General features: G+C 42.9%; 1 protein-coding gene across 2 annotated transcripts; it reads right to left on the reverse strand.

Annotated features, from left to right (window-relative positions):
• Positions 1–12,441: 12,441 nt before the first annotated feature.
• On the reverse strand, positions 12,442–79,659 carry LOC311141460 (far upstream element-binding protein 3-like). 2 transcript variants are annotated; one of them, XM_084176796.1, is made up of 19 exons: positions 79,553–79,659; positions 73,711–73,822; positions 66,407–66,440; positions 64,928–64,977; positions 64,683–64,754; positions 57,264–57,321; positions 56,681–56,843; positions 37,907–38,005; positions 37,543–37,647; positions 37,338–37,440; positions 34,318–34,418; positions 31,796–31,931; positions 23,684–23,844; positions 22,556–22,626; positions 22,374–22,459; positions 18,157–18,225; positions 17,631–17,752; positions 13,423–13,491; positions 12,442–12,887 (listed from the first exon to the last, which is right to left on the reverse strand). In XM_084176796.1, the coding sequence occupies exons 1-19, from the start codon at positions 79,646–79,648 to the stop codon at positions 12,873–12,875; spliced, it is 1,722 nt and encodes a 573-aa protein (XP_084032922.1). In that variant the 5' UTR covers positions 79,649–79,659; the 3' UTR covers positions 12,442–12,872. The 2 variants fall into 2 exon arrangements, with proteins under 2 accessions (XP_084032922.1, XP_084032923.1); XM_084176797.1 differs by lacking the exons at positions 12,442–12,887; positions 13,423–13,491 and adding an exon at positions 15,110–16,675.
• Positions 79,660–144,179: the final 64,520 nt, after the last annotated feature.

The raw sequence follows: 144,179 nt of genomic DNA on the forward strand, positions 1-144,179 counted from the left end.
CTGTATTCTATACTATTCTACTGTATCTTAGTCTATGCCGCTCTGACGTTGCTCGTCCAAATATTTATACACTGCTCAAAAAAATAAAGGGAACACTTAAACAACACAATGTAACTCCAAGTCAATCACACTTCTGTGAAATCAAACTGTCCACTTAGGAAGCAACACTAATTGACAATAGATTTAACATGCTGTTGTGCAAATGGAATAGACAACAGGTGGAAATTATAGGCAATTAGCAAGACACCCCCAATAAAGGACTGGTTTCGCAGGTGGTGACCACAGACCACTTCTCAGTTCCTATGCTTCCTGGCTGATGTTTTGGTCACTTTTGAATGCTGGCGGTGCTTTCACTCTAGTGGTAGCATGAGACGGAGTCTACAACCCACACAAGTGGCACAGGTAGTGCAGCTCATCCAGGATGGCACATCAACGCGAGCTGTGGCAAGAAGGTTTGCCGTGTCTGTCAGCGTAGTGTCCAGAGCATGGAGCCGCTACCAGGAGACATGCCAGTACATCAGGAGACGTGGAGGAGGCCGTAGGAGGGCAACAACCCAGCAGCAGGACTGCTACCTCCGACTTTGTGCAAGGAGCATGTGCATGTGTCTGCTCAAACGGTCAGAAACAGACTCCATGAGGGTGGTATGAGGGCAGGACGTCTGGCATTTGCCAGAGAACACCAAGATCGGCAAATTCGCCACTGGCGCCCTGTGCTCCTTACAGATGAAAGCAGGTTCACACTGAGCACGTGACAGACGTGACAGAGTCTGGAGACGCCATGGAGAACGTTCTGCTGCCTGCAACATCCTCCAGCATGACCGGTTTGGCGGTGGGTCAGTCATGGTGTGGGGTGGCATTTCTTTGGGGGGCCGCACAGCCCTCCATGTGCTCGCCAGAGGTAGCCTGACTGCCATTAGGTACCGAGATGAGATCCTCAGACCCCTTGTGAGACCATATGCTGGTGCGGTTGGCCCTGGGTTCCTCCTAATGCAAGACAATGCTAGACCTCATGTGGCTGGAGTGTGTCAGCAGTTCCTGCAAGAGGAAGGCATTGATGCTATGGACTGGCCCGCCCGTTCCCCAGACCTGAATCCAATTGAGCACATCTGGGACATCATGTCTCGCTCCATCCACCAACGCCACATTGCACCACAGACTGTCCAGGAGTTGGCGGATGCTTTAGTCCAGGTCTGGGAGGAGATCCCTCAGGAAACCATCCGCCACCTCATCAGGAGCATGCCCAGGCATTGTAGGGAGGTCATACAGGCACGTGGAGGCCACACACACTACTGAGCCTAATTTTGACTTGTTTTAAGGACATTACATCAAAGTTGGATCAGCCTGTAGTGTGGTTTTCCAATTTAATTTTGAGGGTGACTCCAAATCCAGACCTCCATGGGTTGATAAATTTGATTTCCATTGATAATCTTTGTGTGATTTTGTTGTCAGCACATTCAACTATGTAAAGAAAAAAGTATTTAATAAGATTATTTAATTCATTCAGATCTAGGATGTGTTATTTTAGTGTTCCCTTTATTTTTTTGAGCAGTGTATATTCTTAATTCCATTCCTTTACTTCAGATTTGTGAATATTGTGTGTATTGTTGTGAAATTGTTAGATATTACTTGTTAGATATTACTGCCCTCTTGGAGCTAGAAACACAAGCATTTTGCTACATCTGCTAATGATGTGTATTCTATAGCCTATAGAACCCCCTTTTTTAAATTTATTTTTATCTAAGAGTGTATGCTTTTATTAAACACATTATTTCCTCTTGCTACTAGCTAGCATTTAGTTTTCAACAGCACAGGTTTATATGAACCTTGCTGTTTGCCACTGAGACCTCGGCAACAATGTTGCAAAATATGAATTTGATCTTCCCCCTGCCATAGAGAGCTAGCAACAGCTAGCCATTTTTCTGACAAGGTGAAATCATGCAGCAGCATCATTAATATGGTTATACATTTCAATACAAAACAGCTGAAACAAATTAAAAGTGAATGTTACCTGTCATTTCAGAGTTTGATGTGACTGGGTTAGCTTTTGTTAGCTGTTGTTTTCTAAAATCCCCATTACAGTCTGGGGTAGGGATAGAACCCTGAAGGTTCTTTGCCTTCACTGGGTATATACAGTGCCTTCAGAAAGTATTCACACTCCTCAACTTTTTCCACATTTTGTTGTGTTACAGCCTGAATTTAAAATTGATAAAATAAAATAAAAATTGGTCACTGGTTTACACACAATACCCATAATGTTAAAGTGGAATTGTGTTTTTCATTTTTTTTTTTAAACAAATTAATTAAAATGAAAAGCTGAAATGTCTTCAGTCAATAAGTATTCAACCCCTTTGTTATGGCAGGCCTAAATAAGTTCAGGAGTAAAAATGTGCTTAACAAGTCACATAATAAGTTGCATGGACTCTATCTGTGTACAATAATAGTGTTTAACATGATTTTTGAATGACTACCTCATCTCTGTACCCCACACATACAATTATCTGTAAGGTCCCTCAGTCAAGCAGTGAATTTCAAACAAAGATTCCACCACAAAGACCAGGGAGGTTTTTCAATGCCTCGCAAAGAAGGGCACCTATTGGTAGATAATATATATATATATATATATATATATATATATATATATATATATATATATTAAAGCAGACATTGAATATCCCTTTGAGCATGGTGAAGTTATTAATTACATTTTTACAGTTACAGAGTTTAATGGCTGTGATAGGAGAAAACTGAGGATGGATCAACAACATTGTAGTTACTCCACAATACTAACCTAACTGACAGAGTGAAGAAAAGGAAGCCTGTACAGAATACAAATATTCCAAAACATGCATCCTGTTTGCAACAAGGCACTAAAGTATTACTGCAAAAAATGTGGCAAAGAAATTAACTTTTTGTCCTGAATACAAAGTGTTATGTTGTTTGGGGCAAATCCAATACAACACATCACTGAGTACGACTCTCATATTTTCAAGCATAGTGGTGGCTGCATCATGTTATGGGTATGCTTGAAATTGTTAAGGACTGGGGGGAAATGGAATGGAGCTAATCACAGGCAAAATCCTAGAGGAATACCTGGTTCAATCTGCTTTCCACCCTACACTTGGGAGATTAATTCACCTTTCAGCAGGACAATAACCTAACACATAAGGCCAAATCTACACTGGAGTTGCTTACCAAGAAAACAGTGAATGTTCCGAGTTACAGTTTTGACTTAAATCTATTTGAAATGGTTGTCTAGTAATGATCAACAACCAATTTGACAGAGTTAAGAATTTTGAAAAGAATAATGTGCAAATGTTGCACAATCCAGGTGAGGAAAGCTCTTAGAGACTTAAGTAGAAAGACTCACAGCTGTAATCGCAGCCAAAGGTGCTTCTACAAAGTTTTGACTCAGGGTTGTGAATACTTATGTAAATTAATATGTCTATTTTATTTTCAATAAATGTGTTAACATTTCTAAAAACATTTTCACTTTGTCATTGTATTGTGTGTAGGCTGAGATAAAAAAAATATATATATTTAATCCATTTTGAATTCAGGCCGTAACACAACTAAATATGGAATATGTCAAGGGGTATGAATACTTTCTGAAGGCACTGTATAACCTTTTTTAGTAAAAGGTTAATCTAATCTAATAATTTAATCTCGTTCCAAAAAACAAAAGGCAATATATAAATCCACAAATAACCGTTTTTTCTAATAGTGTACATTATGGGATGTAGACCTAATTTAAAGTAACCTACTTACGTGGGTATAGGTTTTAACTTGAAGGATCCATCCCATTGTGTATTGAGATTATGCCCATTGAGGGCCGGTATCCCAGACACAAATTAAACCTAGTCCTAATCTAAAAAGCTTTCACAATGGACATGCTTTTTAGTCCAGGACTAGCCTCATCTGTGTTTGGGGTCAACCAGCCATCAGTATATGTTGATGGTCCTGACCATCTAGCCCATATGAAACACATAATGCTATCTGCTTGATTGGTGCAGTTTAAATGCTTAGTAAACAATTCAACAAGGCATAGGCAAGCCTACATGAGATTTGACAGAAAAGCCACTGCAACGATACAATAATGGTTCTACATGTGTTCATAAATTCTGCCCCGAAAAAACATGTTTTAAAATAGGCTACATACCTGTTTGGGGAAAGTGAAGGGAGTCTTCCACCCTATGGCCATTTCGGGGGACTAAAACAGCTTAATTGAGACTTCTCATGAAGTTTAATGGCCTTGCACTAATTTATATGTTTAGTAAATTGGGCTACAATTATCAGTCACATGTAGTGGCTCAGTCTATGTAATTTCTCAATCACATGGCTGCCAGAAAGCCACCAGTCAGGTATTTGGATAATAGGGTGAATTGGAGGAGGGAGGTGGGCTTCTGAATACAGGAGAAGCCCAGCTTTGGGAATAGCCATCCACACTGGACAGACAGCTCATTCCTGCCAATGCTGCTGTGCATCACTATTCAGAAAGTAAGGGCAATGTGAACAGTAAACACTATGAGCGGTATGACTTCTGATTATGTGGTGTACAAAACCACCTTAAAGGGCTTTCCAGACCGGAAGCTATAGTGTGGAGCGGAGTTGGCCAAAATATAGAAAATTCCAATTTTTTTCAGCCTCAGCTAAGCGGCTTTCACGTGCACGAGCACCACCGATCGCTCCGCCTGGATAGAATTCCGCCCCCCGCCTAGCTCCATCGAAAATGAATGGGCAACTCTGCTGCCGCTTCTTGTCTGGAAAGCCCCTAAACAGACAAGTGTTCAGTAGTGACCTGTAAAGGAAGGACTAACAAACCGATAACGTTGATCATCCCTGAAGATTATTCCAAATGTAACATTTGTTACAAGATCAAATCAAATCCTAGCTCCAACAGTGCAGTTATATCTAACAATACACACAAATCTAAAAAGTAAAAATATTAGGACGAGCAATGTCGGAGTCCGGAGTGTGTGTATATACAGTGAGCCTGTAGGCGGCAGGTAGCTTAGTGGTTAAGAGCGTTGTACCAGTAACCGAAAGGTTGCTGGTTCTAATCCCCGAGCCGACTAGGTGAAAAATCTGTCGATGTGCCCTTGAGCAAGGCACTTAACCCTAATTGCTCCTGTAAGTCGCTCTGGATAAGAGCGTCTGCTAAATGACCAATTTATTTATTTATTATTATTTATTAGTGAGGGAAAAAAGTATTTGATCCCCTGCTTATTTTTATTTTGTGCCCACTCACAAAGAAATGATCAGTCTATAATTTTAATGGTAGGTTTATTTGAACAGTGAGAGACAGAATAATAACAACAAAATCCAGAAAAACGCATGTCAAAAATGTTAGAAATTGATTTGCATTTTAATGAGGGAAATAAGTATTTGACCCCTCTGCAAATGGGGGGGGGGGGGGGTATACAGAAGATAGCCCTATTTGGTAAAAGACCAAGCCCATATTATGGCAAGAACAGCTCAAATAAGCAAAGAGAACAGACAGTCCATCATTACATTAAGATATGAAGGTCAGCCAATACAGATCATTTCAATAACTTTTAAAGTTTCTTCAAGTGCAGTCGCAAAAACCATCAAACGCTATGATGAAACTGTCTCTCATGAGGACCGCCACAGAAATGGAAGACCCGGAGTTACCTCTGCTGCAGAGGATAAGTTCATTAGAGTTACAAGCCTCAGAAATTGCAGCCCAAATAAATGCTTCACAGAGTTCAAGTAACAGACACATCTCAACATCAACTGTTCAGAGGGGATTGTGTGAATCAGGCCATCATGGTTGAATTGCTGCAAAGAAACCACTACTAAAGGACACCAATAATAAGAAGAGACCTGCTTGGGCCAAGTCCGGTGGAAATCTGTCCTTTGGTCTGGAGTCTGTGGTCTGGAGATTTTTGGTTCAAACCGCCGTGTCTTTGTGAGACGCGGTGTGGGTGAACAGATGATCTCCGCATGTGTAGTTCCCACCGTAAAGCATGGAGGAGGTGGTGTTATGGTGTGGGGGTGCTTTGCTGGTGACACTGTCTGTGATTTATTTAGAATTCAAGGCACACTAAAACAGCATGGCTACCACAGCATTCTGCAGCGATACGCCATCCCATCGGGTTTGGGTTTAGTGGGACTATCATTCGTTTTTCAACAGGACAATGACCCAACACACCTCCAGGCTGTGTAAGGGCTATTTTACCAAGAAGGATAGTGATGGAGTGCTGCATCAGATGACCTGGCCTCCATAATACCCCGACCTAAACCCAATTGAGATTGTTTGGGATGAGTCGGATGGCAGAGTGAAGGAAAAGCAGCCAACAAGTGCGAAGAGTGTGCAAAGCTGTCATCAAGGCAAAGGGTGGCTATTTGAAGAATCTCAAATATAAAATATATTTTGATTTGTTAAACACTTTTTTGGTTACTACATGATTCCATATGTGTTATTTCATAGTTTTGATGTCTTCACTATTATTCTACAATGTAAAAATAGTAAAAATAAAGAAAAACCCTTGAATGAGTAGGTGTGTCCAAACTTTTGACTGGTACTGTATATATATGTGTGTGTGTGTGATGGGATGTATAGACAATATGGACAGTATATGGAAAGAATATGTAGTATTTCTGAAGAAATAGTATATGTACAACAATAGTTAAAGAAGATAGGCCTTGACTAGAATTCAGTTAATGCATATGAAGTTGGTAAAAGTGTGGAAACATTAAAGTGACCAGTGTTCCAGTGACCAGTGTTCCAGTGACCAGTGTTCCAGTGACTATGTACCATAAGATTGTGACATCTAAGTGACTAAATCTTTGACCACACAGTGTTGTTACATTGGTGAGTAAAAACTCATGCTTCCTACCCTTTAAACACTACCCAAGTCAAACCCCAGATATTTCAGGGAAACAGGCGAGTGCCACTATTGTTGTGTTATTATTATTATTATTATTTTATTTTATTTTATTTAACCTTTATTTAACTAGGCAAGTCAGTTAAGAACAAATTCTTATTTACAATGGCGTCCTGCCAAAAGGCCGCCTGTGGGGACGGAGCTGGGATAAAAAAAAAAAAGTAGGACAAAACACACATCACGACAAGAGACACCACAACATTACATAAAGAGAGACCTAAGACAACAACACAGCATGGCAGCAACACATGACAACACAACATGGTATCAACCAACATGACAACCACACAGTAGAAGCACAACATGGTAGCAGCACAAAACATGGTACAAACATTATTGGCCACAGACAACAGCACAAAGGGCAAGAAGGAAGAGACAACAATACATCACGCGAAGCAGCCACAAGTGTCAGTATTAAAAGGGGTAAGCTAGCTAACGTCGCATTCGGACTCTTTTAGAGTCAAATGGTAACAGTGCTCTCAAGGACCTCAGCCACCCGAGCCACGGCCTGTTCACCCTGCTACCATCCAGAAGGCGAGGTCAGTACAGATGCATCAAAGCTGGGACCGAGAGACTGAAAAACAGCTTCTATCTCACAGGCCGTGGTTTGGGTGGCTGAGGTCCTTCTGAGATTAGAGTCAAATGGCAAATGTGTCTGTTCCCTCAAAGTGATCTTAAACCTATATCTCCAGCAGCCAGACAAGCAGGGCACACATGAAAAGAAGGGGGCCAGAGAGGAGAACTACAGGGACCAGGCCAACGTCTACACCTCACCCAGGGAGGGGAAATAACCCAGCTCAATAACCAGGGATTTAGCAAATCCGCCTGACACATTTCACAAGGTGAGGGGCCCACACCATCAGGAGTGGCGAATTTCAAACCAACACAGACAAAGAGTCTGATTGCGACATTAGCTAGCTAACCAACAATAGTGTTATCATACGGCACTCGCCTGTTTCTCTGAAATATCTGGGGTTTGACTTGGGTAGTGTTTAAAGGGTAGGAAGCATGAGTTTTTACTCACCAATGTAACAACAAAGTGTGGTCAAAGACTTAGTAACTCAGTAGAAGTCACGGTCTGGTTACCAATAAGTACGAACATAGTTATGTTTTTGGGTTATTATATATAATACCTTATTTCTGGATATCTTCTAAACTACCACAATGTACTATTTCTCAACGTCATATGGAGAATCTACTCTGTGCTACCGAGTTCGTATGCTAGATTGGTAGCTAGCTCAAGCTGGCTAATATTAGCCAATAAATTGCAATGTCCATACTGTGAGACGCCTAAGACAGCACTACAGGGACACAGGACGGACAGCTGATCGTCCTCGCAGTGGCAGACCACGTGTAACAACACCTGCACAGGATCGGTACATCCGAACATCACACCTGCGGGACAGGTATAGGATGGCAACAACAACTGTCCGAGTTACACCAGGAACGCACAATCCCTCCATCAGTGCTCAGACTGTCCGCAATAGGCTGAGAGAGGCTGGACTGAGGGCTTGTAGGCCAGTTGAAAGGCAGGTCCTCACCAGACATCACCGGCAACATGTCGCCTATGGGCACAAACCCACCGTCGCTGGACCAGACAAGACTGGCAAAAAGTGCTCTTCACTGACGAGTCGCGGTTTTGTCTCACCAGGGGTGATGGTCGGATTCGCGTTTATCGTCGAAGGAATGAGCGTTACACCGAGGCCTGTTCTCTGGAGCGGGATCAATTTGGAGGTGGAGGGTCCGTCATGGTCTGGGGCGGTGTGTCACAGCATCATCGGACTGAGATTGTCATTGCAGGCAATCTCAACGCTGTACATTACAGGGAAGACATCCTCCTCCCTAATGTGGTACCCTTCCTTCAGGCTCATCCTGACATGACCCTCCAGCATGACAGTGCCACCAGCCATACAGCTCATTCTGTGCGTGATTTCCTGCAAGACGGGAATGTCAGTGTTCTGCCATGGAAGCGAAGAGGCCGGATCTCAATCCCATTGAGCACGTCTGGGACCTGTTGGATCGGAGGGTGAGGGCTAGGGCCATTCCCCCCAGAAATGTCCAGGAACTTGCAGGTGCCTTGGTGGAAGAGTGGGGTAACATCTCACAGCAAGAAATGGCAAATCTGGTACAGTCCATGAGGAGGAGATGCACTGCAGCACTTAATGCAGCTGGTGGCCACGTTGTCCAAGGTAGGGGGGGGTTTGGCCGGCAGGGATGTGGGTTCGTTTCCCACGGGGGGCCAGTATAATAAAAAAAATATAAAAAATAAAAAATGTATGCATTCACTAACTGTAAGTCGCTCTGGATAAGAGCGTCTGCTAAAATGACTAAAATGTCAAATGTAAAAATGTAAACTAAACTGAATGGACATGATTTGGAAAAGCCCACACTTGTCTATATAAGGTCCCACAGTTGACAGTGCATGTCAGAGCAGAAACCAAGCCATGAGGTCAAAGGAATTGTCCGTAGAGCTCCGAGACAGGATTGTGTCGAGGCACAGATCTGGGGTAGGGTACCAAAAAATGTCTGCAGCATTGAAGGTTCCTAAGAACACAGTGGCTTCCATCATTCTTAATGGAAGAAGTTTGGAACCACCAAGACTCTTCCTAGACCTGGCTGCCCGGCCAATCTGAGCAATCGGGGAAGAAAGGACCTTGGTCAGGGAGGTGACCAAGAACCTGATTGTCACTCTGACAGAGCTCTAGAGTTCCTCTGTGGAGATGGGAGAACCTTCCAGAAGGACAACCATCTCTGCAGCATTCCACCAATCAGGCCTTTACGGTAGAGTGGCCAGACGGATGCCACTCCTCAGTAAAAGACACATGACAGCCCGCTTGGAGTTTGCCAAAAGGCACCTAAGGGACTCTCAGATCATGAGAAACAAGATTCTCTGGTCTGAAGAAACCAAGATTGAAGTCTTCTGCCTGAATGCCAAGCGTCACGTCTGGAGGAAACCTGGCACCATCCCTACGGTGAAGCACGGCTTTGGCAGCATCATGCTGTGGGGATGTTTTCAGCGGCAGGGACTGGGAGACTAGTCAGGATCGAGGGAAAGATGAACGGAGCAAAGTACAGAGAGATCCAGAGCGCTCAGGAGCTCAGAGTGTGGCGAAGGTTCACCTTCCTACAGGACAACGACCCTATGGACACAGCCAAGACAACGCAGGAGTGGCTTCGGGACAAGTCTCTGAAAGTCATTGAGTTGCCCAGCCAGAGCCCGGACTTGAACCCGATTGAACATCTCTGGAGAGACCTGAAAATAGCTGTGCAGTGACGCTCCCCATCCAACCTGACAGATCTGCAGAGAAGAATGGGAGAAACTCCCCAAATACAGGTGTGCCAAGCTTGTAGTGTCATACTCAAGAAGACTCGAGGCTGTAATCGCTGCCAAAGGCGCTTCAACAAAGTACTGAGTAAAGGGTCTGAATACTTACTGTCATAACTGTCCTGTTCTGGTTGCAAATGGGCAGATCAGGTTTACAATGGATAAACTTCTAAAAGACCCCTCTCACCCGCAGAGGGGTAGAGGGATTGGTGTGTTTTCTTTTTTTACACCTCACACCCTGTCGTAAATTTTATGCAGGAGAAGAGTCTCTCCCGACCCTCCAGTATTGGCCAAAGGAATGCTTTGTCTCCAGATATTTTTTCCCGCCCAAAACACTAACGTCCAAAAAGTGAATACCGGAAAAATATTCCTAACAGAAGAACGTGGGGAATGGTCAGTGGGGATCTAAAGAGTGATCATGTAATATGGGTTGTTATTTTGTGATGTCATTAAAACTACTATCAAGAAAATACTGTAACTTGAAAAGTATACACACTATATGTCAAGTTTTCATATTTTATGTTGTATATGAAATATGAAGAATGATGCAAGTATTTTTGTTAAGATAGGAATGTGATTTTAGTTTTCTAACAAGATGCTTTGGACAAGTAATTAGCCACGCCCCGAGGGAGCTCAGAGAGCGTGTCCGCATGACGGAACGGCCCTTTTAACCAGAGTGTATAAAAGGATGAGTTAAGAATGAACATATTAGACCAGAAGGCCTCAAGCTGCAGCTTAGGTCTCCATTGGTTACGACACTGAAAATCAAAATGAGGTGAAGACGACAAAGTCGCCTCTCTAACAATCAATGTTACGGCTGAGTAGCTGTTCTAAGTACTGTATCTAAGAAAGTGAATTTAAGTAGGACCATTCTGTTACTCTTCAAACCATCGTCTACTACACTGCTCTCATCACCCCACTGAGGATCATCGACACGGCTGATTAGCTGTCTTCAGAGGACCACTCTTCCAGAACAAGTGAAAGGGAACACCACCCTGTTGGTTTTTGCCCAGACTACATGACCAGTCATTGAAGCCATGGACAACTAAGAAGAAGGACATTGTGACCTCTTGTGGACAATCAGAGCCCTACACTCAAAGTTTGGAGGAGAAAGCCAACTTAACCCCTTTCCGAGAAGGCTTAGGTCCAACAGAGATAAACGACGAAGGAATATATTCAAACACGTAAATACATTCATGATTTCTTACTCCAAACGGACGGCAGTTCGGGTGCAAAGTATTATAATTACTATGAGTGTAGTTTCCAAATGTATAAGTGTTGTGTCTCTCTTTCTTTCTTTCTCTCTACTCCTCACTCTTTTGGTAAACAAGCAGTCATGTTGTTGTTAGTCCGCTAAGGACCTGTTTCCATCGTATTAAGTTTATACTCAATAACCTATACCATGTGTGTGTGTATCCTGTGTTGTCATTTAGTTAGTTAGTAAACAAATAATTAAATCAATTTGTGTGGTACGAAATGATCAGTAAAGCTGGGGTTGCAAGGAGTATGCAACGTTCAGAATGACATGATTAATAAGTGGCTGTTATTGACGTAATAGATATCTATATATCTTCTAGAGTTTAATTCGGGAGCTGGTAAGTCTTTAAACAACTTATTTCGTGGTGCCCCAAATCCTAATGAGTTAATTGTTATATGATTCATTTAATCGGGTAACAATTAAACATAGTTAGTTAATTAGATAAATAACAGTCATCAGATTAATGTTAAGTCACGTCACAACATTCATTTTCCCCCTCATCAATCTACACACAATACCCCATAATGACAAAGCGAAAACAGGTTTTTAAAACGTTTTTCAAATGTATAAAAAATTTAATAACAAAATCTGGAAAAAGTCAAGGGGTCTGAATATTTTCAGAATGCACCGTAGCTAGCATTCTTTGATAACTGGTTAGCTGGTGTTATGTACTTCCAAAGCTTTGGTTTACTTTAATATAGCTATAAGCTAGGTGATGATAGCAACTGGGTGACTCATTCAGTGCTAACGTAACGTTACCAGGCTGGTAGGGATAACGTTAGCAGGTTAGTAGGGATAACATTAGCAGGTTAGTAGGGATTACGTTAGCAGGTTAGTAGGGCTAACACTAACAGGCTAGTTGGCTAGCAACCTTGCAAGTTGATTTGTAACAATAAATTCAGCATTTTCTTGTAAGTTGGCTGAAAATTAAATTGAAACCAGTAGTCATGAGTGCAAATGATTTGGTTTAATTTAAAGTTATACATTTGAAGTTATTTATATTGGAGTTTACATTATAGGGAATGGGCTGGCTTGCCAGGTCCTCCATATTACATCACACCCCGGAAAAACATTTTCCAACATGACTTTGGCATTCTGATCAGTTTTATGCAATAACTTGAAAAATAGAAAAGTGAGGTATAACTTTTCATTGGGACTTTTGATGCGTATACTAACGGAAATCTATATGTTACATTTACGCTACTTACCCTTTAAAAGTCATTCAATACTAAGACTACCTGGGGCTTCATTATGTGAAGATTCTGGATGGCGGCAATTAACAGGATTTTAAGTAATGTGGTTCTGCAGGAGAATGGTGATGTTCCAGCTTCTCTGATCTCACAGATTGGCCTCAGACCAGGATAAGACTAACACAGCTATGTAGTCATGGAGCGGAGAGCTGAGGATAGCCAAAGTGTCATGAATAAAATATTACACCTAAACAGGAGTGGTGGGGGTCTCTAATAGATTCAAATTTATAAGGCATAAAAATAGAATACAAGTTAAAAACCTATAATCCTTTAAATTCTGCTTGGCATGTATCGTTCTAAGAAACAAGAGAGGTGATGGCTAATGTGAAAACCTGGCAGTATTATTATTGGTACTTATAGATTCATAATTCAGAAGGCTAGATTATGCATTGAACTCCAGGCTCCTAATTAAGGGCCAGAAAATGACCTAGATTAAGCTATGTTCCATGGTTTTAAAGAGACCGATGAAAATCAGTAGAAGAAACCACAATCCTTAAGGACTAGAGTTGAACACCTCTGGTCTAAATGACTGGCCTGCAGCCAGCCTCAGCAGCCAAACAGTTTGAACAGCTCAACTGATTCCAAGAGGAACAATTGCACTGTGGTCAATGCAGAAATGCTACAGGTTCAAACTAGTGCTGCCATCAAATTCCTCAGACACAGTTTTATATTGGGCCCACTCACCTGTAAAGCAGGTTGCGTTGAAGGAATGTAGAGACAACTGGGAGAGGATGACTGGCAGTTATGAGGAGGCTGTGAAATAGAGCACATTGATGTCAAGTCAGGTGCTGGAATTCATCAGATTCTATTTCTGATGGCACTAACCTCGTCCCCAGGTTCGAATTGCTGGCGCCTAGAGCCTGGTAACACTGTGCTACAAAGAAGGACTTGAAAGGGGTGTGGTTAAAATTGAGTCTGGAGAGGGAGTGAGCCTGCTACAGATGGCGAAAATGGGCAATCAAAATAAATGTTCTATCACATATTATTTTTGGGAAGCCCAATTGATTCTGAGTTCGGGCATATAGTTTATATGTGAGAACTATTTCTAAGATGCATACTTTCCCATAACTAACTTCCTTGTTTAAATCAGTTGCCCTGCTCGTGCTTTGAAGTCCACAATGTATGGGGGGGGGGGGGGGGGGGGGTTCTACGGGTTGCACTGGATGGTGATGGACTGAGATCAGCCAATTAAAACCGGTAGGTTGGGCGAGACTATGATGGCACTAATATCACCTCCATTTATCACCTCCACACTGGAACCCTGTTAGCTGTTGCACTGTTCCAAATGGATTCCAGCCCCAACTGATTCTATGGCAATAATAACTGAACACAATTTGTCTTACATCAAATAGTGCAACTTTAATCTGCACTGAGGGACTCAAGTTCTGTAGCCACCTGTCGGAAGACGACACTGATCATCAATTGCATGAATTCAATAAAAAAAAGGTTTAGCCTCAACAATGCATTTTATCTTCTTTAGGTCAAGTTCCACTCTGAACCCTATGATAAAAACACTAAAGACTAAATGGCTCTCCTCCAGCAACAGTTACAGCTACCTCAGGGGCACACAAAATAAATGCCGGCTCATCTTTATTTACAATTCCACTTAAGATGATGTTTCCTCTGCTAATACAGCAGCTTTTATTACTTCTGGCACCCCTTGCCTACACGCACTACTCAATTAGGGGACACCTTGAGGTCATTATGGAATAATTACTCATTTGTTATTGATGCCAAATGTGCTTTTGGCATGGGAACCGCTGTCTATTAGTGCAGTGCAAGTGCAGTAGAGCCGTGCCAGCAATTCCCATGCCGACATCCCATGTAGTGGATCCTCTTTGCTTCCTGTCTCCAACTTTTAAAATGCCCATTTAGCACTCCCATTCTGATCATCAATTTAAAGCAGAGGTCATCTGATGTGTAATTACTGGAAGACTTTAAGGGGTTGATGTCATCTCCTGCATCCCAAATGGCACCCTATTCCCTATATAGTGCACTACTTTTGACCAGGGTCCATAGGACTCTGGTCAAAAGTTGTGCACTATGTAGGGAATAAGATGCCATTTGGGACACCACCTTTCTCTTTTCGAAACACATGACCATCTGGGGCTTGATGGCAACAGTCATAAAGGACTAGACCACAAGTCGACAGACTTCTACAACTTTGTTTGCTAATGTGTTTTAATGCATAAGTGAGGGGATGGGGGCATGTATTTCACTAATGGACTAAATTAAGAATGACAGACCAGCAAAGACATTACATTTATGGTATTTTTTTCTGGCAGAAACCTAGTTATTACATTTGCTGTCCACATGCAATCTTCATCTGTCCTTTAATATCTGTAAAAAATAAAATATGATTAAATTCATACTCGATCTTGGGAGTTTAGATTTAATTGTAGCAGGGTACACAGCAACAAAGAAAACTGGTAGGGAGATTGACAAATCATTATACTTCAGACAGATAAACTTTTTAACAGTACAAAAATAAAGATTCTATATTTTTACCACAAAAGCAATTGTGACAAATTACTGAGTCAAACAGTAAAGAAAGCATTGAAATAAACTAGAGAGAATATATATTGCCTCTATTCATGTTTATGGCATATTCAACTTTATACTTAAGGTATCTAAATTACACTGTATACTACAGAAATATTAACTTGTTAGTCCAGTGATATGGCTCTATGGGTAACTGCAGTTAAACTAATTTGCCATTGAAAAGGCAGTAAACATCTAAAAACAGGAACGTGCTTTACAATAGCCCAAATGGTATCAACTGCCCCAAAAATAAAAATTATTATTGACTTTTAAATACAAGGTTATCTGTGCATATGAGAAAATTTTCAAAACAATCGTAGGTTATAGTATGCCTTGTCATTAGAAAAAGTTGTAGGGAGTAATCATGTAACGAATCATAGCATACATTCTTGCTCACACAAAAACAATAATGTTAGCGAGAAACAAAGTGTACTGGTTGGGATATTGTGTAAGCTAGGGGGAACAAAAAAATAAATAAAATCACACTTACATTTGCCATACAAAAACAAATATTTTTAACAGGTAGAATGAAAGTGGCTTAGCAGTCTTGAGCACCGAAGACATACTGGGTTTATATTTGCACTTGGGTGAGAGATAGCCACATCAAATTTCAAAACAACATATTTACCATATTAGCAGTGAATATATAAAATTGGGAGAGCATCCATGTGAACATTACACAAACAATCCTTATTTCAACATAAATAACAAGATTAAATCAAACTCATAATATCCCTTCTCTCTAACAGATCATTTTGATAAGCATTTATTACACTTAGGTTTAAAACTAGGGTGTCTAATGTAGGAATAATAACTCATTTATCAGCATATTTGTTCAAAACCTAAATGAGATATTACACATTCCTGAACAGAAAACAAAACAATGACACAGAAGAATAACAGGATGAAATAAGAAATTACAGATACCATACCAGGAATTTAGTACAAAAGAAAAACTTTTTTCCAACAATAACACATTACATATCATCTCAACATAAAAAATGTTCTATGTAAAAACACAAATCAATAAGCAAACACATGCTTGTTCACAAAAACAAAACTGTCATTATACTCAATCCTCAAGACTGCTAAACCAATACCATTTTATTGCAAAAAAACGAGACAAAATAGATTATACTACATCTTGTTCAAAGACACAGCGATACTTTTAAATAAAATAAAAAATAAACGTATATACGAGAGTGTATCCCAAAATTGCCCGGTTAAATATCAGTTTTTAGGTTAAGTTATTCTACAGCGAGTGCATTACAAAAAGGAAAGGTACGCCGCAAAGTGTTGAAAATATACTTTAGAAACCTCAATAGTACTGTTAATAGTTCTCTTTTCGTCTCAATGATTCCAAAATCATAATTAGATGGTGTCCACTCTAATGCTCCTGGAAGATATTACAAAAAGGAAAATGTTATGTAGTTTACCATGTATGCAACAGCACATCCCAATACACACATGCATGTAAACCTTTCAAGACTTAGCAGTAATAGTTTTAACATACGCTGAGTGTACAAAACATTAAGAACATCTATGATCCCTTATTGATGTCACTTGTTAAATCCACTTCAATCAGTGTGGATGAAGGAGAGGAGTCAGGTTAAAGAAGGATTTTTAAGCCTTGAGACAATGAGACATGGATTGTGTATGTGTATCATTCAGAGGGTGAATGGGCAAGACAAAAGATTTAAGTGCCTTTGAAAGGGGTATGGTAGTAGGTGCCAGGCACACCAGTTTGTATCAAGAACTGCAACGTTGCTGGGTTTTTCATGCTTAACAGTTTCCCGTTTGTATCAATAACGGTCCACCACCCAAAAGACATCCAGCCAAATTGATACATCTGTGGGAAGCATTGGAGTCAACATGGGCCAGCTTCTCTGTGGAACGCTTTCGACACCTTGTTGGTCGTAAATCTACGGTTTCTAATTTTATCTTTACTGCCCAACGAATTGAGGCTGTTCTGAGGGCAAAAGGGAGGAGGGGGTGCAACTCAATATTAGGAAGGTGTTCTTAATGTTTTGTACACTCAGTGTATATAAAAAGAGGGCTGTTTAGCGGCAGAGCTATTCATAGGCCAGCACTTCTAAGAGGCAGAGAGAGCTGTCTTGAGGCAGAAACAGAGCTGTTTGAAGGCAGAGACAGAGCTGTTTTGAGGCAGCTGTTTAGAGGCAGAAACAGAGCTGATTAGAGACATAAGTTTAGAGGCAGAGTTGTTTAGAGCCAGAGACAGAGCTGTTTAGAGACAGAGCTTGTTTAAAGACATAGAGAGCTGTATAGAGGCAGAAATAGAGAGAGCTGTTTAGAGCCATTGTGAGTATAAGTTTAGCAGTGTTGTACATTACCTGAAGACCTGGGCCCTGGGTTGCCTGTGCACCCGGCCAGAGGTACGCTCCCTGCTGCCTGTAATATTCTGCCATAGCTGCACTGTATTCTGGGAGTGAGCTCTGCTGCTGAGATGTCTGACCTTTTGGGACACAAGCGTATACACATTGTGAGAAAACAGAATCCAATATCGCTATCACAATCGAAATTGCACTCTTGACTATGTCTAAAGACAACTGACAAAATGAATGAGACTACTCTGTTTCTTATAACAATCCTCCCATGCGTTGCTGTAGTCATGGACAATACTCTGAGCTTGGGTCTTTTGGTCTGCAAACACAGAATGGGCCATTACACAACGGTGGACATGGAGAATTATAATCATTGCGTTATCTGCAATGTCTACTACTGGGAATATACTGCGCCAAATGCTGAACCTCAAGCTTTGCTGCAGTGGCACTAAACGTATGGCAAAACTCAGAATATTGCAATTGTTCAAAAAGTCATGTGGGTATGACAGGGTTTGTACTGCCTCAGAACACTTGCCTAGCTTTTTATAATACTGCTCCCATGCTTTAGAGTAGTCCATCTGGCCTGCCTGGGATCCATTGTGACCTGTACCCAAATAAAAGAACATTGCATTAAATATACAACAAAAACTTTTAAATTTTCCTAACTAAAAGCCTTTCTGGCAATTTCCTGACAAATTGTATGTGTTATTTGTAGCACATTTCTGTTTCCCCAACATCATTGGTTCGATTCCAGGCTGTATCACAACCGGACGTGATTGGGAGTCCCATAGGGCGGCGCACAATTGACCCATCGTCGTCCGGGTTTGGCCGGTGAGGCCGTCATTGTAAATAAGAATTTGTTCTTAACTGACTTGCCTAGTTAAATATAGGTAAAATATATATATATAAAAAAAGCCATGGTAGACTCCCCTTTCAATTGGCTTAGAAGCAAAATAGATGAGTGGATGAAAGCTAATGTGTACCTTCTACACCTGGTTCATTGTAGGGCTGCATGAATAATCCAATTTAGATTGAAATTGTGATATTGACATGTGCAATATCCATATCGCAAGATATTATTAAATGCACTCAGCCGCGTGCAACATCTGTTTTTATAGTTTACTCGTTGTTAATAATAATAATAATAATAATAATAATATGCCATTTAGCAGACGCTTTTATCCAAAGCGACTTACAGTCATGCGTGCATACATTTATGTGTATGGGTGGTCCCGGGGATCGAACCCACTACCTTGGCGTTACAAGCACCATGCTCTACCAGCTGAGCTACAGAGGACCACTTGTTACTTAGGATGTTTTTAGATGATCGAGCAGTCTCTCTCTTGGTCCTCCTGCACCCACTTCCAACACACACCAAGCCCCTCCGCCCCCCGGTCACTCAAGCAGGTAGTGCAGAACCTGACTGTTCAAAATTTGATTCACAATGTCTGCATGATGTCCTTATATTAATGTATGCGGTACAGCAAACAGATTTTTCCAATGTTGGTGAAAACAATGCATCTACATGTTTTCTACTATTAGTTTGTGTATCTTATATCCCTTTCCTACCCAGAAAAAATCCTGCCAAACTTTACCATACCGTCTTCTTTATACTGCCTTATCTTTATATCTGAAAGGTGAAGTCTGGAACAATCCGCAAACAGACCTAGACATGATTATGGTGCTAATATGTTTAAATGTTCCGTCATATGGCTCTGTGTAAATCGAGCTGTAAAAACATTTCCAGGCTTTGGGACGATGCTCACTTGTCAACCAATCACAAAGCTTCACAGTAATGCTTTGGCATTTATTCTCTCCATTTGTTTATCGCTTGATAATTTCACCAGTCATTTCCCCCAGTAACATAATTAAACAATAATGGATTTCTTTGTGATTGTGTACATTCAATGGATTTATTAAAATGGACGCCCACCCACATCTGCACACGGTGATGTATAAAAGGCATATGCCTGCAAGAAAGTGGTAAAAATGGGACTGTTCGAAAGGGGGTCATATAAACATTGGCCAAATTATTTTACAGGTAAGATATCGTCAATTCTGTCTGAAATAGGTATTACTCTCTGCAAAGAGCTTGTTAGTTTAGTTAGTATTTTCTTAGCAAGCTGTATCTAGTCGCTAATGCTAATTACACTGAGCTAAAGCAATACGGCTAGCTCACAAACGTTAGCTAGCAAATACAGACTGGTACCAGTGGTGGTGTAGATCAGAATGTTTGAGCAACGGCATGTTCTGAATGAAATAACTAAAATGTGAATAAAACAACCTAAAGGAAATGTGTGTGCTTTCTTGTCTTGAAGTACTGTTGTGAAATAAGTTGTCATGGGGTTTAAAAAGCTCTGTAGTAGTAGTAATGTTGGTAGGCTAATGACTGCAGTAAAGTACCGGTAAGTAAAAATCGGAAGTCTTAATAGAAATAGCAATATTTGGTGAAAATATTGAAATTAGATTGTTTTGTCGAAATCGTGCAGTCCTAGTTCATTCCCACCTAAATAAGTTTAAGTCCAATGACTGGATGGTGTTTATCACTAGCCACACCAACTGGGTCAGAAACGGCTAAACATGAACCCATCTCTCCTGTCCTAATCACGCCTTACTATGCTCCGGAGTCAGGTTTCCCCTAGGTACAGATCTAGGATCAGCTTCCCCTCCCCCAAATATAACCATTAGTAGGGGCAATGCAAATCTGATCCAAGATCAGCATCTAGGGTTAATTTCAACCCTACTACTTCACCGATTACTGAGCACCCCGAGATTATGAAAGGACACCGTTATCCTGGACACATCACTCTGACGAGCTGCTTGTATGCATTTATGAGCCTTAACTTACATTTGAGAGATATTTGTAAGACACTGAAATGAGCAAAATGTTGCAAAGTCCATCTTCATATGTCTATTTCATATACAGTGCATTCGAAAAGTATTCAGACCCCTTGACTTTTTACACATTTTGTTATGTTTCAGCCTTATTCTAAAATGGATGAAATAAATTTTTCCCCTCATCAATCTAAACACAATACCCCATAATGGCAAAGCAAAAACAGGTTTTTAGACATAATTAAAAATATAAAAACGGAAATTTCACATTTACATAAGTATTCAGACCCTTTACTCAGTACTTTGTTGAAGCACCTTTGGCAGCGAATACAGCCTCGATTATTCTTGGGTATGACGCTACAAGCTTGGCACACCTGTATTTGGGGAGTTTCTCCCATTCTTCTCCGCAGATCCTCTCAAGCTCTGTCAGGTTGGATGGGGAGCGTCGCTGCATAGCTATTTTCAGGATTCTCCAGAGATGTTCAATCAGGTTCAAGTCCGGGCTCTGGCTGGGCCACTCAAGGACATTCAGAGACTTGTCCCGAAGCTACTCCTGCGTTGTCTTGGCTGTGTGCTTAGGGTTGTTGCCCTATTGAAAGGTGAACCTTCGCCCCAGTCTGAGGTTCTGAGCGCTCTGGAGAAGGTTTTCATCAAGGGTCTCTCAATACTTTGCTCTGTTCATCTTTCCCTTGACTAGTCTCCCAGTCCCTGCCGCTGAAAAACATCCCCACAACATGATGCTGCCACCACCATGCTTCACCGTAGGGATGGTGCCAGGTTTCCTCCAGACGTGACGCTTGGCATTCAGGCGAAAGAGTTCCATCTTGGTTTCATCAGACCAGAGAATCTTGTTTCTCATGGTCTGAGTCCTTTAGGTGCCTTTTGGCAAACTCCAAGCGGGCTGTCATGTGCCTTTTACTGAGGAGTGGCTTCCGTCTGGCCACTCTACCATAAAGTCTTGATTGGTGGAGTGCTACAGAGATGACTGTCCTTCTGGAAGGTTCTTCCATCTCCACAGAGGAACTCTGGAGCTCTGTCAGAGTGACAATCAGGTTCTTGGTCACCTCCCTGACCAAGGCCCTTCTTCCATGATTGCTTAGTTTGGCCGAGTGGCCAGCTCTAGGAAGAGTCTTGGTGGTTCCAAACTTCTTCCATTTAAGAATGGAGGCCACTGTGTTCTTGGGGACCTTCGATGCTGCAGACATTCTTTGGTACCCTTCCCCAGATCTGTGCCTCGACATAATCCTGTCTCGGAGCTCTACGGACAATTCCTTCGACCTCATGGCTCGGTTTTTGCTCTGACATGCACTGTCAACTGTGGGACTTTATATAGACAAGTGTGTGCCTTTCCAAATCATGTCCAATCAATTGAATTTACCACAGGTGGACTCCAATCAAGTTGTAGAAACATCTCAAGGATGATCAATGGAAACAGGATGCACCTGAGCTCAATTTCGAGTCTCATAGCAAAGGGTCTGAATACTTATGTAAATAAGTTTATTTTAATTTTATTATTATTAATTTACAAAAATGTCTAAAAACCAGTATTGTGTGTAGATTGATGAGAAAATGTTTTATTTAATCAATTTTAGAATAAGGCTGTAACAAAATGTGGAAAAAGGGAAGGGGTCTGAATACTTTCCGAATGCACTGTAAACACAGTGTAAAATTGTTTCAAAACAATGTTTAAGCTGAGGAAATATCAATATTAAGATATTGCTGCAGAGTTTTAGCCAAGTACAACCAGCTTGATCGTTGTGTTGACCATTCTGTTTCAGTTGTGAACACAGAGATCAGGCTGGTTCCACCAGGCTAGCAGAGTTTATGTTAATTGCAAAATACAAGACTGCAAATGACAAGGTTGCCAAATGTTTACGAGCTGTGCTTAAGACAAGCTGTAGCGCTAAGGTGACTTACTGTGGTCTTGCTGGCCTTGAGGCTGCCATGTTTGATAGGCAGTCCCCCATCCCCCTGTCATTAAAGTCTGGGCTCCACTGCCACAACTGATCAAGACAGAGAGCAGACAGAACTACAGCAACACAAAGAAAATGCATATAGTAGACAAAAAACAACAGGGTCGAACAGAAAGTGTGACTTACTTTTGATGAGTTGCAGGGCTTTGAGTGTAAGGGCTAAACCCAAAACTACCATTGCTCACTATTCCTGCGCCCTGAAAAAAACAGACATTCAACAGTGTTAACTAGAGCAAATAACGACAGGTTGAATTAATTTCAATCATGGTGGTATTTATTTAGTCGACTAACTGTTAATAATGAAAAATTGTAAAAATTGCAAGCAATTTGCCTAGGTAGCCTTGCCTAGCTACCCAAACGCGTTGCTCCGGCCAAACGCTACGCCACGCCCACAGACGTTAGTTTCTTCTCCGCAATGAGTCTGGATCTAAGTACTTCCAGAATGATTGGTCCCAGAAACCGATGGGTTGGGCCAGAGCAAGAACACAAAGCGGAATGGAATTGAAGGATGGGACTAATAACAACTAAAAACAAACAATAACAAGATAACTAATAATATAGGCACGCTGTGTCCATAATAAGTGTATGGGTTGTAGGTTGGGAGCTTTTGTGAAGGAGCACAGTTAGAAAGATATGGCATATAGAAGCAAACCGGATGGACATAGAAGAAGTTCAGGAGAAAGAACAAACAAAATGTAATTATTGTAAAATTGACTGTGTCCATAAAATGTAGATAGTGGGTATGGGCTGGAAGTAGAGGCCTAGGCATTGTTGTTCACTAGTTTACTCCAAGTGGGGAAAGGGTGGCGGGGTTGGAAAGTAATATATATATATATAAATAAATAAAAACATATGGGGGATTGGAAGTGATGCAGACAATTACATTGATGGAAGTTACAATCTATCTGCAATATTAAGCTGATCCACCCCCCAAAAAAGATAAAATAATAATAACAATAAAAAAAGAACACAAAGCGGCGTTGTGAAAATTCGCCATTGGCTTTGATAATCTGAATGGTTAGAAATGATCCAATCGCTGATGACTTTGTTTTGTATAACACCCCTCATTTTGACGTCTCCACAAACGACTTCAAAGATGGCCGTCTCAGACTGAAGTATGTAGCGAATATAGAGCAGTGGAAGAATTCAGTTTAAGTCGTCATGCAATAGGTAGTCCTGTTGACTCATCAAGAATTAGTCTTCGGACTTAAAGGCACTTGACTTGGGGGAACTTTTTCAAACACAACTACTTACTCCGATCTTGTCGTCGATGAGCTGGCATGCTACCTCCATCTGTTGCGGGGTGCCTCTGATGGAGAAGACGCGAACATTGGGGTCGGTGTTGGGAGGGGGGTTCCTCTGCAGCTCCACGTGGGCTCCAGACTGCTGGTTGATGCTCTTGATGGTATCTCCGCCTGGACAAACACCACACAACATCACACCACATGAGACCACTGACGGCGGGGAATAACACATCCTTTGTCATCATTTGACAGCGCCCTTGCTGTTTTGGATGCAATAGTGTTGGGCCGATATATGATAATGTCGGGAATTGGCAATATTTGACCTCAACAATATATGGCTAAGATATCGTGATGTGCAAGATTATTCTCCATTTGAAATCCAAATCGTGCAGTTTAACTAAATTAATTAACAAGTCATTATTTTTTCACCATAACATTATTTTTAATGAGCAACTATAATATCACAAATAAGTACAAAAATAGCACAGTCTGGAATGATTTAGTCATTAGCGGCGCAAAACGATATCGGATAACCCTTTACATCTTTTGATGCTAAATTGATCAACACCTGCATTTATACACACTACATATAAAAAGGTGCATTTGTAATATTATAACTCAATGGCCGAGAGCTCTGGAGTTTGTAAGAAGGTGTATTTGAAGTATAAGGGAATGTTGTACGCTTATTAACTAAAAAAGAAAGCAAAAAAAGTATGCACCTCTCCACGTCTCAATTTTCCTTTACATCCGTGACAATGTGCGACAAAAATAGATGGCAGTTCCCACCGACCCGACATAAAGGGGGTCTGATGAGTGCCACCAGTCTATGTGCTGTCTGCAGCTCGACTTCTGTTTGTGGGGAGCAATTACATTTCAGGCCAAACAGAACCATTAAATATTAAACCGTATCCCCTTTTTTTTGGGGTTTCGCAGTCTGTGGCTCTTTTGAAGCGAGCAGGGCAGGCATTCAGAAATCAGTTCCCCCCTGTGCCAAGTCCTCTCAAAGACCCCGGACGGCCACCCGTTCCTTCCACCTCGACTCAAAAGAGCAGGCTGGCTTCTCGAGTAGGGACCGCTGATGTCCGAACATCAATTACATGTTTGTTCACTTTTGGGTGACACGTTGTCGACCCTGCTTGAACCCGGGCTGAAAAAGCCGGAGAAAAGAGTCCTCCTCCTGCTGCCAATAGACTACCCCGGGGCCATTAACCCATTGTCAACCAAATGAAACTTCTGCATTAATGAAGCCATTATGAGGTCTCCAGTCAGAAAGAGAGAGGAATAAAGACACTGACTATTCAGTGCCAAGGAGTGGGCCATGGTTAGTGGAGATAATAAGGCCCTCTCAATGATGCTGCCGGTTCAGGTTGCCAGAGACAGAGAGGGGGGATTTGGACTTAACATTCATTTATATGGGGGAGACGCAGGACCACTAAGTACCATCTCGTATATGTGAATAAGAGTTTGGAGGAGTCTACCCCACAGAATTTTGTCGTCCGACCTGTACGTTTGCGTGTGCCACGGGTGTTGTTAACTGCACCTGTTGTTCCGACGCGTAGCTTTAATGTACCTTTAATCTGTGCAGTGAAATTTCACATGTCCATATAGGTTGGAAATGAATTTATGAATGGTTTAGAGCCAGAGTTGTACGAATGCATTTTGAAAGTCAATCAAGTTGTTGGATAAACTAGCATTTCTGAAGAATTGAGTAAACAGTGTAGGTAGGTCCTTATCATGTACAGTTGAAGTCGGAAGTTTACATACACCTTAGCCAAATACATTTAAACTCAGTTTTTCACAATTCCTGACATTTAATCCTAGTAAAAATTCCCTGTCTTAGGTCAGTTAGGATCACCACTTTATTTTAAGAATGTGAAATGTCAGAATAATAGTAGAGAGAATGATATATTTTAGCTTTTATTTCTTTCATCACATTCCCAGTGGGTCAGAAGTTTACATACACTTAATTAGTACTTGGTAGCATTGCTTTTAAATTGTTTAACTTGGGTCAAACGTTTCGGGTGGCCTTCCACAAGGCTCCCACAATAAGTTGGGTGAATTTTGGCCCATTCCTCCTGACAGAGCTGGTGTAACTGAGTCAGGTTTGAAGGCCTCCTTGCTCGCACACGCTTTTTCAGTTCTGCCCACACATTTTTTATAGGATTGAGGTCAGGGGTTAGTGATGGCCACTCCAATATCTTGACTTTGTTGCCCTTAAGCCATTTTGCCACAACTTTGGAAGTATGCTTGGGGTCATTGTCCATTTGGAAGAGCCATTTGCGACCAAGATTTAACTTCCTGACTGATGTCTTGAGATGTTGCTTCAATATATCCACATAATTTTCCTTCCTCATGATGCCATCTATTTTGTGAAGTGCACCAGTCCCTCCTGCAGCAAAGCACCCCCACAGCATGATGCTGCCATCCCCGTGCTTCACGGTTGGGATGGTGTTCTTCTGCTTGCAAGCATCCCCCCTTTTCCTCCAAACATAACGATGGTCATTATGGCCAAACAGTTCTATTTTTGTTTCATCAGACCAGAGGACATTTCTCCAAAAAGTACGATCTTTGTCCCCATGTGCAGTTGCAAACCGTAGTCTGGCTTTTCTATGGCGGTTTTGGAGCAGTGGCTTCTTCCTTGCTGAACGGCCTTTCAGGTTATGTTGATATAGGACTCGTTTTATTGTGGATATAGATGTTTTTGTACCTGTTTCTTCCAGCATCGTCACAAGGTCCGTTGCTGTTGTTCTGGGATTGATTTGCACCTTTCGCACCAAAGTACGTTATTCTTTTGGAGACAGAACGCGTCTCCTTCCTGAGCGGTATGACGGCTGCGTGGTCCCATGGTGTTCATACTTGCGTACTATTGTTTGTTCAGATGAACGTGGTACCTTCAGGCGTTTGGAAATTGCTCCCAAGGATGAACCAGACTTGTGGAAGTAGATGTCCTAACAGACTTGCCAAAATTATAATTTGTTAACAAAAAAACTTGTGGAGTGGTTGAACAACGAGTTTTAATGACTCCAACCTAAGTGTATGTAAACTTACGACTTCAACTGTATGTCTCCTATCAATATTGTTGTGCAAAACACTTGCATCCATTTCCTAACATTTGAGATACCTGCTGCTAGCATTCAGTGGTACATGTAGCGGAGGGCAGAACACTGTTATGAATTAACAATTGCCACCTTGTAGGTACTTCCTAAGTCAATGATAAGAAAATATTAGTTATATATATACAGTACCAGTCGAAAAATTGGACACACCTACTCATTCAAGGGTTTTTCTTTATATTTACATTGTAGAATTATAGTAAAGACATCAAAACTATGAAATAACACATATGGAATCATGTAGTAAGCAAAAAAGTGTTAAACAAATCAAAATATACTTTATATTTAAGATTCTTCAAATAGCCACCCTTTGCCTTGATGACAGCTTTGCACACTTGGCATTCTCTCAACCAGCTTCATGAGGTAGTCACCTGGAATGCATTTCAATTAACAGATGTGCTTACTCAAAAGTTAATTTGTGGAATTTCTTTCCTTCTTAATGCGTTTGAGCCAATCAGTTGTGTTGTGACAAGGTAGGGGGGTATACAGAAGATAAGTCCATATTACGGCAAGAACAGCTCAAATAAGCAAAGAGAAACGACATCATTACTTTAAGACATGAAGGTCAGTCAATATGGAACATTTCAAGAACTTTTAAAGTTTCTTCAAGTGCAGTTGCAAAAACCATCAAGCGCTATGATGAAACTGGCTCTCATGAGGACCGCACACAGGAATGGAAGACCCAGAGTTACCTCTGCTGCAGAGGATAAGTTCAAGCCTCAGAAATTGCAGCCCAAATAAATGCTTCACAGAGTTCAAGTAACAGACACGTCAACATCAACTGTTCAGAGGAGACCGTGTGAATCAGGCCTTCATGGTCGAATGTCTGCAAAGAAACCACTACTAAAGGACACCATTAAGAAGAAGAGACCTGCTTGGGCCAAGAAACACGAGCAATGGACAGTAGACCGGTGGAAATTTGTCCTTTGGTCTGGAGTCCAAATTGGAGATTTTTGGTTCTAACCACAGTGTCTTTGTGAGACGCGGTGTGGGTGAACGGATGATCTCCGCATGTGTAGTTCCCACTGTAAAGCATCGAGGAGGTGGTGTTATGGTGTGGGGGTGCTTTGCTGGTGACACTGTCTGTGATTTATTTAGAATTTAAGGCACACTTAACGAGCATGGCTACCACAGCATTCTGCAGCGATACGCCATCGCATCTGGTTTGGGCTTAGTGAGACTATCATTTGTTTTTCAACAGGACAATGACCCAACACACCTCCAGGCTGTGTAAGGGCTATTTTACCAAGAAGGAGAGTGATGGAGTGCTGCATCAGATGACCTGTCCTCCACAATCCCGACCTCAACCCAATTGAGATGGTTTGGGATGAGTTGGACCGCAGAGTGAAGGAAAAGCAGCCAACAAGTGCTCAGCATATGTGGGAAGTCCTTCAAGACTGTTGGAAAAGCATTCCAGGTGAAGCTGGTTGAGAGAATGCCAAGAGTCTGCAAAGCCGTCATCAAGGCAAAGGGTGGCTATTTGAAGAATGTCAACTATAAAATATTTTTCGATTTGTTTAACACTTTTTTGCTTACTACATGATTCCATATGTGTTATTTCATAGTTTTGTGGGCTTCACTATTATTCTACAATGTAGAAAATAGTAAAAATAAAGAAAAACCCTTGAATGAGTAGATGTGTCCAAACTTTTTGGCTAAGGTGTATGTAAACTTCTGACTTCAACTGTGTGTGTATATATATATATATATATATATATATATATATATATATATTTCTCTGACTAACAATCTATGCACCATTTTGAGGAATTACGTACAGTATTGTTCCATCGCCATGGCCATATATTACACCATGGGGCTAGGAAGGAACATGGCTAGTTGCTTTGGTTGTCCCCTTCTTCTCACTAGGGTTGGGGTGGAATTCAGGGGTTTGTGGGGGATGTAGGTCTGACAGAGGGGTGAGTAGAGGCACTGGCTGCATGTGGCATCGTAAAGACATTAATCACTGTGGCGAAAAGGGTGTCGTGACAGGGCCCAGACCGGCTGCCTTCCATCCATATTGGCCGTTTCTTATGGTAATGCCAGGATGGGGCCCTCTGCAACCAGGTTTATTTGTCCCATTCACCTCTGCACAGAAGGCACTTGACATTTCTATTGCTCAGTTCTTTATTATAGGTGAAGCCCCCCCCCTTCAACCGACCCACCCTAAACACAAATACCCCCGCCGCGGCTTGCACACTCGCGGCTCGACAAATCGCTAAATGGTCAATGACTTTTAAATAGCAGGCAATAGAGTGAGCATGAATAGCAAATAAGCTAATTCGACACCGTCATTCCCTCATTCGAGTCCATTGCCTGGAAAACGGCTCTCATTAGAAGGACAGAGGCAATCTTCCAGATGATTGAGGGCTGTTATTATGAGACTCAAACAATTAATGTCACATTACTTTACATGCATTATTCCCCTCATTAAGCACTTTACGTAGGCACAGAATGGCACTTTTAAAAGCCATATATATACACAAGTGCAGGGGGAGAGGGTGAGAGACAAAGGGAGAGAGAGACTCCAAGGCCACCCAGGTGCTTCTGGCACATTCGAGAAACTTAGTGACTTTCATTATAAGAAATCCGATGAAAAACAAATATGCACATTGCGAAAGGGATTATTAACATAACTAGAAAAGTATATTTCCTGAAGAGAATGTGGTGTGCATGCTAGCTTGTGAAGGATTGATTGATTGTTAGGATAGCCTGAACATATGAAAGTTGGTTTGGTGTCTCTAGCTTGAACGGGTCAAGAGTTACTGTTGGTGGGTTATTTAATGAAAATGTATTATACTGAACAAAAATATAAACGCAACATGTAAAGTGTTGGTCCCATGTTTCATGAGCTGAAATAAAAAATCCCAGAAATGTTCCATAAGAACAAAACGCTTATCTAAAATGTTGTGCACACATTTGTTCACATCCCTGTTAGTGAGTATTTCTCCTTTGCCAAGATAATCCATCCACCTGACAGGTGTGTCATATCAAGAAGCTGATTAAACAGCATGATCATTACACAGGTGCACCTTGTGCTGGGGACAATAAAATGCCCCTCTAAAATGTGCAGTTTTGTCACACAACACAATGCCACAGATGTCTCAAGTTTTGAGGGGGCGTGCAATTGGTGAGGGAGCCTGGCTCCCCAGTGGGCCAATAACTTCCCAGGCCCACCCATGGCTGCACCCCTGCCCAGTCATGTGAAATCCATAGATTAGGGCCTAATGAATTTATTTAAATTTACTGACTTCCTTATATGAACTGTAACTCAGTAAAATCGTTGATATTCTTGCATGTTGCGTTTATATTAAGTATAGTTATAGTTGATAAAAGTTTTTAAGAACTTTAAGTTAGGAGTTGGTGTCTCTAGCTTGAACGGTTCAAGAGTTACTGTTGGTGGGTTAATTTATGCAAATGTATTTCAGACTCCTTGACTTTTTCCACATTTTGTTATGTTACACCCTTATTCTAAAATGGACAACATAATTTTTTCGCCTTATCTATCTACACACAATACCCCATAATGACAAAGCAAAAACAGTTTTTTATTAATTTTTGCAAATTTATTAAAAATAAAAAACAGAAATACCTTATTTACATAAGTATTCAGACCCTTTGCTATGACACTCGAAATTGAGCTCAGGTGCATCCTGTTTCCATTGATCATCCTTGAGATGTTTCTACAACTTGATTGGAGTCCACCTGTGGTAAATTCAATTAATTGGACATGATTGGAAAGGCACACACCTGTCTATGTAAGGTCCCACAGTTGACAGTGCATGTTAGACCAAAAACCAAGCCATAAGGTCGAAGGAATTGTCCGTAGCGCTCCGAGGCACAGATCTGGGGAAGGGTACCAAAAAATGCAGCATTGAATGTCCCCAAGAACACAGTGGCTTCCATCATTCTTAAATGGAAGAAGTTTGGAACCACCAAGATTCTTCCTAGAGCTGGCCGCCCAGCCAAACTGAGCAATCGGGGGAGAAGGGCCTTGGTCAGGGAGGTGAACAAGAACCCGATTGCCACTCTGACAGAGCTCCAGAGTTCCTCTGTGGAGATGAAGAACCTTCCAGAAAGACAGCCATCTCTGCAGCACTACACGAATTAGGCGTTTATGGTAGAGTGGCCAGATGGGAGCCACTCCTCAGTAAAAGGCACATGACAACCCGCTTGGAGTTTGCCAAAAGGCACCTAAAAGACTCTCAGACCATGAGAAACAAGATTCTCTGGTCTGATGAAACCAAGATTGAACTCTTTGGCCTGAAGGCTAAGCGTCACATTGAGAGGAAACCTGGCACCATGCCTACGGTGAAGCATGGTGGTGGCAGCATCATGCTGTGGGGATGTTTTTCAGCGGCAGGGACTGGGAGACTAGTCAGGATCGAGGGAAAGATTAATGGAGCAAAGTAAAGTGAGATCCTTGATGAAAACCTGTTCCAGAGCGCTCAGAAGGTTCACTTCTCAACAGGACAATGACCCTAAGCACACAGCCAAGACAACGCAGGAGTGGCTTCGGGACAAGTCTCTGAATGTCCTTGAGTGGCCCAGCCAGAGCCCGGACTTGAACCCAATTGAACATCTCTGAAGAGACCTGACAATCGCTGTGCAGCGACACTCCCCATCCAACCTGACAGAGCTTGAGAGGATCTGCAGAGAAGAATGGGAGAATCTCCCCAAATACAGGTGTGCCAAGCTTGTAGCGTCATACCCAAGAACACTTGAGGCTGTAATCTCTGCTAAAGGTGCTTCAACAAAGTACTGAGTAAAGGGTCTGACTACTTATTTAAATTTCCGTTATAAAAATCAGTTTTTGCTTTGTCATTATGGGGTATTGTGTGTAGATTGATGAGGGGAAAAAACAATTTCATCCATTTTAGAATAAGGCTGTAACGTAACAAAATGTGGAAAAAGTCAAGGGGTCTGAATACTTTCAGAATGCACTGTACACTTGTGTTTGTAGCTCTGAGGTTCTACGCTGCTTTGCGCGTAGAACTGAGTCGCCTTACCTTTGCCGATCACCAGACCACACTTGTCTGCAGGTATCGTGTAGGTGACCTCCTGCAGCCCCCCTGGTGAGCCCATGCCCCAGTGGCCTCGTCCCCTTCCTCTTGGTCCTCCAGAGCTCCCAAAGTCATCACGCTCCTGCTCCAATTAAACATAAGATAATGACGTTATTATCCCCATGGGGAAATTTTGTTTGTGGCATACATTAAAACAAATCATCAAGCATAGACAAATGGACAAATCAAGATAATTACAGACAATAAATACAATGAGAATAGAGTGCAGTGATACATAATGATACAACATTAAATTAAAACATTTAAATACAGCAAAGAGTAGACACTCACCAGCTAGTACAGATAGTATACTCTGTGTGCTTAACCCAAGCATGGAGCGGCATTTATTGACAATGTCCTACTGATATGACATTACAAAGCAAATATTCAAATAAATGTGATACAATATCTTATAAACCCTGATATCGTCTGCGCCTACAAAGTCAACCAAAGGAATGACATACACTACCAGTCGAAAGTTTGGACACACCTACTCATTCAAGGGTTTTTCTTTATTTTTACATTGTAGAATAATAGACATCAAAACTATGAAATAACACATATGGAATCATGTAGTAACCAAAAAAGTGTTAAACAAATCAAAATATATTATATATTTGAGATTCTTCAAAGTAGCCACCCTTTGCCTTGATGACAGCTTTGCACACTCTTGGCATTCTCCCAACCAGCTTCATGAGGGATGCTTTTCCAAGTCTTGAAGGAGTTCCCACATATGCTGACCACTTGCTGGCTGCTTTTCCTTCACTGTGCTGTCCAACTCATCCCAAACCATCTCAATTGGGTTGATTTCGTGTGATTGTGGAGTCCAGGTCATCTGATACATCACTCCATCACTCTCCTTGGTCAAATAGCCCTTATACAGCCTGGAGGTGTGTTTTGGGTCATTGTCCTGCTGAAAAAAAAATGATAGTCCCACTAAGCGCAAACCAGATGGGATGGCGTATCGCTGCAGAATGCTGTGGTAGCCATGCTGGTTAAGTGTGCCTTGAATTCTAAATAAATCCCAGACAGTGTCACCAGCAAAGGACCCCCACACCATCACACCTCCTCCTCCATTACCACTATTAAAGGATACTGAAGAGACTTGCTTGGGCCAAGAAACACGAGCAATGGACATTAGACCAGTGGAAATTTGTCCTTTGGTCTGGAGTCCAAATTTGAGATTTTTGGTTCCAACCGCCGTGTCTTTGTGAGACGCGGTGTGGGTGAACGGATGATCGCCGCATGAGTATTTCCCACCGTAAAGCATGGAGCAGGTGTTATGGTGTGTGGGCAATCAATCAATCAGATTCCAAAATCTACACCATGGCCAAGACCAAAGAGCTCTCCAAGGATGTCAGGGACAAGATTGTAGACCTACAAAAGGCTGGAATAGGCTACAAGACCATCGCCAAGCAGCTTGGTGAGAAGGTGACAACAGTTGGTGCAATTATTCGTAAATGGAAGAAACACAAAAGAACTGTCAATCTCCCTCGGCCTGGGGCTCCATGCAAGATCTCACCTCGTAGAGTTGCAATGATCGTGAGAACGGTGAGGTTCTCAGTGAGTCTTTGTCAGTGGGCAAACGTACAAAATCAGCAGGGGATCAAATACTTTTTCCCCCTCAATGTACATATTACCTCAATTACCTCGACTAGACGGTGCCCCCACACATTGACTCTGTACCGGTACCCCCCTGTATATATCCTCCCTACTGTTATTTTATTTTACTGCTGCTCTTTAGTTATTTGCTTTTATTTTTTACTTATCTATTTTTTACTTAACACTTAAACAAATGTTTTTTGATGAAACTGCATTGTTGGTTAAGGGCTTGTAAGTAAGCATTTCACTGTAATGTCTACACCTGTTGTATTCGGCACATGTGACAAATAACATTTGATTTGATTTGGTTTAACACTTTTTTGGTTACTACATGATTCCATATCTGTTATTTCACAGTTTTGATGTCTTCACTATTATTCTACAATGTAGAAAATAGTAAAAATAAAGAAAAACCATAGAATGAGTAGGTGTGTCCAAACTTTTGACTGGTACTGTATCTGTAAACTGTCTTTTACTAGGAGTTGCAGTTTTTATTTGCAGATCTAAGCAATACACGCCGGGAGACTCCAGCGCCATAGGCCGAGTCCCAAATGGCATCCTATTCCCTACATAGTGCACTATGTGGGAAATAGGGTGCCATTGGGACGCAACCATTGGTCAAGAGGCAGCTTGGTGGGAAATAAATTGACTGGGAAATAAGTATCACAAGTGGTACGTGTGCTTGCTTGGCACATGAGGTTTGTGTTCTGTACCGAGTGTGTGTGTTTGCTAGCTGTGATGCGTTTGTGTGTGCACGCTACTTGTGTGGAATGTGTGTGTTCTGTGCAGTGTGTGTGTGTTCCTTGCTCTGAGTGTTTACTTGGGAGGTATTCGTTATTTCTGTCTCTGTGTGTGTGTTTGTGTACCTGGGCTGTTTGGATGAGCTCGTTGATGAGATGGACAGCGTGCTGACATCTGTCTGGTTGTCCCATCACTTGGGCGATGCGCTCTGGGCTGATGCCATCATCTGGTGGTGGGAGGAGGGAGCAGGGTCAGGGAAGGCAAGTCAACACTAAGCTAACAGTGGTGACTGACAGCAGATACAGCCATACACCAACACACAGAAGCACATATGTGACCCATTCCAGGAAACTAGGCTTATGTCGCGGGTCACTACTTCACAGGAGAGCCGTTTTAAATGCGCTTTTTGACAGAAATGCCTTCTCGAACATGTGAACTTTCATGTTCCTTAATAACAAACTTGTATTCCATCTGGAAATACAAATAAAATTGTTAAATTACGAGCTTAGTTGGTTTAGCCAAAGAAAAAGACAGCAACCTTCCCGCTAGCCATGACTGGCTTAGATAATGAGTAGGCTGGACATGCTGAGAGATGAGTTTGGATTGGTCTGCCATATAGCAGGCTTCTGTCTATTTGAGCTGGTCAGTATGTTTAGGTAATCCTGTCTAACATGTTTTTTTTTTTTTATGTATCGTGTATTAAAACTGCATAAGTGTTGCTCTCCACTTTCTGGAGGACCAAGTTTTGAAATCAGTAGAATTCGAGTATGATAGCTAAAGAGATGGAGAAAACACGTCTCCGGATTACATCTTCAAACTAAGGGCAACCATGGCATCCGACAGGAGACGCGTCCATCCATGAATGATGTATACGGGTAAGATAGTCTAGCTAGCTACATTTTCAGATATTACACGTTTCTAATTTTGACAGAAAGAGCCATTTGCTTGGCAAGCTACAGCCTAATGTTAGCTAGCTAACATTGAACCTGGTTGGTTAGCTACCTGCAGATTCATGCAAGGTAGTAACGTCATGAGTTGTGATTATGATTCATTGTTTACCTAGCTAGCTAGCTAACGTTAGCTGGCTGGCTCGCTAGCTAACGTTACGTGTATGACCTTATTATTCGTATCTCAGAGCCATTTGCAGTCACCAACGCTCTGGATAACATAACAGCCTTACCAGCTCTGCTTGGGCGAGTAATGTTCAGTGAGCAAGTTAGCTTGAGTGCTTGACTACTGTTGTTAGTACAGAACGCTAGGATCAACCCATAAAGACATGGGTGGGGCTAAAGCTTAAGAGGGTGTGAACAATGCTGAATGGGTGTACACAAAGAAGGGCTCTCCAGTAGTAGTACCAAAAGATTCAAAGGCCATTTTCTCAAAGGTGAGTTTACAAGTTTATCAACTTTCAAAGAAAATGTACTTTCCCATTGTTACTCAAACGTAGTGTATGATATACCATTTTGTAGCTCTGAGTCTCTACTTTTATCCAATGTAAAAAACTGAATTTCAAATTCTGCTACATCAGACCGATTTGAGCCAGTCGGTCACATACAGTTGAAGTCAGAAGTTTGCATACACTTAGGTTGGAGTCATTAAAACTTGTTTTTCAACCACTACACAAATGTATTGTTAACAAACTATAGTTTTAGCAAGTCGGTTAGGACATCTACTTTGTGCATGACACAAGTAATTTTTCCAACCATTTTTTACAGACAGATTATTTCACTTATAATTCACTGTATCACAATTCCAGAGGGTCAGAAGTTTACATACACTAAGTTGACTGTGGCTTTAAACAGCTTGGAAAATTCCAGAAAATTATGTCATTGCTTTAGAAGCTTCTGATAGGCTAATGGACATCATTTGAGTCAATTGGAGGTGTACCTGTGGATGTATTTCAAGGCATACCTTCAAACTCTGTGCCTCTTTGCTTGACATCATGGGAAAATCAAAAGAAATCAGCCAAGACCTAAGAAAAAGAATTGTAGACATCCACAAGTCTGGTTCATCATTGGGAGCAGATCAATCTCAGAACAACAGCAAAGGACCTTGTGAAGAGGCTGGAGGAAACAGGTACAAAACTACCTATATCCACAGTAAAACAAGTCCTACATCGACATAACCTGAAAGGCCGCTCAGCAAGGAAGAAGCCACTGCTACAAAACCGCCATAAAAAAGCCAGACCACGGTGTGCAACTGCACATGGGGACAAAGATAGTACTTTTTGGAGAAATGTCCTCTGGTCTGATGAAACAAAAATAGAACTGTTTGGCCATTATGACCATCGTTATGTTTGGAGGAAAAAGGGTAAGTCTTGCAAGCTGAAGAACACCATCCCAACTGTGAAGCACGGGGGTGGCTGCATCATGCTGTGGGGGTGCTTTGCTGCAGGAGGGACTGGTGCACTTCACAAAATAGATGGCATCACGAGGAAGGAAAATTATGTGGATATATTGAAGCAACATCTCAAGACATCAGTCAGGAAGTTAAAGCTTGGTCGCAAATGAGTCTTCGAAATGGACAATGACCCCATGCATACTTCCAAAGTTGTGGCAAAATGGCTTAAGGACAACAAAGTCAAGGTATTGGAGTGGCCATCACCTCAATCCTATAGAAAACTTGTGGGCAGAACTGAAAAAGGAGGCCTACAAACCTGACTCAGTTACACCAGCTCTGTCAGGAGGAATGGGCCAAAATTCACCCAACTTATTGTGGGAAGCTTGTGGAAGGCTACCCGAAACGTTTGACCCAAGTTAAACAATTTGAAGGCAATGCTACCAAATACTAATTGAGTGTATGTAAACTTCTGACCCACTGGGAATGTAATGAAAGAAATAAAAGCTGAAAGAAATAATTCTCTATACTATTATTCTGACATTTCACATTCTTCAAATAAAGTGGTGATCATAACTGACCTAAGACAGGGAATTCTTACTAGTATTAAATGTCAGGAATTGTGAAAAACTGAGTTTAAATGTATTTGGCTAAGGCGTATGTAAACTTCCGACTTCAACTGTATATACTTATGGTACGATAAGAGACAGGGCATATTGCATTCCCCCAATATAATTCCCACTCTACAGAGAAAAGAAACCCTCGTCCATATGACACATCTGACATTCGTTAAAAGAAACACACACACCTGGTTTGAATTGGATCCTCACTCCGGAATCACCCTGGATCTTCTTGATCATCTCGCCACTCCTGCCGATGACGATCCCCACTGCAAACCTGGGCACAGCCACCTGAAGGGAGGGATTGGCCTGAAGCATGTGAGCTCAAACATTAAGGGTGTGTTCAAAATGGGTTGTGACATTCACTGGACGTCCTGTACATTGTATTCTTACATCCAAAGTACTTCCACCCAATCTTGACGCAAAGTCGTTGCGGCCACTGTGGAAGTCTCCCTGGTCTTTGTCGCGGATGATCTCGATCACCAACTCCCGCGCTTGCTGTGAAGGGGAGAAGAAAAAGGGATTCACATGACGGTACATCCCAGAGTGACTGAGATGCCATAACGGGACCTATGAAGAGTAACCACCTAATGCGTTTTTCAATGTGCAAAATGATCTGTATCACTAATCAGAAAGTCTAAATAATCGTCAACAGAAAGACCCACTGGAATGTAGGATTTCTGCAAATAATTATTGTTGAAGGTGTGTGTGTCTGTGTGCACTGTGGCTGTCGACCGAAGCCACACTCTTCACTCACCTGGACCTTGTAGGGATCCCCAGTGATTCTCAGGGGTTTGTCCACCCCAGTAGGCATGGGGCCGTCCTGGATCATCATCATCTTCACTCCTATTCTCTCCTAAGAAACATCACACACGCACACACACAGTGAATTAATGTGAATGTGTTGTGCAAGTCGTTTTTCTCTCAGTTAGCTGAACGCATCGCTTAGTTCATAGAATTGTGGTTACACGCGTAACCATCCTGGGACAAACAGAGCCGTTTCAGTGTGGAATCTTGAAATTGTCTCTAGCTTTTGAACATTTGGAGCGATTATCTATTATGACCCCATTCCTGAAAGCTTAAGACTTTCACGTCCATGTCTTCCATTTCCCTCTATGACACTCACAAGCCGCGCAGGGCTCGTTAGAAGGGAGTGTCACAAATCCGCACAGAATGACTGGGGAAAATCTATTGATTCTCCAAAGAACATCACATCATACACAAACATTGTTTGATCCCTGATGTTTTCCTAAACTTTCCAATAACGTTCTGATGCATTTTAATCATTTCAAAGCATACTTCCTTCAGACAGAAATGTAGCATTACCTGATTTGATATAGCTTTGTGTTATTTATCACTTTTAATGAGATAATGCCACAAAGCCCAGCTTCAAAACAAACATCAAATCATTTTTACACATTTATTTCTGATACCCAAAGTATCCTAACATAGAAAATTGAATAGCTTGATGGTCCATGTTAATACTACAGTGGGGAAAAAAAGTATTTAGTCAGCCACCAATTGTGCAAGTTCTCCCACTTAAAAAGAGGAGGCCTTCATCATAGGTACACATCAACTATGACAGACAAAATGAGAAGAAAAAAATCCAGAAAATCACATTGTAGGATTTTTAATGAATTTATTTGCAAATTATGGTGGAAAATAAGTATTTGGTCAATAACAAAAGTTTCTCAATACTTTGTTATATACCCTTTGTTGGCAATGACACAGGTCAAACGTTTTCTGTAAGTCTTCACAAGGTTTTCACACACTGTTGCTGGTATTTTGGCCCATTCCTCCATGCAGATCTCCTCTAGAGCAGTGATGTTTTGGGGCTGTCGCTGGGCAACACGGACTTTCAACTCCCTCCAAAGATTTTCTATGGGGTTGAGATCTGGAGACTGGCTAGGCCACTGCAGGACCTTGAAATGCTTCTTACGAAGCCACTCCTTCGTTGCCCGGGCGGTGTGTTTGGGATCATTGTCATGCTGAAAGACCCAGCCACGTTTCATCTTCAATGCCCTTGCTGATGAAAGGAGGTTTTCACTCAAAATCTCACGATACATGGCCCCATTCATTCTTTCCTTTACACGGATCAGTCGTCCTGGTCCCTTTGCAGAAAAACAGCCCCAAAGCATGATGTTTCCACCCCCATGCTTCACAGTAGGTATGGTGTTCTTTGGATGCAACTCAGCATTTTTTTGTCCTCCAAACATGACGAGTTGAATTTTTACCAAAAAGTTCTATTTTGGTTTCATCTGACCATATGACATTCTCCCAATCCTCTTCTGGATCATCCAAATGCACTCTAGCAAACTTCAGACGGGCCTGGACATGTACTGGCTTAAGCAGGGGGACACGTCTGGCACTGCAGGATTTGAGTCCCTGGCGGCGTAGTGTGTTACTGATGGTAGGCTTTGTTACTTTGGTCCCAGCTCTCTGCAGGTCATTCACTAGGTCTCCTGTGTGGTTCTGGGATTTTTGCTCACCGTTCTTGTGATCATTTTGACCCCACGGGGTGAGATCTTGCGTGGAGCCCCAGATCAAGGGAGATTATCAGTGGTCTTGTATGTCTTCCATTTCCTAATAATTGCTCCCACAGTTCATTTCTTCAAACCAAGCTGCTTACCTATTGCAGATTCAGTCTTCCCAGTCTGGTGCAGGTCTACAATTTTGTTTCTGGTGTCCTTTGACAGCTCTTTGGTCTTGGCCATAGTGGAGTTTGGAGTGTGACTGTTTGAGGTTGTGGACAGGTGTCTTTTATACTGATAACAAGTTCAAACAGGTGCCATTAATACAGGTAACGAGTGGAGGACAGAGGAGCCTCTTAAAGAAGAAGTTACAGGTCTGTGAGAGCCAGACATCTTGCTTGTTTGTAGGTGACCAAATACTTATTTTCCACCATAATTTGCAAATAAATTCATAAAAAATCCTACAATGTGATTTTCTGGATTTGTTTTCTGTCAATTTGTCTGTCATAGTTGACGTGTACCTATGATGAAAATTACAGGCCTCTCTCATCTTTTTAAGTGGGAGAACTTGCACAATTGGTGGCTGACTAAATACTTTTTTCCCCCACTGTATCTTAAAACAAATCTACGTGTTACTGCACCTGTACACAGCCATTCTGAAATTAGCCCACCCAATTACCTCATCTCCATATTGTTATTTATTTTGCTAATTTGCACCCCAGTATCTCTATTTGCACATCATTCCAGTGTTAATATACGAAATTGTAACTATTTTGCACTATGGCCTATTTATTGCCTTACCTCCATAACTTACTACATTTACACACACTGTATATATACTTGTGTTTCGTTTACCCCATATGTAACTCTGTGTTGTTGTTTTTATCGCACTGCTTTGCTTTATCTTGGCCAGGTCGCAGTTGTAAATGAGAAGTTGTTCTCAACTGGCTTACCTGGTTAAATAAAGGTGAAATAAAATAATAAAAAAATAATAAAAAGGGCAGTAAATATCATACAGAAAACACTTTTTTAAATATAGTTCATATGGCTAAACATCTCTTGCAGGTACAACATTTTCTATTGTAACAATAAGCTTTGCAAGTTGAAAAAGGTTAGCCTGGAGCCCTGACTGCTGCTGGTTTTAGATCTGCCTGACTGAATGAATCAAACCTCTTCTTCTTAGGGAAGCCTATATGAACCTGAGAATTATTGCTTTGAAAGCCTAAACATCATCTCAAAAAACATGTTTCCATGAAATGTCCACTTTGCATGAATTAGGCCTGCTATCCACAATGGGTAACACTGTTCCTTTTTAAAGGAGAATGTGATATCATGTATGAATCAATTTGCATTTGTAACCTCCCCAACCCACCTTCTCCGATGGGTATGGCGGCTCGCACCCAGTTAGGTAGTTTCACAAAAGTGCTTGCCTTAGAAATATTAGTAACTACGACTGACGCAGTGACGCTGTAAGTAGGGTGAGAATGGAGAAACAAATCCTGTGCTAACAAGCCTCGTGGGTTTTGTGTTAATCCATACGAGCCAGATAAGGAAAATGGTGAACATGGTACAGGGAACTGCCAAAATAATGGCTGGAGTCTTTGACCATTTTTAGGGCTTCCTCTGACACCACCTGGTATAGAGGTCCTGGATGGCAGGAAGCTTGGCCCCAGTGATGTACTGGCCATATGCACTACCCTCTGTAGTGCCTTGCGGTCGGAGGCCGAGCAGTTGCCATACCAGGCAGTGATGCAACCAGTCAGGATGCTCTCGATGGTGCAGCTGTAGAACCTTTTGAGGATCTTAGGACCCATGGCAAATATTTTCTGTCTCCTTATGGGGAATAGGTTTTGTCGTGCCCTCTTCACAACTGTCTTGGTGTGCTTGGACCATGTTAGTTTGTTTGTGGACACCAAGGAATGTGAAGCTTTCAAGCTGCTCCACTACAGCACCGTTGATGAGAATGGGGATGTGCTCGGTCCTCTTCTTTTTCCTGTAGTCCACAATCATCTCCTTTGTCTTGATCACGTTGAGGAGGAGGTTGTTGTCCTGGCACCACATGGCCAGGTCTCTGACCTCCTCCCTATAGGCTGTCTCGTCGTTGTCGGTGATCAGGCCTACCATTGTTGTGTCATCTGCAAACGTAATGATGGTGTTGGAGTCGTGCCTGGCCATGCAGTCATGAGTGAACACGGACTACAGGAGGGGACTGAGCACGCACCCCTGAGGGGCCCCCGTGTTGAGGATCAGCGTGGCGGATATGTTGTTACCTACCTTTACCCCCTGGGGGCGGCCCGTCAGGAAGTCCAGGATCCAGTTGCAGAGGGAGGTGTTTAGTCCCAGGGTCCTTAGCTTACTGATCAACTTTGAGGGCACTATGGTGTTGAACGCTGAGTTGAAGTCAATGAATAGCATTCTCATATAGGTGTTCCTTTTGTCCAGGTGTGAAAGGGCAGTGTGAGCGCAATAAAGATTGCATAATCTGTGGATCTGTTGGGGCGGTATACAAATTGGAGTGGGTCTAGGGTTTCTGGGATAATGGTGTTGATGTGAGCCATGACCAGCCTTTCAAAGCACTTCATGGCTACAGACGTGAGTGCTACGGTTCTGTAGTCATTTAGGCAGGTTACCTTAGTGTTCTTGGACACAGGGATCATGGTGGTCTGCTTGAAACATGTTGGTTTTACAGACTCAGACAGGGAGAGGTTGAATATGTCAGTGAAGACACTTGCCAGTTGGTCAGCGCATGCTCGGAGTACACGTCCTAGCAATCCGCCTGGCCCTGCGGCCTTGTGAATGTTGACCTATTTAAAGGTCTTACTCACGTCGGCTACGGAGAGCGTGATCACACAGTCGTCTTGAACAGCTGATGCTCTCATGCATGTTTCAGTGTTACTTGCCTCGAAGCAAGCATAGAAGTAATTTAGCTTGTCTGGTAGGCTCATGTCACTGGGCAGCTCGCGGCTGTGCTTCCCTTTGTAGTCTGTAATAGTTTGCAAGCCCTGCCACATCCGACGAGCGTCGGAGCTGGTGTAGTACGATTCGATCTTAGTCCTGTATTGACGCTTTGCCTGTTTGATGGTTCGTCGGAGGGCGTAGCGGGATTCCCGCTCTTTGAAAGCGGCAGCTCTACCCTTTAGCTCAGTGCGGATGTTGCCTGTAATCCATGGCTTCTGGTTGGGGTATGTACGTACAGTCACTGTGGGGACGACGTCATCGATGCACTTATTGATGAAGCCAGTGACTGATGTGGTGTACTCCTCAATGCCATCGGAAGAATCCCGTAACATATTCCAGTCTGTGCTAGCAAAACAGTCCTGTAGCTTAGCATCTGCTTCATCTGACCACTTTTTTATTGACCGAGTCACTGGTGCTTACTGCTTTAGTTTTTGCTTGTAAGCAGGATTCAGGAGGATATAATTATGGTCAGATTTGCCAAATGGATGGCGAGGGAGAGCTATGTATGCGTCTCTGCGTGTGGAGTAATGGTGGTCTAGAGTTTTTTCCCTCAGGTTGCACATTTAACATGCTAATAGAAATGAGGTAAAAAGGATTTAAGTTGCCACTAGGAGCGCCGCCTCTGGATGAGCGTTTTTCTGTTTGCTAATGGCCGTATACAGTTCATTGAGAGCACTCTTAGTGCCAGCATCGGTTTGTGGTGGTAAATAGACAGCTACGAAAAATATAGATGAAAACTCTCTTGGTAGATAGTGTGGTCTACAGCTTATCATGGGATACTCTACCTCAGGCGGGCAAAACCTTGAGACTTCCTTAGATATCATGCACCAGCTGTTGTTTACAAATATACACAGACCATCACCCCTTGTCTCTGTGAAACATAAGATATTACAGTTTTTAAAATCCTGTTGGTAGGATATACGTGCTTCTAGTTCGTCCACTTTATTATCAAGCGATTGTACATTGGCCAATAGTTTTGATGGAAAAGGCAGAATAGCCACTCGCCGTCGGCTCCTTACCAGGCACCCCGATCTCCTTCAGCAATATCTTATTTTCTTTTTACTGCGAATGACGGGGACGAGGGCCCTGTCTGGTGTCTGGAGCAAATCCCTCTCGTCAGACTCATTAAAGAAAAATTATTAGTCCAGTTCAACGTGAGTAATCGCTGTTCTGATGTCCAGAAGCTCTTTTTCGGTCATAAGAGACGGTAGCAGCAACATTATGTACAAAATAAGTTACAAACAATGCGAAAAAAATAAAAAATAGCACGGTTGGTTAAGAGTCCATAAAACAGCAGCCATCCCCTCCGGTGCCATTTCTCTCTCTCTAATAGGGTGTTGGGCCACCACGAGCCGCCAGAACAGCTTCAATGCGCCTTGGGCCACCACGAGCCGCCAGAACAGCTTCAATGCGCCTTGGGCCACCACGAGCCGCCAGAACAGCTTCAATGCGCCTTGGGCCACCACGAGCCGCCAGAACAATGCGCCTTGGGCCACCACGAGCCGCCAGAACAGCTTCAATGCGCCTTGGCATAGATTCTACAAGTGTCTGGAACTCTATTGGAGTGATGCTACACCATTCTTCCATGAGAAATTCCATAGTTTTGTTGGTAATGGAAAACGCTCTAAGGCGCTTCTCCAGAATCTCCCATAAGTGTTCAATTGGGTTGAGATCTGGTGACAAAGACGGCCATAGAATATGGTTTACATTGTTTTCATGCTCATCAAAACCATTCAGTGACCACTCGTGCCCTGTGGATGGGGGCATTATGTTGGAAGAGAACACTCCCATCAGGTCAGAAATGATTCACCATAGGTTGAAGGTGATCACTCAGAATGGCTGTGTATTTATTGGCGTTTATTTTGCCCTCTAAGAGTTGAGTGGACCTAAACCATGCCAGGAAAATGCACCCCACACAGGGGTTAAAGCAACAACAACAAAAATCCCATGACTGAAACTTAAGTCGATATCAGATCGATTGTCTGGGCCAAGTTAACCTCCTTTTCATGTAAGAAAGTCATGACCATCATGCTATTAGAGAAAGAGGATCATTTTGTACATTGATTAAACCTGCGAGTTTGACCAATTCCAGTCCCCTTGCTTGGGGGGTTCGGGGTCCTCCCAGGATAGTTTTTATGTAGAAGGACTGAGAAGCTCAGTTCTGGTTACTTATTTTATTTATTTTATTTTTCAAACAATAACAACCATACATAAACACAATAAATAGACAAACACAAATTTCTAACAACATCAATGACATCACCCCTGCTCAGACCCACATGTTCCCACCGCAACCCTACAAATAAAATCTAAATCAAATTGTATTTGTCACATGCGCCGAATACAACAGGTGTAGACCTTACTGTGAAATGCTTACTTACAAGCCCTTAACCAACAATGCAGTTTTAAGAAAATAGAGTTAAGAAAATATTTACTAAATAAACTAAAGTAAAAAATACAAATAAATATAAAGTAACACAATAAAATAACTATAATGAGGCTATATACAGGGGGTACCGGTATTGAGTCAATGTGCGGGGGTACAGGTTAGTCGAGGTATGTCTCACAACCACACTCATACTTCATCCCCTAGAACATTCCATTGCTTGTAGCACTCTATGCCATATGGCCTTAAACTGAACTGTTCTATTTATCTCCGTAGCACACACATACATTCATCCACTGGAGGATAATTTGATTTCCTGTTTTAATTTTCTTTTAATTACAGAAAAGTTGACAAGAAAAGTATGGTCTACCCCATTGGGTATCTCACCGCACCCCCATATGCCATATCTTGAAATATGCTGATAGACGGATTAAAAGTAAACTTACATTGTAAAACTTCTGACAGCCAACTTTCTAACTCTGCCCATAACTTCTGGACTTTATAGCACTCCCAGAAGGCATGAATTATTGAGACCTTATTAGTTTTACACTTAAGACATGACACTGCCATTGTGCTGTAGAATTTGTGAATTTTGTCTCTTGTATAATAAATTCTATACTATATTAGTTTATACTGGGTTAAGCATACATTTTCATTAACTAATTTCGTTAGTTATGTTCCAACACTCCCTCAATCTTGTGCCTATATCAGTTCATTTTAAGTCGATTCCAATAGTTTATATTTTTTTCTAAGAGATTGTCAGTTGGATAGGCTTTCTGCAAGGTTTTGAATATCTTACCTATCATATGGGTATCCTTTTCTGAGTCAAATAGGATTCCCTCAACATTGCTCTGATGTCCAAAGGATTTCAGGTGGAAATGTTGTGATATAAAAAGTTTAAGTTGCATGTATTGGAAAATGTCTACATTGGTCAGTCCAAAATTGCTTTTGAATTCTGTGATGGAAATAACTTTCTAGTTCCGCCCACAACTTCTGGACTTTATAGCATTCCCAGAAAGCATGGAATATTGAGTCATTATTAGTTTTACACTTAAGACACTCTGCCGTTGTGCTGTATAATGTGAATTTTGTCTCTATACATTAGTATATACTGGATTAAGCGTAATTGTAATTTAAACTGTAATTTTGTTAGTTATGCTCCAACACTCCCTCCATCTTGTGCTAACATCAGTTCTTTTTAAGTCTTGGTTTAAGTTGGATATGCTTTCTGCAAGGTTTTGTACATCTTCCCTATCATATGAACATCCTTTTCTGACTTGAATAAGATTCCCTCAAGGTTGCTCTGATGTCCAAAAGATTTCAAATATACATTTTGTGATATGTAACTTTTAAGTTGCATGTAATATTAGAAATTGTGGTCAGTCCAAAATTACTTTTTAATTCTGTCATGGTAATACATTTATTTCCTGTTACCAAATCTATGCTTTTAGTTTTCCATTTGAATTATTATTTTTGAAAATTATCGGTGATCTCTGAAAAATGGCTGTGTTTTTAGGAAGTGACATTGGTTCTTGTAGAATACGTTTCATTTTCTTCCATATTGTTATAGCATTTTACATTTTAGTCATTTAGCAGACGCTCTTATCCAGAGCGACTTACAGTTAGTGAGTGCATACATTTTCATACTGGCCCCCCGTGGGAAACGAACCCACAACCCTGGTGTTGCAAGAGCCATGCTCTACCAACTGAGCTACAGCTACAGGGGACCACTATGAAGTTGTTAATGTTCTTAGCTTTATCCTTTGAAAATAGACACGTAAAAATATTCTGGGGATGAGCACACGCATCTTCAATATGTACCCATTGTTCCTCTTTATTGCATTTAACTATGTCACAAGTAAAAAAAGGTATAAGAAAATAATAAGAAAAATGTTTAAAAAAAATAAAAATAATGTATCCCAAACATTTTAGTCATTTTGCAGATGCTCTTATCCAGAGAGACTTACAGTTAGTACACTCATCTTAAGATAGCTAGGTGGGACAACCACATATCACAGGCATAGAAAGTACATTTTTTCTCAATAACGAGGTGAGGAGGAGCATTAGTTAAGATACTGTTTGCAGAGATAAGGTTTCAGATGTTTTCGGAAGATGGACAGGGACTCTGCTGTCCTAGCTTCAGGGGGAAGCTGGTTCCACCATTGGGGTGCCAGGACAGAGAAGAGCTTGGACTGGGCTGAGCGGGAGCTGCCCTCCCGTACGGTTGGGAGGGCCAAGAGACCTGAAGTGGCAGAACGGAGTGCTCGGGTTGGGGTACAGGGTTTGAGCATAGCATGAAGGTAGGGAGGGGCAGTTCCTCCTGCTCTTCCGTAGTTAAGCACCATGGTCTTGTAGTGGATGCGAGCTTCGACTGGAAGCCAGTGGAGTGTGCGGAGGAGTGGGGTGACATGAGAGAACTTGGCAAAGTTGAAAACCAGGCGGGCTGCAGCGTTCTGGATAAGTTGCAGGGGTTGGATGACACAAGCGGGGAGACCAGCAAACAGCGAGTTGCAGTAGTCCAGACGGGAGAGGACAAGTGCCTGGATAGAACAGCAGCCTCTGCTAAGACAAGGGGAGTCGGTCTATGTATTTTTGTAAACAACAGCTGGTGCATGATATCTAAGGAAGTCTCGAGGTTTTGCAAGCCTGAGGTAGAGTATCTCATGATAAGCTGTAGACCACACTATCTACCAAGAGAGTTTTCATCTATATTTTTCGTAGCTGTCCATTTACCACCACAAACCGATGCTGGCACTAAGACCGCACTCAATGAGCTGTATACGGCCATAAGCCAACAGGAAAACGCTCATCCAGAGGCGGCGCTCCTAGTAGCCGGGGACTTTAATGCAGGGAAACTTAAATCAGTTTTATTTAATTTCTACCAGCATGTTAAATGTGCAACCAGAGGGAAAAAAACTCTAGACCACCTTTACTCCACACACAGAAACGCTTACAAAGCTCTCCCTTGCCCTCCATTTGGCAAATCTCACCATAATTCTATCCTCCTGATTCCTGCTTTCAAGCAAAAACTAAAGCAGGAAGCACCAGTGACTCGGTCAATAAAAAAATGGTCAGATGAAGCAGATGCTAAGCTACAGGACTGTTTTGCTAGCACAGACTGGAATATGTTACGGGATTCTTCCGATGGCATTGAGGAGTACACCACATCAGTCACTGGCTTCATCAATAAGTGCATCGATGACGTCGTCCCCACAGTGACTGTACGTACATACCCCAACCAAAAGCCATGGATTACAGGCAACATCCGCACTGAGCTAAAGGGTAGAGCAGCTGCTTTCAAAGAGCGGGACTCTAACCCGGAAGCTTATAAGAAATCCCGCTAAGCCCTCCGACAAACCATCAAACAGGCAAAGCGTTAATACAGGACTAAGATCGAATCGTTCTACACCGGCTCCGACGCTCGTCGGATGTGGCAGGGCTTGCAAACTATTACAGACTACAAAGCACAGCCGTGAGCTGCCCAGTAACATGAGCCTACCAGACAAGCTAAATGACTTCTATGCTCGCTTCGAGGCAAGTAACACTGAAACATGCATGAGAGCATCAGCTGTTCAAGACGACTGTGTGATCACGCTCTTCGTAGCCGACGTGAGTAAGACCTTTAAACAGGTCAACAATCACAAGGCCGCAGGGCCAGACGGATTACTAGGACGTGTACTCCGAGCATGCGCTGACCAACTGGCAAGTGTCTTCAATTACATTTTCAACCTCTCCCTGTCTGAGTTTGTAATACCAACATGTTTCAAGCAGACCACCATAGTCCCTGTGCCCAAGAACACTAAGGTAAACTGCCTAAATTACTACTGACCCGTAGCACTCACGACTGTAGCCATGAAGTGCTTTGAAAGGCTGGTCATGGCTCACATCAACACCATTATCCCAGAAACCCTAGACCAACTCCAATTTGCATACCACCCCAACAGATCCACAGATGATGCAATCTCTATTGCGCTCCACACTGCCCTTTCACACCTGGACAAAAGGAACACCTATGTGAGAATGCTATTCATTGACTTAAACTCAGTGTTCAACACCATAGTGCCCTCAAAACTGATCACTAAGCTAAGGACCCTGGGACTAAACACCTCCCTCTGCAACTGGATCCTGGACTTCCTGACGGGCCGCCACCAGGTGGTAAGGGTAGGTAACAATACATCCGCCACGCTGATCCTCAACACGGGGGCCCATCAGTGGTGCGTGCTCAGTCCCCTCCTGTACTCCCTGTTCACTCATGACTGCATGGCCAGGCACGACTCCAACACCATCATTAAGTTTGCCGATGACACAACAGTGGTAGGCCTGATCACCAACAACGACGAGACAGCCTATTGGGAGGAGGTCAGAGACCTGGCCGTGTGGTGCCAGGACAGCAACCTCTCCCTCAACGTGATCAAGACAAAGGACCGAGCACGCCCCCATTCTCATCGACGGGGCTGTAGTGGAGCAGGTTTAGAGCTTCAAGTTCCTTGGTGTCCACATCACCAACAAACTAACATGGTCCAAACACACCAAGACAGCCGTGAAGAGGGCACGACAAAACCTATTCCCCCTAAGGAGACTGAAAAGATTATTATCTATGTATAGTCACTTTAATAACTCTATCTACATGTATATATTACCTCAATTACCTTGACTAACCTGTGCCCCCGCACATTGACTCGGTACCGGTACCCTCTGTATATAGCCTCGCTATTGTTATTTTACTGCTGCTCTTTAATTATTTGTTACTTTTATTTCTTTTTTTTTTTAGGTATTCTTTCTTAATACTGCATTATTGGTTAAGGGCTTGTAAGCATTTCACTGTAAGCATTTCACCTGTTGTATTCGGAGCATGCGACAAATAAAATATTATTTTATGATATTTTATTTGGACCTGCGCCGCTTCCTGTGTGAGGTAGGGTCGTACTCTACTAATGTTGTAGAGCATGAACCTGCAGGAGCGGGTCACTGTTTTGATGTTAGCAGAGAACGACAGGGTGTTGTCCAGGGTCATGCCAAGGTTCTTTGTACTCTGGGAGGGTGACACTGTGGAGTTGTCAACCGTGATGGAGAGGTCTTTGAGCGGGCAGGCCTTCCCCGGGAGGAAGAGCAGTTCAGTCTTGTCGAGGTTGCGCTTGAGGTGGCCGACATCCAAGTGGAGATATCTGCCAGGCACGCAGAGATGCGTGTTGCCACCTGGGCGTCAGAAAGGGGGGAAGGAGAAAACTAGTTGAGTGTCATCCGCATAGCAATGATAGGAGAGACCATGTGAGGATATGACGGAGCCGAGTGACTTGGTGTAAAGACAGAAGAGGCTGAGTGAATGAGTCAAGCTTTTTTTCAAAGTGGTTGAAAAAGTCGTCCCCAAAGAGGGAGGGGGTGGAGGAGTAAGGAGGGAGGAGAAGGTGGAAAATAGTTTCCTAGGGTAAGCTTGACATTTAGAGTGGTAGAAGGTGGCTTTCACAGCGGATACAGAGGAAGAGAAAGTAGAGAGGATGAAGTGAAAGGATGAAAGGTCCTTCGGAAGTTTAGATTTCCTCCATTTTCGCTCAGCTGCCCGCAGCCCTGTTCTGTAAGCTCGCATTGAGTCACTCAGCCACGGAGCAGGAGGGGAGGGGAGGGGAGGGGAGGGCCGAGCCGGCCGGCCGGGAGGGAAGGGGACAGTGCGAGTCATAGGATGCGGAAAGGGAGGGGAGTAGGGTCGAAGAGGCAGAATCAGGAGACAGGAGGGAGAAGGGAGAAGGATTTAGCAGAAGGGAGAAATGATATGATAGAAGAGGAGAGAGTAGTGGGAGAGAGAGAGCAAAGACTGTGACGGCGCATGACCATCTGGGTAGGGGCTGAGTGGTTAGGGTTGGAGGAAAGGGAGACCGAAAAGGAAACAAAGTAGTGATCAGAGACCTGGAGGGGGGTTGCAGTGAGATTACTAGGCGAGCAGCCTCTAGCAAAGATGACTTCAAGCCCTGTGATATGGAGGGGATTGGGAAAGGGTGAGGTCAAAAGAGGCAAGGAGGGGAAAGAGAGTTGGAAAGAAATGAATCGAAGCAGACTTCGAGAGGTTGAAGTCGCCAAGTACGAAGAGTGGTGAGCTATCGTCAGGAAATGAGCTTATCAAGGTGTCAAGCTCATTGAGGAACTCTCCTAGGGCACCTGGTGGGCGATAGATGACAATAATGTTAAGCTTGAGTGGACAAGTGACAGTGACAGCATGGAATTCAAATGAGGAGATGGACAGGTGAGAGAGGGAGAAGAGAGAAAATCTCCACTTAGGAGAAATTAGTAGACCTGTGCCACCACCGCGATGACTAGATGCTCTCGGACTATGAGAGAAAACAGTCAGATGAAGAAAGACCAGCTGGAGTAGCAGTGTTCTCTGGGGTGATCCATGTCTCCGTCAGGGCAAAAAAGTCAAGGGCCTGAAGGGCAGCATAGGCTGAGATGAACTCTGCGTTCTTGACTGCAGATTGTCAGTTCCAAACGCTGCCAGAGACCCGGAATTCCAAATGGGTTGTGCGGGCAGGGTACACTAAATTAGAACGGCTGCAGCCAAGGGGTGGAGAGCGTCTGTAAAGCCTACAGGGAGAGGTGCGAACAGGTATAGAAAACACACAGTTTTGCAACAAATTTGTTTACATCCCTGTTAGTGAGCATTTCTCCTTTGCCAAGATAACCCATCCAACTGACAGGTGAGGCATATCAAGAAGCTGATTAAACAGCAAGATCATTACACAGCTGCACCTTGTTCTGGGGACAATAAAAGGCCACTCTAAAATGTGCAGTTTTGTCACACAACACAATGCCACAGATGTCTCAAGTTGAGAGCGCATGCAATTGGCATGCTGACTGCAGGAATGTCCACCAGAACTGTTGCCAAAGAATTGTATGTTCATTTCTCTACCATAAGCCACCTCCAACATTGTTTTAGAGAATTTGGCAGAACGTACAACCGCAAACCACATGTAACCACGCCAGCAGTTGCAGTTCGGCATCGTAACAGACTTCAGTGGGCAAATGCTCACCTTCGATGGCACGCTGGAAAAGTGTGCTCTTCACAGATTAATCCCGGTTTTGGGTAGATGGCAGACAGCGTGTATAGCGTGGCATGATGTCAACTTTGTGAACAGAGTGCCCCATGGTGGCGGTGGGGTTATGGTATGACCAGGCATAAGCTACAGACAACGAACACAATTGCAATTTATTGAATGCACAGAGATGCCGTGACGAGATCCTGAGGCCCATTGTAGTGTCATACATCCGCCGCCATCCCCTCATGTTTCAGCATGATAATGCATGGCCCCATGTCGCAAGGATCTGTAAACAAGTCCCAGTTTTTCCATGGCCTGCATACTCACAAGACATGTCACCCATTAACCTTGTTTGGGATGCTCTGGATTGACGTGTACGACAGCGTGTTCCAGTTCCCGCCACTATCCAGCCACTTCGCAGTCATTGAAGAGGAGTGGGACAACACTCCAAAGGCCACAATCAACTCTACGCGTAGGAGATGTGTCGCGCTGCATGAGGCAAATGGTGGTCACACCAGATAATGACTTGTTTTCTGATCCACGCCCCTACCTTTTTTTTGTAAGTTATCTGTGACCAACAGATGCATATCTGTATTCCCAGTCATGTGAAATCCATCGATTAGGAATAATTAAATGTATTTCAATTGACTGATTTCCATATATGAACTGTAACATTTTTGAAAATGTTGCATGTTGCTTTTATATTTTTGTTCAGCGTAGTTTGTAGCTAGGGCTGTTGCGGTGACCATATTACCGCCACACCAGCGGTCACAAGTCAAGAAGGCAGTCTCTGTCGCAGCCGGCCGTGACCGGGAGACTCATGGGCGGCGCACAATTGGGCCAGCGTCGTCCAGGGTAGGGGAGGGAATGGCTGGCAGGGATGTAGCTCAGTTGATAGAGCATGGCATTTGCAACGCCAGGGTTGTGGGTTCGATTCCCATGGGGGACAGTATGAAAAAAAAAAATATATATATATATATATATATATATATATATATATATATAACTAAGTCGCTCTGGATAAGAGCGTCTGCTAAATGACTAAAATGTAAATGTAAATGTAAATTCCATGTGACCGCTTAGTCACGGTAATTAGCCTTCTCCAAGCTCTGATGCTGCTGATGGTCATTAGAAGCCTACCAAACTTGCTAACTGCCTGGAACTTAGCACTCTATTGTCCCTCTAATCACTCTGACATCAATGCAAATGTAATCGAAAATCTAATCAAACACTTCATGAGAGCCCATGAGGTCATGTTGCGCAATATTTCTATAGGCTATCCAATTGCGAGAGAAAACAGAGTGATGGCCTCTTAATAAGAGGAGGATCCCATCAGCTTTCTATAGGCTAGGCCTACTATATTTATTTCTCAACTTTCCTAATATTAAGCACATTGCTTATCTTTACAACAGGAGTATAGCCTACCTGGCTGGCATGAAAATGAACCACAGGTAAAGTGTCCTCCATTCGCTATTTAAGTGCATCGATGACATGTATTTTTTCCCCTGCCCCTGTTCCGAGACAGGTGCATGATTATGGTCCATTCTAAATCAAAAGGGTTTTTCTTTATTTTTACTATTTTCTACATTGTAGAATAATACTGAACACATCAAAACTACGAAATAACACATATGGAATCATGTAGTAACCAAAAAAGTGTTAAACAAATAAAAACACATTATACCTGGAATGCACTTCAATTAACAGCCTTGTTAAATTTCTTTCCTTCTTAATGCATTTGAGCCAATCAGTTGTGTTGTGACAAGGTAGGGGTGGTATACAGAAGACAACCCTATTTGGTAAAAGACCAAGTCCATATTATGGCAAGAACAGCTCAGATAAGCAAAAAGAAACGACAGTCCATCATTACTTTAAGACATGAAGTTCAGTCAATACGGAAAATGTCAAGAACTTTGAATGTTTCTTCATGTGCAGTCGCAAAAACCATCAAGCGCTATGTTGAAACTGGCTCTCATGAGGACCGCCACAGGAATGGAAGACCCAGAGTTACCTCTGCTGCAGAGGATAAGTTCATTAGAAATTGCAGCCCAAATAACAGACACATCTCAACATCAACTGTTCAGAGGAGACTGCGTGAATCAGGCCTTCATGGTCAAATTGCTGCAAAGAAACCACTACTAAAGGACACCAATAAGAAGAAGAGACTTGCTTGGGCCAAGAAACATGAGCAATGGACATTAGACCGGTGGAAATCTATCCTTTGGTCTGATGAGTCCAAATGTGAGATTTTTGGTTCCAACCGCCGTGTCTTTGTGAGACGCAGAGTAGGTGAACGGATGATCTCCGCATGTGTGGTTCACATCGTGAAGCATGGTGGAGGAGGTGTGATGGTGCTTTGCTGGTGACACAGTCTGGGATTCATTTAGAATTCAAGGCACACTTAACCAGCATGGCTACCACAGTATTCTGTAGCGATACGCCATCCCATCTGGTTTGGGTTTAGTGGGGCTATCATTTGTTTTTCAACAGGATAATGACCCAACACACCTCCAGGCTGTGTAAGGGCTATTTTACCAAGAAGGAGAGTGATGGAGTGCTGCATCAGATGACCTGGCCTCCACAATCCCCCGACCTCAACCCAATTCAGATGGTTTGGGATGAGTCGGACCGCAGAGTGAAGGAAAAGCAGCCAACAAGTGGTCAGCATATGTGGGAACTCCAAGACTTGTTTAAAAGCATTCCAGGTGAAGCTGGTTGAGAGAATGCCAAGAGTGTGCAAAGCTGTCATCAAGGCAAAGGGTGGCTATTTGAAGAATCTCAAATATAACATGTATTTTGATTTGTTTAACACTTTTTTGGTTACTACATGATTCCATATGTGTTATTTCATAGTCTGATGTCTTCACTATTATTCTGTAATGTAGAAAATAGTAAAAATAAAGAAAAACCCTTTAATGAGTAGGTGTGTCCAAACTTTTGACTGGTACTGTATATATATATAACGTGTGAACATGTAGACAGAGCAGACATTTAACAGAGAACACACAAAAAACATAAAGCAAAGTACTTCTTTGTACTTTGAGGCGCTGTGTCTTTTTAGGGCTTTTAAAGCTCCAACTCCTCTCCTAATGTACCAAAAGTCTGTGGATAATGTCATTATAAATACATTGGAGAGAGACTGCAACTTAAGTACTGTGGTCAGTTTGTAATACCTTGTGAATTAAATTAAAGTGTAGTGGCTGGTGGGACTCTACTTGGAGAGAGTGGGTCCACAGAGAGACCGAAGTGAGATGAGTGGAAGCATCACACCTACTTCAGTGAAGTGTCTGATGCCCTCCCAGCCCCCCCGTCCCAATCCCATCTCCACTCTCACCAATAACCACCATTGGATCTTAGCTATAATAACTCGACAGCCTCTCCTAATCTGCCCAGAACGCTTACTCATTTTACTGCAGGTTTGCAAATCACAAAAATAAAGAAAATTACATTGTAGTATATCTAAATCCGTCCTTCCCTCTCTCCCAAGCCAAAAGTATCCCTCTCCACCTCCCCCTCCCAGTTCTCCTGCCCCCTTTACCCCACCCAAGCAAAGCTTGTCCCAACCTTGCCCACCCAAGCTAAGCCTGTCCCTACCTCCCACCCTTGCCCAACCTTACCCACCCAAGCTTTCTGTGGGTATGGAAGGGAACGAAAAGGATGGAATTCACAAGCGCAGATGAAGCCCTAATCAAGCTACAATAAACCTTTCCAGTTGAAGGAGGAGAGCCCCCTGCTCTGTGAAGAGGACGAAGTAGGAAAAAGCGATGAGCGCACTAGGCTACATACAGTGATGCCTAAGACCAGCTCATCGTAAATGGAGACAATATCCTTTCCCCCTCCCCCCAATACAATCTATACGCTACTTTCCCCAAGTAAAATATTCTCCTCTATGAAGTAACGATAGCAGTAGCGGTGGGGCGGTGGTCGCCTCAAGGTTAAAAAAACAAGCCAGCAACCCGAGGGTTGCAGGTTCGAATCCCACTGCTGAAGAGAGGGAAAAATCTTGCGGGAGTGAGTCGGCAACCGGAGGGTTGCAGGCATCAATGTCCCAGGTGCCATCTACCGCCAATGTTCCCTTGAGCAAGGAACATAACCCCCTAATCTGCTCATCTGCCGCTGCACTTCGGCTGCCCTCTGCTCCAGCCTCTCCAACCTAATGTGTGTTTGTGTGGATGTGTGTGTATATCTGGGGGATTGGATAAAAAGCAGAAGGCAAATTGCCCTCCTGTATGCACTAATAAAGTATATCTTATCTTATAACTGTTCTATGGATGTGCATGGGTGTGTTTGTGTATATGAATGGGAGTATGAGGGAAGAGTAAGGGAGGGTGAATATGAATATGTGTAGGAGGGTGGGAGAGAATGGGTGTTTGGATGCATAGGGTATATGTTGTGTGGGAATGAATGAGAATGATGAGTAAGTCGATGGATGGATGGGTCTAAGTGCCTCTTAGAGATAGGGAGGGTGGGAAAAGACGGGAGGTTAGAGACTTTTTTAAAGGACATGCTATTTATGGTTGTGAAATAAGTTGTAGTGGGGTAAAAAAAAAAAAGAAGCTTTGTAGACCTAGTACCAGTAATGGTAGTAATAGGGCTAGTTGTGGATCCTAGTTTAGTATAGTATAGCTAGAGGGGGTACTATAGCCACAGAGATCTGATTAAATATGATTTTTTTCTCTAAGGCGGCATACCTGCAGTTGCTTGATGGTGTCCCCTCCCCTCCCGATGACCAGGCCCACTTTGCTGGCTGGGATGAGCATCTCCTGGACTGAGCTGTTGTCCTCAGCCTCGCTGTGGAACCCAGGGCCGTTTCGATAGCGGTCCACTATCTGCCCAAGCATTCTCTTGGCCTGCCTGGTGGAAAGCAAACAGTTGCATATCAATGATGTATAGATGATGTGATGTATTATAGCCAATACCAATTACATACTGTACTATGATTGCCTACTATGACTGCCTACAGTGTCTCAAAACTTTATGATTGGTCCACAATGTGGTTTTTAAAATGTATTATGCATTGTCAATTACTGTAATATTGTGGAGTAACAGTTAAATAAATGTGTTGCAGTTAATACTGTGTGTGAGCATCTATTGACCATCAATAAGGGGACTATCCTTATTGAGGACTATGTTGGGCCATCAAATGCAATAGGGTCCACTCAAGACGGAAACATATTATTATTTTCAAAATGACAAAGGATTGTCGACGATACTTTACTGCTACTGAGTATATAGAATTTCTGTCACATTCAACGTCTCAATATAGGAACTCACTCAATGCTCTCTGGGGTTCCAGTAAGGGAGCAGGCTCTGTCCATCACACTGCCACTCTCTACAATGAGAAAGAACCGCTGGCATGCAGTTAAAGGAGTCAAGTTGTCAAGATAGAACCCTTTCAGTACAGAACAAAAACTGTAATGATAATGCATTTTGCAGCATCACCTCATTGCTGACAGCCCTAGCTAGCAGACAACTCTCCTACTGTATGTTGCTGAGATATAAAATTAAAAGCAATCTGATATTGGTTATTATTTAACATGATAAGGACAGGAAGGGTTGGGAAGTGTGTGTAGTCACAGACATTAAGGGACGTGCTGTGTGATTGCGCCGACAAACATGGCAGCTCTGCATCTAGCTCCTAAGCAACTTTGCAGTATTTTGTTTTTTGTGTGTTATTTCTTACATTATTAGCCCAGAACGTTTTTCGTGTTACTACATACAGCCGGAAATAACTTTTGGATATCAGAGCGGCGTTAACTCACCAGCATTACGACCAGGAATACGACTTTCCCTAATTGGATCCTTATCCCAGAGGCTGCTCCAACACTCTGCCAGCGGAGAAGAGGTATTCGGAGTGGACTTCTAGTCTGACTCAGGAGGCGTGCACACCATCCACCACTTCCGAGTATATTACTCGCTAATGTTCAGTCTCTGGACAATAAAGTAGACGAGCTCAGGGCGAGGATCTCCTTCCAGAGTGACATCAGGGACTGTAACATACTCTGTTTCACGGAATCATGGCTCTCTCAGGATATACTGTCCCCGTCCATACAGCCAGCTGGATTCTCAGTACATCGCGCAGACAGGAATACTCTCCGGGAAGAAGAAAGGCGGTGGTGTATGTTTCATGATTAACTATTCATGATGTGATTGTGATAACATACAGAAACTCAAGTCCTTTTGTTAACCCGACTAGAATACCTCACAATCAAATGGCGACCGTATTACCTCCCAAGAGAATTCTCTTCGGTTATAGTCACAGCTGTGTATATTCCCTCTCAAGCCGATACCACGACGGCCCTCAAGGAGCTACACAGGATTTTTGGCAAACTGGAAACCACATATCCTGAGGCCGCATTTATTGTAGCTGGGGATTTTAACAAAGCAAATTAGAGGAAAACGCTACCAAAGTTCTATCAACACATTGACTGTAGTACTCGCGCTGCTAAAACGTTCAATCACTGCTACTCCCCCTTCCGGGATGCCAACAAGGCCCTCCCCCTCTCCCTTCAATAAATCAGATCACGACTACATTTTGCTCCTCCCTTCCTATAGGCAGAAGCTCAAACAAGAGGTACCTGTGCTAAGGTCTATTCAACGCTGGTCTGACAAATCGGAATTCATGCTTGAAGAATGTTTTGATCACGCGGACTGGGATATGTTCCGGTTAGCCTCTGAGACTAACATTGACGTAAACACGGACACAGTGATTGAGTTCATCAGGAAGTGTATAGGCGATGTTGTTCCCACTGTGACTATTAAAACCTACCCAAACTAGAAACCGTGGAAAGACGGCAGCATTCGTGCAAAACTGAAAGCACGAACCACCGCATTTAACCATGGCAGGTGACTGGGAATATTGTCGAACACAAACAGTGTAGTTATTCCCTCCATAAGGCAATCAAACAGGTAAAACGTCAGTACAGAGACAAAGTGGAGTCGCAATTCAACGGCTCAGACACAAGACGTATGTGGCAGAGTCTACAGACAATCACGGATTACAAAGGGAAAACCAGCCACGTTGCAGACACCGACGTCTTTCTCCCGGACAAGCTAAACACCTTCTTCGCCAGCATTGCGGAAAACAGTGCCATGGACGCGGCCCGCTCCCAAGGACTGTGGCCTCTCGTTCTCCGTAGCCGACGTGAGTAAGATATTTAAGCGTGTTAACCCTCGCAAGGCTGCCAGCCCAGACGGCATCGAAAGCCAAGTCCTCAGAACATACGCAGACCAGCTGGCTGGAGTGTTTACTGATATATTCAATCTCTCCCTATCCCAGTCTGCTGTCCCCACTTGCTTCAAGATGTGTGCCATTTTTCCTGTACCCCAGAAAGCAAAGGTAAATGAACTCAATGACTATCGCCCCGTAGCACTCACTTCTGTCATCATGAAGTGCTTTGAGAGGCTAGTTAAGGACCATATCCCCTCTACCTTACCTGACACCCAAGACCCACTTCAATTTGCATACCGCCCCAATAGAGCCACAGACAATGCCATCGCACACTGCCCTATCCCCATTGACTATAGCTCAGCATTCAACACCATAGTACCCTCCAAGCTCATCATTAAGCTTGGGGCCCTGGGTCTGAACCCCGCCCTGTGCAACTGGGTCCTGGACTTCCTGACGGGCCACCCCCCAGGTGATGAAGGTAGGAAACAACACCTCCACTTCGCTGATCCTCAACACAGGGGCCCCTCAAGGGTGCGTGCTCAGCCCCCTCCTGTACTCCCTGTTCACCCATGATCGCGTGGCAACGCACGCCTCCAACTCAATCATCAAGTTTGCAGACGACACAACCGCAGTGGAGAAGGTAAAAAGCTTCAAGTTCCTCAGCGTACACATCACTGACAATCTGAAATGGTCCACCCACACAGACAGTGTGGTGAAGAAAGTCGGCTTGGCCCCTAAGACGCTCAAAAACCTTTGAGCGCATCCTGTCGCTCAATTGAGCGCATCCTGTTGGGCTATATCACCGCCATCCACAACCGCAGGGCTCTCCAGAGGGTGGTGCGGTCTGCCTGCCCTCCAGGACACCTACAGCACCAGATGTTACAGGAAGGCCAAAAAGATCATCAAGGACATCAACCACCCGACCCACAGCCATCCAGAAGGCGAGGTCAGTACAGGTGAATCAAAGCTGGGACTGAGAGACTGAAAAACAGCTTCTATCTCAAGGCCATCAGACTGTTAAATAGCCATCACTAGCTGGCTACCACTCGGTTACTCAACTCTATACCTTAGAGCAGGGGTGTCAAACGTACGGCCCGCGGGCCGGATCAGGCCCGCAAACGGGTTTAATCCGGCCCGCAAGATGATTTTTTTTTTTTTTTTTTTTTTGTAAAGTATAAAAATGCGCTGCAATTTTTCAATAAAATAAACTGCTGTTCCAATTGCGTCCACTGGATGGCGCTATAGCAATTGTGTTAAGAAAGCAAACTGTTTATACCAGGGCAGAGCAAGTAGGTCAAGCACGTGCAGCCAATGAGCTACTTTGTTTTGCCCGCGATATTTATTACGGCTTCTACTTTTAACATTATGTGCTTTGGCACCCTCATTGCCCCAATATGTCTCTGTCAAAAAAGAGAAAAGTGGACGCAGAGTGCAGAGTGTTCCAAGAAAAATGGTCATCCTATTTAATCACGGAATTGAATGGGAAAGCTGTATGTTTGGTGTGTTCAGAGCATGTTGCAGTGCTGAAAGAATATAACCTTCGTCGCCACTATGTGAGTCTTCATGCCGACAAATATGACAACTTTCAAGGACAGCGGAGATGAGAGAAGGTGAATGAACTGTTGGCGGGTCTGAAGAAACAGCAGTCTGTGTTTACTCACAGCCGAGACATCAGTGACGCTGCAGTGAAAGCTAGCTACCTCATTGCTAATGAAATCGCAGTGGCTTCAAAACCATTTAGTGAGGGTGAATTTGTAAAAACATGCATGATGAAGGCAGCGGAGATTGTGTGCCCTGAAAAGCGGCAGGCTTTTGCAAATATCAGCCTGACAAGAAACACAGTTGCAGACAGGATTTCCGATCTTTCAGTGGATTTGGACAGCCAGTTGAAGCAAAAAGTAAAGTCATTTATTGCGTTTTCGGTTGCAATTGATGAAAGCACGGACATTACAGATGTTGCACAACTGGCCATTTTTTCATCCGCGGAGTTGATGACACATTGACCGTCACCGAGGAGTTCGTGGAGTTGGTGCCGATGACAGATACAACGACAGCAGCTGATATTTTTACCGCACTCGTCGGCGCGCTGGACAGGGTCGGAGTGGACTGGTCCCGCGCTGTCAGCCTGGCTACAGATGGTGCGCCCTCAATTATCGGGAAAAAAGCAGGCGTTGTGACAAAGTTTAGAGAGAAAGTGCAATCTGCAAATGGAGGACGTGATTTTTTGACTTTTCACTGTATTTTGCACCAGGAGGCTTTGTGTTGCAAGTCATTAAAGATGGATAACGTCATGAAGGTGGTCATCCAAACTGTTAATTTCATCCGATCCAGAAGCCTGAATCACCGTCAGTTTGACAGCCTTCTCAGAGAGAAAGACCACATCTATGGCCTGCCATACCACACTGAGGTAAGATGGTTAAGCCGAGGTGCTGTGCTGAGGCGTTTCTTTGATTTACGAGAAGAAATTTAACAGTTCATGGAAGAAAAGGGCAAACCAGTGTTAGAATTTCATTCCGCAGAATGGATGCCGGACCTTGCATTTATGGTGGATGTTACAGAGCACCTGAATAACTTGAACAAACAGCTGCAAGGGCGCAACAAAGTTGTCACGCAGTATTATGACAGCATACGTTCTTTCAAGTTGAAGCTGTCATTGTGGGAGATGCAACTTGCCGGTGGTGATGCAGCTCACTTCCCCTGTCTGAAAAATGTGTGCGCGACCCAACATGTGGCAGACATGAAGCGGTTCAAAGATAAAATAACGGGACTGTTACGGGAGTTTGAGCAACGCTTTCAGATTTATGTTCATATGTTTTTATGTTGATGTGCTATTGTTTTTAATTGATTTTATTTTATTTGTATATTTAACCTATTCTTGACTCTGTGGTTCTTGCACTTGTTTGGGGAACAGGATTTCATTATTTTTATCTACATTTCTGCCTGAGAAATGACACCCTGATATAGTTCTGTGATCTGTGAAACAGTTCTGTTAATTACTGAGGCATTGTGTGTTTGTGTGTTCTTTGTCCTCAGAACTTTCAAATAACTTGAGGTGTTTTATGATTATTAGTGATGTTGTGCTTTTGGACACTGTCCTCAGGCTCCAGCTTTATGTTTATATGTTTTTATGTTGATGTGCTATTGTTTTTAATTGATTTTATTTTATTTGTATATTTAACCTATTCTTGACTCTGTGGTTCTTGCACTTGTTTGGGGAACAGGATTTCATTATTTTTATCTACATTTCCGCCTGAGAAATGACACCCTGATATAGTTCTGTGATCTGTGAAACAGTTCTGTTAATCACTGAGGCATTGTGTGTTTGTGTGTTCTTTTTCTTTAGAATTTTCAAATAAACTTGACATGTTTTATGATTAATAGTGATGTTGTGCTTGTACTATTTTGGACACACTGTCCTCAGGCTCCAGCTTTATGTTGTATGTTGATCGTATTAAAACAAAGAAAACAATCTGAAGTTGTTGTTTTTAAGTTATATATACCATGATTTTTCCGGTCCGGCCCACTTGGGAATCGATTTTCCTCCATGTGGCCCCTGAGCTAAAATGAGTTTGACACCCCTGCCTTAGAGGCTGCTGCCTTCGGAAAGTATTCAGACCCTTTGACTTTTTCCACATTTTGTTACGTTAGAGCCTTATTCTAAAACGGATTAAATAAATAAATCCTCAGCAATCTACACACAACACCCCATAATGACAAAACAAAAACAGGTTTTTAGATTATTTTGCAAATTTATGAGAAACTTAATACAGAAATACCTTATTTACATAAGTATTCAGACCCTTTGCTATGAGACTAGAAATTGAGCTCAGGTGCATCCTGTTTCCATTAATCATCCTTGAGATGTTTCAACAACTTGATTGGAGTCCACGTGGTAAATTCAATTGATTGGACATGATTTGGAAAGGCACACATCTGTCTATATAAGGCCCCACAGTTGACAGTGGATGTCAGAGCAAAAACCAAGCCATGAGGTTGAAGGAATTGTCCGTAGAGCTCCGAGACAGGATTGTGTCGAGGCACAGATCTCGGGAAGGGTACCAAAACATTTCTGCAGCATTGAAGGTCCCCAAGAACACAGTGGCCTCCATCATTCTTAAATGGAAGATGTTTGGAACCGCCAAGACTCTTCCTAGAGCTGGCCACCCGGCCAAACTGAGCAATCGGGGGAAAAGGGCCTTGGTCAGGGAGGTGACCAAGAACCTGATGGTCACTCTGACAGAGCTCTAGAGTTCCTCTGTGGAGATGGGAGAACCTTCCAGAAGGACAACCATCTCTGCAGCACTCCACCAATCAGGCCTTTATGGTAGAGTTGCCAGACGGAGGCCACTCCTCAGTAAAAGGCACATGACAGCCTGCTTGGAGTTTGCCAAAAGGCACCTAAAGACTCTCAGACCATGAGAAACAAGATTCTCTGGTCTGATGAAACCAATTTTGAATTAATTGGCCTGAATGCCAAGCGTCACTTTGGAGGAATCCTGGCACCATCCCTACGATGAAGCATGGTGGTGGCAGCATCATGCTGTGGGGATGTATTTCAGCGGCAGGGACTGGGAGACTAGTCAGGATCGAGGCAAAGACGAACGGAGCAAAGTACAGAGAGATCCTTGATGAAAACCTAGTACAGAGAGATCCTTGATGAAAACCTGCTCCAGAGTGCTCAGGACCTCAGACTGGGGCGAAGGTTCACCTTCCAACAGGACAACGACTCTAAGCACACAGCCAAGACAACGCAGGAGTGGCTTCGGGTCAAGACTCTGAATGTACTTGAGTGGCACAGCCAGAGCCCGGACTTGGACCCGATCAAACATCTCTGGAGAGACCTGAAAATAGCTGTGCAGCAACGCTCCCCATCCAACCTGACAGAGCTTGAGAGGGTCTGCAGAGAAGAATGGGAGAAACTCCCCAAATACAGGTGTGCCAAGCTTGTAGCGTCATACCCAAGAACACCCGAGGCTGTAATCGCTGCCAAAGGTGCATCAACAAAGGACTGAGTAAAGGGTCTGAATACTTACGTAAATGTCATATTTCCGGGTTTAAAAAATAATAATAATTAGCAAACATTTCTAAAAACCTGTTTTTGCTTTGTCATTATGGGGTATTGTGTGTAGATTGAAGAGGGGAAAAAACGATTTAATCAATTTTAGAATAAGGCTGTAACGTAACAAAATGTGGAAAAAGTCAAGGCGTCTGAATACTTTCCGAAGTATCACTGGCCACTTTAATAATGGAACACACTGCTTTACTCATTTCATATGTATATACTGTATTCTATTTTACAGTATTTTAGTCAATGCTACTCCGACATTGCTCGTCCTAATATTTATATAAATGATTTCTTAATTCCATTATTTTACTTTAGATGTGTGTATTGTTGTGAATTGTTAGATACTACTGCACTGTTGGAGCTAGGAACACAAGCATTTCACTACACCCGCAATAACATCTGCTAAATATGTGTATGTGACCAATAGAATTTGATTTGCATATTTAGAACTGCTTACCAGAGTCAATTTGAATCTTGCACCCGGACTCCATCTGGATTCTCGTAACTTGTTCACCTCCTCTGCCTATGACTAAAATAAGCGGGAGAAGGAAGAGTGGAGAGTGTGATGGGAGTGGAGAAAATAGTTCAGGTAATGTGTCATTTTGACAAAATAAATACATCCTTTAACATAACTCAAAATCAAGCACCCAAGGATGAAAACATCCCAAACCACATAGTGTACCTCCCATAACATGTACTTACTGAATCCAACCATTCTATCAGGCACTTTAAAGTCTTCTGTCATAACAGCCCTAAATTACAAGACGGTGGGGTGAAAAGAGACAAGTTATACACTGAGTGTACAAAACATTAAGAACACCTGCTCTTTCCATGACATATACTGACCAGGTCAGTGACCACTGTCACTTGTTAAACCCACTTCAATCAGTGTAGATGAAGGGGAGGAGACAGGTTAAAGAAATATTTTTAAGCCTAGAGACAATTGAGACATGGATTGTGTATGTCTGCCATTTAGAGGGTGAATGGGCAAGACAATATTTAAGTGCCTTTGAACGGGGTATGGTAGTAGGTGGCAGGCGCACCGGTTTGTGTCAAGAACTGCAACGCTGCTGGGTTTTTCACGCTCAACAGTTTCCCAAGCGTATCAAGAATGGTCCACCACCCAAAGGACATCCAGCCAACTTGACACAATTGTGGGAAGCATTGTAGTCAACATCGGTCAGCATCCCTGTGGAATACTTTCGACACCTTGTAGAGTCCATGCCCTGACGAATTGAGGCTGTTCTGAGGGCAAAAGGGGGGGGGGGGGTGCAACTCAATATTACTAAGGTGTTCTTAATGTTTTGTACACATTAAAAAAGGAAAATGTAATATATGTTTGTGGATAGTAGCACAGGGGCTGGTGGGTAGACGGATACAGCAGGTGAGTCAACAAATTATTACGTTGTGCACCTACACTACAGGGCTATGTCTAACACTTATCTGCTGTTCCATCACTGTGATAGAACATATGAACTACAGGTAACGTACAAAATAATTTAAACGCTTGAGTAAATGAGGGATGCAAAGTATATTGAAAGCAGATGCTTCTACCCAGGTGTGGTTACTGAGTTAATTAAGCAATTAACATCCCATCCCAGTATTTTTGAAATTATTTTGGCAACAATAGCTATTCTCCCATAAGATGACAATGCCCCCATCCACAGGGCACGAATGGTCACTGAATGGTTTGATGAGCATGAAAACGATGTAAGCCGTCTCAGTCACCAGAACTCAACCCAATTGACCACTTATGGGAGATTCTGGAGCGGCGCCTGGGACAGCGTCTTCCACCAGCATCAACAAAACACCAAATGATGGAATTTCTTGTGGAGGATTTGTGTCGCATCCCTCCAATAGAGTTGCAGAATCTATGTCAAGGGGCATTGAAACTGTTCTGGCTCATGGTGGCCCAACGGCCTATTATTTTGTCAGTTACCTATACACATAATACTTTACACTTCGCTATATTTGCAAAGAAAACGGTGATGCTGTCCACAAATCATTATCTGGTCTAAGTACTTCAGCGCTATCCCGCTGGGGATCCAGTGTTGTGTCTTTGGATTGGATAGTGAGCTAAAATGAAGTGGAGGAGAGGGAGTAATCCCACAGATTGCTCAATCAATACGTATTTACTGTCTGTCAATACAGCGGGTAAATTGGTGCTGGCTACAGGCTTACCTTTGATGTACCATGGCGCCCAGCGGGTTACCTACTATGAGGGGAGGCGGCAAGAGCCAGCCGGGAAGAGGACCAGAGCCAGAGGGAGATGCAGAGGAGAAGAGAGAAAAATATATTAGTAGAGGTAACTTATTTCCTTAAGAATCTTTTAATACAAAATGTAATAAAGAAGAAAAATTACTGTCTGGACCCATGCCAAAGAGCCTGAATGGCGCTGCAATGGATAGCTACCATTTTACAGGCTGCAGACCAATTCTACTATTTTGTGTGTTTTTTGGCGCTGATCTTAAAGGTGCAATATGAAGAAATCGCTGTTTGAATCTGGTGTACAAAACCAAAAGTAAAAGACACAAAAACTAAACGAGAACACATAGAACAGATCTATTGCTTCTTTGACTTTCTTTCAATGAAGAATGACATTAACGATATATACATTTACATTTTTAGTCATTTACAAAAGTATGTGGACACCCCTTCAAATTTGTGGATTCCGCTATTTCAGCCACACCCGTTGCTGAGGTGTATAAAATAGAGCACCCAGCCATGCAATCTCCATAAAAAAAAACATTGGCAGTAGAATGGCCTTACTGAAGAGCTCAGTGACTTTCAACGTGGCACCGTCATAGGATGCCACCTTTCCAACAAGTCAGTTCGTCAAATTTCTGCCCTGCTAGAGCTGCCCCGGTCAACTATAAGAGCTGTTATTGTGAAATGGAAACGTCTAGGAGCAACAACATCTCAGCCGCAAAGTGGTAGGCCACACAAGCTTACAGAACGGGCCCACAGAGTGCTGAAGCACGTAGCGCGTAAAAATCATCTATCCTCGGTTACAACACTCACTACCGAGTTCCAAACTGCCTCTGGAAGCAACGTCAGCACAATAACTGTTCATAGGGAGCGTCATTAAATGGGTTTCCATTGCCGAGCAGCCGCACACAAGCCTAAGGTCACCAAGCGCAATGCCAAGCTTCGGCTGGAGTGGTGTAAAGCTCGCCGTCATTGGACTCAAGCTTCACCATCTGGCAGTCCAACGGACAAATCTGAGTTTGGCGGATGCCAGGAGAATGCTACCTGCCCCAATGCATAGTGCCAACTGTAAAGTTTGGTTGAGGAGGAATAATGATCTGGGGCTGTTTTTCATGGTTCGGGCTAGGCCCGTAGTTCCAGTGAAGGGAAATCTTAACGCTACAGCATACAATCTACATACATCTAGATGATTCTGTGCTTCCAACTTTGTGGCAACAGTTTGGGGACGGCCCTTTCCAGTTTCAGCATGACAATGGCCCCATCCACAATGCCATGTCCATACAGAAATGGTTTGTCGAGATCGGTGGCCTGCACAGAGCCCGGACCTCAACCCCATTGAACACCTTTGGGATGCATTGGAACGCCGACTGCGAGCCAGGCCTAATCGCTCAACATTAGTGCCCGACCTCACTAATGCTCTTGTGGCTGAATGAAAGCAAGTCCCCGCAGCAATGTTCCAACATCTAGTGGAAAGCCTACCCATATGTGTGGAGGCTGTTATAGCAGCAAAGGTGGGACCAACTCCATATTAATGTCCATGATTTTGGAATGAGATGTTTGACGAGCAGGTGTCCACATACTTTTGGTAATGTATCTATAATTCACATTTCTATGTGAATTTGGTCGGCTCGCTCAAAAAATTGCATATTGTAGCTTTTTTTGTACATAATGTTTCCGCCCTTGTGTCCTGACCGAAAAGAGCTTCTGGACATCAGAACAGCGATCAATCACTAACCTTGATTAGGATGGTTTCTACTTCAACGAGTCGGCGGTGCAAGACATACTGCTCACCCCGGACCAGGCCCTAATCCCTGCGGGCACCCTGACGAAACTACATCTGCAAATAAATAATCTGCCTCTACCCTCCGTTCTATTGGCAAACGTACAATTACTTTTTATGCATCGTCAAGACCGTACGGCAGCATCCGGTAATGTTAGGGGGGAGAGGTGTGTCTCTTTGTTAAGAACAGCTGGTGTCTCTAATATTAAGGAAGTCTCAAGGTTCTGCTCGCCTGAGTTAGAGTACCCCATGATAAGGTTCTATTTACTAAGAGAGTTTTCATCTATATTTTTCTTAGCAGTCTATTTACCACCACAAACTGATGTTGGCAACCAGACCGCACTCAATGACCTCTATCTGGCCATAAGCAAACAAGAAAATGCTCATCCAGTGGCTAGTGATTTTAATGCAGGGAAACTGAAATTCCGTTTTACCTCATTTCTACCAGCAACTAGAGAAGACAAAACTCTAGATCACCTTTACTCCACACACAGAAACGCATACAAAGCTCTCCCTCGCCCTCCATTTAGCAAATCTGACCATAACTCTATCCTATGCTAAGCTACAGGTCCGTTTCGCTAGCACAGACTGGAATATGTTCCGGGATTCATCCGATGGCATTGAGGAGTTTACCACATCAGTCACCGGCTTCATTAACTCTTGAGTCTATTTCCGTCTGTTTAAGCTAGAGATATCAGTTTTGCATGGGCTGCGTCACAATCCACAGCATACGCCAATATCTTCCTTTTGCATCTGCGATGAAAGGTGGCTGAGCTACAGCGGTGTTTGTCAGACCATGATGTCCTGAAAATTGGTATCTCACGAAAACGTCTGTAGTGTCCGAACGGTTTGGCCTACAACCTATTATGACCCCTCTATCGAAACGTGAGTCTCTCACGAACAGGTCCATGTCAACTCCATATTAATGCCCATGATTTTGGAATGACATGTTCGACGAGCAGGTGTCCACATACTTTTGGTCATGTAGTGTATATATGGAAGTAGTTTAGTGCCTAAAAAAGGGGGTTAAATATGTCCCCCAAAATGTCCTGGTCTTTTTTACATATATCTCTCATTTTCAAAACAAACTTCCTTTAGACATTTTTTTTACCATCTGTTTTTCCATCGGTTATTCAATGCGTTTCTATGGGCATCGACGATGTCGTCCCCACAGTGACCGTACGTACATAACCCAACCAGAAGACATGGATTACAGGCAACATCCGCACTGAGCTTTCTAGGAGTGGGACACTAATCAGGACGCTTATAAGAAATCCAGCTAGGACCTCCGACGAGGCATCAAACAGGCAAAGTGTCAATACAGGACCCCGTGCACGACTCCAACACCATCATTAAGTTTGCTGACGACACGACGGTGTCCCCCCAAAACAAATCTACAAAAATGACTATTATGACTATCGTTAGCCAAACTTCCATAATCGTTCCATCCCTAAATCAGAGACCTGGCAGTGTGGTGCCAGGACAACAACCTCTCCCTCAACATCAGCAAGACAAAGGAGCTGATCGTGGACTACAGGAAAAGGAGGGCCGAGCACGCCCCCATTCACATCGACGGGGCTGTAGTGAAGCGGGTCAAGAGCTTCAAGTTCCTTGGTGTCCACATCACTAACAAACTATCATGGTCCAAACACACCAAGACAGCCGTGAAGAGGGCACAACAACGCCTATTCCCCCTCAGGAGACTGAAAATATTTGGTATGGGCCCTCAGATCCTTAAAAAGTTGCACCATTGAGAGCATCTTGACTATGGCAACTGTTTGGCATCCGACCACAAGGCGCTACAGAGGATAGTGCGTACGGCCCAGTACATCACTGGCGCCAAGCTACCTGTCATCCAGGACCTCTAAACCAGGCGGTGTCAGAGGAAGGCCCTAAAAATTGTCACTGACTCCAGCCACCCAAGACCATTCTCTCTGCTACCACACGGCACCGATGTACCATGTCTGGAACCGAAAGGACCCTGAACAGCTTCTACCCCCAAGCCATAAGACCGCTAAATAGTTAGTTAAATATTTAAGCAAATAGCTGCCCGGACTATCTGCACTGACCCTTTTTGCACCATTTTTTTTGACTCATCACATAGGCTGCTGCTACTGTTTATTATCCATCCTGTTGCCTAGTCACATTATTCATAGTTATATGTACATATCTACCTAAATTATCTCGCACCCCTGCACATCGACTTGGTACTGGTACATCGTGTATATAGCCAAGTTATTGTTACTCATTTTGTATTTATTATTAATGTTATTATTACGCGTTATTACTTTTCTATTATTTCTCAATCTTCTCTCTCTCTGCATTGTTGGGAAGGGCCCGTAAGTTTGCATTTCATTGTTAGTCTACATCTTTTGTTTACGAAACATGTGACAAATACAATTTGATTTGATTGCAGGTTTTAAGTGCCTGGGCAGATAGGGTGAAAATGGAATGAGATGGATCTGTCAATATTTTCTATATCAAGACACACAGCTGGATGGGCATAGCTTAGTTCATGTGTGCGGTACACCACCCCACTAAGGGATGAGCATATGGCAGGTATAAAGTTGAGTGTGCTAGCTAAGCTAACCCCCTCCCAGTGTCTTCACTGACAAAAGTAAGGAGCAGGCTGAGTTAATAGCATATTAGGCCTCCCCCTGGCCAGAACCAAATGGGCCAGGGGACGAAGGGTGGGACAGCACAGAGTCTGGCTATTCTTTCATAATTTACAGACCAGAGATAATAATACAACAGGCAGAAAACAACTGGAAAAGCAGAGGGGGCTTGTCTGAAATGCAGTAAGGCTGAGTAAAGGTTACACAACCCCGCTACTCTTTATGATGACTATTCTGAATGCCAGTGTGAACCAATGGAGTCAGAGTTATAGCCATCTTGTAAGAACATCTTTCTGCCAACTACAACCAAATCCATCATATTATGAAGCATACCTCCATAGTTCTATACCAGATTCAAGATGAATTCAGAGTTTGAGCCTGAAAACCATTAGCCTAAGTCTAAAATAACAGAGCTTCGATAGTCTAACTTAAATTAGCTTTTGTTGAATAAAATTAATAATAAATAACAAATCTGCAATCACAAGCAACTAATATCTTGTATATCTTTTAATTGGCAAAAATACATTCTAATTGGACAGACATTTTGTTTTTACATAGAGTGTGAAACTATTAGTAGGCTATCCCTAGCTGATGGGGACTTTTACAGTAGGTGGCTCACAAGCAAGGTGGCTTAGGCCTAAGAGCTTTATGGAGGGTTTCCATTGAAGCAGTTGTGGATTTCAAAGATTTAATTTTTTTCTCTCTCTGACAGACAATACACGGACAGTAATCCAGTCGGGTGTCATTGGCTACAGTCAGCTCCAGTAGGACCACATTTAAACAGTATTTAATCTTCCCACTCAGTATGGATCTTCCCACGATCAGCCTGGCAGGCCCCCAAAATGGACAAATAAAAAGAAGTGACTTAGGGGAGCAGCGGGATATGGCCATCATAGCAAACAATGGCATTTGTCACTCAAATCCACCTTTTCCTTAGCTTGGCTTTTTAAGACTGTTCGCTTCTCCCTCGCCGCAGGATAGGGCATCCAGTGCAGGAGAACTGGCCAACTCTTATACCCTTTTCACACTGTCATGCAGTCCTGAACCATACTGTGCTGGCTCTGATATTTTCTTTTCACATTGTCCTTTTTGGCATTGTCCAGGTATTGTCCTGGTTACAGCAACGATGGTGCATGCGGAACGAGGCCAGCGCAGTACAGCTTGGCTCGGCTCAGTAGTGTCAAAACGCTGAGTGTTTGGGATCTAAATTGATGAAAGTGTCTCTAAACTGTTGCCTCTGTGTTATCATCTTAGTCCCAAGCTTAGTTAAGATTGTGGATGAATGGATTTGTGATGAAGAGAATAAAAAGCTGTAACATACCTTTAGCGGCAATTGCTTTCCATTCATTTGCGTTGGTACTCTAAGCATTACCCAAAAACCTATTTCACGACATTATCACTGACCCCATTTAAAACTATTTTTTACCTTCCAAGACTTAGGTACAGGCTTCAGCAAGCCGTACAAGGTAGGCCTCCACCGCTTTGTGCAAAACGAGTAGGCCTATGAATACTTGGCAGGGCTCGACATTAACGCTTATCCTCTTGTCTGGGACAAGTAAAAAAAAAAAAAAGTTGGACAAGAAGAATATAGATTTAAGTTGTCTGAATGGACAAGTATTATTATTTATTTTTTATCACACAAGAATCGCAATATCAAACAATTACTCCCATCAGAATTGGATCAGAGAGGCCAACAATGGAATAATATTCAAATCTATTTTTCATGTACATAAATAAAAAATCCTACATGTCAAAGTGGCTACAGCTTCATGTCCAAATCGATGCTGACATGTGGGAGGCACCAGACAATGTAGCCAACATTTAATGAGACTTGTAATTACATAATTATAGGCGAAACGCCAGTCATGTTTGACAAATATAATGAAGGATAGGCTAATTAACATTAACGCCTAAAGGCTTGATTCTATCGACATACTCGAGGCACGGTTCATTCAGATCTAATGGTCACAAGACCGGAGAGTGAAGGACAGTGCCTGTTGCGCACCGCACGTCAAAATGTCACCCACCTTGAATTTGAGCGGAGGTGGTCAGCATTTTGAAAGTATTTAACCATAAACTTAATTGTTCAAAACCTGGACATTTTATGAAGTATGTCTTACCTTGTTTCAAAGTAGCCTAGCCAACATACGGCCATAGACATTTTGAGGGAATTATCTTATAAACACTTAATATGCCATTGAAACCAGCATTTTTCTCATGTTCTATTGGTTTTCAGATCAAAGCTATTTTATTGTCCAGCAGCCAAATGCATACTCCTAGCCTTATTAGTAACCCATCCAAGTTGTTGCTATTAGATTCCCCTTCTTTCTAAGTTTCTAATGGTGATTTTCATCTCTGTCACATGAAAGCCCTTGCCTGTGCAGTGTACTGTTGAGAATGGTGTTTTCCCGCTAATTGCATTTTGGAACATTCGCGCGTAGGCCTATAATAGCCTACAGCCATGTGTGCATTTTTTAGTTTATAATATGAAGAAATAAAACTGTATCAACATTTTAAGCTAAACTGTCTGATCTGTTGCATCAGCCTCATTGCTTTTTTAAATGTTTTAATTGGTTGTCTGAATTTTGGATCTGTCGTCCCAGAACTGTCCCAGTCTATTTTGAACGGTAGACATATTTTTTATCGTCCAAGAGACGACAGGACGCCCTTAAGCGGCCTAATTGTAATGTTGCTATATTTTATAGGCTACCAAGGGTGGCCAACCATCCTCCAGGAGCAAGGGGCAGTGTTGTATTTTGATACATAATCGTTCATGGACTCGTTTCAAGGTAGAAAGGTTAAGACATTGTGAAAACCTCAGGTAACTATCCCTGTAATCGCCGGCAAGAGAATAATTAAATGGCTAACAGCAACTGGCTTACCTCCGTCTTCCACCGATCTCTTCTGGCCCCCGTAGCCATACATGGAGGGGTCTACAATAGGGGGGGAATTGTTTAGGTGAGGAATCTGCTCATTCCCCATTGTTCCTGCCATCTGAAATGTGAGGAAAATACTAATAATTACTTCAGAGATTTTCTATACATTGTTGTTACAATGTGAGAAACATTTCACCAAAAAATAGCTTATTACAACACTACATTTTTCAAAATTGCCAGCGCTATGACCACTAACCCATTCATACCCTACCTTTAGCGCCTATTGACGATAGTATCTTCTGGCCGGGGAAGCTTTGATAAGAGCCCCGATTATCGTTCTGAACTTTAAAACACATTGCTTGCAGTACGGTTTTGGAAAAATAAGGAACGTATCGTTCATTAGGGCTCCCACACAACCACATGTCCATGTTACAGTGCTTGTTTATGGAAAACAGACAGAAAATAGAGGCGTACATGTGCTAATTAGCCATCTGCGTCTCAAGAACACCTGTGTGTAAAGGGAAGACTGACGACACAAATGTCTTGTCGCTGAAAAATACTGTCGGCTGCAACCGTGTTAAAACCGGTTAAAACATTTCATGTTTAGATGGAGTATTTGTCTGACTGCCAGAGCCAATTAGCCTCTAAACAGAACATGTAAGGTCCTTGGACTATAAGGAGTAATGTAAGGATCCTTTAGTTCATTATCAGGCTATATGACCACATGTCAGGCAAATGCAATATCTGTTGGTCAAAAGCACTTGTAACCATGAGAGCTAGGGCTTTTATCTGCTGAACAACACAACAAGGTTGACTCATCGGCAACTGAAATGTCTAAACCAAATAGCCTAACCTTGAGAAATCAAATGACAACAAAGTAAAAAAAACACAAAAAAACTGTGCAACACTGTATAGAATTGTTTTCTATTGCTCTTATTCACCCTCAAAAGCTTTAAAAGCCATGGGGACGTTGTAAGTGTAAAGATTTAATCATGTATCATCCAAGCTTTGAGTAGCCAATGGAGTCATGCAGTTCTACCATTCCCCTTCCAAACAACGTATTGTCGATACTTGAGATGATTTTGAATCTTTCAGAGACCAAATTGTTATCACCTCTCTCCATGAGTTTTGGGGCCAAAGAGCTAGTTGATGAGCATTCTGTCAAACAATGTAATAGAGGGGTCAATCAATCAAACCACGTATATTTTGAATGAGAGGGAGCATTGTAATATCTAAGTTTACCCCAAACCTCTATGTAGCACAAATAATAGGCATATTAGCTATATTATCTAGTAAAAAAACATAACATAGTTCTAGGGTGTTAGGTGACGAGACAAACAATGGATGCTATGCGAGAATTCTACAAAAAAAACTGCAGTAATCAAATCAATTTTCACTAAATGTCAATAATGTTGTCGTCAAAATACATAAGTCATTTGAAAACATGAATGTGGAAGTTGTTAACCATGTCTAAAAATCCCAATACTGTACGTTATGATATTTATGCGATATGAGCCCAAATTTAAAGCAAGTGCCATGCTTAGAACGTTCAATTCTGTGGGACAGACCTTTTTCTGAAACCTGTGAAATCGGTGTGTTCATATTTGCTCTTTGCGTATGGTATTCTAAAATCCATGTGACATTGTATTGCCAACAAGTATTGGAAAGTCCTGAGGGTGTTTTACGGTCATCAGACGTCCTTGGACTGAAATACACTGCTCAAAAAAATAAAGGGAACACTTAAACAACACAATGTAACTCCAAGTCAATCACACTTCTGTGAAATCAAACTGTCCACTTAGGAAGCAACACTGATTGACAATACATTTCACATGCTGTTGTGCAAATGGAATAGACAACAGGTGGAAATTATAGGCAATTAGCAAGACACCCCCAATAAAGGAGTGGTTCTGCAGGTGGTGACCACAGACCACTTCTCAGTTCCTATGCTTCCTGGCTGATGTTTTGGTCACTTTTGAATGCTGGCGGTGCTTTCACTCTAGTGGTAGCATGAGACGGAGTCTACAACCCAGCTCATCCAGGATGGCACATCAATGCGAGCTGTGGCAAGAAGGTTTGCTGTGTCTGTCAGCGTAGTGTCCAGAGCATGGAGGCGCTACCAGGAGACAGGCCAGTACATCAGGAGACGTGGAGGAGGCCGTAGGAGGGCAACAACCCAGCAGCAGGACCGCTACCTCCGCCTTTGTGCAAGGAGGAGCAGGAGGAGCACTGCCAGAGCCCTGCAAAATGACCTCCAGCAGGCCACAAATGTGCATGTGTCTGCTCAAACAGTCAGAAACAGACTCCATGAGGGTGGTATGAGGGCCCGACGTCCACAGGTGGGGGTTGTGCTTACAGCCCAACACCGTGCAGGACGTTTGGCATTTGCCAGAGAACACCAAGATTGGCAAATTCGCCACTGGCGCCTTGTGCTCTTCACAGATGAAAGCAGGTTCACACTGAGCACATGTGACAGACGTGACAGAGTCTGGAGACGCCGTGGAGAACGTTCTGCTGCCTGCAACATCCTCCAGCATGACCAGTTTGGCGGTGGGTCAGTCATGGTGTGGGGTGGCATTTCTTTGGGGGGCCACACAGCCCTCCATGTGCTCGCCAGAGGTAGCCTGACTGCCATTAGGTACCGAGATGAGATCCTCAGACCCCTTGTGAGACCATATGCTGGTGCGGTTGGCCCTGGGTTCCTCCTAATGCAAGACAATGCTAGACCTCATGTGGCTGGAGTGTGTCAGCAGTTCCTGCAAGAGGAAGGCATTGATGCTATGGACTGGTCCGCCCGTTCCCCAGACCTGAATCCAATTGAGCACATCTGGGACATCATGTCTCGCTCCATCCACCAACGCCACGTTGCACCACAGACTGTTCAGGAGTTGGCGGATGCTTTAGTCCAGGTCTGGGAGGAGATCCCTCAGGAGACTATCCGCCACCTCATCAGGAGCATGCCCAGGCGTTGTAGGGAGGTCATACAGGCACGTGGAGGCCACACACACTACTGAGCCTCATTTTGACTTGTTTTAAGGACATTACATCAAAGTTGGATCAGCCTGTAGTGTGGTTTTCCACTTTAATTTTGAGTGTGACTCCAAATCCAGACCTCCATGGGTTGATACATTTGATTTCCATTGATAATTTTTGTGTGATTTTGTTGTCAGCACATTCAACTATGTAAAGAAAAAAGTATTTAATAAGATTATTTCATTCATTCAGATCTAGGATGTGTTATTTTAGTGTTCCCTTAATTTTTTTGAGCAGTGTATAAGGTAAAACGTGTTTCCTTCGTTTCGGTCATTCAGATGTTCTCAGAGACATGGAAAAAACATAGCAGGTTACAAAGTAGAGCTTCGTAGCTACGTTTTCATGTATGGGTTGTCAGGGATTGGTCCAAATTCACCATTCGCCACCCCCATTTCCATGACGAGTGCTAGCTTGCTAGCTGTGTGGGAGAGCCTGACACTGTTCACTGAGGCAATGAGCCGGGCGAGAGGCTGTATTGTGCCATTGTGGCTGTATTGTGCCAACAGCGATTTTTGTGATTGATGGTTTTATTATTTCAAGTAAAAACTACAATAACTCAGTGGCTACAGCCCTACAATCGATAAAAACATAGCTAAATACCAGTGTATTGAAAATGTGTCCTAACTATCTTTCTGTGCAGCTGGCTCGCAGGCAGCTCACCAACTGCGAGGCTAATTATTTGCTGGAAACAGTGGAGTTTATCCTCCCATCACCAGCGTAATGCATCAACACCAAAAATAACATTTTGTAACCCAACTCAAGTGTAGGCCTTCCTTGTAACTAAGCTATGTTATTAGACTAGTAGCCTTCTGTGTTACAGTTCAGACTTAGTGAGAAGTGTGTCTGTACTAGCCTAACACAGACTATGTGTGATGTGGTGTTTGTGTTGGTGGGTGCAGTGAGAGTGTGTGGGGATGCTGAGAAGTGTGTGTGTGTTAGACTATATGTGTGTGTGCGTGTAGGTGGCACAGGCACAGGGTTGGGCGTATTATTTGGCACTCTAGGCCTAATCAGTTGGCCTACTGAATACAACAAACATAACTGTGATATATATACAGCCTAACAGTTACTAATTGGTAAATAGTAACCCTGTTTTTTGTTCATGATTATGTAATCTCAATTATATGTACTCCGTTACCACCCCTGGTGTGTGTGTGCGCGCGCATGGGCTGCACCTTACTCCTCAGTGTAAACTCCCAGTTCTGCATAAAACGGCAAGATTTAATTTCATTCCGTACAGACTAATTAGCATAATATGTATCTAATTTGCATAAAGTAGTATACAAAGTTGTATTCTAATTTCATAAATTGTTTCAAATTGTTACAAACTCTCAGTTTTGCATAGAGCACGAAGATTTGTTAATATGACCACCCTACTTTAAATTATTGGCCTTTAATTACTGAAATGATGTATTCCGTACTGCCTAATTAGCAGGCACCCTATCTTAAGTGCCTCTTTTGCATAATATAGCATTTGAATCGCTTTTTGGGGAGGAATCATCTCTGTGTTCTACAGCAATTTCATAACAATATGACCACCCTATCTTGAGATATCTTGAGTTATTGGACAAAAAGTGTTGAATTTAAGAATGATTTGGTGCTTTATTGACTAGGGATTAACACTGACCTGTCCGCGACCTATTTTGACCTTTTCCGATTAATTGAAAATAAATCCAATCCTGTGTTCCTGGGAAGCTTCTCTATAACATGGAATACAAAGTATAACACCAGAACCACAGTTTCATTTTGTCCTCTAAAACAATGTTTTGAATGGGTTGCTGGTGTCTGAGTAAGAAATATATCTTCTTTTTTTATGAAAAAAATACTCCAGTCTGAAGTTAAACTTTTTAAACCATATTGAAAGTGTGTAGAAATTATAATGAACTTACATTTTTGTATCATTTAATCTCTGAAGAATTTTTGTTCAATCACAGTATTTTCAATATAGAGCTATTTTTGGTTGATTTTGGTCTCAAACCAGTGCGTTTATTAACATTCCTCAAGAATATGGGCAAAATGTAATTACTGACAGTGAAAGAGGTGGGAATGTTGTTCCTTTGTCATATAATTGGTACATTTACTATAAATATAGCATGACAAATAGTTTTCCATATTGTATTTTGGCGATGCGAATATTGGTTCGCGACTGAGACAACCTGGTTCAATTTAGGTCTGGAGTCTAACACCCTAATACTAGTGACAAATGAATCTACCCTTACCTGCTCCTTAATCGGGTTTCCTAACTAGACACACCCCACAGCGCATAATATGGTGCTTGCCAGTTACATAATGGAGCCTACTTGCAAACTTTTATGGGGGGGGCAATTAGCTCAATGATGTTCACAACTGGGAAACAAGATGGATAACGATCTGTTTAAAAACGGGTGGGTTTGGAATCTTTGCCTACTTGTCACTGATTGTTATGGGTTTGAGAGCAAGGCCACACAGTTCAACCACAGAACTTCAGTGACTGAACAACAAATTGCATATGGACACGTGTGGAAAACGTAGGTAGCTACTGTAGCTAGCTTAACATAAATTAACTTGAAGACTTCGTGGTAACAACACGGTAAACTACATAAAAACATAGTTTCCAGTCGTGACCTGTTGCAGCCAAAATGAACAAGTACGAGTACGCATAGCGAACTCGAAACTATTGTGGTTGTCAACTATCATAGAATGCTGGCTAGTGTTTTTCATGAGCGCATAGCACAAGCTGCAGAGATGGGCGGGTTAAAATATGTACTTTATCGTCGTTTAAAAGGCCTAGTCCAAACTCAGTCGATTCCTTTGCGAGTTCCTCTACTCTTATTACCTGTCGAGACCGATGTAAAGCGTCGGCGAAGCCGTCAGCTTTCATTCCGGACTGAGCAACGGAGGCCTGTCCCTGCACCAACTCCGCCATCATCATCCCCACCCAGACTTCTCGGTTGTCACTAATTACCACAGCCACAAAGTCAGAATTGGCTATCGTAAAAAAAAAATCATGAAAACTAAAATTCGCTATTTTGTCTTAATTTAGGGTTAGGCACAAGGTTAGCAGTTCGGGTAATGTCAGATTGTAGAAACAAGTGGGGTTTAGCCATGATTATGACTTTGTAGCTGTGATAACTAGTCACGGCCAGACTGCTCAGCTGTTGGACGCGTTCGAGCAGATCACTTTTGTGGGGCTTTGAAAATGTGTTGAATTATGTGGACAAAAATTGTCCGATTTGCGTCGACTGCATGAACTTTACATAAATCATGTGATCAAAGGTCATGCCGTTTTGACTGCAGGGGACTGTAATGGTGCGTTCAAAACAACTGGGAACTCTGAAAAATACGAAGTCAAATCAGGACGTTGCTCTAGAAAGAGGCCAGAGTACCCGAGTTGGAATTGCGAGTTGGATGACCGTTCAAAACGATTCTTCCCAGTCGGAGCTCGTTTTCTTCCGAGTTCCCAGTTGTCATGAACGCTCGGAAGTCGGACATTTCCGAATTCCCAGTTGTTTTGAACGCGGCACAAGTTTTAGCGGTTGCTCGCAATATTCATTCTGCAGCTATCGCCTGAATTGTGGGAGGCTCTATTGTCAACCAATCGTGTGGGTGATTCTGTTTGACGCACGCGAACGTGACCAAAGACGTGACTGAAACAGGAACCAACTTTGCAGCAATTCATGTATAGGCCTACAGTGGATATGTGTAAATGAATGTGATATTTGAGATAATTGATTGTACAATGTACACGTTTTCAGTTTGTGAGTGTGTGCTATGGGGGTTGGAGACATGTTTATTTGTAGGCTACATTATAAAGATACACTTTTATTAACAATGGCAACACAAGCCTTACTTTGAAAAACCATATCAGTAACCAAGTTTCCATCCAACCATTTCATGCGGATGAATTACTTGACTCATGAAAAAAGTAATGACCTGGCTGATGGAAACAAGATATGCAGGTACAATTTTATAAATGCCGACAGACAATTTGTTCGTTCGACATGGTGGGATCTTTTTGTGTCTGTAACATTAATTATGCGAGAAATGGCGGTGGAAATGCCTTTATGCGCAAATATTGATATAATAACCATCATATCAAAGTAAACTTGGAATCACGCAATGAATCACTGCAACGCTTAACAAAGAGCTGCAGTCAGTTTCAGAATGGGTGGCAAGAAATGTTATTCCCAAATATTTCAAAAACTAAAAGCATTGTATTTGGGACAAATCATTCACTAAGCCCTAAACCTCAAAAGCTCAACTAAATCTTGTAATTAATAATGTGGAAATTGAGCAACTCTATTCCACATCAAGTAACTCAGGCAAGCAGTAAAATAAAAAATAAAAAAATACACCTTATGGAACAGCGAGGACTGTGAAGAGTCACACACACAGGAACAAACCCACGCATACAAACACACATAACATACACACTATACACAGGTACACCTGGATTGTGTGTTGTAGTAGAGTAGTGGCCTGAGGGCACACACTTAATGTATTGTGAAATCTGTTGTAAAATGTATTTTAATGTTGCTTTTTATTATTATAATGTATATTACTGCCTTAATTTTTGCTGGACCCCAGAAAGAGTAGTTGCTGCCTTGGCAGCAGCTAATGGGGATACATAATAAATACAAATATGTTGTGTGGTTCTCCTATTACGATTCGTGAAACGATGCAGTTTATTAGGCTACAGATGAAATAAATTATGATGAACTTCACATGGTGGTGAAAGTGCACATGATGATCTTGATGCTCATGGGCGGCGCACAATTGGCCCAGCGTCGTCCAGGGTAGGGGAGGGAATGGCCGGCAGGGATGTAGCTCAGTTGATAGAGCATGGCGTTTGCAACGCCAGGGTTTTTACATTTACATTTTTAGTCATTTAGCAGACGCTCTTATCCAGAGCGACTTACAGTTAGTGCATACATTATATATTTTTTCATACCCCCTGTGGGAATCGAACCCACAACCCTGGCGTTGCAAACGCCATGCTCTATCAACTGAGCTACATCCCTGCCGGCCATTCCCTCCCCTACCCTGGACGACGCTGGACCAATTGCACGCCGCCCCATGGGTCTCCCGGTCGCGGCCGGCTACGACAGAGCCTGGATTCGAACCAGGATCTCTAGTGGCACAGCTAGCACTGCGATGCAGTGCCTTAGACCACTGCGCCACTCGGGAGACTCGGGAGGGTTGTGGGTTCGATTCCCACGGGGGGCCAGTATAAAAAAAAAAGGATTCACTAACTGTAAGTCGCTCTGGATAAGAGCGTCTGCTAAATGACTAAAATGTAAAATGTAAATGCTCCTTTCTAATAAATATCTTATTCTGGTGACATGATGATCGATGCTTGGCTGCCGGTTGACAAATAAAAATAATATTGCTCTAATCCATAATAATCTCATAATGCAGGTAGCCTGTATCTGCAAGTTGTTTTTATTAAACTTTTTTTTTTACCTTTGTTTTATCAGGGAGTCATACTGAGACCAAGTTCTTTTTTACAGATGAGCCCTGAATAACATAAATGAGGCTACAGAAAATACACACATCAATATAAATACAAAATGCAAGCAGGAAGAAAAACACAGTCATAAAAACAAACACATTCATCTATAATAAGGTCCTCAATCAGCTTTCTGAATTGCCCTAGAGGCACCAAAACATAACATTTAAGAACATTTTGAAGATTGTTCCACAAATAAGGTGCAAGAAAACTAAAAGCTGATTTACCTAATTCAGTAGAGAGTGAGACCAAAGGAATTTCCAGAGTTAACCATCCCTGAGCCCGGGTGTGGTAACTCACATGTCTAAAGTTTAGTAAAGATGGTAGGTTTTGAGAATGACACACGTATTGGTCTTCACAAAGTTTGCTGCTTCAGTGTTTTTAGATATTTTTGTCAGATGTTACTATGGTATACTGAAGTATAATTACAAGCATTCCATAAGTGTCAAAGGCTTTTATTGTCAATTACATTACGTTTATGCAAAGAGTCAATATTTGCAGTGTTGACCCTTCTTTTTCAAGACCTCTGCAATCCGCCCTGGCATGCTGTCAATTAACTTCTGGGCCACATCCTGACTGATGGCAGCCCATTCTTGCATAATCAATGCTTGGAGTTTGTTAGAATTTGTGGGTTTTTGTTGTCCACCTGCCTCTTGAGGATTGACCACAAGTTTTCAATTGGATTAAGGTCTGGAGAGTTTCCTGGCCATGGACCTAAAATGTCAATGTTTTGTTCCCCGAACCACTTAGTTATCACTTTTGCCTTATAGCAAGGTGTCCATCATGCTGGAAAAGGCATTGTTCGTCACCAGACTGTTCTTGGATGGTTGGGAGAAGTTGCTCTCGGAGGATGTGTTGGTACCATTCTTTATTCATGGCTGTGTTCTTAGGCAAAATTGTGAGTGAGCCCACTCCCTTGGCTGAGAAGCAACCCCACACATGAATGGTCTCAGGATGCTTTACTGTTGGCATGACACAGGACTGATGGTAGAGCTCACCTTGTCTTCTCTGGACAAGCTTTTTTCCGGATGCCCCAAACAATCGGAAAGGGGATTCATCAGAGAAAATGACTTTACCCCAGTCCTCAGCAGACAATCCCTGTACCTTTTGCAGAATATCAGTCTGTCCCTGATGTTTTTTTGCTTAAATCATCAGAGTTCTTTTTATGAGCTCTAGAGAACAACATATACTTAGTTTTACCTGCATTCAATACTAACTTCAGGCCAATACAGTTTTTCTGTGATACAATGTGTCACACTCTGGCTCCGGGACTTGTATTTGAGCCAGGGTGTATTCGTTTGGTGGGGGTTTGTGTTGGTTAGGTTGGGTATAGGGTGTGTTCATTTGGGTGTGTGTGGTTTTGGTTAGTTCTTGTGTAGTCATGTGACTCCCAATCGGAGGTAACGAGTGTCAGCTGTCGGCTCGTTATCTCTGATTGGGAGCCATATTTATCTGTATGTTTTCCTTTGGGTGTTGTGGGTTTTTGTTCCGTTTCGGTCGGTGTACCGTGGACTTCATGAGTCGTCTTTTGTTTGTAGTTCGAAACTTTAATTAATAAAGTCATGTTTCTTGCACACGCTGCGCCTTGGTCTCCTTTGCTCTTAGACGACCGTGACAGAAAAACCCACCATTCTAGGACCAAGCGGCGTGTCAAGCGGCAACAGGATCCACCTACACAGGATTCATGGACATGGGAGGAGATACTGGATGGAAGGGGTCCTTGGGCACAACCGGGAGAATATCGCCGCCCTCGTGAAGAGCTGGAGGCAGCTAAAGCCGAGAGGAGGCAATATGAGGAGGCAGCACAGAGGCAAGGCTGGAAGCCCGTGAGCACTAGCCAAACATTTCTTGGGGGGGGCCTTAAAGGGAGTGTGGCGAAGTCAGGTAGGAGACCTGCGCCTACTCCCTGTACTTACCGTGGAGAGCGAGAGTACGGGCAGACACCGTGTTACGCAGTAGAGCGCATGGTGTCTCCTGTACGCGTGCATAGCCCGGTTCGGTACATTCCAGCTCCACGTATCGGCCGGGCTAGATTGAGCGTTGAGCCGGATGTCATGAAGCCGGCCCAATGCATCAGGCCACCAGTGCGTCTCCTCGGGCCGGCTTACATGGCACCAGCCTTACGCATGGTGTCCCCGGTTCGCCTACATAGCCCGGTGCGGGTTATTCCTCCTTCCCGTACTGGTCGGGCGACGGGGAGCATACAACCAGGTAAGGTTGGGCAGGCTCAGTGCTCAAGGGAGCCAGTAAGCCTGCACGGTCCGGTATTTCCGGCGCCACCTCCCCGCTCCAGCCCAGTACCACCAGTGCCTACACCACGCACCAAGCCTCCTGTGTGTCCCCAGAGTCCTGTGCGTCCTGTTGCTGCTCCCCGCACTAGCCCTGAGATGCGTGTCCTCAGCCCGGGACCACCAGTTCCGGCACCACGCACCAGGCCTATAGTGCGTCTCGGCCGGCCAGAGTCTGCCGTCTGCCCAACGGCGCCTGAACTGCCCGTCTGCCCAACGGCGCCTGAACTGCCCGTCTGCCCAACGGCGCTTGAACTGCCCGTCTGCCCAACGGCGCCTGAACTGCCTGTCTGCCCAACGCCGTCTGAACTGTCCGTCTGCCAAGCGCTGCATGAACTGCCCGTCTGTACTGAGCCTGCAAAGCCGCCCGTCTGCCATGAGCCTTCAGAGCCGTCCGCCAGACCGGAGCCGCTAAAGCCTTCCGCCAGACAGGATCAGCCAGAGCCTTCCGCCAGACAGGATCAGCCAGAGCCTTCCGCCAGACAGGATCAGCCAGAGCCGTCCGCCAGACAGGATCAGCCAGAGCCTTCCGCCAGCCATGAGCAGCCAGATCCGTCAGCCTGCCATGAGCAGCCAGATCCGTCAGCCAGCCATGAGCAGCCAGATCCGTCAGCCAGCCATGAGCAGCCAGATCCGTCAGCCAGCCATGAGCAGCCAGATCCGTCAGCCAGCCATGAGCAGCCAGATCCGTCAGCCAGCCATGAGCCGTCCAGCCAGGATCCGCCAGAGCCATCCAGCCGGGGTCCGCCAGCCAGCCAGGATCCGCCAGAGCCAGCCAGCCAGGATCTGCCATTCAGTCCGGTGCTGCCCCTTAGTCCGGTGCTGCCCCTTAGTCCGGTGCTGCCCCTTATCCTGGTGCTGCCCCTTAGTCCGGTGCTGCCCCTTAGTCCGGTGCTGCCTCTTAGTCCGGTGCTGCCCCTTAATCCGGTGGGGTTAAGTTGGAGGGTGGTCAGTTGGAGGAGGCTACGGAAGCGGGTAGTGACTATGGTGGGGTGGGGACCACGACCAGAGCCGGAACCACCGCCGAAGAGGTATGCCCACCCAGCCCTCCCTGGGTTAGCCCTAGTTGAGGCGCGGTCGCAGTCCGCGCCTTTAGGGGGGGGTACTGTCACACTCTGGCTCCGGGACTTGTATTTGAGCCAGGGTGTATTCGTTTGGTGGGGGTTTGTGTTGGTTAGGTTGGGTATAGGGTGTGTTCATTTGGGTGTGTGTGGTTTTGGTTAGTTCTTGTGTAGTCATGTGACTCCCAATCGGAGGTAACGAGTGTCAGCTGTCGGCTCGTTATCTCTGATTGGGAGCCATATTTATCTGTATGTTTTCCTTTGGGTGTTGTGGGTTTTTGTTCCGTTTCGGTCGGTGTACCGTGGACTTCATGAGTCGTCTTTTGTTTGTAGTTCGAAACTTTAATTAATAAAGTCATGTTTCTTGCACACGCTGCGCCTTGGTCTCCTTCGCTCTTAGACGACCGTGACACAATGAAAGCAGACTGTAGTTCAGCTAGAGCCTGGTCAACCGTGGGACCAATAGCATACACAACAGTATGTATCATCGGCATACAAGTGCAGGTGACAATTTTTTACAGACAAGTCGATATTGTTAATGTAAACAGTAAAAGTACAGGACCCAGAATTGACCCCTGCCGGACACCTTTCGTAATATCCAGGAAACCTGATTTAACACCATCAGTAGATACACATTGAGTTCTATCTGTCAAGTAATTTTTAAACCAGTTACATGTAGCTGTTGGCTAGAGCCCATGTGCCAAGACCAGAGTGGGCATGTTTGTTATATAAATCAACAGTTTTTGTGACAAGTCCATCAGTAGAGTTGAAAATGCGACGGAAACCCATTTAACTTGTACTTTCCTGGGAATTTAACCGCAAAAGTTATTTTTATGTGCACTACGTCATCACGCACAGTCTTTTATCCGCAATGAGTCAGTTTGATGGAAACGCATCTCTGGTGGGAAAATACGCATATTCTTTTATGCAGATTTTAGAATATTCGCATGAAAATCTGTCGCAAATTGGATGGAAACCTAGCTAGTGTCCGACTTTCAGCTGTCACATATGCACCTCCCCCGACTGCACTCCTTCAACTTTCGTCTACAGTCGGTTTGCTTTCGCCTTATCACTCAAACCACTGAGTACCCGACTCAGCATGTGATGTCCATGGACATCGAATTATGGGCATATCAGGTCCATCCGTCGTGGCCACTATTTCACCCATAAATCAGCCTGACCGCTAGCTTGCTGTACTCATTGAAAACATGAGATTCATGAAAATAATCATATATTGCATAGACTATATTGAATAAATTATGGTGTCTTCATTGAAATATCCACAACAACATATTCATAAAATATTATATTTTTCCCCACAAATGTAGCTTGTCAAGTTGTCAGATATTATAACAATTTGAATTCTATATTTTAACCACCATTTCTTCTGTGACAATGTTACTGCACAAGTGCTAGGGTGACAAAAGACTTTGAGCAAGCTATTCACGCCATTTTCACTTCTCGCGACCACACAGAAGCCACACAGCACAGCGACAACTTTCAACAAGTTGAGGACAAGCGAGAGTGGGGACTGTAAGTACACATTTTTGTCAGAATCATTTTCTAAAGATTTTGTAATCTGTTCAGGTTGCAAAATATTATTTTCTCTAGACTTTTCTCTAGAATGCAGATGCTAGCTAGCTAACTAGCTAGCTAACGTTACAACACAGACAGAAGTTGATAGCTAAATATCTTTGGCTAGCCACTAAGGTGGGAAAGCATAGCTAACTGATTTGCTAGCTATCTAACTAGCTATCATAGTTCGTGAGAGGGGGCATTAATAAACCACTAAGAAGGGTAGAGGAGGACATTGAGTTGCTACCTACTGCTGGTGATTAGCTAATGGTAGTCATTGGTGTGTGTGCATGTACAGTGGGGGAAAAAAGTATTTAGTCAGCCACCAATTGTGCAAGTTCTCCCACTTAAAAAGATGAGAGAGGCCTGTAATTTTCATCATAGGTACACGTCAACTATGACAGACAAAATGAGGAAAGAAAATCCAGAAAATCACATTGTAGGATCTTTAATGAATTTATTTGCAAATTATGGTGGAAAATAAGTATTTGGTCAATAACAAAAGTTTCTCAATACTTTGTTATATACCCTTTGTTGGCAATGACACAGGTCAAATGTTTTCTGTAAGTCTTCACAAGGTTTTCACACACTGTTGCTGGTATTTTGGCCCATTCCTCCATGCAGATCTCCTCTAGAGCAGTGATGTTTTGGGGCTGTCGCTGGGCAACACAGACTTTCAACTCCCTCCAAAGATTTTCTATGGGGTTGAGATCTGGAGACTGGCTAGGCCACTCCAGGACCTTGAAATGCTTCTTACGAAGCCACTCCTTCGTTGCCCGGGCGGTGTGTTTGGGATCATTGTCATGCTGAAAGACCCAGCCACGTTTCATCTTCAATGCCCTTGCTGATGGAAGGAGGTTTTCACTCAAAATCTCACGATACATGGCCCCATTCATTCTTTCCTTTACACGGATCAGTCGTCCTGGTCCCTTTGCAGAAAAACAGCCCCAAAGCATGATATTTCCACCCCCATGCTTCACAGTAGGTATGGTGTTCTTTGGATGCAACTCAGCATTCTTTGTCCTCCAAACAAGACGAGTTGAGTTTTTACCAAAAAGTTATATTTTGGTTTCATCTGACCATATGACATTCTCCCAATCCTCTTCTGGATCATCCAAATGCACTCTAGCAAACTTCAGACGGGCCTGGACATGTACTGGCTTAAGCAGGGGGACACGTCTGGCACTGCAGGATTTGAGTCCCTGGCGGCGTAGTGTGTTACTGATGGTAGGCTTTGTTACTTTGGTCCCAGCTCTCTGCAGGTCATTCACTAGGTCCCCCCGTGTGGTTCTGGGATTTTTGCTCACCGTTCTTGTGATTATTTTGACCCCACGGGGTGAGATCTTGTGTGGAGCCCCAGATCGAGGGAGATTATCAGTGGTCTTGTATGTCTTCCATTTCCTAATAATTGCTCCCACAGTTGATTTCTTCAAACCAAGCTGCTTACCTATTGCAGATTCAGTCTTCCCAGCCTGGTGCAGGTCTACAATTTTGTTTCTGGTGTCCTTTGACAGCTCTTTGGTCTTGGCCATAGTGGAGTTTGGAGTGTGACTGTTTGAGGTTGTGGACAGGTGTCTTTTATACTGATAACAAGTTCAAACAGGTGCCATTAATACAGGTAACGAGTGGAGGACAGAGGAGCCTCTTAAAGAAGAAGTTACAGGTCTGTGAGAGCCAGAAATCTTGCTTGTTTGTAGGTGACCAAATACTTATTTTCCACCATAATTTGCAAATAAATTCATTAAAAATCCTACAATGTGATTTTCTGGATTTTTTTTCCTCAATTTGTCTGTCATAGTTGATGTGTACCTATGATGAACATTACAGGCCTCTCTCATCTTTTTAAGTGGGAGAACTTGCACAATTGGTGGCTGACTAAATACTTTTTTCCCCCACTGTATATATATATATATAAAACATCGGGGATTGGAAGTGATGCATACAATTACATTGATGGAAGTTACAGTCTATCTGCAATATTAAGGTGATCTACCCCCAAAAATTGAAAAAATAAAAAATAAATCCAAATTATGCCTCTCACCTCCCCATGTCTGGCAAATACGCCAAAACTGTAGGATTCTCGGGACAAATGCAGCTAATTCCAATGACAGCTCCAGATCGCTTAACAGCTGATGATAAATCTGCAACCCTCTCTATATTAGTATCAGAACACACCCCTGTTAATTTATTAGGAAGGGATGCTCTATGTAAAATGTGCATGCAAATTCGGTGTTCCCCCGAAGGGGTGATTATAGATAAAGCAGGGTTAAACTTGCAAATGATAATGACAAGGGGCACAGCAAATGTATATTGGTTAGGAGGCATTGAAACAGAAGTGGATAAAACAATTAAGAAATGGGGTAGGTTTATTCAGGCTCAGATACCAGAAGCTGAATCAGGAGTAACAGACAGGGACAGCTCAGACTTTGTGGCAAGATGGTATAATGTTTCCGGTGCTGCCCCACACATTACTTTACTAGTAAATAAGGAAATAAAGGCTAAAGACCTGGGCCCTATGATGAAACGAGCAAAAGCAAGTCAATGGGACAAAACAGACAACCCGTTGATTTATCACTGAAAAGATAGAGCCTTTGTTAAAATATTTACTACCACAGTAATGACTGGAAACCCAAGGGAGGTAGAAGTTACAGCCAAACAGCAAATACAGTTAGGAGAAGCAACAGAACCAGAAAACCAGCAAAAACAGGAAATGGAGAGAAACATACAGGATGGGGTATGGTCACAACATGATACATATGTTGGATTGGTAAAATCAGCAAGTCCTGTATGAGTCAAGATAAAACCAGACGCTAAGCCCCCTTGGAAGGCCCAATACCATATGAAACCTGAAGCAGAAGAAGGTATTAGCATGACAATCGAGGGACTAATAAAAGCAGGGGTGTTAATAGAAACACAAAGTTGTTGCAACACACCTCTGTTACCGGTTCTTAAAGCAGATGGGAAGAAGTGGAGGCTAGTCCATGATTTAAGGGCAGTAAATGACCAAGTACAGGACTGGCCTGCTGAAGTTCCAAACCCTCACACGCTGCTGACCAATGTTCCCCCGGAAGCCAAGTACTTTACAGTAATTGATCTATGTGGAGCGTTTTTTTGTGTGCCCCTGGTGGAAGAGTGCAGACATTTGTTTGCATTTACATACAAAGGAAAACAGTACACATACACCCGCATGCCACAGGGGTTTAAACACTCGCCTCATGTGTTTAATCAGGTGCTAAGAGCAGACCTGGAAGACTTAATACTTGAAGGAACATTGATTCAGTATGTAGATGATCTGTTGATTTGTGCCTCCTCCTTGGAACAATGCCATGCTGATTCTATGAAGGTCTTAAAGCGACTGGCAGAAGGAGGACACAAGGTGTCATATTTAGAATGATGTTATGATGGCTTTTTACAGTAGAAAAATATTCATTTGGGACTTAGTAAGTTTACATAAAGAGGAGTGACTATGTATGTTGTGTCAGAATGAAACTGTATAAAAGGAGAGCTCCGAGTCAGGATGGGCAGTTGCTCCATGGACCAGCTCGGCTTGTTACTTTGTAATAAAGTCTATACTGAATGCACAAGCTCCGGTGTCTGAGAGATATCTTTGAGAAGTATTTCCATGACAGTAGCTTGCAAGTTCACTAGTTGCCGTGGTAACTAAACAAATAGACTTGCTAGTTTAGCTAACCAAACCATCAGTCCTAGCTTGCCATTATGAAAATCGAATTCAACAATGGCAATAATGTTTACAATTCGACTTTTGCTTTCAAAAGCAGCTCAAACATAGAACATGTAAGAAAGAACTATAGCCATTCAATTCTACCATGCAAATATACCATGGGTTATAGGGAAATAATGCACTCTCTAGAATGCCCTTCAAGCCAATCTGTCACGACTTCCTCCGAAGCTGCTTGCTCTCCTTGTTTGGGCAGGCTTCGGCGTTCGTCGTCACCGGTCTTCTAGCCACTGCCGCTCCTCATCTCGTCATTCCATTTGTTTTGTCTGGTTTATTACACACACCTGGTTCATATCCCCTCATCAGTACCTGTATAAGTGTTCCCTCTGCCCACTTGTCTTTGTGTGTGATTGTTTATTGTGGAGGTTACTATAGCTCAGTGGAGCTCTATTGTATTTTGTATCGCCGGGATATTCACCCGTGTGCCTTTTTGTTTTCCAGTGCACCGTATTTCCGCACTGGAGTGTTTTACGCATTGCTGCGTACCGCTGTGTTACGGAATAAACCATTTATTCTGTGATTTACCCTCCTGCGCCTGACTCCTTCTAAATCACTCACCACACAATCAGAAACAAGTATTCAATAATGCCATGGTATAAGAGGACATAAATGCTTCAAAATTCACAAAATATATGTTGGCTAATGAAGATTATCTCATAAAACTAAACATATAAGATCTCCTACGCCTGTGTTTACCACAGACCTTACTTTCGGCGTTTATTAAAAAAAACTCCAAAAACCCCATTAATTTCCCCGTTGGCTTTGTCCAACGAACCATTGTGGAGTTAGTGCCTACAAAAAGACGCCATTTCTATTTCTCTCTATATTAGTGTTGTATTACTAGGCTCATGAAGTGACTCTTCTTATCAACTGGATCCAAGAATTTCCTCTGTGTTGTCTTAGGAATTCAGCATTCTCTGTGTTAATCTTGCCAACCCCCATTGTCTCACCTCTGAGAAGCAGAGGTTACATCATGTAGGTCTGATATCTGATTGGAGGTTAATGTTACAGTAATACTATTGGTCAACAACTCAAATTTTGAATCCAAACAACTCAGATGCTTATAAAAGGGTCTTAGATTAATTGTCTCTTTCTCTTATGTTCCTGACTTGCTGTGGTGAGATACCTACACTCTTTCTTTCTCTCTCCCTCTCCGATGAGCTATGGGCCATGGCACAAGCCATGGTTTCTTTGTCTCTCTCTCTCTCTCTGACCATGCTTGGAATAATGCCTTGTAATGATTTGTATCTTAAGCTTTATGCCTTGTATGTGAATCCAGTCATTTACAAAGTAATTAAATACACTTGTATTTAGAATTCCATTCTCAGACATTTCTTCCTTGCCTATTACTGTAACTCAAATATAGTGTTCTTGCATATTGTTATTTATCTTATGGCGTCAGATAATTCATTTAATGGGCTAATTGTTTAGTCTTATTATGAGTCGCATGTGAGGTATATATAATATACTGTATTTACACATATCAAATATTTCTGCCCACTACATGGGTAAATGTAATCCATTACAGTTACTAGTTACCTGTCCAAAATATTAATCAGTAACGTAATTTTTGGATTCCCCTAACTCACTAACATAATCTGATTACTTTCAGTTACTTTTAGATTACTTTCCCCTCAAGAGACATTAGAAGAAGACAAAAATGAATATTAGCAATTGAACGACATCAATTGCAGGATAAATCAATGTTAGAGTTTACATAGCTGGCCAGGAAATGGATGTTGCATTTTACTTCTTGGGTTATGTAGGATTCTTCTAACCAATGTCTTTCTACTTCATTATAGATAATAATACGATTAGGCTATATCTTTACATTAAAAACCAAAGTCTGTCAGATTTCCAGTCATTCCAATTAATATAATACCCCTTGATCTTCAAGAATATAAATTAGCCAAATTGTTTTACCTAAGCATAACCCCAAAATGAAGGACTTATTAGCCTACTCTGTTGTTTATGATGTTTTTGTCATGGAGGACTGATTGGGCTCATTGCTTCGAGTTGAAAAAGAAATGCTGCTCTCATGGAATGGCATGCTTTGACCACTACCAAAAAGTGCTATTTGCATGCTACATTTGCTATAGGCCTATTGTTTACGTTTTTGTTGGTGACACTGATATCTTCATAATTTGCAGCTGCTTAAGTCTATCTAAAGTGTGTGAGTTTGAGCATGTGTCCATTTTTGTTTTAGCAGCACAAATTAGATTGAGCAATAAAAGCCCCACTCGTGGTCTTGTTAAATTAAACTAGTTTTTCACAGTATGGGAGCACAATACCACAGAGGAGTTTAGAAGGGAGGAACTCCCTCAAACTTTTATTCCATATGGCTGGGATCCACTGGTCACAAAAACAATGATTGATAGGCACCTTAAACTTCTTAAATTCAACCATTATTGGGTTAAAATACACCTACAAGCGTTTATTCAAATTGGATGTATAATCTTTGGATGACGACAGCAGTCGCACCATTGAAAGACATAGCTTGTATTGTAGCCTACAAAAGTCTATTCATGCTCTTTTCCCGAGATCCATCAAACACATTTGGTGTGTCATCATAGTGGTCTCTGACTTGTGGTCAGACTCGCTCAGGCAGAACACTCTAGTCAGAATCCTATTGGAATGTACTACTTTTTTCCTATTGGAAATAAAAAAGTAATCATATTCGATCCTATAGGATTCTCACAGTCCTATAGGATGGTGTGTCACCTGTATCAGAATCCTACTGGAATTCTATTGGACTACTTTTTTCCTATTGGGAATCAAAAGTAATCATATTGGATCATATATGATTCTCTCAATCCTATAGGATGTTGTATCACCTCTATCAGAATCCTATTGGACTAATTTTTTTCCTATTGGAAATCAAAACTAATCCGACTGGATCATATAGGTTTTTGAGAAGTCTTGTAGGATTTTGTCACCACAATCAAAATCGTATTATAACTTTTTTTCTTCAATGAACCCATTAAATTATAGTTTGTTGTCATTAGTTCCAATACAATACAACATTAATTAGCATGTTTTAACCACTAGATTATCAGATATTCAACAAGAAGGTCTGATTTCATTATTACTGAATCATGATCCAAGTGGTAAATATAAAGATCCAGTCCATTAAAAAAATTGGAGGCCCCTTACACTTCAGTGTTGTGATGCAAAAATTATAGCAAAATGCATAGGGCATTGAATTAAAAAGGTATTGTCTGATATTATTCATCCAAATCAGACAGTTTTTTTTTACATGGACGATACATTGAAGTTAATATAAGACAAATACTGGAAACAATAGAACACTATGAAAAATCTGGGAAACCAGGCCTGGTATTGATAGCTGACTTTGAAAAGGCTTTTGAAAAAGTACAACTAGAATTTATATATAAGTGCCTGGAATATTTCAATTTTGGAGAGTCTCGTATAAAATGGGTTAAAGTTATGTATAGTAATCCTAGGTGTAAAATAGTAAATAATGGCTACTTCTCAAAAACTATTAAACGGTCAAGAGGAGTAAAACAAGGCTGTCCACTATTGGCATATCTATTTATTATGGCCATCGAAATGTTAGCTATTAAAATCAGATCCAACAATAATATCAAAGGGTTAGGAATCCAGGGCTTAAAAACAAAGGTGTCATTGTATGCTGATTATTCATGTTTTCTTTTAAATCCACAATGTGGATCCTTCCACAGCTTTATAGAGGATCTAGATACTTTTTCTAACCTCTCTGGATTACAACCAAATTATGACAAGTGTACTATATTACGTATTGGATCACTAAAAAATACAATTCTTACATTACCATGTAGTTTACCAATAAAATGGTCTGACGGTGATGTGGACATCCTCTGTATACATATCCCGAAATAAATAAATGATCTCACTACAATACATTTTAATAGAAAGTTAGCAAAAATAGATAAGATCTTGTTACCATGGAAAGGTAAATACCTGTCTATTTGTGGAGAAATCACCCTGATTAACTCTTTAGTCAAATCCCAGTTTACCAATTTGCTTATGGTCTTGCCCATACCTAGCGACCTGTTTTTTTAATTATATGATCAAAAAAGATTCAATTTTATTTGGAATGGCAAACCAGACAAAATTAAATGGGCCTATTTATATAATTAATATGAATTCGTAGGGCAGAAATGATTAAATATTAAAGCATTAGACCTCTCACTAAAGGCGTCAGTCATACAAAAGTTATACTTAAATCCGAACTGGTTCTCTAGCAGATTAGTAAGAATGTCTCACCCCATATTCAAGAATGGCCTTTTCCCCTTTATTCAGATTACAACCTCTCACTTTCGGTTATTTGAAAATGAAATCATTGCCAAAATATCGCTGTTTTTAAAACAAGCCATAGAAAGTTGATTGCAATTTAAGTTTAATCCACCAGAAAAGACAGAACAAATAAAACAACAAATATTGTGGTTAAAGTCAGATATACTATCTGATAAAAAACAATTATTTTTTAAATAAATGTTTAAAAAAGGTATAATCTTTGTAAATGATATCATAAATAGGACTGGTGGAGTTATGTCACACATGCAGCCAACAATAATATATGGAAATGTCGGCTCTACCCAAAATTACAACCAACTAATTGCAGCATTACCGCAAAAATGGAAGAGGCAAGTGGAAGGGGGGAAAAGTAAGGAACTTGTCTGTAGGCCCTGCATTAAAGACCAAAATTGGTTAAAGAAAAAATTCTGATAAATAAAAAAGTATACCAGTTTAATTTAAGGAACAAAAAATTGACAGCTGTGCCATATAGAATGCAAAATAGTTTGGAAGAGGTTTTGATTGTACCGATTCCATGGCACATGGTTTATGAACTGATACGCAAAAGGTCACCGGGTTCAAAACTTTGAATTTTTGCATTTAAATTATTATACACAATTCTTGCAACCAATAGAATGTTATATACAGTGGCTTGCGAAAGTATTCACCCCCCTTGGCATTTTTCCTATTTTGTTGCCTTACAACCTGGAATTAAAATTGATTTTTGGGGGGTTTGTATCATTTGATTTACACAACATGCCTACCACTTTGAAGATACAAAATATTTTTTCTTGTGAAACAAACAAGAAATAAGACAAAAAAACTGAAAATTGAGCGTGCATAACTATTCACCTCCCCAAAGTCAATACTTTGTAGAGCCACATTTTGCAGCAATTACAACTGCAAGTCTCTTGGGGTATGTCTCTATAAGCTTGGCACATCTGGCCACTGGGATTTTTGCCCATTCTTCAAGGCAAAACTGCTCCAGCTCCTTCAAGTTGGATGGGTTCCGCTGGTGTACAGCAATCTTTAAGTCATACCACAGATTCTCAATTGGATTGAGGTCTGGGCTTTGACTAGGCCATTCCAAGACATTTAAATGTTTCCCCTTAAACCACTCAAGTGTTGCTTTAGCAGTATGCTTAGGGTCATTGTCCTGCTGTAAGGTGAACCTCCGTCCCAGTCTCAAATCTCTGGAAGACTGAAACAGGTTTCCCTCAAGAATTTCCCTCCATCATTTCTTCAATTCTGACCAGTTTCTCAGTCCCTGCCGATGAAAAACATGGTGTTCTCGGGGTGATGAGAGATGTTGGGTTTGCGCCAAACATAGCGTTTTCCTTGATGACCAAAAAGCTCAATTTTAGTCTCATCTGACCAGAGTACCTACTTCTATTTTTTTCTTTAAGCAATGCCTTTTTTTCTGGCCACTCTTAAGTAAAGCCCAGCTCTGTGGAGTGTACGGCTTAAAGTGGTCATATGGACAGATACTCCAATCTCCGCTGTGGAGCTTTGCAGCTCCTTCATGGTTATCTTTGGTCTCTTTGTTGCCTGTCTGATTAATGCCCTCCTTGCCTGGTCTGTGAGTTTTGGTGTGTTGGTGTGTTGTGGTGCCATATTCTTTCCATTTTTTAATAATGGATTTAATGGTGCTCCATGGGATGTTCAAAGTTTCAGATATTTTTTTATAACCCAACCCTGATCTGTACTTTTCCACAACTTTGTCCCTGACCTGTTTGGAGAGCTCCTTGGTCTTCATGGTGCCCCTTGCTTGGTGGTGCCCCTTGCTTAGTGGTGTTGCAGACTCTGGGGCCTTTCAGAACAGGTGTATATGTACTGAGATCATGTGACAGATCATGTGACACTTAGATTGCACACAGGTGGACTTTATTTAACTAATTATGTGACTTCTGAAGGTAATTGGTTGCACCAGATCTTATTTAGGGGCTTCATAGCAAAGGGGTTGAATACATATGCACACACCACTTTTCCATTATTTATTTTTTAGAATTTTTTTGAAACAAGTTCATTTTTTCATTTCACTTCACTAAGTTGGACTATTTTGTGTATGTCCATTACATGAAATCCAAATAAAAATCCATTTAAATTACAGGTTGTAATGCAACAAAATAGAAAAACGCGAAGGGGGCTGAATACTTTTGCAAGGCACTGTATATGAAAAATGTATGCACTCACTAACTGTAAGTCGCTCTGGATAAGAGCGTCTGCTAAATTACTAAAATGTAAAATGTAAATATGGGGGACACAACCATCCCAGCTCTGCAGATCTTGCTGTGAAGAGCATAATTTCCCTGGAGGAGATGGCTGCCGTTTTACGGCCCCCTAACCAATTGTGCTATTATGTGTGTTTTTTCGCGTTATTTGTAATTTATTCTGTACATAATGTTTCTGGCACCGTCTCTTATAACCAAAAAGAGCTTCTGGAATCAGGACAGCAATTACTCACCTCGTATTGGAAGAAGATTTTTTCTCACATTTACATTTGCATTTTAGTCATTTAGCAGACGCTCTTATCCAGAGCGACTTACAGTTAGTGAGTGCATACATTTTTATTTTTTATACTGGAATCGAACCCACAACCCTGGCGTTGCAAATGCCATGCTCTACCAACTGAGCTACATCCCTGCCGGCCATTCCCTCCCCTACCCTGGACGACGTGGGCCAATTGTGCGCCGCCCCATGGGTCTCCCGGTCGTAGCCGGCCGCGAGTCGGACGCGAAATGTATTCTACAGACACCCAATAAGGCCCAAATCCCTGTCATTTGCATGAGAAAGAGATGGAGATATCGGGGACGTAGGTCGGGGTGCCTTGTAAGGATTCGATGGCGAGCAAGTAATCTGACTCTACCATCAGTCCTATTAGTCAACATACAATCATTAGAAACCAAATAGACGACCTACGATCACGGATATCCTACCAAGGGACATTGTAGCATATATCTTATGTTTCACAGTTGTGGCTGAACGACAACATTGATAACAAACAGCTGGCGGGATATACGCTACGTCGGCAGGATAGAATGGCTTACTCTGGTAAGACAAGGGGTGGCGGTCTGTGTATATTTGTGAACAACAGCTGGTGCACGAAATCTAATATTAAGGAAGTCTCAAGGTTTTCCTCGCCTGAGGTAGAGTATCTCATGATAAGCTGTAGACCACACTATTTACCAAGAGAGTTTTCATCTATATTTTTCGTAGCTGTCTATTTACCACCACAAACTGATGCTGGCACTAAGACTGCACTCAATGAGCTGTATAAGGCCATTAGCAAACAAGAAAACGCTCATTCAGAGGCAGCGCTCCTAGTGGCCGGGGACTTAAATCCATTCTACTTAATTTCTACCAGCATGTTAAATGTGCAACCAGAGGAAAAAAACTCTAGACCACCTTTACTCCACACAAAGAGACGTGTGCAAAGCTCTCCCTCGCCCTCCATTTGACAAATCTGACCATTATTCTATCCTCCTGATTCCTGCTTATAAGTAAAAACTAAAGCAGGAAGCACCAGTGACTCGGTTAATAAGGAAGTGGTCAGATGACGCAGATGCTAAGCTACAGGACTGTTTTGCTAGCACAGACTGGAATATGTTATGGGATTCTTCCGATGGCATTGAGGAGTACACCACATCAGTCACTGGCTTCATCAATAAGTGCATCGATGACGTCGTCCCCACAGTGACCGCACGTACATACCCCAACCAGAATCCGTGGATTACAGGCAACATCCGCACTGAGCTAAAGGGTAGCTAACCTGGACGCTTATAAGAAATCCTGCTATGCCCTCCGACGAACCATCAAACAGTTAAAGAGTCAACACAGGACTAAGATTGAATCGTACTACACCGGCTCTGACGCTCGTCGGATGTGGCAGGGCTTGCAAACTATTACAGACTACAAAGGGAAGCACAGCCGCGAGCTGCCCAGTGACACAAGCCTTCCAGACAAGCTATATCACTTCTATGCTCGCTTTGAGGCAAGCAATACTGAAGCATGCATGAGAGCATCAGCTGTTCCGGATGACTATGTAATCACGCTCTCCATAGCCAAGACCTTTAAACAGGTCAACATTCCACAAATTAACTTTCAACAAGGCACACCCGTTGATTGAAATGCATTCCAGGTGACTACCTCATGAAGCTGGATGAGAGAATGCCAAGAGTGTGCAAAGCTGTCATCAAGGCAAAGGGTGGCTACTTTGAAGAATCTAAAATCTAAAATATATTTTGATTTGTTTAACACTTTTTTGGTTACTACATGATTCCATATGTGTTATTTCATAGTTTTGATGTCTTCACTATTATTCTACAATGTAGAAAATAGTACAAATAAAATAAAACCCAAACTTTTTACTGGTACTGTATGTATGTATGTATATACAGTATATGTATATTATAGATATAAAGATATTTAAAAAATATATATGGGGTTTGGAAATGATGCAGACAATTACATTGATGGAAGCTACAATCTATCTGCAATATCAAAGCTGATCTACCCCCTTAAAAAAAACAAAAACATTAATTACAATATTTGATTGGAAACAACAGTTCTATTGTTTTATTCACCTGTAAGAAAGCCTGTCCCTTTAAGAGTGTCTGATGACGTCACAGCTAGCACAAACTCCACAGTGTTAAAGGAATATTTCACCCAAAAACGATATTTTGGTTTTTATTTCATTAGTCCATTGTTGATATAGTCCCAAAATGTTTTGCTTGTCAGTATGATGCATTTTGGGCCATATTTCTGTATTTTGAAAGTTACATATCTTGAAAACGGCCCTAATTTTCAGTACCTATTAAGCCCAGTCCGGACTTTTAACACATTCGATCAAATATTTGTATATGTTATTAAAAAATGTTCTAAGTAAAGTCATAAAACTTCATATGAGAGATTCATCTTTCATTCTTACAAAAATGTAGGGCAGTATCTGTTACAAATGTCTAAACTTAGATTTTAGTGGGCTTACTAGGTACACTTACCCTACATCATTATAATCAGATTACAGATATTTTTGAAAGTCTAGATGTAAAAAAAAAAATGTGTTTATCTGAGGGTCGCCTCAACACTAAAGTTTTTTTGCAGCTTTGAAATTGGCCACTCGAGGGAACTTATACAGAACTGTCAATAACTTCATAATATAACATCTGATTGGTTTAGAATAAAAACTGCTATGGATATAATAACCAGATGAATTGATTGAAACATTCAACAGCAGAAAAGTTTTTTTTTTAATCAAAAAATGGAAGTGGGTTTAACGGGTACGTGGGCTTAATAGGCATATTTACCCTAACGGACTACATGTTATCTGTTACTCCCCAACCCTGGATACATTGAATTGATGAGTTGCATCTAGGTCACACACACACACATTATTTTACATATTATTTGCTTTCTTTGTTTACAACATCATTACTCTTTTGACAAATGATTTTTCTCAGAGAAAAGTTAAAGAAAAAAGGCAATAAAAGAAACCCAAATGACGGTAGATTTATTCCTGAGATGAAAACACCAAAGGCTCTGTAGAATGAAAAGAAGGAAAACATTTGGTAGTAGGAGATGCTAAATCTAATCTCCTTAGGGTAGTCCCCTGCATTATTATACCCCTTTGCTTTTATTCATCTCTGTATCTGTGTTTTTAACGACTCAATTATGCGGTATCCTGTGGTGAAAATTACAGATGTTTTCCCCATACCTTTCTCTAATGGGACAAGAGGATAGAGGATCTCCCTGTCCCCCCACCCCTCCCCCGGCCTTTTTCTCTTTCTCTACCTTGCATATCCTATCATCACTCTTCTCACTACACTATTCCCCATCTCTCCCATCTCTCCCAGACATCCACACATTGAGGTTTGTCTGAATGCAGAGGGAGAATGAAAGGTGAATTAGGTTGTTAGAGAGATACTTTTACCATCATGGCTAACATGCACTGCCGCTGGGTTGTATTCCTCTGCAATCATCTCTGAAAAGTATATGCAAAGCAGCTGTCTCCAATGACTCATTTCCAGTGTAAATATGGTATTTGATCTCTATTTGAATTTTATACTTTTTATACTTTTATTAGATAACATAATTGAGAGGAGAGTGTGCAAGTAGGCTAAGCATTTATTTGTACTGTGTACACTTTGCTGTACCCTGTGCATATTATAAATAAACTTTCATTTGATTTGACTTCGGTGCAGTTTTGTTAAATATACCAACAGTGGGACAGAAACATTTAGTATCAAATCAGGTACATCATTTTAAACAGCTGAAATGACGTGAACTCATACTAAAGATTCCTCAGCATATTTACGTGATCCTGATATGCATTTAAGTACATCAGGTATTCCACTGTTCAGTTCATAAGTGAGTATCAAGGCATTCAAATGAGGTTGCCAATAAGTCTAATAATTTTGCCATCACCACAGCCCACACATTTAGCCTAAAGACATCAGTCTGAAGGTTTCCTCCCAATTGTAAACTCACTTAACTGTAACTGGATATACAGTCGTGATCAAAAGTTTTGAGAATGACACAAATATCATATTTTCACAAAGTCTGCTGCCTCAGTTTTTATGATGGCAATTTGCATATACTCCAGAATGTTATAAAGAGTGATCAGATGAATTGCAATTAATTGCAAAGTCCCTTTTTGCCATGAAAATGAACTTAATCCCCCCAAAACATTTCCACTGCATTTCAGCCCTGCCACAAAAGGACCAGCTGATATCATGTCAGTGATTCTCTCGTTAACACAGGTGAGAGTGTTGACAAGGACAAGGCTGGAGATCACTCTGTCATGCTGATTCAGTTAGAATAACAGACTGGAAGTTTTAAAAGGAGGGTGGTGCTTGAAATCATTGTTCTTCCTCTGTTAACCATGGTTACCTGCAAGGAAACACGTGCCGTCATCATTGCTTTGCACAAAAAGGGCTTCACAGGCAAGGATATTGCTGCTAGTAAGATTGCACCTAAATCATCCATTCATCGGATCATCAAGAACTTCAAGGAGAGAGGTTCAATTGTTGTGAAGAAGGCTTCAGGGCGCCCAAGAAAGTCCAGCAAGCGCCAGGACCGTCTCTTAAAGTTAATTCAGCTGGGGGATCGGGGCACCACCAGTGCAGAGCATGCTCAGGAATGGCAGCAGGCAGGTGTGAGTGCATCTGCACGCACAGTGAGGCAAATAATTTTGGAGGATGGCCTGGTGTCAAGAAGAGCAGCGAGGAAGCCACCTCTCTCCAGGAAAAACATCAGGGACTGCTGAGGACTGGGGTAAAGTAATTTTCTCTGATGAATCCCCTTTCCGATTGTTTTGGGCATCCGGAAAAAATCTTGGCCGGAGAAGACAAGGTGAGCGCTACCATCAGTCTGTGTCATGCCAACAGTAAAGCATCCTGAGACCATAGTAACATCTGACAAAAATATCTAAAAACACTGAAGCAGCAAACTTTATGAAGACCAATACTCAGAACTTTTGACCACAACTGTACATTTACAATGCTTCTTGTAGTTGTCAGATAAATGTCATATGAATCCATTTCAAATTTAGTGAGTGCACTATGCTCATGGATCTCTAACATTCAGTTATTTTCTGACCATTAACTTCTTTAGATTTTCCACCTGTTTTCTTAACGAGAAATATTTATTGTCCTTTAATCAGGGCTGATCTGAAGACGTAAAATCCATTCAATGGAGAGATAGCTTTTAGTGAAATGATCGCTCCTTTTTTATTGCATCAATGCTTTGGTTGTTAGTATAGCTCTAATTGGCTCAATTGTCTGCCCCCCCCATCTCTCTCTCTGTCTCCTTCACACGCACGCACACACGCACGCACACACACACACACACACACACACACACACACACACACACACACACACACACACACACACACACACACACACACACACACACACACACACACATACAACACACACACTCTCTCCCTCTCTTTCATTCCTTCTCTAAGTTGCTGTAATGCTTCTGGTGCCTGTTTGCAGATATTAGTAAACATATACAGTACTACAGCCAATGCATTGGATAGATTGATCCAGGGAGTCCCATCTGCAGAAATATATCTGAGTATCCTAATGCTTGCTGCAATTAAGGGCACACTTGCCTCTTCTATCTCGCGATATTCTAATATTCTAGTAAGAGAAAACAAGAAGAAGGCTAAGTGGAGGAGAAATTAATGGTGGGGAGGTCAGATGTGCCTCTCACCATCCTAATGCACTCTTTTGGCTGTATGTTTCCTGTTGTTGTTCAAAGAGCTCTTCAGAAACCATTATTTTCCACTTGACAGACCTCTAAACACACCAGCACAGCCCTGCCATGTGGTGAAGAGCTGTGTTGATGGAACAGTCTTATTTACTCTGTTGTGCGTGTGCATGCACACATGCTTGCATGGACACACACACACACACACACGCACATGCACACACACCCACACACACACAATGTTGACACACAAACAAACGTTCATAATAAAGTATTAACAAATAATAATATATGTACCGTAGTACAATGTTGAAAGATTATAGCATCAGTACTGATATGGTACTGCTAGTATCAGTACCAACAAACAAATATTTATGCTGTGGCAGCAATAAACAACGTAGCCTATTGTCTGTACTAAAATGAATAAATAGACGTTAAGTCCCCTATTTAGGGGAATTTGAGTGGTTCTGGACTTGTTCCAACTGATATTTCTGTGTAAAGCACGCTCTGTGAACAGCACAACATAAATTGGTTTACACTCCCTAATAAAAGCACTGGTTGTCCCGTATGGAGCCAGATAACTGCCAAAATGTTGAACGTATGTATCGTTAGGATGGTAAGAAAAGCCATGTGTGAAATGTAAACGTTAAAATAGACCTCTAAACATATGACTATGTTACGACTATGAATGAACATTTACACGTTCAATTTTTACTTTACGTCTCCCTTTACTTGGTTACAGATCTTTTTTATGCGTACAAACTTTTGTCAGTAATGTGGCCTCTGCAAAGGACATGAACCGAACGTAGCTAGTCAAAGTTAGCTAGTCAATCTAGCAACTCTAGCCCAGACGTTAGAGTTGCTTTTCAGCTTCCGGTTTAATTTCCAAAATAAAAGTCTAGAGCTTGTTTTAGAACTGCATTCAATAACGATGTTATATCAGTAGATGACGTAGTATAGGCTTGGGCCTTCAGCAAATGACTTGTGTGAGAACTTGTCTAGAATAACCGCCTGAGCTGCAAAATACATTGTAATTATGATTTAGGCTAGGCCTATTCCGCTATCCAAATGTGCCATGCTGTTGTGTGTTATTTAACGCTATATAATTGCATAATTTATTTTTATAGCCGCGTATTGTGGTGATCATGTAACCTAATGAATTACACTTTTTTCCAGTATTTGGGAGCACGGACTGTAGGCCTTATGTTAGGCTGTTGTATTAGTGAATTCCACTCTGTATGTAGGCTTGTTATAGCCATTTGTGTTGCACAACCCCATCACGCAGAGGCTATATCCATATCAATAAATGAGACAAAACAAAATATTAATTAAGTCTTGGCTATAACCTTTCCTGAGTGAAATTGTCAAGGGGTCCCAAAAGTCAAGACTATCTATAGCCTATTATTTTTGCCAGATTTGTTTTCCCTATCAGCCACTGCACGTGCTTCTTCAACTATTTTGTTTAAAATTTATTTAGATGCTATATTTAGAGGCCTACAAGCTAGTGTCTCTTTTTAAAGGGAGCCCTATAATAAAAACAGTTATAAAACACAAATAATTATTCCGCAAGACACCAGTACCCAAAATGATAGCCAAAATTGCAATGCCTAGCAGTTGACGGCCTATTTTTATTTGGATAGTGTCACGACTTCCGCCGATGCTGCCTCCCCTCCTTGTTCGGGCAGGTTTCGGCGTTCGTCGTCACCGGCTTACTAGCTGCTGCCGATCCATTTATCATCACTCCACTTGTCTTGTCTAATTTATCACACACACCTGGTCCTTATCCCCAATTAGTCATTGTATAAGTGTTCCCTCTGCTTCCTTGTCTGTGTGGGTGATTGTTTGTTGTGAGCTGTGTGTAGCTCGGTTGAGCTACCCTTACATTGTTGTTGCCAGGGTAGTATTTTCCCCTGTGCTTTAGTGTTGTTGTCGCATGCTTGCGCAACTGTTTATCGACGGAATAAACTCTTTGGATGCGTATTACTCTCCTGCGCCTGACTCCTTCTATCACACGCATCACAGAATCACCCACCCGCTATGGAGTCAGTGGGAGAAGAGCGCATGCCTGGGGTCGTGGCACGGGTCCAGGAGCACTCCACGATGCTGGCCAGCTTGGGGGAAGCGATGGATCGGGTTCTTCAGGTCGTCCAACGCCTGGAGAGGACCAGACCCGATCTGTCGAGATCCGCTGGCCAACCGGATCCAGCCACCTACATCCCAGCACCAGGAGGGATCCAGATATCCCGACCACGGGCGTTTGAGGGGACAGCGGAGCTGTGCCAGGGATTCCTCCTCCAATTGGAGCTTTACTTCGCCAGCATCAGGCCGGCACCATCGGAGCCCTGTGGTATTAGCTATCCCATGGCTAGCACTCCACAACCCCACCTTTTCATGGCCGCAGAGGGTTCTCACGGGGTGGTCGCGAGAGTGTTTGGGTAGGTGTCTAGGTGTTTCCGTTGGTGCAACCATGGTGGAAAGTCCAGACAGTACCTCCACTGTGCGCATTCCCCCTGAATACCTACATCTGGCGCAAGCGTTCTCTAAAACGCAGGCTACTAAATTACCACCTCATCGGGCGGGAGATTGCGCGATAAACCTCCGGGTAGACGCTGTACATCCCAGGAGTCATATATACACCCTGTCACAGGCTGAAACGGTGGCTAAGGAAACATATGTCACGAGTCCCTGCGCCAGGAGTATATACGTCCCTCCACTTCACCCGCCTCCTTGTGTTTCTTCTTTGTGAAGAAGAAGGACGGAGGTCTGCTCCCGTGCATTGATTATCGACCACTGAACAGGGAGACGATAAGATTTAGTTATCCTCTCCCCCCCATTCCTTCAGTGATTGAATCAATGCATGGGACGAGCTTCTTCACCAAATTAGATCTCAGGAGTGCGTACAACCTGGTGCGTATCCGAGAGGGAGATGAGTGGAAGACAGCATTCAGCACAACCACAGGGCATTATAAATACCTGGTGATGCCCTATGGTTTGATGAATGCTCCCTCAGTTTTCCAGTCCTTTGTGAACGAGATGTTTCGGGATATGCTTGGTCGTGGTGTAGTGGTCTACATCGATGACATCCTGGTGTATTCCGCTACGCGCGCCGAGCATGTGTCCCTGGTTCGCAAGGTTCTGGCCCGACTGTTGGAAAATGACCTTTATGCTAAGGCAGAGAAGTGTATGTTTTTCCAGCAGTCCTTCCTTCCTTGGATATCGCATTTCCACCTCAGGTGTGGAGATGGAGGGAGATTGCATTTCAGCCGTGCGTAATTGGCCGACTCCAACCACGGTTAAACGAGGTGCAGCGCTTCCTTGGCTTTGCCAACTATTATCGGAGGTTTATCCGGGGCTTTGGCAAGATCGCAGCTCCCATTACCTCCCTGTTGAAGGGTGGGCCTGCTCGGCTCTGCTGGTCTGCTGAGGCTGACCTGGCCTTTAGCAAACTGCGGGGTTTGTTCACCTCAGCCCCAGTACTGGCCCACACCGATTCATCACTACCCTTCGTAGTGGAGGTGGATGCGTCCGAGGTTGGGATAGGAGCTGTCCTGTCTCAACCCTCGGGTACGCCACCCAAGCTCCGCCCCTGTGCGTTCTTTTCGAAGAAGCTCAGCCCGGCGGAGCAGAACTACGGCGTTGGTGATCGGGAGCTGTTGGCTGTTGTTCGAGCCTTGACCGTGTGGAGGCATTGGCTCTAGGGGGCAAAACACCCTTTCCTCGTCTGGACGGACCACCGTAACCGGGAGTACATCCGGGCAGCGAGGAGGCTGAATCCTCGCCAGGCCAGGTGGGCCCTATTCTTCCCCCGGTTTGATTTCACTCTTTCATACATCCCGGGGACGAAGAACGTGAAGGCAGACGCGCTGTCCCGGCTGTATGACACAGAGGAGAGGCCCAGAGACAACACTCCCATACTGCCGGCCTCCTGCATTGTAGCGCTGGTAGTATGGGCGATGGACGTGGATATAGAGCAGGCATTATGCACGGATCCCTCTCCACCTCAGTGTCCAGATGTGCTGCAGTACGTGCCTGCTCTTATCTGTGATCGTCTGATCTACTGGGCACACACGTCACCCTCCTCTGGTCACCCAGGTATCGGCCGTACAGTGCGCTGCCTGAGCGGAAAGTACTGGTGGCCTACCTTGGCTAAGGACGTGAGGTTGTATGTCTCCTCCTGCTTGGTGTGTGCCCAGAGTAAGGCACCTAGGCACCTCCCAGCGGGTAAGCTACAACCGTTACCAGTTCCACAACAACCTTGGTCTCACCTTAGCATTGATTTTCTAACTGATCTTCCCCTCTCCCAAGGTAACACCACCATCCTGGTCGTTGTGGACCGCTTCTCCAAGTCCTGCCGCCTCCTTCCTCTGCCCGGTCTCCCCACGGCCCTGCAGACTGCGGAGGCCCTGTTTACTCACATCTTCCGGCAATACGGGGTACCAGAGGATATAGTGTCTGACCGAGGTCCCCAGTTCACGTCCAAGGTCTGGAAGGCGTTCATGGAACGTCTGGGGGTCTCGGTCAGCCTGACCTCTGGGTTCCACCCCGAGAGTAATGGGCAGGTGGAACGGGTAAATCAAGATATGGGTAGGTTCCTGCGGTCCTACTGCCAGGACCGGCCAGGGAAGTGGTCGGTGTTCTTGCCATGGGCAGAATATGCCCAGAACTCTCTCCGCCACTCCTCCACTAACCTAACGCCTTTCCAGTGTGTTCTAGGTTACCAACCGGTTCTGGCACCGTGGCACCAGAGCCAGACCGAGGCTCCTGCGGTGGATGACTGGTTTCCTGTTCAAAGTCCTGAGGAGAGTCAACGAGGTCACATAGAGTGGGGAGAACAATTATTTGATACACTGCCGATTTTGTAGGTTTTCCTACTTACAAAGCATGTAGAGGTCTGTAATTTTTATCATAGGTACACTTCAACTGTGAGAGACGGAATCTATAACAAAAATCCAGAAAATCACAATGTATGATTTTTAAGTAATTAATTTGCATTTTATTGCATGACATAAGTATTTGATACATCAGAAAAGCAGAACTTAATATTTGGTACAGAAACCTTTGTTTGCAATTACAGAGATCATACGTTTCCTGTAGGTCTTGACCAGGTTTGCACACACTGCAGCAGGGATTTTGGCCCACTCCTCCATACAGACCTTCTCCAGATCCTTCAGGTTTCGGGGCTGTCGCTGGGCAATCCGGACTTTCAGCTCCCTCCAAAGATTTTCTATTGGGTTCAGGTCTGGAGACTGGCTAGGCCACTCCAGGACCTTGAGATGCTTCTTACGGAGCCACTCCTTAGTTGCCCTGGCTGTGTGTTTCGGGTCGTTGTCATGCTGGAAGACCCAGCCACGACCCATCTTCAATGAAGGAGGTTGTTGGCCAAGATCTCGCGAGACATGGCCCCATCCATCCTCCCCTCAATACGGTGCAGTCGTCCTGTCCCCTTTGCAGAAAAGCATCCCCAAAGAATGATGTTTCCACCCCCATGCTTCATGGTTGGGATGGTGTTCTTGGGGTTGTACTCATCCTTCTTCTTCCTCCAAACACGGCGAGTGGAGTTTAGACCAAAAAGCTCTATTTTTGTCTCATCAGACCACATGACCTTCTCCCATTCCTCCTCTGGATCATCCAGATGGTCATTGGCAAACTTCAGACGGGCCTGGACATGCGCTGGCTTGAGCAGGGGGACCTTGCGTGCGCTGCAGGATTTTAATCCATGACGGCGTAGTGTGTTACTAATGGTTTTCTTTGAGACTGTGGTCCCAGCTCTCTTCAGGTCATTGACCAGGTCCAGCCGTGTAGTTCTGGGCTGATCCCTCACCTTCCTCATGATCATTGATGCCCCACGAGGTAAGATCTTGCATGGAGCCCCAGACCGAGGGTGATTGACCGTCATCTTGAACTTCTTCCATTTTCGAATAATTGCGCCAACAGTTGTTGCCTTCTCACCAAGCTGCTTGCCTATTGTCCTGTAGCCCATCCCAGCCTTGTGCAGGTCCACAATTTTATCCCTGATGTCCTTACACAGCTCTCTGGTCTTGGCCATTGTGGAGAGGTTGGAGTCTGTTTGATTGAGTGTGTGGACAGGTGTCTTTTATACAGGTAACGAGTTCAAACAGGTGCAGTTAATACAGGTAATGAGTGGAGAACAGGAGGGCTTCTTAAAGAAAAACTAACAGGTCTGTGAGAGCCGGAATTCTTACTGGAAGGTAGGTGATCACATACTTATGTCATGCAATAAAATGCAAATTAATTACTTAAAAATCATACAATGTGATTTTCTGGATTTTTGTTTTAGATTCCGTTTCTCACAGTTTAAGTGTACCTATGATAAAAAATTACAGACCTCTACATGCTTTGTAAGTAGGAAAACCTGCAAAATCGGCAGTGTATCAAATACTTGTTCTCCCCACTGTATAGGTTATAACTTCCCCCTGATTACCGTATTAACCCCTCGGTTCATGTGTCTCTCCTCAGGCCGGTGGTAGCTGGTCCGCTCCAGGAGTCTGAGGTGCGGGAGGTCCCTCCACCTGCTCTGGACATCGAGGGGGCCCCGGCGTACTCGGTCCATTCCATCCTGGATTCGAGGCGTCGGGTGGGGGGCCTTCAGTACCTCGTGGAGTGGGAGGGGTACGGTCCGGAGGAACGGCGCTGGGTCCTGGTGAGGGATATCTTCGATCCCTCCATGTTACGGGATTTCCACCGTCGCCATCCGGCTCACCCTGCTCCGCGTCCTCCTGGCTGTCCCCGAGGCCGGGGTCGGCGCGCTGCTGGAGCCGCGCGTCAAGTGGGGGGGTACTGTCACGACTTCCGCAGAGGCTGCCTTCCCTCCTTGTTCGGGCAGGTTTCGGCGTTCGTCGTCACCGGCTTACTAGCTGCTGCCGATCCATTTATCATCACTCCTGAACCTTAGTGTTGTTGTCGCATGCTTGCCCAACTGTTTATCGACGGAATAAACTCTTTGGATGCGTATTGCTCTCCTGCGCCTGACTCCTTCTATCACACGAATCACAGATAGACCTAAATTAAACATTGGATTATTAAAGTGATAGGCTAAAGAACTTTGGAGAATTTAGATAATTTTGAATACACATGGATTTCAATAAACAAATGGATAAAACTGTTCTATTCTCTTTGATTAATTCCTATTGCAACTCAGACAAATGACTGAATGGATGACATACTGACTGACTGAACTGAACTGAATGAAGGATGGATTAAATGTTCAAATATGTTGGAATGACGAGTGGTCATACATAATTAATAGATTCACCAAACATCTATTATTATTCTATGTTTCATTATTCCTGGTGTATACTACTGGTTATGATTGCAGACAGAGCCCAGAGAATGGGATGGTGCCATATTGAATTAGTCATATTTTGATAAGGTGCATGCATTGGGATGTCTATGTCACCCAGAGATATGCCCATGGTGTAGAGATACACCTAGCAGACTGAAATTTCACTGTTGTAGGCATAATACAGCTAGTACTATCTAGACTTGCGCTGGCAAACAAATCCATTACATTAGCTACCTAAATGTGAAGTAAACTCAACTAAGGAATAGCAGAGAATGGAGACTTTTAAATTGAAAACGTGCAGGATACCTCTTTCCGGGTTTTTTAAATACTGTATTATGCTTGTACGGATAGCACTCCTCACAGGCTGTTTGGTGTATGTTTTTTTTGCTGGTGAGATGAAACTGCCAAAACTCTGAAAGGTATTATTATACGTCCAGTGGCGTGTATTCATGGATGCCAAGGGAAGATCCATGGATCCCAAAAAATTTGACCAATAAAAAGAAATAAAAACATTAAATAATGTATCTTTCGTCTCTCTGTGTTTCATAACTTTCCTTCAATTCGCATGAGGCTGAATGTATCTCACAGGAGAAAGCATCTGAGCGTGCGAAACAGCACCCCTCTGTCTCTCTATGTGTAGGCCATCTATCTGATGCTGTCTGGTTCAAACGAGTATGACATAGTTGCTGCCCGTAGCATTGAAGGCAAGGAAAACCAGCGATCTGGCCTCCCTTGACAAAAAAAGTATAAAAATTTGACAATCAGCATTGAGCTAAACTGAGCGAGCTCAACTGTGAATGGTCCTGGTGCACCAAAAAAAAGTGTCAAGGGAAGCCAGCTTGGATGTGGCATCACTCATATCTAATCCCATTGAGAGCATACTTGGTCTAAGGCACTGCATCGCAGTGCTAGCTGTGCCACTAGAGATCCTGGTTCGAATCCAGGCTCTGCTGTAGCCGGCCGCAACCGGGAGACCAATGGGGCGGCGCACAATTGGCCCAGCGTCGTCCAGGGTAGGGGAGGGAATGGCCGGCAGGGAGGTAGCTCAGTTGGTAGAGCATGGCGTTTGCAACGCCAGGGTTGTGGGTTCGATTCCCACGGGGGGCCAGTATGAAAATAAAAAAGAATAATGTATGCACTAACTGTAAGTTGCTCTGGATAAGAGCGTCTGCTAAATGATGTAAATGAAAATGTAAATACGTCATTGACAGAAAAACTCATTGTTGCATCTTGTTGTGTTGTTGTCCTCCAGTGGCTAGCTAGCCAGCGAGCTAAACTTGGCCCTTTCCTAAATTAGCCATGGATGAAGATAGGGATTTGGACTTGTGGTTTTACTTAATTCTCCTTACTGGCCAATGATTATAACGGCGATTCTGATCCAACCATTCATTCATACATTGTGCCCCTGGCCTGAGAGGATGGAAGTTCAATATGTAGCTAGATGTAGAAGGCTAATGTTAACTAGCTAATGAAAGTTAGGCTAGCGAGCAAACATTTTAGCCAGGTAGCCTAGGTCAACAAAATATAAAAGTGTGTACTGTATGCCAGAGTGATAGACTGTTTCGTCAACATGAAAGAGAGGAGGATGGCACTGGCGTTTCTCTACAAGTAGGGTGAGTCATGTTTTTCTACTTGTACAAATGCACACACACATATGCACACACGCACACAGAAATGCTTGGCTTCCCCAGTGATTTTACCCACAAACCGCTACTGTGTACGTCAGAATCTGTTCATGCCTAGAAATGCTAGTCCGTAATCATAACATGGTGTTTGTATGTTCACAGATGAAATTTCACGTTCATGTTTCACGCATGGCTTTTCTTACGATCCTAACAATTTACGTTTGGATTTTCTTACGATCCTAATGATACGTACACTACCGGTCAAAAGTTTTAGAACACCTACTCATTTATGGGTTTTTCTTTATTTTTACTATTTTCTACACTGTAGAATAATACTGAAGGCATCAAAACTATGAAACAACACATATGGAATCATGTAGTAACCAAAAAAGTGTTAAACAAATCAAAATATATTTTATATTTGAGATTCTTCAAATAGCCACCCTTTGCTTTGATGACAGCTTTGCACACTCTTGGCATTCTCTCAACCAGCTTCATGAGGTAGTCACATGGAATGCATTTCAATTAACAGGTGTGCCTTGTTGAAAGTTAATTTGTGGAATTTCTTTCCTTCTTAATGCGTTTGAGCCAATCAGTTATGTTGTGACAAGGTAGGGGGGTATATTTTGTAAAAGGCCGAGTCCATATTATGGCAAGAACAGCTCAAATAAGCAAAGAGAAACGACAGTCCATCATTACCTTAAGACATTTCAAGAACTTTGTAAGTTTCTTCAAGTGCAGTCGCAACAACCATCAAGTGCTATGATGAAACGGGCTCTCATGAGGACCACCACAGGAATGGAAGACCCAGAGTTACCTCTGATGCAGAGGATAAGCTCATTAGAGTTACCAGCCTCAGAAATTGCAGCCCAAATAAATGCTTCACAGAGTTCAAGTAACAGACACATCTCAACATCAACTGTTCAGAGGAGACTGTGTAAATCAGGCCTTAATGGTCGAATTGCTGCAAATAAACCACTACTAAAGGACACCAATAAGAAGAAGAGACTTTCTTGGGCCAAGAATCACGAGCAATGGACATTAGACCGGTGGAAATTTGTCCTTTGGTCTGGAGTCCAAATTTGAGATTTTTGGTTCCAACTGCTGTGTCTTTGTGAAATGCAGTGTGGGTGAACGGATGATCTCCGCATGTGTAGTTCCCACCGTAAAGCATGGAGGAGGAGGTGTTATGGTGTGTGGGTGCTTTGCTGGTGACACTGTCTGTGATTTATTTAGAATTCAAGGTACACTTAACCAGCATGGCTACCACAGCATTCTGCAGCGATACGCCATGCCATCTGGTTTGGGCTTAGTGGGACTATCATTTGTTTTCAACAGGACAATGACCCAACACACCTCCAGGCTTTGTAAGGGGTATTTTACCAAGAAGGAGAGTGATGGAGTGCTACATCAGATGACCTGGCCTCCACAATCCCCCGACCTCAACCAAATTGAGATGGTTGAGAAGGAAAGCAGCCAACAAGTGCTCAGCATATGTGGGAACTCCTTCAAGGTGGTTGGAAAAGCATTCCAGGTGAAGCTGGATGAGAGAATGCCAAGAGTGTGCAAAGCTGTCATCAAGGCAAAGGGTGGCTATTTGAAGAATCTCAAATATAAAATATATTTTGATTTGTTTAACACTTTTTTGGTTACTACATGATTCCATATGTGTTATTTCATAGTTTTGATGTCTTCACTATTTTTCTACAATGTAGAAAATAGTCAAAATATAGGTGTTCTAAAACTTTTGACCGATAGTGTACATTCAACCTTTTGGCTGGTATCTGGCTCCATATTCCCGATTCATATGCACTAATGCAAGCATAGCTGTGAGGTTCACAGACACAAGAAATCTGTCATTTGCATAGGGAGCAACATTTCACATTTTCTGGCCTATCCAGACAAAATAACGATTTACTGTGCCTGTGAACCTCGTAGCTGAGCTTGCAATAGCGCATATAAAACGGGAAAGTCTAGTGGAAGCAAAAATAGCAGTTTCATCTCACTGGGATGTTCTCCGATGGATTTATAGCTCTCAATCAGGAAAAATACAAAATAATTTTGTTGAACTGAGACGAGATCATTTTCTCTTGGTCACAGACGTACCAAATCACTCCGTGCTTAAAGCTGATCGTAACGAGTCTGCACACATTTGAATGGTGTCTATTTGCCGCTCAGTACATGCTTGGCAGAAAACTGTCGTCAGTTATATGAAATGATGCCAATATTAAATTGTCACTAAGTATGATCATATTTATTTTACGGTTATAAAAAATGTGAAATCTTATAGTTAGTTGTTTATTATTTTATTGTTACTATATTTAGAAAGCATGTCCATCATTTCAAGCGCTATTGCCCCATTTTTGTTGAATAGGAAGAAAATAACATATGATTTGTCATATTTTCATAGTACTGTATTTGTACTATGTACTTGAGCTTGTGTCCTCAAATGTGAGTACACCTCAGCAATGTATAACAATGTTTACCATAAAGGTGAGTTCCAGACCTTTCTACTACTATGCAGCATTACCAGTTATTATTTATGGCCAGCTCATGACAAATAATTTTGTTTTGGTATGTCTATTTAGGCGGAAATATACATGTTGCCCTATCGTTCAAGAGGTTTTAAGGGAGTGTTATGAAGTTGATTTACCCTGTGACATTGTCAAAATCAAAACATGCTCTCCCTGTGCTCCAACGGGTTGTTGCCATAGACACACACTGACCGTGAAAGCTGATCTAGCCATCCACAATACATTACAGAAACAAATCGAAAGCCATAATAAGAATGCTTGCAAACAAACTACAGGACTCCAGAGATTAAAGGAGACATCAGTGAGAGTGAAATTATTGTATTGATTGGCATGAGCCAGCACGGAAATTGATTGGCATGAGCCAGCACGGAATTATTGTTACCCTGGGGGTGATGTAGGAGGCTGAAGCTGTGTGGTTCTGTGTTGAGATGGAAAGTGGGACTAAACAGTAGGGCAGCTTGTGGCGAAGGGTTAGGAACCTCTCCCACCCTCCCACCCCCTGTTCTCCTCTGTGGTTTTGTTATCCCTATTTTGGAACTGGTCAATAATTGACTCCAGGTGACCTTCTTGTCCATATTTGAGTCGGTTGAGTGAAAGGGAAGAATGTGAAGAGGAGGATTCTGCATGGAGCAAAAAGCTGGAGTATAAAATGGCAGAAAGGATGTAGCTCTGACTCGCTCTGTGAAAATGGAACAGAATCACTTGAGTATCAGTTTTGGTTGCAGAAGCCATACAGAATGAAATAAGTACTGCTGATCACACAACAGTAAGACACATATACCCACCACATATGCTGCAATGAGCTAGTAAGAGACTCTATTTCGATCATTTCAACAGAAACGTGAAAATGAACATCCATGTTTCCAAGTAGCCGAAAGACAAGCGATTGTTTCGGGTTATCTTCAATGAACTGTAAAAACTAACACTCCAACATATTCATCACCATGAGTGGTTCTTATCTCATTTTATTTGCATATGCTTCGTAAACAACAGGTGTAGACTAACAGTGAAATGCTTACTTAGGGCCCTTCCCAAAAATGCAGAGAGAAATAAAGATAAATAACAGAAAAATATCAACACAAGGAATAAATACACAATGAGTAACGATAACTTGGCTATATACACGAGGTACCAGTACCGAGTCAATGTGCAAGGGTGAGAGGTAATTGAGGTAGATACAGTACACGGCCAAAAGTGCTCATCGAACATCTCATTCCAAAATCTCATTCCGGTGAACTACTTCCTGTTTTAGCCATCGGTCGCCTGTGTTAGTATTAGCTTGCAATTTCTCTCAGGTCCTTCTCCTGTTTTGCCTTCGGAAAGTATTCAGACCCCTTGACTTTTTCCACATTTTGTTAACTTACAGCCTTATTCTAAAATGGATTAAATATTATTATTTTTATCAGCAATCTACACACAATACCCCATAATGACAACGCGAAAACTGGTTTTTAGAAATGTTTGCAAATTTATTAAACATAGAAAACATAAATACCTTATTTACATAAGTATTCAGACCCTTTGCTATTAGACTCGAAATTGAGCTCAGGTGCATCCTGTTTCCATTGATCATCCTTGAGATGTTTCTACAACTTGATTGGAGTCCACCTGTGGTAAATTCAATTGATTGGACATGATTTGGAAAGGCACACAGCTGTCTATATAAGGTCCCACAGTTGACAGTGCATGTCAGAGCAAAAAAAAACAAGCCATGAGGTCGAAGGAATTGTCCGTAGAGCTCTGAGACAGGATTGTGTTGAGGCACAGATCTGGGAAAGGGTACCAAAACATTTATGTAGCATTGAAGGTCCCCAAGAACACAGTGGCCTCCATCATTCTTAAATGGAAGAAGTTTGGAACCACCAAGACTCTTCCTAGCAATGGCCGCCCGGCCAAATTGAGCAATCGGGGAAGAGGGGCCTTGGTCAGGGAGGTGACCAAGAACCCGATGGTCACTCTGACAGAGCTCTACAGTTCCTCTGTGGAGATGGGAGAACCTTCCAGAAGGACACCTATCGCTGTAGCACTCCACCAATCAGGCCTTTATGGTAGAGTGGCCAGACGGAAGCCACTCCTCAGTAAAAGGCACATGACAACCCGCTTGGAGTTTGGCAAAAGGCACCTAAAGACTCTCAGACCAAGATTGAACTCTTTGGCAAAGCGTCACGTCTGGAGGAAACCTGGCAGCATCCCTACGGTGAAGCATGGTGGTGGCACATCATGCTGTGGGGATGTTTTTCAGCGGCAGGGACTGGGAGACTAGTTAGGTTCAAGGCAAAGATGAACGGATTCAAGTACAAAGAGATCCTTGATGAAAACCTGCTCCAGAGCGTCGCTGCACAGCTATTTTCAGGTCTCTCCAGAGATGTTCGATTGGGTTCAAGTCCGGGCTCTGGCTGGGCCACTCAAGGACATTCAGAGACTTGTCCCAAAGCCACTCCTGTGTTGTCTTGGCTGTGTGCTTAGGGTCGTTGTGCTGTTGGAAGGTGAACCTTCGCCCCAGTCTGTGGCCCTGAGCACTCTGGAGCAGGTTTTCATCAAGGATCTCTCTGTACTTTGCTCCGTTCATCTTCCTCTTGATCCTGACTAGTCTCCCAGTCCCTGCCCCTGAAAAACGGTTATCCCATCTACACAGAGGAACTCTAGAGCTCTGTCAGAGTGACCATCGGGATCTTGGTCACCTCCCTGACCAAGGCCCTTCTTTCCCGATTGCTCAGTTTGGCCAGGCGGCCAGCTCTAGGAAGAGTCTGGGTGGTTCCAAACTTCTTCCATTTAAGAATGATGGAGGCCACTGTGTTCTTGGGGACCTTCAATGCTGCAGACATTTTTTGGCACCCTTCCCCGGATCTGTGCCTCAACAAAATCCTGTTTCGGAGCTCTACGGACAATTCCTTCAACCTCATGGCTTGGTTTTTGCTCTGACGTGCACTGTCAATTGTGGGACCTTGTATAGACAGGTGTGCCTTTCCAAATCATGTCCAATCAATTGAATTTACCACAGGTGAACTCCAATCAAGTTGTAGAAGCATCTCAAGAATGATCAATGGAAACAGGATACACCTGAGCTAAATTTCGAGTCTCATAGCAAAGGGTCTGAATACTTATGTAAATAAGGTATTTCTGTTTTTTTTATTTTTATACATTTGCAAAGATGTCTATATACCTGTTTTCGCTTTGTCATTATGGGGTATTGTGTGTAGGTTGTTGAGGATAAAAATGTTTTACTACATTTTAGAATAAGGCTGTAACATAACAAAATTTGGAAAAAGTAAAGGGATCTGAATACTTTCCGAATGCACTGTAGCTTAGTGGAAACGGAAAGGGAAACACAACATTTATTTGGCAATCATTCATATTGATATCACGTTGAAATCAATAGAAGGAGTAAGGGGAGTTGGGCTACACATCCTGTCCAAACTAACCTTACTAAAAAAACACACAGAATCTGGGAATAATATGTGTATCACTGGTTAGAGGACGATTTGTAGAAGACAGCCAGCTAAATTCAGTATTGTTGCATTTTTTTTGAAGTAGGTTGCCAACGCAGAAAGGTAAACGCAACACTATTTTGTGAATCACTCATATCGATCTCATTTTAAAATCAATAGAGCGGGGGCAAACGTTTGGTGTGTATGCGCTGTTTAATCTAACACTGTTCAAAGGCCACAGTGAATCTGAGAATAATGAGTATATCACTGGTTAGAAGAGAATTTGTTGAAGACAGTTATCTAAATTCTAGAATGTCGGATGGAAGTTTTGTGAGGCTGCTGAAACGCGAAAGGAAACAAATCAGTTGCTTTGTTATTCAACTTCAACGAATCACAACCCTCCATAGGATATCAACAGTGACCAGGGTTGGCTGTTATTTGAGTGATAGTTTGACTCTCAAATCCATGTATTAGTGTGAGGCCAGCAATTTTTATAGAAAGAGTGCCCAAAATTTTCCCTGCCATTTGAGTTTGAAAATGATAGTAGAATTGTAAGTCCTAAAACGTTGACGTTTATAACAAAACCAATGATATTGATCTGTTTTAAGCAATCGACTTTGTGTCATTGTGATTACTATAAACGTTTTTACTAATATCACTAAACTGAGGTTAAAAGGATGTGTAATTACCCTCAATTCGATGTGGTCAAAACATGAGGTTGTGTAATGTGTAACGTACAGGAAATGAACGCAAATCATCTTAAACAATCGAATATGCAGCTTTATTGGACAATCTCACAGCTAAATATGGCACAGAAACCTGAACATTTATGTTCAACCGCAATGAAGATTAAAGACCAGTAAACTGTCTCTCCGGAACACAATCTACATTTCTTTGCCTACTCACACCAGTGATTATTCCCTGAGGTACTCAACCTCTTCAACACACCACCACAATATGGGAGTGATTCAAGCCTATCAGATTTTGGAACCAGTCCTCTGGACTCTTATAGCATTCCAATACAAGAGTCCAATAGAAAAAGCCTATCAGATTTTGGAACCAGTGATATTGGACTGCTGTGGGATTCTATCCTATAGGAATCCAATATAAAGTCAAAAAGTCAAAAAATCCTATAGGATTCCAATAATTAAATTTTTTTTTTAGAATCCAATAGAAAAATCCTATCAGATTTTGGAACCAGTCCTATAAGATAAAATCCTATAGGATAGGTTTCACAATCTGATTGGATTTTCTATTGAATTCTAATTTAAACAATTTTCTATTGGAATCCTATAGGATTTTTTGACTAGAGTGTGGATAAATCTACACATTGTAAATTGCACTTATAATTTACTGTTAAAACAGTTGTTTTTAGTTTGTACCATCGTTGTTCTGCCAGGAGGCACAACTGGCACACTGAGCTGGGAGAAGTATTTTGTCTGGAAGAGCAGTGCAACTGCATGATTGCAGAGAGCAGTGCCCTGCTACAAATGTGCAATGGCGATAGGTGAGGATGACAGGGTCAGAATCCCAAAGCACAATCTAAACAGATCCCAGAGTAAAAAAGTATGTGATTAGAGATAGTGTGAAATTAACCTTTTCACGCATGAGTTCCAAATATCTCTAACGGTCGCCCCAGCGTGAGTTTCTTTTATCAGTGTGACGTTAGAATGCACTCACTGTTCCAAAATGTAATTGTTACGCAACAGTACAGTTAACCTGCGCTGCCCTCAAACCAAGACACGCTGCCTGCTAATTATCTATAGGCTATGTTTCAACTTGTCAATTTGAAATTATTTTAGAACAAGTTTTATTTTCTAACAGTTTGAATTGAGGTGTGTTCCTCCTCATGAATTCACATAGAAGTAGCCCATTTCACTGTTGGGACAATTTATGTTTGAGGCTTTACTGAGCTGGACAAAATTCTCTCTTTTCTCTTCCATGAGCCCAAGGACTTCCCCAGTGTTTCCACAGATCAAGTATCCAGACATTTGCACAGTCTTGCAAGACCTTTTTCCCACTGGCACATTTTCTGGCTGGCACTCGCATTGCCTTGATTGTTGTTTTCCTTACAAATAATAACTTTGGACATGTGTGCGTTCCTATCAAAGTAAGTGCCTTATTTTCTGTATATCGTGTTGTCGTTTCTACTGTAGCATACCGTATGTATGGAGCATAAAGTACTGGTGACAAATCATGCATTACGATATTGCAGAGATTGTAATGGACACATACACTATATATACACAAGTATTTGGATACCCCTTGAAATTACTGGATTCGGCTATTTCAGCCACACCCGTTGCTGACAGGTGTATAAAATCGAGCACACAGCCATGCAATTTCCAAAGACAAAACATTGGCAGTAGAATGACCTTACTGAAGAGCTCAGTCTGTCCTCGGTTGCAACACTCGCTACCGAGTTCCAAACTGCCGTCGGGAGCTTTTCGTCGGGAGTTTCATTAAATGGGTTTTCATAGCCGAGCAGCTGCACACAAGTCTAAGATTCACTTTACTCGAAAGATAAGTGAACGATCCCTTCACCTCATTTTGTATTAACATCTTTGGTCTGACAGACGTTTACGTGATACCCAGAATGCATTCAGCCACAAGAGCATTAGTGAGGTTGGGCACTGATGTTGGGCGATTATGTCTGGTTCGCAATCGGTGTTCCAATTCATCCCAAAGGTGTTCGATGGGCTTGATTGTCATGCTGAAACAGGAAAGGGCCTTCCCCAAACTGTTGCCACAAAGTTGGAAGCACAGAATTGTCTAGAATGTCATTGTATGCTGTAGCGTTAGGGGCCTAGCCCGAATCATGAAAAACAGTCCCAGACCATTATTCCTCCTCCACCAAACTTTACAGTTGGCACTATGTATTGGGACTAGTAGTGCTCTTCTGGCATCCGCCAAACCCAGATTTGTTTGTCGGACTGCCAGCTGGTGAAGTATGATTCATCACTCCAGAGACCGCGTTTCCACTGAGCCGTTGTTGCGCTTAGATGTTTTCACAATAACAGTACTTACAGTTGACCGGGGCAGCTCTAGCAGCTCTTGATGAGCTGACTTGTTGGAAAGGAGGCATCCTATAAATGTGCCACGTTGAAAGTCACTGAGCTCTTCAGTAAGGCCATTGTACTGCCAATGCTTGTCTATGGAGAGTGCATGGCTTTGTGCTCGATTTTATACACCTGTCAGTAAATAGTCGAATCCACTAATTGAAGGGGTGTCCACATACTTATATATATATACACTACCAGTCAAAAGTTTGGACACACCTACTCATTTAAGGGTTTTTCTTTATTTTTACTATTTCTTACATTGTAGAATAATAGTGAAGACATCAAAACTATGAAATAACACATATAGAATCATGTAATAACCAAAAAAGTGTTATATTTGAGATTATTCAAATACTGTTCAGAGGGGACTGTGTGAATCAGGCCTTCATGGTCGAATTGCTGCAAAGAAACCACTACTAAAGGACAACAATAATAAGAAGAGACTTGCTTGGGCCAAGAAACATGAGCAATGGACATTATACCAGTGGAAATGTGTCCTTTGGTCTGGAGTCCAAATTGGAGATTTTTTGTTCCAACCACCGTGTTTTTGTGAGATGCGGTCTGGGTGAACGGATGATCTCTGCATGTGTATTCCCCACCGTAAAGCATGGAGGAGGAGGTATTATGGTGTGGGGGTGCTTTGCTAGTGACACTGTCTGTGATTTATTTAGAATTCAAGACACACTTAACCAGCATGGCTACCACAGCATTCTGCAGCGATACGCCATCCCATCTGGTTTGGGCTTAGTGGGACTATCATTTGTTTTTCAAAAGGACAATGACCCAACACACCTCCAGGCTGTGTAAGGGCTATTTTACCAAGAAGGAGAGTGATGGAGTGCTGCATCAGATGACCTGGCCTCCACAATCCCCCGACCTCAACCCAACTGATATGGTTTGGGATGAGTCGGACGGCAGAGTGAAGGAAAAGCAGCCAATAAGTGCTCAGCATATGTGGGAACTCCTTCAAGACTGTTGGAAAAGCATTCCAGTTGAAGCTGGTTGAGAGAATGCCAAGAGTGTGCAAAGCTGTCATCAAGGCAAAGGGTGGCTATTTCAAGAATCTCAAATATAAATTTTGATTGTTTAACACTTCTTTGGTTACTACATGATTCCATATGTGTTATTTCATAGTTTTGTTGTCTTCACTATTATTCTACAATGTATAAAATAGTAAAAAGAAAGAAAACCCTTGAATGAGTAGGTGTGTCCAAACTTTTGACTGGTAGTATATATATAGGAGAAGGACCAGAGAGAGATTTCAAGCTAATACTAATACAGGCGACAAATGGCTAAAAACAGGTAGTTCGCCGGAAGCAGATCGCCATGACCTTTATTACCAGGAAAAACATGCCCATCCCCCCTAACCCCGTCTCCACATCAAAAGAGTACCACAACTCTGTGGAGAGAAAATATGACTTGACGGAAGGTGAGTGAAAATAAGTTGTTTGACCAAAGAAACTTTAAGATTGGATGCTAACATCAACTGAATACATTTTGTGTTCCAATGTGCATTCACTTTCGCTTACAATATATCTTTTTCATTTAAGTTCTTTTTTCCTTTGGGCCAATTCTTTTGAACTCAAATTGGCTCCATAACCCTGCCACATCTGACGAGTGTAGTATGATTCGATCTTAGTCCTATATGGATGCTTTGCCTGTTTGATTGCTCATCGGAGCCTGAGGGGCCCACGTGTTGAGGGTCATCGTGGCGGATGTGTTGTTGCCTACTCTCACCACCTGGGGGCGACCCGTCAGGAAGTCCAAGATCCAGTTGCAGAGGGAGGTGTTCAGTCCCAGGGTCCTTAGCTTAGTGATGAGCTTGGAGGGCACTATGGTGTTATAGAATGCTGAGCTATAGTCAATGAACAGCATTCTCACGTAGGTGTTCCTCTTGTCCAGGTGGGAGAGGGCAGTGTGGAATGCAATACAGATTGCATAATCTGTGGATCTGTTGGGGCGGTATGCGATTGGAGTGGATCCAGGGTGTCTGGGATGATGGTGTTGATGTGAGCCATAACAGCCTTCAAAGCATTTCATGGCTACAGATGTGAGTGCTACGGGCGATAGTCATTTAGACAGGTTACCTTGGCGTTCTTGGGCTCAGGGACTATGGTGGTCTGCTTGAAACATGTAGTTATTACAGACTGGGTCAGGGAGAGGTTGAAAATTGGCTACGGAACAGCTAGTGCTCTCATGCATGGTTCAGTCTTGCTTGCCTTGAAGCGAGCATAGAAGGCATTTAACTTGTCTGGTAGGCTCGCGTCACTGGGCAGCTCGCGGCTGGATTTCCCTTTGTTATCCGTGATAGTTTGCAATCCCTGCCACATCAGACGAGTGTCAGAGCCGGCGTAGTAGGACTCGATCTTAGTCCTGTATTGACGCTTTGCCTGTTTGATAGCTCTGGCCTTTAGCTCAGTGCGGATGTTGCCTGTAATCCATGGCTTCTGGTTGGAATATGTACATACAGTCACTGTGGGGATAACGTAGTCAATGCACTTAATAATGAAGCCGGTGAATTATGTGGTAAACTCCTCAGTTCCTGTTAACTTATGGCCCTATACAGCTCGTTGAGTGCTGTCTTAGTACCAGCATCGGTTTGTGGTGTTAAATAGGATGCCTAAAAAAATATAGATGGAAAAACTATCTTGGTAAATAGTATGGTCTACAGTTTATCATGAGGTATTCTAACTCAGGCAAGCAGAACCTCAAGACTTCCTTAATATTAGAGACCCAGCACAAGCTGTTTTTAGCAAAGGACACACCCCCTCCCCCCTAACCTTAACCTTAGGCCGTATGGCCTTGATGATGCATAGAAAAATCAGCTAGATGTATATTATCCATGTCCTTTTTCAGCCACGACTCCGAGAAACATAGAATATTACAGTTCTTCAGGTCCCATTGATACGATAGTCTCGAACGGAGCTCGTCCAGTTTGTTCTCCAGTGGTTGTACTTCGCAAATAGAACAGAGGTTAGAGGCTAATTATTTATTTGCCGACGTAGTTTCGTCAGGGTGCCCGCACGTCGGCCTCTCTTACGCCGTCTTTTCCTGTTCCGAGTCTCTGGGATTAGGGACTGGTCCGGGGTGAGCAGTATGTCCTGCGCCGCTGACTCATTGAAGTAGAAATCTTTATCCAAATCGAGGTTAGTGATTGCTGTTCTGATGTCCAGAAGCTCTTTTCGGTCATAGGAAATGATGGTGGAAATTTTATGTACAACAAAAAGTTAAGATCAGTGCAAAAAAACACACAAAATAGCAGACATGGTCAGGAGGCCGGAAAACGGCAGCTATCCATTTCAGCGCCGTTTACGTTGACAACCTGGCTATAACTATGGGGGATGTCTTTCTCTCTCTCTGTGAACTTTTGTCTGTGGTAGTGAGGACCCAAGACCCAGATGCTAAACTCCCTTATATCCTTACATATCCCTTGCTTACAATCATAACATGAGTAACCTGCTTAATTTCTTACAAATAACTTAACAAAGGTCTAAAGTATATGCGTTTTCCATCACCCTGTGCATCAGATTACACCGGACACTGTGTTCCAAGAGGTCTCAGGAACTTCTCACAATTCAACTTTGAACTGGCTCATTCTGTTGTTACCACACTGTGTACCGGACAGAGATCAAAAGTAAAGGTAGCAGAACTCTCAAGAAGTCTCACCATTCTCATTATTCAGCTGAAATGTATCAGTTTCATATTAACCAACGTTCGTAAGCGTGCATGTATACGTAATCGAGGATGCCTATATAAACTCGAGACTGATGAGACTTTGTACTAGCCTTTTGCATTATGATGTGACTGATTGTAGGCCTACCCCGAGTACTCTATATTCAAGCTGACACTCCGGACTCAAGTCTCTTTTATATTTACAGAGTCAACTTGCATTTGAACATTTCTGTCTTCTGTAGTCAAGTCATAGACACCTCTGTTTTCTTTATGAGAAGCAACTCATATGAGCAGTGTGCTGCTTGCTTTCATGAGTTGACATGGACTATCATGAGACCAAGAAAGATGATTCGTGTTTAATAGCATCCACGTGATAATTCCTTTTTTGGTTTTCTGGATAGGCTTTCTTCTCAGGTTTCTGTGAACATTCCAAGGGGTGGCTAGCCCCAGTTGATAAACAGCCCAGATGGACAGGGTTTGTAGTCAGAGATGGGGCTGTAGGTGTTTGGGAGGGCTGTGAGAACACCCCTGTCCCAGGCTTGGTTGGACACATCCGGGTAATGGAATAACTAAGGTTGGGGTCATCCGCTATCAAGGCGCATAATCTTCTTCTGGATCGGTCGTTGGCCCTTTGAAAGAGTCCCAGTGTTCACGGGCCCCCAGTAAGCCTGCCTGCTGCAGCCACCCATGCTAGATCTTATCAGGGCATTTGACCGTCTTCGTTACCAACCATCAGATTGCTCACCTGGTCACTCAGTTGGGTCAGAGATGAAGTTCCTCTTTTCCCACGGCCCCAAACGCTCCTTTCCACTGTGGAATCAGCATCATCACCTGCTCTTCCTCTTCTGCCCTCCTTCCCTCCCGCACACACACCCCATGATGACACCACAGTGTTAGGCCTGATCACCGACGGCGATGAGACAGCCTGTAGGGAGGATGCCAGAGACCTGACAGTGTGGTGTCAAGACATCAACCTCTCCCTCAACATCAGCATGACAAAGGAGCTGGTCGTGGACTACAGGAAACGGAATGCCGAGTATGCCCCCATTCACATCGACGGGCTGTAGTGGAGTGGGCCGAGAGCTTCAAGTTCCTCAGTGTCCACATCAGTAAGGATCTATTATGGTCCACACACACCAACATAGTCGTGAAGAGGGCACAACAATGCCTCTTCCCTCAGGAGGATGAAAATATTTGGCATGGGACCTCAGATCCTCAAAGTTCTACAGCTGCACAATTGAGAACATCTAGACTGGCTGCTTCACCACTTGGTATGGCACCTGCTTGGCATCCGACCGCAAGGTGTTACAGAGGGTAGTGTTTACGGCCCAGTACATCACAGGGGCCGAGCTCCCTGCCATCCAGGACCTCTATACCAGGCGGTGTCAGAGGAAGGCCCTAAAAATTGTCAAAGACCCCAGCCACCCAAATCATAGACTGTTCTCTCTGCTACTGCACAGCAAGCGGTACCGATGCACCAAGTCTGGAACCAACAGGACCCTGAACAGCTTCTACACCCAAGCCATAAGACTGCTAAATGGTTAACCAAATAGCTAGCTGGACTATCTGCATTATCATGTTCGCTGCTGCTACTGTTTATTATCTATTCTGATCTAGTCACTGTAATCCTAGTTATACAGTGCCTTCGGAAAGTATTCAGACCCCTTTACTTTTTCCACATTTTGTTCCGTTACAGCCTTAATCTAAAATGTATTAAATAAAAAAATGTCCTCAGCAATCTACACACCATACCCCATAATGACAAAGCAAAAACAGGTTTTTAGAAATGCTTGCACATTTATTAAAAATAAACAACTGAAATACCTTATTTACATAAGTATTCAGACCCTTTGCTATGAGACTCGAAATTTAGCTCAGGTGCATCCTGTTTCCATTGATCATCCTTGAGATGTTTCTACAACTTGATTGGAGTTCACCTGTGGTAAATTCAATTGATTGGACATGATTTGGAAAGGCACACACCTGTCTATATAAGGTCCCACAGTTGACAGTGCACGTCAGAGCAAAAACCAAGCCATGAGGTCGAAGGAGTTGTCTGTAGAGGTCCGAGACAGGATTGTGTTGAGGCACATATCTGGGGAAGGGTAACAAAAAATGTCTGCAGCATTGAATGTCCCCAAGAACACAGTGGCCTCCATCATTCTTAAATGGAAGAAGTTTGGAACCACCAAGACTCTTCCTAGAGCTGGCCGCCCGGCCAAACTGAGCAATCGGGGGAGAAGGGCCTTGGTCAGGGAGGTGACCAAGAACCTGATGGTCACAGAGTTCCTCTGTGGAGATGGGAGAACCTTCCAGAAGGACAACCATCTCTGCAGCACTCCACCAATCAGGCCTTTATGGTAGAGTGGCCAGACGGAAGCCACTCCTCAGTAAAAGGCACATGACAACCCGCTTGGAGTTTGCCAAAAGACACCTAAAGACTCTCAGACCATGAGAAACAAGATTCTCTGGTCTTATGAAACGAACATTAAACTCTTTGGCCTGAATGCCAAGCGTCACATCTGGAGGAAACCTGGCATCACCCCTACGGTGAAGCATGGTGGTGGCAGCATCATGCTGTGGGGATTTTTTTCAGCGGCAGGGACTGGGAGACTAGTCAACTCCCCAAACATAGGTGTGCCAAGCTTGTAGCGTCATACCCAAGAAGGCTCGAGGCTGTAAAAGCTGCAAAAGGTGCTTCAACAAAGTACTGGTCTGAATACTTATGTAAATAATATATTTACGTTTTTTTGAATTTGATAAATTAGCAAACATTTCTAAAAACCTGTTTTTGCTTTGTCATTATGGGGTATTATGTGTAGATTGATGAGGGAAAAAAACAACTTAATCAATTTTAGAATAAGGCTGTAACCTAACAAAATGTGGAAAACGTCAAGGGGTCTGAATACTTTCCGAAGGCACTGTATGTATATATCGACCTCAACTACCTCGTACCCCTGCACATCGACTCAGTACTGATAGCCCGTGTACATAGCCAAGTTATTGTTACTCATTTTGTATTTATTATTACTTTTATTATTAATTGTTATTACTTTCCTATTATTTCTCTATTTTCTCTCTCTGCGTTGTTGGGAAGGGCCCCTAAGTAAGCATTTCACTGTTAGTCTACACCTGTTGTTTATGAAGCATGTGACGAATACGACTTGATTTGAGGTGTGGACTGGGACCAGAAATTGCCCTCACACCTTCCCATGTTTTTCCTCCAGGCACCTATAATTATCCAAATAATGATAACTCTTTGCAAAAAACACAATTTAGACATGCCCACTGCACTCTTTGAAAGAAAAGGTGCAATCTAGAACCTAAAAGAGTTATTTGGCTGTCCCCATAGGAGAACCCTTTGAAGAATCCATTTTGATTCCAGGTAGAACCCATTACACAGAGGGTCCTACATGGCACCCAAAAGAGTTCTACCTGGAACCAAAAAGGGTTATCCTATGTGGACAGCCGAAGAACCCTTTTGGAACCCTTTTTTCTAAGAGTGTGGGCTAAAGATTGACCAGCCCATCTGTCATTTTTCCAGAACTGCCCTATGGCCAGTCCGTCTCTGCTCGTAGCCGTAGCCAAAGATGGTGGATCAAATTAAGATGAAAGACTCAAGTCGTTTACAATAAAAAATAAAATCAATCTGTCTGTTTTTTCAAGGTCTCTGTCTGTGTAAGTGGGCCTTCCCTCTCTCGCGTGAGCATGCTTTCCCCCGCGTGAGCTGTCTTTGTTGTTGTCTATTTGGGCCCCCCCTCTTCAGGTCTCTGCCGTCTCTGCCGTAGCTTCAGCTTGGTGTCATGGGACCAGCTTTCTGGGTGGACCCCTATGCACCACACACAAGCACCAGCCCGGCCTCTAAGGTTACAGGTTGCAAGCGCTGAGGATCCCTAATTGGTAGCGGACAGTCTGCGGTCATTGTTGAAGGGCCTTTGTGGAATCCAGCGGTCAGCGGTGAGGTCAGCGAAACAGGACCCTGACACATGAAGGTCAGGCAGGATTGAATGACCACTGGAAGACTGCTCCTTCTGTTGGGGAATCTACTTATTTTCTTCTGTCATCTGCTCCCCTCTAGCTCGCCCTCAGGGTTCGTACTTACATTTATATACCCAAAGGAGTTGTAAACGATGGATTTGTTGTTGAAATACAAACTTTAGAACACCTTCAGAAAAATTTGGTGATAAGTGGCCATCTTCATGGTGCACAGTTATACGTTTTTAACATGTAGCACTTTCAGATACTGGTATTTCAATCCATATCATACCCTAGTATAGGATTTTACAGTATTACATGATAACCTTCCATTGGATGTATATTTTTCTCAAATCATATTTGTATATGGCTCCTACATAATGCCAGAATGTTACTAAACACTGCGTATTGTATATTGAATTTAAACTCACATTACACCCACAGACATTTTACAAACTGAACAAACCCCTTACTCAATAACTATGATTCTGAAAATACAAATAATGTCCAATAGGTATAACCATCAGTGCACATGTACCTGAAAACTCCTTAATCACCATTAATACATGCCATTTAGCAGATGCTTTTATCCAAAGCAACTTATAGAAGTGCAGGCATACATTTTCAAATGTGTTGCCCCAGTAAGGACCCGAACCTACGACTGTGATATTGCAAGCCCTGTGCGCTACCAACTGAGCCACACAGGACCATGCAAGAGAGAGCAAAGACCGTGTGACACAAGAAGGCCCTTTGAGTGAGCAGAGAGAGTGATGAGAGGAGGGAAGGATTCTCCAAGGAAAAGAAAGTGAATCAATTAGGATGTTTTCTCAGTAACAATATCAGGGTGGTTTTATCATCTTTGGGTCCAGAGGATTCTCATGAGATACTCTCTGGAGGCCCCTGTGGCCCATGTGTTTGTTAATCAGCTATAATTGATGTAGGTCAAGCATCATTACCTCTGCTTACAAAACTGCTTTACCCCTGATAGGAACCCCACCTCCCCTTCTTTTTTGACTGCTGGCAATAGAGAGATGAGCAACATGAGTCCAGCAGTATAACAATAGCCAGGTGCTCACTGGAGCCAAGCAATTCCCCCTAACCCCTCTGTCTCTGTCCTCTCCTCTGACATCATCCCCTCCCATGGACATGAGCTACACTTCTGTTATTCAAAACAATCAGTAGTACACAAAGGTAATATTCAGACCATGCACTGTGATTCGTCTGGAATGGAGCTACCTCATTTGAACTGTTGCCGTGGCAATCTAGCATTCTCTTTAGCCTCACTGAGTCGTAGCTAAACACTGCTTTGTTGTGCTTCAGCGCTTTATTGGGCTTGCCTGGCTCAATTGAACCAATGGAATAGGCCCATAAGTGCAAACCCTGCCCATCTGACCCTCCAGGCAGGCTCGATCAAGTGGTATTTAAATACTATTTGAACCCAGGTTTGATCTGATGATGTATGTGGGCCTGGCGTGATGGAGCATAGAGATGGAGAGGCTTGCGGGGTTACAAAAGTGGTTGAATCATGATTGCAGTATAATTGAACAGGTATGCACTCACTAACTGTAAGTCGCTCTGAATAAGAGCGTCTGCTAAATAACCACAAAAAATGTAAGGATGCCTGTGGAATAATAGAGCAGCGGCAGACCGGTTCTCCCTGTCAGTGTGATCAGCAGCGATTCTGAGGTTCTCCCATGACCCTTCCTCCCCAATCCCATCCCTCTCTATCGGTTTAGAACCAAATTATGACAACGTGCACCACAATCTGATGATCTCGTCTGTGAAAACATATATGGTGGTGGTGGATTATCTGGCCCAAAATGACCACCACCATGCTCACCTTCCAGTTGGGTGCTGCATATGGAAGTGAGTTATCCCACAGTAATGAAGGTTAGGACAGAGAGCAGAGATGGTGTTTGGTCTGTCTCCCAGTACAGGAGGAGAGTCCGTAAAGGTTCTGTGTATGAGCCAGTCCCCTCTGAGCCTATCCCTGGCGCTGTCCGCACAGGTCGTCTGACCAAAGCACACCTGCTGGCACTGGCCTTTTGGCACCGCATTAGCCTTTTCCTTCCACTAGAGAAGAGCCATTTCATCTGAAATAGTCTCATCACTTCCGCCACTGCTGAGAAATTGCCTATCGACCAGCAGTGACCCCACTGACATCACCCCCCCCCCCCCCACCCCATCCCATTTTTATACATGTCTAAGTAATGTTAGCTGCACCAACTCCAATACACAACTGTCCAGAAAAAGGGAGTTGGGTTCTATTTTCTGCATGATGAAGTGAGAGGTGAGATAGAACTACTCGACACTAGGAACAGAAACTTAATTGAACGAGCGAGGTTATCAGTTGTGATGTTAAGGTGGTTATTGGACAACTCTTACATAGCATGTTATGAAGCACATAAAGGGCTGATAAAATATTACACTTATTACACAATTAAAATGTGCCACTGATCGCCAGGATAATGAGCTACAGATGCAGTCTTTTCTGTTTGCTTTGCAGGCTTCACAGCAGAGCACAGCACAGCATGCAACAGCATTATGGAGGGTTATTCATGCCAACGGTCTAGAGATCCAATCTGTGTAAATTGTAATGTGAAATTGATAAATGCCTTTATCATTTTCACATTCCAGTTTAGCATTTATTTGAACTGGGACAATGTATAACAAAACCATGAGTCTCAGAGCACTGAGAAATGATGTGTTGCACCAGATTTAGCTAATTTACATCTGTAGTCCTTGCACTGCATTTACTATTTATTTATCATTTAGAGCTTTTTGATCAGCAATACATATTACCAGTTTTCTTTTCTTTTCCAGGAGTGGGGGAGTCCCACTCCTTTCGTAATGTATTTGCTTTATTGAAGAAATACATTGAGTGTACAAAACATTAGGTGTCGAAAGCGTTCCACAGGGATGCTGGCCCATGTTGACTCCAATGCTTCCCACAGTTGTGTCAAGTTGGCTGGATGTGCTTTGGGTGGTGGACCATTCTTGATACACACGGGAAACTGTTGAGCGTGAAAAACCCAGCAGCGTTGCAGTTCTTGACACACTCAAACCGGTGCGCCTGGCACCTACTATCATACCCCGTTCAAAGGCACTTATTGTTTTGTCTTGTCCATTCACCCTCTGAGTGGCACACATACAGTATAAATAAAAGTATGTGGACACCTCTTCAAATGAGTGGATACGGCTATTTCAGCCACACCCGTTGCTGACAGGTATATAAAATTGAGCACACAGCCATGCAATCTCCATAGACAAACATACATGTATGTCGGGGTCAGCGGCTGTAACTGCTGGACCACACAGGCCACATATTTGCAAGTTTTCATGAGTGACATATTTGTTTGTTTGTATTTGATAGGTTCTGAAAGAAGGTTCTTGCAATATTTATTATTTGATATGCTTTTTTCTTACCCTTTTTCCATATTCCCATCAAAATACTTTATATGTGCACTGCATTCTGAGATGGAATGCTCAATTAAATGTGGTATTAATTTATTAATTCATTAATAATGACATATAAAGCGTGTTTGTCCTTGTTATTCCAGCCCTAGTCATCTGGCCCAAGGCAGGAGTATAGACATAACAACAGGTATGCTGGCTGCCTTAAAGTCTTTACAAATGAACAATTAAAAAGCAAGCAGGGCTTGTGGGTTGGGGGAAGGGGGGACATGGGGGGTTGATTGAAATGAAAGCACAGTGGATGGCTTGGTGGCCTTCATATTCACTTTTGGTCCTCTCATTGACAATGAACAGAAGAAAGCAATGCTTTTAATGCACATATCTACAACCATGGCTCATGTCAGTATGTGCTTCCGCTTTTCATTATTTAACCTGAATTATGGTGAAATGATTACCCATTTTCACTTTCTCCCCTTGTGGAGATATTTGCAAGCAGTGATTTTATGTCTAGACTGTGACTTTTATATAGGCAAATGTTGTCTAAACATTAATCAAAGATGATTAATGAATCAATGTTTACCAAGAAAAAGCATAACAATTTTTTTTTAGATCATTTTCTTCAAAGATTGAACGCTGCTAAATTAGAGTTAGATTAAAAGTATAATATTCATAGCTGAAAAGATTGCTTGCATTCCTCCAATTGAGATCTTCCCGCTGCTCTCTTTTCTGCAAGAGTGTGGTGTGATGAACAATGTGTGCTCTCGTGGATAGGGTGACCTATTGACACATGCTCCAATGTTGCCAATCCGTTCTACTTGCTCCATTGTGTTGTTGATGGGCTGTGTAGGCAGGTCATGCTGCACTCATGCTGCTCATTGATAGAGCAGCAATGCTATATAATACATCACTTTCACTCTCTGATGAAGACAGAATACCTGTTGACCCCATTGCTGTGGCCTTTGACAAGGCTCTAAGATAATACATATTCAGGTTATACCACCGTTCTTTGGCTGCCTGTCTCACATCATTTTTTCAAATGGAATATTTCAAAAGACTTAGCTGACAAGTATCCTTATTGATTGAACTAACACTGTATGACAAGAAATAAGTGACTTCAGACTTTTTAGCTGTCAATACTAAATGAAAAATTGGTGCAATAAACAGAAACTTTGACTATATGATCATCTTGTAGTGACAGGTCAATTATCCTCCTTTATATTTGATTATGACATTTTCCAGAACCTCAGCAACACAGCAGCAACCTGCTATGCTATGATAAAGAATACATACATGTATGTAAGGTTGAAATTAAAACCTGTAGTATGTATCTTTCTCTATCCTTTACTTTGTTAGTCACCTTTCAAACATCTAACGCAGACGCATCTTTCAGAAAGGTCTACTTCTAAATGAGTTAGATTGGAGTGGTTGACAGCTAAAAAGTCTGAAGTCACTTATTTCTTGTCATACAGTGTTAGAGGTGTTAATTATTGGCAAACAAGAAACCTTGCAGACTGTTTTAGACCACATGAAAAACACATACCCAGGGTAAGCAAAGTATTGCCCCCCTCGATTGTCCTCTTCTCCCCTAGCTGTGTTGTCATTCAATACTCTGACTCATATAGCCTCAGTGATACCCAGGTGCTTGTTTAGCAAGAGAAGATTTATGCTTCCCCCCTAGCAATATCAACAGGCCTTTTAGGGACACTAAGCGAGATTTGGTTGGGGGGCCCCCCACCTCGCGGCAAAAACATTTTAGTGACCTCTTGATGGTGGAGAGAAGAATTGAAGTTTTAAAGTTAATGTCCTGCAATTCTACAAATTTTGCCATGGGGCGTAGAGACAATGTTGCAGATTTAAAGCAAGTTTTCTGCAATTCTACACATTTTGCCATGGAGCGGAGAGAAAGCTTTGCAATTTTATAATACATTTTCTGCAATTCTACATTTTGTAATGACATGCCATGTTAGTATGATATCTGAGTGAGAATGACTAACAAAATCAATGGGTGCCCCCTGGAGGTCAGGGCCCTTGGGCACGTGCCTTGCTTGTCTGGTCGGTATTCGATAGTTAACTAGACTAACTACCAATCAAAAAATTGTTAGCTGACATGCCTAATTGAGTGACTGTCAATGACTGCCATAACAATAGAAAAACTGCTGATGCACAACCAAATGTGGAAATATTCTTACTCTCTATAGTAAATTGAGACCCCAACTGGCCCCCTAGTGGCCGGGGGCCCTAAGTGACCGCTAATTTCACTTATGCCTGAAACCAGGCCTATATGTCATTACTGTTTCCCCTTTTTTCAGATTGCCGCTCAAAATACCAAAAAAAATATGTTAAAGAAGTCTCGAATTTTTGCTCGTCTGAGTTGCTCACCTGAGTTAGAATACTTCATGATAAGCTGAAGACCATACTATTTACCAAGAGTGTTCATCTATATTTTTCGTAGCTGTTTATTTACCACCACAAACCGATGCTGGCACTAAGACCACACTCAACGAGCTGTATAGGGCCATAATAAGCAAACAAGAAAATGCACATTCAGAGGCAGTGTTTCTCATGGCCAGTGATTTTAATGCAGGGAAACTGAAATCAATTTCATCAAATTTTTACCAGCATGTCACCTGTGCAACTAGAGGTGACAAAACTCTAGAGCACCTTTACTCCACACACAGAAGCAGATACAAGGCCCTCCCTCGCCCTCCCTTTGGCAACTCAGACCATAACTCTTTCCACCTGCTTCCTGCTTACAAGCAAAAACTCAAACAGGAAGTACCAGTGACGCGCTCAACACGGAAGTTGTCAAATGAAGCAGATGCTAAGCTATAGGACTGTTTCGCTAGCACAGACTGGAATATGTTCCGGGATTCATCCGATAACAGGAGTTTACCACATCAGTCATCGGCTTCATTAATAAGTGCATCGACGACGTCATGCCCACAGTGACCTTACGTACATACCCCAACCAGAAGCCATGGATTACAGGTAACATCCGCACTGAGCTAAAGGCTAGAGCTGCCGCTTTCAAGGAGCAGGACACTAATCCGGACGCTTATAGGAAATCCTGCTACGACCTCTGACAAGCCTTCAAACAGGCAAAGCGTCAATACAGGACTTAGATCGAATCCTACTACTCCGGCTCTGATGTTCAACGGATGTGGCAGGGCTTGCAAACTATCACAGATTACAAAGGAAACCCAGCCGCGAGCTTCCCAGCGACCCGATCCATGCATGTGAGCACCAGCTGTTCTGGACAACTGTGTGATCTCGCTTTCCATAGCCGATGTGAGTAAGATCTGTAAACAGGTTAACATTCGCAAGGCCGCGGGGCCAGATGGAATACCAGGACACAAATACTAAGAGCATGCGCTGACCAGCTAGCAAGTGTCTTCACCTGACATTTTCAAACTATCCCTGACCCGGTCTGTAATAGCAACTTGTTTCAAGCAGACCACCATAGTCCCCGTGTCGAAGAACGCCAAGGTACCCTGCCTAAATGACTATCACCCCGTAGCACTCACGTCCATAGCCATGTAATGCTTTGAAAGCCTGGTCATGGCTCACATCAACACCATCATCCCAGACACCTGGACCCACTCCAATTTGCATACCGCCCCAACAGAGCCACAGATGATGCAATCTCTGTTGCACTCCACACTGCCACCAACCTGGACAAAAGGAATACCTATGTAAGAATGTTGTTCATTGACTACGGCTCAGCATTCAACACCATAGTCCTCTCCAAGCTCAACACCAAGCTTAGGACCCTGAAACTGAACACCTCCCTCTGCAACTAGATCCTGGACTTTCTGACGGGCTGTAGGCAAGAACACATCTGCCACGCTGACCATCAAATCGTGGGCCCCTCAGGGGTGTGTGCTTAGTCCCATCCTGTAATCCCTGTTCACCCACGATTGCATGGCCGCACACCCGACTCCAACACCATCATCAAGTTTGCTGACGACACAATGATGGTTAGACTGATCACATATGATGATGAGGCAGCCTATAGGGAGGAGGTCAAAGGCCTGGCTGTGTAGTGCCAGGACAACAGCCTCTCCCTCAACATCAGCAAGACAAGGGAGCTGATCGTAGACTACAGGAAACGGAGGGGTGAGCATGCCCCCATCCACATCGATGGGGCTGTAGTGGAGCAGGTCGAGAACTTCAAGTTCCTCTGTGTCCACAGCACTAAGGAATTAACATGGTCCACACACACCCACACAGTTGTGAAGAGGGAACGACAGTGCTTCTTCCCCCTCGGGAGGCTGAAAAGATTTGTCATGGTCCCTCAGATCCTCAAAAAGTTATACAGCTGCACCATTGAGAGCATCTTGACTGGCTGCATCACCGCTTGGTATGGCAACTGCAAGAAACCCGACCGCAAGGCGCTACAGATGGTAGTGAGTACGGCCCAGTACATCACTGGGGCCGAACTCCCTGCCATCCAGGACCTCTATACCAGGCGGTGTCAGAGGAAGGCCCAAGAAATAGTCAAAGACTCCAGCTACCCAAGCCATAGACTGTTCTCTCTGCTACTACACGGCAAGCGGTACCAGTGCATCAAGTCTGGAACCAACATGACCCTGAACAGCTTCTACCCCCAAGACTGCTAAACAAGACTGCTAAATAGCTAATCAAATGGGTACCCGGACTACCTGCATTGACCGTTTTCTGCAATAACTACTGACTCTATGCACACTCACTGGACTCTACCCACACATTCACACATACTTACATAGACTCCTCAACATACACATATACACAAACACACACGACATATGCCCACACACATACACTACATAACCAAAGGTATGTGGACACCTGCTCATCGAACATGTCATTCCAAAATCATGGGCATTAATATGGAGTTGGTCCCCCTTTTGCTGCTATAACACCTTTCTACTAGATGTTGGAACATTGCTGCGGGGACTTGCTTCCATTCAGCCTCAAAAGCATTAGTGAGGTTGGGCACTGATGTTGGGCCATTAGGCCTGGCTCGCAGTCGGCATTCCAATTCATCCCAAAGGTGTTCAATGGGGTTGAGGTCATGGCTCTGTGCAGGCCAGTCAAGTTCTTCCACACCGATCTCGACAAACCATTTCTGTATGGACCTCGCTTTGTGCATGGGGACATTGTCATGCTGAAACAGGAAAGGGCCTTCCCCAAACTGTTGCCACAAAGTTGGAAGCACAGAATTGTCTAGAATGTCATTGTATGCTGTAGCGTTAAGATTTTCCTTCACTGGAACTAAGAGGCCTAGCCCGAACGATGAAAAACAGCCCTAGACCATTATTTCTCCTCCACCAAACTTTACAGTTGGCACTATGCATTGGGGCAGGTAGTGTTCTCCTTGCATCCTCCAAACCCAGATTCGTCCGTCGGACTGCCAGATGGTGAAGCGGGATTCATCACTCCAGAGAATGTGTTTCCACTACTCCAGAGTCCAATGGCTTTACACCACTCCAGCCGATGCTTGGCATTGCGCATGGTGATCTTAGGCTTGTGTGCGGCTGCTCGGCAATGGAAACCCATTTCATGAAGCTCCCGACGAACAGTTCTCCCAACGAACAGTTCTTCATGAATCTCCCGACGAACAGTGCTGACGTTGCTTCCAGATGCAGTTTGGAACTCGGTAGTGAGTGTTGCAATCGAGGACAGAATAATTTTTTCATGCTTCAGCATTCGGTGGTCCCGTTCTGTGGGCTTGTGTGGCCTACCACTTCGCGGTTGAGCCGTTGTTGCTCTGAGACGTTTCCACTTCACAATAACAGCACTTACAGTTGACCGGGGTAGCTCTAGCAGGGCAGAAATTTGACGAACTGACTTGTTGGAAAGGTAGCATCCTATGACGGTGCCACGTTGAAAGTCACTGAGCTCTTCAGTAAGGAAATTCTACTGTCAATGTTTGTCTATGGAGATTGCATGGCTGTGTGCTTGATTTGATACACCTGTCAGCAACAGGTGTGGCTGAAATAGCCGAATCCACTAATTTCAAGGGGTATCCACATAGTTTTGCATATATAGTATAGCTACCACAATTATCTCGTACCCCTGCAAATCGACATGGTACTGGTTATTAACTGTGTATTTATTCCTTGTGACACTATTACATTTTTTATGAAATGTTATATCTTTAACTCTGCATTGTTGGAAAAGGACCCGTAAGTAAGCATTTCACTGTTAGTCTACACCTGCAGATCTTCTATAGAGTGTACCCTAGACCCCTTCATATTCATCCCTTTTTAAGACACCTCAGTGACAGCTTCATTTTCACAGTACATTTTTCATTTGATTTATTTTCTCTCCTGTGCGCTCTGCCCCCTCCACGCAGCCAGCAGTGTGTTAATTGCAGGGTTGGGGGAGTGCAGGCCCCTCGGAGCTGGGCGGCCGAGCAGGCCCTACCCTGTCATTTAGCGGCGCTCGGCAGCCACGGGGAAGCTGGAGATTTTTGCGCCGGGCCCGGGAGTGGAGTGGACTCGTCTGCTCCTCAGCGGGACCGTAATGACAGCTGCCTTTTAACGGCGCACTGAGAGGGGAGAGGGGTCCGAACCACAGGGGCGCCCATCAACTTGAAGGGGGATAATTTTTGTCACAGGCGGCTTGTTTGGGGGGGGGGACTGCTTTATGACTTTGTGTGCGGATGGCTGGAGGATGAGTGTGTGTGTGTCTATAGGTGAATCAGGGCTGGATGTACCACACAAGTTTGTGACACAGAGCCAAAGTAGTATCAAAGAGCTACATTTGCACCATGCTCTGTTTGAAAGCGATCGTATCCAACGAGGTAAAAAGCCAAGCATGTTATGGGAGTCCAACCCCCCCCCTCCCCCCATGGCTGTTAGGAATGGAGCCTGTATACCCTTAGGCAGTGTGGGAGTGATCAGGAGAGCGGGACAGATGGAGAGAGTGAAAGCCCCCATTGAGAGCCATGTCTCCAGGCCTAGACCCAGCTGCCCTATGCTCAATGGGGGAGGGAAAGGTGAACCTTACCTGGTACATACACACATCTGTCAAGAGGACGACAAGAAGCACTTTGAGAGGAGCTGGATCTTGGTAGACAGGAGGACTGAGAGAGGATTGGGCTAGGTCTGAGGATCCCCAGTTTACAACCATTCTAATGTCAGGCCTCAGGTTACCACCATGCAGTGACAGATGTTGACATGAAAGCAGGGCCCTTTGAAACTGTGACAGGTCACCTAGATTATCACAGTGACCAGGAAATCTCAGCCTGCAGTATCCACGCTCCGCATCCCTTTCTAACAAGCCTCTTACGGTCTCTCCTCAGTACTGTTTGGGATTGCGTGAACTGGTATATGAGAACAATGAATAGGCCTATATGACAGAGGGGCATAGATTTTTGAATGGACAAAGAACAACATAATGGTGTTTGGAAATCATCACTGAAAGTGACAGCACTCACTGTCATCATCTTCACTCCAGAAGAGAGGTCCGCTAGCTCAGATTCACAACATCTCAATACACAGTAATCCATGAAATTCAGAGGTTGTGGAACATGGCATTCCATTTGTATAGAACAACAGTACATCCAGAGGATGTCGCCAAGAGCTTAATGTCACATATCCTATAGCATAATGTCGTTGTTCAATACTGCAACCCGTCACATGGACATGGCTGTTTTGGATGCCAGTTTAGTTTTTTAAAAGAAAAAATAAGACATATTATATCTCCTATAAGTATTTTGCCTTCCTATAGAAGACTCTGACAAACTCTGCCCTGGGGCTAATATCCCAGTGAACCCCAACCATCCCCCTCAATCCCCCCCCCATATGGCCAACAATCCATCTCTCAGCCCTAATCACCGGCTAATGGAAGAGGGAGGGATTGTTTTAAGTATGAGCTCCATTTCACGCAAGTTAAAAAATAAAAGATGAAAGCTTCCTCTCTGGCTGCATCTGTCTGGGCCCCCATATTCAAAAAGCATCTCAGAATAGGAGTGCTGATCTGGGATCAGGTCCTCACTATCTATCTATTATTTATTATGATCTGAAAGGCAAAACTGATCCTAATCAGCAATCTACTCTGAGACTTTGTGAATATGGGCCTTGGTATGGTACTGTAGGTAAATGGTACCATACTATACCCGTCTCTCCGTGGGTTTAGACGGGAGTCATATGGCGGAACCAGTGCGACAGTGATGGCATCAGTAGATAGAATTAGCATGGATCAGTGGACTGTTGTTCCATTGATCTGGCTACTTTCTTTAACAATCAGTACATTTACATGCACACTAATAATTCGATATTAAACTGGCAGTAGGCCAGGTACAGCATTAGTCATGTAAACACCTTACTCTGCTTATCTTAATCGGCGTATGGTCATAATCGAAATAAGCATACGCCGATTAAAACACAAGGTTTTCTGAGCAATCTTTTGAATTATTTGGACATTTAAACGCCTTAATCAGAGTTACAGCTGTGTATTTGATCTGCTCATGTGCTACCACGAGCAGCTCAAGCTTGCTTTTTTTTGCACAAATGAAGTGAGTTTGGAAAAACGTAAAGTATTCATCTTTGAAATAGTTTTCACATATAAACTTTATATGTCCGAACTCAGAATCAAATAGGCTTCACAAAAATAACATGTTGCTGTGGTAGAATGTTTATTTTGATTGCCGATTTTCCCATCAGGTAGCCTGATTTCAGATGTGTCCATGTAAACAGGATTATTAGGGAAATCGTTCTTCTTGCAAAGCATGTCAACTTTTAAATCAAACTATTATATGAATCTGACTATTCACAATCATTGTATTATTGTGTGCATGTAACCGTACTCAGTGTCTGTCTGACAGAGAGAAGCCTGTCTTACACCAGAGGAGAGCAAAATAAAAACATGGAGTGAATCAACGTGAAACTCTCCCACACAGTCTATTTATTCTATATATTTCCTCCTTTCTCTCTCTCTCTCTCTCTCACTCTCTCTCTCACTCTCTTCATTTTTGTCTTTTGATTTCTGCACCATTGCTTTCTAAAGGCTTTGAGTGACAGTGTCACATTAGCCATCGGGCCACCAGCGTGCACGGGCGAGGGTTGGAAGCTCTTTGGCGCAGTAGGTAGAAACGACTGTAATTATAGTGCAAAGACACACTGGAGGGAAGAAAAGGAGGAGAACAAGCAGCACCTATTAAAAAGAAAAGCACAGAAATAAAAGCAAGGGGGTTTCATGGTGAAGAAAATTGAATTTGCCTGTTTGTCGTTTGCCTAATGCTGGCGGCGTTTACAGGTATTTGTGTACACATTTATTGTCTGGCTTGTAGCCTAGCATGCATGGATTGTTGAGTTGACACTAGTTTAAGAATTGCTATGAGGGAATGAAAATAGTTTTGGAGCCGGGAGGCTGCCTGACTCGTGGTCTATACAGTAAGGAGAATCAGCTTAATCTAGGGGTGAGGCGCCATCAGCAGCACAAGCAGGGAACATGTTTTAGCTTAAAGTAAAGTCTCCCTTGAAAATGGGTGGAAGTAACATCACTTTTCAAATTAATTTCAAAATGGTTAACATTTGTTGCGAGAAATATTACCCCCACATAATGTAAAAATGTGAGATTTTCTGCCACATCACTTACTCTATCTACGCAGACGTCAATACATTTATTTAATATTCGTCCTAAATTGTATTTTGAGTGCAACATCGCTTTGAAAGTTATTGTACTTCGTTCAGAGTGTTACCAAAACTTCTAACATCAACTAAAGCTTGTCAAGGTCAATCAAATGTTTTTGTACTACTCTACTGCACATTGGAATGACAGCTTGAGTTAGTCTAAAAATAACTGCATAAAAGCAGGAAAGGTAGAAAGGTAAAATGGAGTCAGACTTTGTACTTAATTTAATTGCTCACTTGCTGGCTTGACTTGTTGGGAGTAGTTTCCTCCCTGCCTCAGCCCTGATGGCACTGCAGGGGTTGGATAATGGAACAGGTAGGAAATGCATTTATTACATTTGCTTTTATTAGGAGGAGTTTTATGACAAAGGAGAGGTAGACCTGCCATGGAGAGAACCACTGCCACCGTTACACGTCCCCCCCCTCCCCTCCCCCCTCCTACAACAGCCAATCTCAATAAATTAGGGCCACAAAATGGCCACTGCTGTGCATACATCATGCTCAGCATAGAATGACACTCCTTAACATAAAAAATAAGTCACTCTATATTAAAGACACAATTTGTAATTTCAACAGCCTGACTCTGCCACGTTGTTTGGTAACCTGAGGGATGGGGATAAGGAAATGTAAACACTGAGAGTCCATGAGATTGACATCATAAACATATTTGAAGCTATATACTGTACATTGTTTATAAAAACACATGACAAAAAAACATAAACAGTGGAATAATGCAGCCTTAAATTTCTGTTTATGATGTGCTAAAACAGTCCAAACTCGAAGAAATGTAAGTCTTAATCCTCAAAAATCAATGTGTAATTAAAAATATCCGACAGGAAACTGCAAGACATCTTCATTGGGCCGTGTAAAACATAATTATTATTATTAACAGTGAAAATATACAATCATGCAACTGATGAGTGTACAAGTGAAGAGTTCATTTCCAAAACTCTTTATCCACCAATTTTTCACATGTATGTTTTTTCATCAGAAATGATTGCTTATGGGTACCTTCATGTGTGTGTGTAAAATATTATTGTTCTCAGATGTTTAATTCAGAGATGTTTAGATGTGTATGGAAACGTTTTTTGTTGTTGTTGCAAAAATGATATATATATCCATTGTTTAGCTGGATTGGAATGTTCATATCCTGTATATTTGACTGTGATATGTGGTTGTTTTACCTAGCTATCTTAAGATGAATGCACTTACTGGATAAGAGTATCTGCCAAATGACTACAATGTCAAATGTAAATGTTTTACATACAGATCTCATTTTACGGTATTTAATTATTTCATATATATATATATGTATCATTTGTACAGTTCTTTATAATAATAAAAATAGTTGTGTAAAACCTAGCAGTACTACTTATATAGCATTTAGCAAAAAAACATGATTTGTCTCTCTGAAATGAAACCATCAAGTGATTTTAAACAAATGCATATATGCCATGATTAGAAAGTTTAAACACACCAATGTCTTTCATAATTTCTTTAAACAATTAAAGCTCATTTACCAACATTTCAGAAAATAGCGTTTTGGAATGAAACTGTTGAAGTGGTACATGACAGACATGACTAAAGGTATTTTATGGTACAACTGTCTGACACTCATAGATTTATAGGGAGTCCGCATCCACTTCATGCTTTGATAGAAACGATACATGACAAGAGCTGCCAGCATCGGAACCATTCAAACCATCACCCTCTGTAAACATCTTGACAAATATGACACATTCTGATTCCCCTCTATTTCAGTCCATCCACTTCCAGTTGTTGCTCTGAAAAGAGTACCTGTCACCCACATCTCGGCTGCCACTTACACACTTATTACATTCACATAAAGAGGAGGGAGTTGAAAGAAAACAGGAAGCAGAGAGGTAAGACTGTAATCTCTTGAGCAATCACTGGAGAAGTGTGTTTCGCATTTTTCAATTTATAGCTGCCACCAGCTGAGTATGAAAAAACTTCCAGGGTGAAACAATAAATGATAGCGACCGTGATTCTATCACTAGGAAAAACTTGAATAAAATACAAAAGCAGACCAATGTCTTTCTTTCAGGAGGAGGCTAAGATGTTTTCCAACTAGATCACAATGTTATACATATATATACTGTGTATATACAGTATAATGTAGTTCAGAGT

Source organism: Coregonus lavaretus, assembly GCF_964263955.1.
Source record: "Coregonus lavaretus genome assembly, chromosome: 14".
Taxonomy (NCBI): Eukaryota; Metazoa; Chordata; class Actinopteri; order Salmoniformes; family Salmonidae; genus Coregonus; species Coregonus lavaretus.

Excerpts from the sequence above, each read along its gene's own strand:
- LOC311141460 (XM_084176796.1), bottom strand. The coding sequence starts at position 79,648 with ATGATGATGGCGGAGTTGGTGCAGGGACAGGCCTCCGTTGCTCAGTCC. Across the intron at positions 31,932-34,317 it reads AGCTCATCCAAACAGCCCAG|GAGCGTGATGACTTTGGGAG; the intron begins GTACACAAACAC and ends TAATTGGAGCAG. Across the intron at positions 18,226-22,373 it reads TCAAGGCCAGCAAGACCACA|GTCACAATGGATCCCAGGCA; the intron begins GTAAGTCACCTT and ends ATTTGGGTACAG.